This window comes from Pygocentrus nattereri, chromosome 28, assembly GCF_015220715.1.
Source record: "Pygocentrus nattereri isolate fPygNat1 chromosome 28, fPygNat1.pri, whole genome shotgun sequence".
Classification (NCBI taxonomy): domain Eukaryota; kingdom Metazoa; phylum Chordata; class Actinopteri; order Characiformes; family Serrasalmidae; genus Pygocentrus; species Pygocentrus nattereri.
In genome coordinates, this window is record NC_051238.1 from 13,176,767 (window position 1) to 13,301,621 (window position 124,855).

At 38.9% G+C, this 124,855-nt stretch overlaps 1 protein-coding gene across 2 annotated transcripts; it reads left to right on the plus strand.

Annotated features, from left to right (window-relative positions):
• The first annotated feature begins 33,585 nt into the window (after window positions 1-33,585).
• On the plus strand, window positions 33,586-117,045 carry ajap1 (adherens junctions associated protein 1). 2 transcript variants are annotated; one of them, XM_037535833.1, is made up of 6 exons: window positions 33,586-34,334; window positions 78,453-79,192; window positions 109,129-109,216; window positions 109,514-109,771; window positions 114,565-114,687; window positions 115,083-117,045. In XM_037535833.1, the coding sequence occupies exons 1-5, from the start codon at window positions 34,306-34,308 to the stop codon at window positions 114,635-114,637; spliced, it is 1,188 nt and encodes a 395-aa protein (XP_037391730.1). In that variant the 5' UTR covers window positions 33,586-34,305; the 3' UTR covers window positions 114,638-114,687; window positions 115,083-117,045. The 2 variants fall into 2 exon arrangements, with proteins under 2 accessions (XP_037391730.1, XP_017548896.1); XM_017693407.2 differs by having other exon boundaries at window positions 33,587-34,334; window positions 109,529-109,771.
• The last annotated feature ends 7,810 nt before the right edge of the window (window positions 117,046-124,855 follow it).

Genomic DNA, 124,855 nt, shown 5'->3' on the forward strand with positions numbered 1-124,855 from the left:
AGTTTGGTGGAGGAGGGATTATGCTATGGGGTTGCTTTTCACAGGTTGGTCTAGGTCCCTTAGATCCAGTGAAGGGAAAACTTAATGCTTCAGCGGACCAAGACATTTTGGACAAGTGTACACTTCCAACTTTGTGGGAACAGTTTGGGGAAGACCTTTTTCTATTCCAGCATGACTGAGCCCCAGTACCCAAAGCAAAGTCCATAAAGGCATAAATGGGTGAGTTTAGTGTGGAAGAACCTGACTGGCCTACACAGAGCCCAGACCTCAACCTCATCGAACTCCTATGGGATGAACTAGAACAGAGATTGCAAACCAGGTCCTCTCATGCAACATCAGATGTCACGAATGCTCTTCTGTATGAATGGACAATTCCCAAAGACACACTCTAAAATACTGTAGAAAGCTTCCCAGAAGAGTGAAAGCTGTTATAGCTGCAAAGGGGGCACCAGCTCCACATTAATGCCTATAGATTTTGAATGGGATGCCATATCCCATATGCCATAAGTGTCATTTGTAGGTGTACTTTTGTCCATTAAATGTATGTGAACATAAAGACTAACATAGCCTTGCTTGACCAGAAATGTTGTGATTATTTAACTAGTCTACAGTCCAAGCTTGTTTTCAACCATGTTGAAAACAAATTATTCATAAGAAAATAGGGTGCCTGTATAACAATGTTCCTAAGCGAGCAACTCAAGTGCAAAATATGCAAAAACTCCTCATAGTCATTGAAACAATAACATCCAACTTCATAAGTATTAAATCTTTATAAATAAACTGCCAGTTTTAATTATTTATTATTCATTTATTTACTTTTTTACATGGTGGGCTTAATTAACTGACAAGATGTCATAACTTAATCTTGAAATCTTACAGACATGCTAATTAAATAGCAGAGCAAAAGGTTAATTGTTGAAATTATCAGTGCAAATTTATTTCCCCGCACATGCGGTCAATATGATTTTTTTCAATTTACTGATTATTGCTTAGTGGTTTCCATTCTAAATGTTTGTCATTTACCTTCCTTAAAAGAACATTATATTTTTAATAGGCTTATCAATTATGAAAGTGAATAATTTTTCATAAAAACAGATTGGTTAGTTAGTAACACAGGCCTATTAAGCCCAGTTCAGACTTTTGTTTTTTATTTCATTATTTTATAATGAATCATGTGAAATTTTCTTATCTTAAAAAAGTGGTTAATCTTTCTTATCGCTAGAAAATACATAGCTAAAATTTCAAAAGTCTACCTGAGAAACTTATCTACTTTAGTTGGGCTTGTTGGCCCTGTATTTTATTCATGTACACATGATGTACACATTTGAATCAAATAAATTCGACACATTGCATTTTTGCTGTGTATTGTTAGCTTTCTCTCACAATGAAAAACAAACTCTTCATTTGCATTTGTTTAATTGACTGGCTTGGTTCATTTTTCTCAAATGCAGTCAAACAGAGCAGATTCTGAACAAATTGTTCTACCGCCTATACAAACATAACTCACAGCTGGAGCTGCAATCTGAGCTTTTAACACTGACGTGTTTGGGAAGTGATCAGCCAGGGTATATGTCGAGTGTGAGGAGCAATATCAGCCCTGAATGCCAGTGATTCACTGAAAACTGTGAAAAAGGATTCAGTGTTTTAACCTTTTCAGATTCAAATAGTAGGACACCATTTGTGGTTTAAATGCAGCTGTGAAACCCAATCAGGCAAAATAATGTTTGCACTCGCTGTTTAATTACTGTTTAATACAGCAGATATTTATTCTTATAAATAGCAACATCCCACCATGCTTAATGTTTGATGTTTTGTCTGAAATTAAGGCAAGTAATGAAGAGTTTGTCTCCATTTACGGAAGTAACAGTCTCTACTTTTCTGAGAAACCTTTAGACTAAATGATGGAACATTCCTGTGAGGATTTGTGTTCCACTGCAAGAGCATTACTGAGATTAGGTACTGATTTTGGATGATTAGTTCTGGAGTACAAGCACCACTCCAACTCATCCCAAAGGCATTGGATGGAGCTTCATTATTTCAGAGAATGCAGTTTGAGTGCGATCTCTAGGCTTTGGTCACGGTGACCTAGGCTCACATTTGACTGCTCCAGGGCATCCCACTCTATTGACAGTGCTTTTCTATGGAGGTAATACAAATATTACATTTACAATTGGACACCTGTGTTAGCAAGGGGTGTACGTTAAAGAAGCTCAGTTCACTAATTAAAAGAAGTAAAGCATATTGATTTATTTTTAGAGTGTATAGGGACACTAAACTTTCAGCAGAGTTTAGAGCCAGCAGCACACTTTATCCACAAGGTATTTATGAATCACCTCAGCTCTATCCAGGACAAGAGACAGTCGACAGTCCATTAAAACAAAACACCAAAGAGAGGAAACATAATTGACTATGATGCAGTGTTTGTTCCTGTAGTAAATAGCTGTTGAGGTGTGGAGAGTAATACAATCACTTGCTCGTTTCTCAGAAGCACAGGAGATTGGGGATTGAATATGAGCTGAATATATGTACAAAGAGAAATCTGCATTTTGGGCTTTTGCATTTGTCTCACATCTCCAGAGTGCTACCACACATCACACTGAGAGCTTCTGCTTTCATCTCACACATAGCCCACACACTTTTACACTGAAAGCCACAGCTGATAATGTATCTCTTTCATCCGTCTTTCTCCCTCCCTCTCTCTTCATTTCTCTCTCGTTTTCTCATTCTCTCGATCTCTGTCCCAAGAAATGCTCACTTTCTCTCTTTCCATCCCTGTACCTGTAAATGACCCACATTTCAAGTCATCATGGTTAATACTACTTTATTACATAGTAGTTATATAGTAATTACCAAATAAGTAATTGTAGTTAATGAATAATACATTTTAAAGACTTCCTGCAGTTAAAAACGTGTTTATTTTAATTGCTTAACTACTTGAATGGCTCACTAGACTTTGTTTCAAATGTATACTAGATTATGACCCATAGGCCCCTTGCTATTGATGCTCTCTGTCCCCCCTCTTACTCCCTACTCACCACCAAACATGCACAAACAGACCTTTTTTGTGTTAAAGAAGGTTCGTCTTTTTTTGTATTAAAGGGTAAAGACATTTGGTCCAAAAAATCCCACCAAATACGACAACTCCTCTGACTTTTAAATGATTATATCAGGCTTTACAGGAAATTCACTGAAGTGCACACACACCATATATTATTGTGTTTTTTCTCTCCTGACTGGTAATGCTACTTCTTTCAATTTGAACAAAATAATAATAATAATAATAATAATAATAATAATAATAATAATAATAATAATAATAATAACATTGTGCGAAATGTTAGAAAGCGTGTTAACTCAAAACAAAATAATAGTGGCCAATGGGTAGGCACTGAAGTACCACTCATTGGCTTCTATTCTTAGTGCGCTTTCAGTCAACAAGTGTTCTATTATTTTCGGTTCATTTCAAAATTACTGTCTGTAATAACTGACTGTACAGTGGTGGCAAATAATAATTAGGTAGCCAAACAGCAAAGTACATCTTTAAGATTAATAAATGAACAATAAGCCTGCAGTTTAAAGGAGTTAATGGCCCTGTTTCTTTTTCCATCTCCCTCTAAACAGCCTGTCTCTCTCTTTTGCATTCTCTCCAAACCACGCCACCCTCCCTTTTCCCCCTCTCTTGTTTGAGCATGCACCGCTACCCTTCGCGCTATCATTAGGCCATGTATATCAAGGTTAAACAGCTTGAAGCTTTCTGACACAGTTACTTCCACGTTTGAGTGGCCCGTCATCTCTGAGTGATCGCGATCTGGCCAGGAGTGTGTTAGGTCATGCCTTCATACACCATCCGATGCTATCGGTGTCATCTGTGCTTCAGCCAGGTCTAGGCCCTTATCACCTGGCCGAGGCTGCGGAGACCACAGCCGCCGTGGCAGCAGGAGGCCTGTAGCTGTTCCAGATGCATCTGGGGGCCGTAACTTTTTAACGCCTCAATGTGTCTTCTAAAGATATGATTGTGAACACACATCAACACGCATTAGTAAGGTCAGCAGGGGTCAGTGGTAGCATGAATTCAGGCCCAGGCCTGTCTCTTGAGAGCAAACGTGGGCGAAGAGGATTGATAGTGAGCTCTAGCAGACATAACTGATGGCCTCTCCAGCTCCTGAGAGGTGTTTTCTGTCCATGGAGATACCTCACTTCAGCTCGGCCCTCATTCATAATGCGGCAGTCACCAGAGTTATATTATTTTCATTGTACTGGGAGGAGACTAAAATGATGGTTGTTGTGTGGCGTTTCTATGAAGCCACGGCTACACTCCATCTGATTTATACTGTTTTGCTCCATACTCCTCTCTCTCCCTCTCTCTCTCTCTCTCTCTCTCCCTCTCCTCAGGAAGAGATCTCCCTGCAGCCCACCCATGTGATTAATGTTTTTCATTTGATGTCCTCCTTCTCGCCTCCACCGAGTACCAGCAAATAAAACTTCCAGCCAGTGTGCGCAAATTGTCTCTCAAAAGAGCAGTAAAAGAGTGAGCGAGAGAGAAAGAGAGAGGAGAGAAAGAGAGAGCGAGCACATTGTACAGCGGCAAATGTAGCCTTTTTGGAAAGCGGCACATTTGCAGAGAGAAACATTTGCTGTGGGGGAAGTGTTTCTCAGCATACGGGACTCCTCCCTGGAGAAATCCCCCTGTTGCTAATATGCAGTTATTGCAATTGCCAACGGCGCTGTCCAAATTAAAGCGCGAACACGGGGAGCACTTCAAACCCCTCCATTCCCAGAGATAACAACATTTCCCATGGTCCCTTGCTCTCCCATTCACTGCTCTGTTTCAGCTTTTTGCGAAAAAAATAAATAAATTACCAGCAGTGGCAGTCTTCTCTTTAATAGATACACAGCACCTGGATATGACTGTCACCACAGATAAACAAAATATAGATTTATTACCTTTCTTATTGTATTTCTGTCTAGACTTACAGAAGTATACATTTGATTATTACATTATGTTTCATGTCTATCTAGGGTCTTAATTCAATTAATCTTTATTTGCCATCATAAAACAATGCCCTATTGCTTCTTACTTCTCTAAGTGGGCGTATTTAACTTCACTGCACCTACACATGCATTTCATTATTTTTCTCATTAGATTCTCTATGTACATTTGCAATGTGAGGCTTGTATGATTTATTATTACTTTGTAACCAAGGTCAATTAGGTGTTTTTACCCTTTTACATTAGATGGCAAGTGATCAGTTCTCACAGACAGGGCTGTAACTAAGTTCAAACTTTTACTGCGGTGCATTTCACAGAAAAACGTGACCTTTATCTGCTAGTGAATAAACTATCAGCTGAATATGAGTATTTCACCAACCATAAGTTACCCTTTAGGTTTTATTTTTTTTTAAAACCAAATCATTGCTCCTGCTTTCCCAACCTTAACTGTTATGCAACTTTTCCTTTCATTTGTTCTTTCTGCATCATTCCATTTCTCTATAAACTGCTAATACTGTTCCACAAACTGATTTGACTACAATTATCCTGCTTGAGTTTATTTAATTAATCATAATTATTTATTTATAGGTTTGTTTTGAAAACATTACCTGAAAATACATAAAAGCCTATATTAAGTCAAATGTTTCAAATTGATTTTATTTCATTTACCTCTATTTCTCTCTCTCTCTCTCTCTCTCTCTCTCTCTCTCTCTCTCTCTCCCTCTCTCTATATCTCTCTCTCTTACATGTCTGTCCTCACTGATTATTGTAAAATCACACATTAGACATACATACTGTCTGTACCAAACCCCAGCTAACAGGAAAAGTGGCTACTCATAGAGTTAATGAGGCAAAATATAGCCTCACAATATATTTCACTATTCCATTGCTATACTATTACTATGCTGGTTGACAGTGAACTTTCTCATGCTGGCTACAATGTTATTAGTAAAGCTTGCTGATTTAGCCAGAAACATTACGATCAGTCCAAATAAAAAATGACATACAGGGTTTGCATTTTACAATTTTAATGTGTTAATTGCACTCAAAAAATTTTAGCCAGCTACATTTTTACCATAGCAATTTTACATGTTAGCCTATAGCATGTGTGCTCCTTACCTGAACATCTCAAGAAGTCAAAGGTCCTCTGGTACTCAGGGCAGAGTAGCGTCTCAAACAGAGATAAACAGAATGGGGAATTCAGTCTTTTGCCGAACCGCAGCTGTTTTGAGGTCAGCTGAGAATCAGTCACAGCTCAGTGGGTCGTTTTGATGCTTTTTTCCACAATAAATCTAATAAAACCCTACAGAAACTTTGCGGATCATGTTATCATATTTCTACATTTAAAAAAAAATCTTTCTGAAACTACTGAGATCTGGACCTAGTTACGGTCATGCTCATAGTTGCATAGTTGATGTAAGAAAAATGGGCAGGCATGAAGACCTGAATGTCTTTGAAAAGTACCAAAGTGTTATGGCCAGATGACTGAGTTGGAGTATCTCCAAAACTGTAAGCCTTGTGGAGTGTCCCCAGCCAGCAGTGGGGAGTACCTATTGACAGTGGTCCAAGAAGAGATAAACTATGAACAAGTGACAGGGTTTTGGGCGCTGAAGTGTCATTGATGAAACAAAGGCTATACTCTCTGGTCTAAACTGACAGAAGGGCTACTGTGGCACAAATCACAGAAATCTTTAATGATTTAAGTTTTAGGAGGACTGTGTCATTGCTACATATGGGGTTGCATGTGCCCAAAGTAACAATGCCAAATGCTGTCCACCTTTGAAAGCGCTTACAATGGGCAGAAAAAAATGTACTTTTACATTATGTGGACATATATTGCCATTTGCCTGAGGAAATGATACTATCAGGATGCAGTGTGGGAAGAAGGCATGCTGATAGAGAAAATGTGATACCCTAGGAAATGTTCTGCTGGGTCCGAGCATTAATGTAGGCATTAGTTTGGCACCCACTGCCTACCTAAACATTGTGCAGACCTGGCAACCCCCTTCACGGCAATGGTATTCTCTGATGGCAGTGGCCTCCTTCAGTGCCCTGACACACTACACACACTGGTAATAGTTTGAGGAACATGAAGTAATGAAATTCCCCAGATCTCTGTCCGATTGATGTACTGGAGCAAAAAGTGTGATCCGTGACAGCTCCACCTTGAACTTACAGGACTTAAAGGATCTACTGTTATCGTCTTGGTGACAGATACCACGGGGCTCCTTCAGAGGATATGTAGAGACCTTGTCTCTGCAGGTTGGATATGTTTTGGTGAAACACAGAGGACCAACAGCATATAGGCAGTTCACCACTGTATAAGTTTGATTACCCAAAGTTTATTATGAATGTTTATTCAAAGCATTATTTGCCATTATTGATCAATGCTTATAGAAAGGATGAAAACATATTTGCTAAGCACATTTTAAGCAGTGATGTATCTGCACTAACTGCTTTATTACTATTTAAACAGCACATTTTCTTTCTAACCGCTGGGATAGGCTCCAGCACCCCCCCTGCGACCCTGACAGAGAAGCGGCTTAGAAAATGGATGGATGGATGGATGGATGGATGGATTTTCTTTCTAATAAATACACAGTATCTGGATATTGATTTGCAATTTTTGGTCTAGGGAAGACATTTTCTTAGACTGCTTAAAGGGTTATTAGAAATTTTCTCATAATGCAATTTTGATCTATTTCTTTCCACAGTGAGGCGTCACCAGAAGAAAAAATGGCTGACAACATGTTTTATGTTTATGGAGCAATATATAATAAAGTTACATAACACAGTAAGACATGGGATGTTTACTATTTGATGTACAAATAAAGGAGAATTGGTCAATTTATATCTTTTACTACTAGTACAAATGACCTGGGAAATCTAGAACACCATAAAAATTGCTTAGCAATGGCGTCAGCAGAAGTGTGTTAGGTGCCTGAGAAAACCTGTATAGAAAACTGCTCTGCAGTGTGGAGGGCTTGTCTGTGTTTACACTGACCTCCACCTGTCATTTTATAAGACAAGCACCACATAGCTCTGCCACCATCTCCATCAGCTGGGGTCAGAAAGCATGGCAACCTGTGCCATCAGGTTCTAGTAACGGTAAGATGAAAAACACGCTACAAAAAAACTTAATGACAAGAAATGTGTTTAAACAAGAATCAACACTGGAAGTACTTTTGCAAGATGAAGAGAATTACCGCATACAAAGTGGAATCCAGTAGATACGTCTTTATCACTGATAGAGCCTGGTAAAGTCATACGTTAGATGAGCTGTCTTCACAGAGCTGTATGTAATACCAGTCAACTGCATCAAACTCCCATGCAGGTAACTATTCGAAGCAAAAGTTGGCTTCTTATGACTTTCTACTTTTCTTAAATACTGCTGTAGAGGTCATATTTGTATTCTTACAGCTCAGTACAAAGAAAACCTGGTCACTCTTGACTGTTCTTGATCAGTATGAGCTAAACATGAAGTGTTTATAGGTTTGTAACTTTGTAGTCCTCTCTGACAAAAAGACACGGGAGTTTAAGACTCGCTCTGGCCAAATGCCACTGTTTTATTTTTGATAAATTGTTTGTTTAGGTTAAAAAAAGGTACACAGGCCAAACAAAATTAAAAAAAAATGAATGGAATGAAAGCTTATAGCCCTCAGTTTAACGTTGGGCACATTTCATTACTATACCATCATAAAATTGTTGCATATGCTGTTCTGAGTTATGCAACACACTTTTGTCTATTTTTCCTGTCCATCATATTAAATCTACACCAAATAGTACTTCTATAATGTTAATTTTATATCTGATATACTGAACTATACTTCACAACTTGTGTTTTGTAGCGTAGACCAGCCCCTATGCCTTCAATGTCAGAGAGCACACAACCACTTCATAATGCAGAAAGCTTTCATTTATTCATTAACCAATTCTCAATACTCATAAACACTCTGATTAGATGCCCCTCTTTGTAGTTCAATGAGACAGTAGGCCTTTTAAAGAGAGTAGCTTCTCAATCAGGGAAGTGCTATGGAAAGTGCCATGTTTTATTTCTACAAGGACTAAACCAAGGCCTGACAGCATGTCATAAATCATCTCAATCACTCAGATCCGCGCTCTGAAGCCCATTCATCACTTCACTCAGACCTGGGCCAGAGGAAACCTCTCAGAAACCTCCTTGACAATGTGATCATAGTTGTTAAGTTCTGAAAGACAAAATCTGATCCTAGATCAGTACTCTTGCTCTGATGTTGGACACATACGAATGCGTAATAGAAAAATGAGAAATATATTTCAAAAGAAAGCACTCCAGGGTGATCTCTGGGCTTTGAGCTTACCTCTGTAGTGAAATGCAGGAGAATAAGGAGGATTCTTGAAGTTTCTGCAAAGAACCACCAAAGAACGATTCTACTTGGTACTAAGAGTTCTCTAGAAGGGAGCTTGTGTGTAACAGTAACATCCCATACGCCAATGAATGTGACCATTTCAGTTTGCTGTTATTGCTCTCATTTTGTCATTTAACTTAGTAACTTCTTGTATTAATGATTTTTGTCCAGATATAGTTTTTTCGCCTAAATATTTTTGAATGATTTTAACTTTTATTAATTCTAACATACCATTAGAACATTTATTTTACATTTAGAACATTTATTTTATTTTTTATGGAACTGTAATTGAGTAAATGTACAAGCATTCCCCTGCTGATGTTCTGCACTGTGTGTTTGTACAGCACATGTCATCATGTACATTTATTCATTGTTAAAATTGTTTCAGCTTTCAAGTGAACTTGAAAATTGAAGTCAACCTCCTGGATAGATTTACTGTTTAAAGTCAGATCTACAAAATATAGCTGTGGTTGAGCTTCCTCAGAGAAAATGTAGCGAATGTGGTTTCCTCTTCATTCCCTGAAGCTGCTTAATCTCCTGATAGTACTCCTGATAGTACTGTATGCCTCATATGCCATGTAAATAGTTATGGTTAGGAAACCCACGCAGAGAACATGCAAACTCCACACAGAGAGGACCCTGGTCGCCCGGCCAGGGAATTGAACCCAGGCCCTCCTTGCTGTGAGGCGACAGCGCTACCCACCACGCCACCGTGCCGCCGTGCTTAATCATAATAAGTAGAATTTTTTTTTTAAACTTAAAAATGGCCTGGCTTTAAAAAGTGTACTACTGAAGTGCCTCAATGTGCTCTCAGGGGTGAGTAAGGTCCATATAAAGGTACCGTTGCATACAAAAGTTTAGGCACCTCTGGTCAATTAACATGTTTTGTTGATTTTCTAAGTGAAGATAACACAACCTCTATAGAGAATGCACAATTACTGTTTATTTACTAAATTCAAGAAATCGTAGAAAAATTTAATAAAATGAAAAATATGAAAGGTGCAAAAGTTATGGCAAATTTATATTTCACTTTATATATACTTTAGCAAAAAAATAGAAATATTTAAGTTTGCATCTCATAGCGGATGTGGTAACTTATTTTCACTTTGAAAGTTCACAAAAGATTGACCAGGGTGTTTTGCATATGACTATTTTTGCATATGACCACATATTCTCTTAAAAATAAGTGCTCTAAATGGTCCTTGACTTGAATGTTGGTGAAACTTGGTGAAATGCTGAAGTTTGAACAACCTTATGCTGTGTGCATTTGCCTAAATGTAACTGTTAATTGAATCTGGCACTTAGACAAACCGAGTGATGTGAGTGTTGGTGACAATTCTGTTAAGGGGACTCCTCAGGCATGTGTCTGTCTGTCTCTCTCACACTTGCTCCCTCTCTGTCTCTCGGTGGTGATTACAACAGTGTCTCAGTTTGTTGCTAAAGGAGGGAGCCTCAGTGCAAAGCTCCTGATGAGCAGAGCATGTTCAGCTGAGGCAGCTAAAGCCTCATATGTTCCTGCTGGGTCACCAAGGTTGCTTTTAAATCTACTTTTAAAGCTGGACCAAAGAAAGCCGGAGCAGAGATAGAAGCTCAATTTGTTTACCTTTGAAAATGAAGCAAATAGCTCAATAAAAATAGCTCAGTATTCTTTCTGTCTCTATAAATGGCTTTTAAAAAGATGCATATTGCACATCACACTTCAGCGTATATTCTTTTATGGTGCTGAGGGCTTAAAATATTGTCCCTTAAATGTGCCATATATGGTATTTGATGGGTGTGCTTGTTTGTGAGTGCATCTTCTCAGACTGGCTCCTACGGGGAGCAGCCTCGACTGCAGGAAACGTTTTCTGCAGCCTATCACAGAGCGGAAAGGTGGTGGTTTCTCACAGAAACGGAATTATTTTAAATTTATGATGTTACTCCGCTGGTGCTGCTGCGGGGTCAGCCTAAATCATCTCCGATTTCTGCTGTAAAAAAATGTCAAGCGGCAGATTTAAGGTGCTTCCACTTTGAACTTTTCTCTCCCTGTCTTTTCCTTTTTCCTCTATATCTTTCTGACATTTACAGAAAACAGAGGGAGCTGTTAGCGGGAAAGTGTGTAATAATCTTTGAGTGAAATCATCTCTGGTGTGTGTCATTAGTTGTGTCAGTGAGAGAAGAAGGAGCGACTTGCCTCGCTGTAAACTGCAGCTGCTCTAAATGGCTTTTATCCTGGTTAAACAGGACTTGCCGAATGAAAAGCATTCAACAAAATCCTGAATAATCTCTCTGGCATTTCTACACATGCACTGTCTTTCATGCTTTCAGAACAATGTGCACAACTCTGAGGATGGTGCATGCTACAGTCTGAGAGCTAAATGTGAGAATTCATTTGATTCTGTGACCTTATGAGATGACAACTGTGAAATGTACTGTACATTTGCTGTGTTTTGGGAAGCATTGTGGAGATGTGCACATTTTACACGCAGCTCTCTGTGAAATGTTACAGCAGGTGATGAACACTGTAATGTCATTTTTTCAGGGTTTATGATTTGTATAGTCAGAGCCAGTCCTGGTCTCTCTGGGACCCTAAGCAAAATTCTGTAAATGGGCCCTCCTACCTGACCTGTTAGCCATGTAAACCATTTGCAACTGCTACCCAGTCACACCTGGCACCCCAGTGCTCCCACTGTAATCATCCATCCTTTACAGCAGTTAATTCCATCTGCAAGTTTAAGAACCTAGAAAAAAAGTAGGACCTATACTGAACAGAGGTATAAACAGACAGTTTTTATTGAACAGAAAATTTTCTGTCAAATTTTGAAGAAAAGTGAATATTAACATTAACATAAATATTGACAAAGGTAAACTTAGCACCAAAAAAATACAGTATCATTCATTTTATTGGCTGTATTAGATCCATTTAAACTGGTGTCCTTGGATTTTCTGTTTATATTAAGGCTCGGCTGAATACTTGGTTGGTTATTTACTGAGATATGAACATCCATATTGCCCAGTATGCCCAGCTAATCAATATTTTCAATTCAATATTTAATCAATGGTCAATGTCAATCTATTGCTTTCCATTTTACATTACTCCAGAGCTCTAACTGAACCTTGACTGAGACACTAATCATTTTCTTGTTTTATAATAATGTGAGTCTATGAGGAGTGAGCTATCACATCCATGTATGGTCTGGACTGTGGGGGTGGGGGGTATCTTGACTTTTGACATTTATGGAACAGATTTACTTGGAATGTATTATCACTTATGGAACTTACATTAAAAATGTATTTGTCTACATCATTACATTATGTGAACATTTCACAGGAAATACACACACACACACCCACACACACACCCACACACACACACACACACACACACACACACACACACACACACACACACACACACTTCTAAGTCGCTTGTCCTTCTGGGTTGCGAGGGATGCTGGAGCTTATCCCAGCTGTCATTGGGTGAAAGGCAGGATACACTCTGGACTCATAGGAAATAGTTCTATATAAATTGTTGTCTATAAATGTCTTGCACAGTGACCTGTTTGGGGACGTGTGGCTGGTCCAAACACCAGCACATATAGTGTTTTATAGTAAAATGAATGCTTTGTGTAATTTTCTCTGTGCTTGTAAATCCAAGCAGTCAAGTGCCTCTTAAACATTTGCTCATGTTTAAAAGGTTACATGCAGTAGGTATGTCCCACAGAGGACCATACGGCCATTTCAGTAGCAGATTTATCCCTAGGGTATCTCTTGGGCATTAATCTGACACTCTTACAGTGAATCAGAGTTCATGGGGGCGTGGCTGGGGCAGTGTGACGACAGTAGTGCTAGGGGGGATGTTTGGGATGAGGCCAGTGGTTTTCACACCAGGAGCCCACAAAGGCTGGAGCTGGAAAAAGCCTCACCCCCAGGTGACAGCCTCCTCCAAGGCCAGAGAGAATACATGCAGCAGGGACATAATGACCAACACTGCTGGGGTCAGTGGAAGGCAAAGGCATGCAATTCATTAACACTCTGATGTGAGCATGCATGAACTTTTTATGAGTGCAGGTAAAAAAAACAAGTTAAAAACTGAAAATTAAACAAGAGCCTCAATATCTAAATATAATATAATTTATTTTCATTATTTAGTGTGTTCATCATTTGCTTTATTACAGACTTGCTTTTAATTTTTCTGAGAAATCTGCAGGGATATTTTGCCTCATCTCCAAAGTTCAGTCTTAGAAGTTGGTTGCATTTTCTGTTCCTTACCATCCATGTAATCTCAAACACATTCATTGTTGTGAGAATAGAAGCATCTTATTTCTATGACTTGCAAATTTTCTTATTTCTTTTTCTCGGTCAGAGCTTCTTGACAGCTACACATCCTTCCAGACTTATACTATTGAGATGCTTTTCACAGTGAAAGGATGGACAGAAACACTTGTGGATTTGTTCAGATGTGAATCAAGAGTGGAGCTTGATTTTCTCCTATATCTCAAAGATGAAGTACTGTTTATTTGATGGTGACCGTTTTATTGGTCTACCAAGTTGTTCAAGGTTGTTAGAGGTCCCAATTTGAACTCCAATGTTTACAATGTCCTGCTTTTTAATTTATTTCCCTTTGTCTTTCCCATTCTTTGTGGTAATGGATTAACTTTTCACTAATATCATTAGTAATATCTCCTGAATGACGAGTAACTTAATTGATATATTGGCAGGAAAAGAAATAAAGGAAGGGGGGCCCTTGATTTTAGCACAGTACTGTACATGTACACACTACACACACACACACACACACACACACACACACTTTCATATAGACACACAACCCCTACCACACACACACACACACATACTTACATATAAACACACAGCCCCTACCACACACACACACACACACACACAGGGAAGAAGAGTTTAATGTGCAGCTATCACACTTTGTGTATATTTAAAGATCTTTTCCAAAGGCTATAGTGGAACTGCAGTGTTGGTAAAAGACAAATGTGCTATCAGACAGAATGTGCGTATGTGGTGATGAGGGTGATAATAGGTAGGCCCTTCAGCAGAACTAAAATAGCTGCACAGCTTCTTGTCTTGTTCACATGATACTACGGTGCTCACATGTGTAAAGACCAGTGTCTGGGTAGTTACTTAAAAAAGTAATTCATTACAAATTGCAAATAATTTTTCTTATACTCTACTGAGATTATTCATGACTTCACAGACAAAGTCATTTCTATAATGATGAACAAGAAGACAAAGAAAAGACAGAAGATTCATTTACACAATGCCTTTCTCAAACTCAAGGAAAAAGCAACAAAATACATGATAAACAATTAACAAAAAAACCCACATTCATGTACATGCACACACAATTCCCCAGCTGGCAGGTGGGAACTCCCCAGATTACAACACAGAGTCACTTAGCTGAGCTGAAAAGAGTCCTTAGCCATGGGGAAAGGTACCTCTCAGCCTGGGAAGCCTTATAGCTGTGTAGCAGCATTGCACCCAACTGCTAGCTCATGCCTTATAGTCTGGAAAGAGTCCCTAGTATGCGAGGTCTCGTAGCTGTAGTCACACAAGTGGCCAGCCCAGGCAGCTTCAAAGCCTGGAAAGAGCTGGGGCATCGTAGCTGTGGTGCATTGTAGCTCAAGTTGCCAGTCCAAACAGCCTTGTAGGCCAGAAAGAGTCCTTAGCGGGGTGGAAATGTACCTATCAGCTGGGGATACCTCATAGCTGTGATGTAGTGTCGCATAGGCAGTTTTGTAGCCTTAGTGTCATGTAGCTCAAGCAGCAAGCTCAAGAAGCCTCATAGCCCAAAAACGGTTCTTAGCCCCAGGGGGAAGGTCTCTCTGTTTGGAAGGCCCCATAGCTGTGATGTAGCATTGCTCAAGCAGCCATATCAGGAAGCCTCTGAGCCATGGAGGAAGTTCCTCTTGGCTGCAATCCTGGCCGATGTTGTGACAAACTCCTTGGCCAGTGCAGACAAAATATACACACAATGTAAAACAGCACACACACAATAACATATGCAGCTAATATTGCCCCAGCATGCTTACAGCTTACTCTGTGTTAGTCTCTAAAGCCTATTCCAGGCTGCACCAGCTACCAAATACAAGGGAAAACCCAGTTGTCCTTTCAGTGCTTTAGTTTAAAAGAAATAGCCAATCAGTATAAACATCATTAAAAAGGCCTGTCACTGTCCCTGACTTTGAACAAGACACAGTTTGTTTGCTTGATTATGATGTTATGAAGAGCTGATGCTTGAAAACCTGGAAACTAGTCAGTCCAAAAACAGCTGCCTCAAATTAAAATCTTTAAAAATAAATCGTAAAACTTCTGGGGCTTTTTTTTATTACTTTTGTTTTTTGCCGAGGTCCTCAATTTCTGGCATCGGGTTTCAACTGATCTTCCAGCCCTGCTAGACCATGACCAGCATCTGTTTTTCTTTTAAATCATTTTCTTTTACCTCACTTCTTCTCTCAGTTCAGCAGAAACAAATGTTGCTTTGCACTTTGACGGCTGGTCAATCGATGAAATCACTCTATCTCGAGACAGCATTGGATTTTGCAGAGACTTGATATTGTTTCATTGGAAATTTTATTTGGTTGTGTACATGGGGCTCATTCAAGAACTATTGATGCTTGAAAAAGGGCGCTCCAATTAGTAGAATTCTTACTAAGCTCTTGCTAAAGTTGTTGTAGTTTATTTCCACCTACTATTTCACATATATATTTTGTGTATCATGTACACTCATAAGCGCTCATTGGGCAGAAGGCAGGATATACCCTAGACAGATCGCCAGTCCATCACACCGCAGACAGAAATACATATACACTCACGCACATTCATACCTGGGGACAATTTAGCTTGACCAATTGACCTGACTGCATGTCTTTGGACTAGAGCAACTAGAGGAAACCCACGCAGACATGAAGAGAATACACAAACTCCACACAGAAGGGACCTTGGCCGTCCAGCCGGGGAACCAAACCCAGGCCCTTCTTGCTGTGAGGTGACAGCACTACCCACTGCACACACACACATGCACACACACACACACACACACACACACACATAAACATTTGTTATTATTAATTTTTTTAATATACTGTCCTAAATGTAAATTCTGCAATCTGCCAATACACACTGGGGTGGAGGGGAGGGAAAGACCATGTTCTGTGATCTTATGATCGCATGCCTATCAAAATATATGTTAAAAGAAAATAAAACAATTGCTCACAAAAAAAACAAACAAACAAACAAACAAACTTGTCAATCTAGCATGTTTTGATATGGTTGAGGCTCTATTCTCATGAGCTCAGGGATCTTTATCCATCATTTTCAGATTAGTATGATTAGATGGAAGTTTACAGTGTTTTCCCCATTTATGCTGCGCTGCTCATATTCACAATCAAACTTATACTGTCTCAGGTGGCACAGATAATATACATGTAGAAAATATATGATTTAAAATGCATCTCTTGTAATTCAATTGAGTTGGTAACTGTTAAAAAAGTTAAACTGTAATATGCTACTCTACTTTATAGCATGGAAAAGTAATCACATTTCTGTACATTACTTTGTACCGTGTTGTGCTCAACACTGGCAAAAACGCTGGTGTGATGAATATTGTGGTCACTCAGACATCATTACTGCAACACTGATTAAAATCTGCATGTGAGCAGCAGAGCCTGAATAATAACCTGGCTTTAATCATATGTTTGACATGAAGCTGTTCATCATTTCTGACATGAAGATCAGATAAAAGTTTTCCAGCATTATTTATCCAGAACAGACAAAGGACAACATGTTTGTCTTTTCATGTCGTGTGGGGCTTTACATTTTGTTGAAATATTTATTTTGTTCATTATTTAGGTTCAATAGTCTTGTTTTGCAGAAAGAAAAATAAAGTGTGGTCAAAACAAACAGAAGTCAGAAGTGCAGTGTCACGCCTACTGGCCGTTCCTTCATTCAGAGATCAGCTAATCCAGAGTTTTGAGTAGCTGACTCCTCCCACACTCACACCTGCCTACAATCTGCTCATCAGCCACCCTTTATAACCCGACTCTCACGCTGCCTCCTTGTGAGGTATTGCCACTCTCAGTGTCTTTGAGCTGTTAGCCCTGTATTTTGGTCTTTCCTGTTTTTTTTTACTCTTTGCCTGGCTGTACTCCAATTTTTGTTCTGTGGATTTTTGTGCATTAAAGATTCTCTGCATTTGCATCTCACTACCCTGTCCGAGTGTTACACACAGACACAAACCAGTTAATATTGAATGTTCATTAAATATAAACTTCATTCATTACGTAATATCCATGTATTAACTATATCACTACATTAAAATAATTGTATAATGCAAATTATACGTATTAAATAAGGAAAATAATTATTCTAGGCTTCTAAGCATTAAGTGAGGGACATGGCAGCACTACGAAATGTGGAGAAACCTTTGAACTTGCAGCCCCCAGAAAGCCAATTTTCTTCAGTGCCCAGTAGGACATTACAACATCAAACCTCTCCAATGAACGCCCCACCAGCCCACAAGTACCCAAATGTATGTACAAAGGAAATCATTTCAGTTCAATTTCGTCTCTGTCTCTACCGCTAATGAAAAAGCCTAAAGGCCGTGAGTGGGCCTAAGAGTCCTACAGAGAAAAACAGCATTTCGAAAAAACAACAAAACCACCCCAGAAGTGCAACACTAACAAAGCTATTAAGTTCAAAATTGAAGAATCAATGCATAGATATAAATGGATCGAATGATGACTAACAAGCTCCACGCTGCTCTGAGTCACTGTGTACTATTCTGATCTTTGCATGGTGATGAGAAAGTGTTAGAGCTGCGACTGAATGGAGAAGCTACACCTCAGAAACTGTGGAACAAAAAGTCACATTAACTTCACCCGTGACTCCGGTGTGATCCGTCCTAAAACAGAACTGCATCTGCTCGCATGCCTCTGGAATAAGCCTGAAGGCTAATATTCAGGGATGTTTTGATTCATGTCAATCAACTATGCACTCCTACAGCTGCAAAGTGCCATTTTTAAAGATATTTTTCATGTTCGAAATTAAATGTGCTCCCAGTATTTCTGTTGCACCCAAGGATATCATTTCATACCCTTTTAGAAAACTCAATGCCAGGGCTCTGCTTTGATACTGTCATCATCTGCTTGTATCAACGAACATTTGCAGAGGCACCGATACATACCACAATCCTAAAAACAGCTACAACTGATCTATCAAGCCTTTTTGTGCATGAATAAGAGGGAATCAGATTCAATATGTCTGGCTTCATTAATTTGCATTTGTATAATGTTTGCATGCTACTATAAAATGTTTGCATATTACTAAAATCAAGTTTTATGTGAAACAGACATCAAGTTTAATGTAGGAAAGGTTAGAAATATGATAAGATGTTGCTTACAAAACAATTATCAGACCAATCTGAGTACTGTCTGGGTTTGGCTCTTAAATTCTGATGAGCGCACATGATTGATAGTCCTGCTGCACCACTGAAGCAGAACTGCACTTAACAATGTAAGCAGGGAGTAAAGCTTTTATATGGTGACACCTTAGAGAAGGTAAGTTTCCTAATCACTTCACTACTGAATGAGCATCCAAGGAATACTGGCATGGATGGATGGACATCATTGAACAGACAGATGGACAACAGTCAAATAGAAGAGCGTGCCTGATATCTCAGTTATGTATGATAGGTTAGCCTTCGCTCACTGTTAACTGTCCCTTGATATAAGATAAAGAGACCATAGGGGACACGGTTTTATTCAAGCTGTGTGGGTGACCGGAGGCACACCAGCCTTATTGCTGAGGATACTTATGTAACTCCTCCATACTATCTCAGAAGTAAAGGTACAAAGCTGTCACTGGGTCCACTCTTGTCTCTGGTGGTGCCCTCAGGGGTACATTTCAGAAAATAATTGTATCATAATCCATTGCCCAGTGTATGAAAGAGAGTGTTTTGGCAAAAAAGGAAAGTTATTCACAAGAGGTACTTTGTACATGGATATTAGATATATTAGATATCCATGAGAGCGAGATTAACCTATTTACAAAGAAAACTTGAATTTAGGTTCCCTGGAGCTTTAAAGACATTGTTGACTATGCAAACTGACAAGCTGGATAGATTTACTAACCTAAACATGCATGAACATGGACAACATTTGTTTTGTGTGGTTTTTAGTAGATGTGGCCTTTAATTGTGTGTTATGGTTGTGTATTATATTTCCATCATTTTCAATCAAAATCAAGGTATTAAAAGGGTTTTGTTCCTGCTTTGCCGCAGTAACTGTCTCTACTCTTCTTGGAAGGCTGGCTTAACATTAGACAATGGAGCCGGTGAGGTCAGGTACTGATGTTGAGTCCTTAGTTTTGGCCACTCCAACTCATGCCAAAGGTACTGGGTGGTGCTCCACCACTAAAGCACCAATGCTTTGAATTTAACACTCATCTAGATGAAGATTAGCCTTGCATGTCTACTGTATGTCTGCAATTGAGGCACTTTAAAGAATAATCAGAAGGAGCGTACCAGCTGGATACATGGGCTTGTTTAAAAGTCCACATGGATACTACAATGATCTGCACTAGAGACTTTGAGACCTGACCCGACCAAACCCAGGTAGCAGATCTCTTAGTGTATGTGGAACAAGGCCATTTAGAAACAACTATGAAAACAGACCTTCTACATGTGAAACCTGGATTACACATGCAGACACCATAGTGTGATGAGTCATCACCATTCCCACCACATAAAAGAACATATTCCTTTAATCAGCAAATTACATTCTGACCACAGGCAGGGATGATGGACGGCTGCTTGTCTGTGTCCTCATTTGATTCCTGTGCCCTGTCTGATCTTAGAACAGCCGTAACTGCCTCTTTAAGTTTTATTTTTTCCCAGTCACTGCTTCTTCTTTGAGCATTATGCCTGTTTCCATAGCAATGACTTTTTCTGTGCTCCAGCATTCGAACTCCTTGCAGGTAAGTGCTTGTGTCATCAGGCACTCGAGGATCCTCTGCCGGCCTCGCTGCCCAGGGAATCATCGAAGAAGAGCCAACAAACACTGTGTGAAAGAATTACCAATAACTGCAAGTAGGGTCATTTACAATGTTTGTGCAAAGAATTTCAACAAGAGCAGACAAGGGACAGTTTGTTTTAGAGTTGAGCTTTTATATGTTTATGTTCCATTTAAAGGGGTACACAAATGGCTTGCAGACACTATTTTCTTGTGTTACATATGATTTAGGGTCTGTTTATGTTTGGCATTAACATGCGATTACTATGATCTGATTGTGGTCATCATTCCATCAAGACACAGCGGTTTGTCCTTTCCAGATAAAAGGTAGGAAGAAAAGGCAGTATAATATATACTGTATTCTTAGAAGAAGCACAGTAGAAAGAAATATATAGGTAAATCACAGCCAGAAGCGGTGGGAGTATTGTGTACTCTCCTCCACAGGCAACAAATAGTTGTTCAACTTTTAACATTTGTAAGCCTACGTTTGAATGTGCAGAAGCCTAAAATAACGTGTTTAACAAGAGAGAAGGAATGATAACGAAAGGTGTAGGTGTATCACTCGTGATGTTAGACCATGAATGTAGTCTAACTAGAGACACAGTATTCACACATGTAGATCTGATCCCAGTTCATGCTTGACTATCTCAGTATCAGGACAGACGATCCAAACACATACACTTTACACATACACTCTTTAAATGCTTACGTGGACAACACCCAGCACATTTTAATGCCACCTGTACACAAGGCCTTAATAGCAGTTAATGTTCTGTGTGAGAAGAGGCAAAAATGTGTGTGTGTGTGTGTGTGTGTGTGTGTGTGTGTGTGTGTGTAGCGGCCCTGCCAGCTCCTCAGTAGGGAGTGTCTAGCAGCACGGGTGTGTCACTGTAAAATGGCAGAGAATCAATGTAAAAGTCTGAGACACACACACCTCTCCATTGCTGTCCCTCCCTCCCTCTCTCTCTCTCTCTCTTGCACTCCTTGTCTCTCACTCTCTTTCTCGCTCTTTTCAAATATTTATCTTTTTTTCTTTCTCTGTCTCTCAATCTCTCTCTTTATCTCTCTCTCTCTCTTTCTCTCTCTCTCTTTCTCTCTATCCCTCTGTCTGTATCTCACTTCATATTTCTTTCTTTCTTTCTTTCTTTCTTTCTTTCTTTCTTTCTTTCTGTTTACTCTCTTTTCTCTCGTTTCATTCTCCCTTTACCTCTTTTTCTCCTGTTTTCTCCCCTTTTTTCCCACTACATCTCCTGTTTCTCTTACTCTATGACCATCTTTCTCTTCCTCTCTCCCTTTACCTTTGTTTCTCTCTCTCTCCCTCCTCTCTCTCTCTCTCTCTCTCTGCCCTCTCTCTTTCCTATCTTTCTCTCTCCATCTCTCTCTCTCTCTCTCTCTCTCTCGCTCTCTCTCGTTCCCTTTGTTTATAGTCAAGATTCAGTCTCAAGTATTTGTGTGTGTGAAGTGAGATAGAACGTACGTGTGTGTGTGTGTGTGAGTGAGTGTGTGTCTGTGTGTGTTTGTTGACACTGAAGCCCACCGCAGGGTGTATTTCAGGCCTGTGTTTTTGAAGAGGCCTCCAAGTAAGTGGCTCTTAAACTGAACGGCCAATTTAAAGCTGCACTATTGTGGGGAAGACTGATGTGCAACAAGCTGTTCACGGCCCTGTGCTGCCGGTGGTCACTCTGAATGCAGCAAATGACTGAGCCAAAGCCCAGAGGAGATGCTCCCCTGTTGAGGGCCCTCTTCTCTCAGCCTTATGAGCGTGTGCTGCGTGTGCTCGCTTGAGACTTGGATATGAAAATGACAAGCAGGCAAGATGAATGGAATTTCAAATCATGGTTCATGAGGAAAATGTTCACAGTCTCTCACAAGTCCTGCCAATCTGGGGACCCCAACAGTATAAAACAACTGACTCAACATTCATGACTGTACACCTCAGCAAGCTGTACAAGTGCTTTGTTTTTAGTTTGGAAATTCCTCAGCCCAGAACATCTTAAAAGGTCTTAAACATACTTGTGCTAACAACCTGCATGGCTCAATTTGGCACTGTCCAGCCTAGGAGGTTTATTCCCTGTTGTTTGCCCACCAAGCCAAAAATGTTTAAACCTGACATTAACACTGGGCTTGGGTCATTTGATCATAAGTGGAAAGCACTGTTATAAGTGTGAATGGGTTCTGCTATGTCTTGGAGACCGATTGTGATCCCTTCCTCAAAATCCCCTTAAGGGGACGATGCATAAGAGCACATAACATGATCCCCACAACTGCGTCAACACAGCAGAGACAAAACAGCTGAGTGTGGTTGTTTCCTTTTAAGCTAAAAGTACTTAGATATATAACAGCCACATATGCAATAAAATAATAAATAAACTAGAGCAGCTTTATTTATTAAATCTGTGTTACTGAACATTTTGATGTCTGATTTGATTATACATTACATTCACTTTCACAGTGTCAGAGTGGTGCAACTGTCTAACTGTCTGATCATCAGAAGACAAGAAATCATACGTTTAAGTTCCTGTGATGTCTCAGCACTCTGTATTCAGGAGTCTACCCCCACCCCACCCCATGGGGGTACTGTGTGAGAGTCGTGGCCTGTGGGTGAAGGCTGGATAAATAGGGTAGAGGAAACAAAAAAGGCAAGTACTTTAAATACTTACTTCATTTTTAATGAAGAATTTAAGTAAAAGGGCATCAGCCACATTCACTGTTTTTTTATTTTTATTGTTTTGAGGAAACTGAATTTATTTTGTATTTTGTAAAAAAAAAACTATGCAGTAAGTTGACTAAGTTTGACCAAACTATTATATACAAATTGTTGTTATTAGAAAAAAAAACTATAACTCCATTATATCTTTTTTTCAACTTTTTACAGAATTTGAAAAGGCCAGCTGCCCTTTACATTGTGCTAAAACCTCATGATCAAAGGAACAGTAGAAAAGCTCCAATGTTACTTGAAAAAATGCAGTTACCATAACATTTGAAAGTGAAGAATTTTTTTTCCTGCTTCTATAATAATATTTTTATTGAGGTTTTTTTTTGGCAGCAGGAATGTGTATAAAAAATCTCTCTCACAACTATCTCTCTTACTGCGTCAACACAGCAGAGACAAAACAGTATATGTATATATATATATATATATATATATATATATATATATATATATATATATATATATATATTCCACAAGTAAAACTTAAAATTTAATACATGTGGAAATTATGTTCACATATTAACCAAGCAAATTCAGTGCATCACTTATTTCAGTGTGCTTTTGCATTGTGTATGAGCACTGACTCCTGTTTCTGGCAGTGTCTTAGCTCAAGGGTATTGTTGGACTCAAGCCTATTTGCTCTAGCTGGAGGATACATTTCCAAGCAGACAACAAAGCACTTCTATAAGTCACTCTGGATAAAAGTGTCTGCTGAATGCTGTAAATATAAATGTGTTCAGCCGATTCCAAAAGCCATCATTCTCCCATCTATCTCAGATTAAGGTCACCTCAGCTACAGTGGTATGCAAATGTTTAGATGCTCCTGTCCAAATTACATATGGTATAATTTAATAGTTTAGCAGCATAACAAAAATAACAAAAAGTTGAATGTTAATTATTTTAACAGAATCAGCTTTAATTTCATAACTGTGACAGGCCTTTCTCTAAGAGCACTGAGAGGTTCAGTGATGTTGTGTTAGCAGCAGTTCAAAAAGATGCAGTGGTGCTTCACATGTCTTGGATGGCACATGTGCTAGCCAGAAAATTGCAAACCTTAAAGTGTTCTACAAGGAAGAATGGGTACATTTTCCTAAAACAAGAACAGAAAGGCATCATGTCATTTGACCAGTTTTGTTCAAACTTTTGCATAAACGATATTGTCCAGGCAGAGCTTGAAACCCTGAGCCACCAAATAAACAAATAAATCTCCACTTTTCATTATCTTAAGTTTATATAAATCATATATCACCCATTGCTCTTTGAAACAAACAGAAGATGTCTGTCTAAAACTCAGATTCTGAGTACTGGATATATTTGTGGTTGTAAGAAATAGAGAAGAAATGACATAATTTGTAACAATATCATGTTCTGTATGTAATTAGATCTAATTATGCAATGGAAACAACAATAATTTTAGATTTCTAAAGGTGGATCACAGTCATCAACTCATTAAACAAATAAATTGAACTTAATTAATATTAATTAAAACACTTACCATTATGAAGATGAGCTTCTGTCAGAGCAGTGTAGGTGTTGCACTGCAACTTCCAGTGATTAATCACTTTCATGGCCTATCAGTGGTGGTATTCTTTATTAAAAGAAATATTTCTTATATCACAGCCCTTCTGCTCAGCTCATGCAATGTTCACTATCTGGTGACACATCTTGCTTAAATGTGTAATTGTCCCTCCAGTGTTGTCCATGTCAGTTCCAGCCACACGCCAACCCACAGAGGTGATGTCGTCTCTCCAGTCTGGTTGTCATGGTCACTGGCTCACTGTTGTCTACTGTTGTACTTGACTCTATTTGCATTTGCTCCTTTTCTAAAGGGTTCATTAGAAGTGATGAATCCTGAACTCCCTGTTCTGCTGGGAGCTAATGTGATGTCTATGTCCCTGCAGTTCACCTGGGTAGCTTTAGGTACAATAAATGAAGGCTTTTCTTAACAGAAGTTCTTCACAGTAGACTAACTGTTACTGATAAGTTACTTACTATTTGGTAGAATTCAATATATATGCAAATCTATGAAATATATGAAAACCCTAATTTGCTCTTTGCTTGTTTGTGTCCTTTCCTAAAATTCACAACCTCAAAGCTCAATAACATTTGTAATATTTAAAGCTTTGATATTAGATCATATCAATGAGGTTTCCAAGAACCATTTATAGTGTTTGTTCATACTTACATATTACTGCACGATGTTTCATGCATCATATAAAATTTCAGTGTAAAATTGTAAAGAAAGCTCCTACCTCTGTCAGATTTTCAAGCTGAAGTAAAGTTTTGATCGAGATTGATTCTGAAACTCCTGTCACTGTCAGAGCAGATAGTCATCTGGTGAGCCGAATGGAAAGTTGCCTGGGCTGCAGGCTACGGTTCGGCCAGCGCTGATTTAAAACAAGCCAAAAAACTACTTCTGAAAGCCCCTTCACAGCAGAAGGTCAGTCCACCGTCTGCTTAAGTGCTTGACCCTGTTCTGGCCAGGACAGCACTGAGCAATCAGACTATTTTTATAGTTGATGGTGCACTCTGTGATTTCAGGACCACAAAGTGGTGACCCTGCCACCTCATATGCCATAAACACATCATAGGCTTAGGAGAAATATATTGCCTCTTTCAAATTCACAAAGCTCTTGATACAAGGGCCATGCCAAGTGAGCAAAGGGAATTTGTACATATCTGCACACACAGAAACACAAAAGCACATCAAGTTTGGGTGATACAGCTATCACAATGTTATTGTATTTATGGGGACATAATATAGAAATCGCTGACCCAAAATGACTTGGAAAAAAATTCTGGTTCCATTGGTAAAATATGTTTTTAACTTCTCCTGTAAACCATTTTGGTGATGCGAGGTTTTGATCTGACAACAGCAAAATACATACATGCACACACCAGCAGTCTGGAAGTGACTATCAGGAGTGTTCTATCGTGCTGATGTCAGCTCAATTATGTGAGTAAAATGGTTACATTTGATCTATCACAGCATGACATGCACAGAGTAAATATCAATTTCTTGACAAAAACCTGTGTGCTGCAAATTTTGCCAGTTCTGAAAAGCTTGTTCAATCTTGTGCCATTTACAAAAGGATGCATTTGTGGGCAGAGACTGGATAGATGAGTGAAACTTGGTCACAGTTTGAAGTAGACTATCTAAAGTCTTTAATATCAACTGTGGATAACACACACTACCCCACACGTGGGAGGCCGAGTTTCATTTCCCTGTCCAGGCAGAAATGCCACCGCTATACAAATAGTTATATAGTATGTTCATATTTGTGTTTGTGTGTATGTTTATGTTTGAGGCCTCTCTTGTTGTCATGTGTTGGTGTGTCTAGCTTCTGAAAAGAAAATGTAAAAACATGTACTACACAATATATCACCATGCTACAGTTAGAAGTCTATGAGTTTGTATATTTCTTTTCCATTGTTAAGTTTTGGGAATAGTAATGAAATATGGGTGGGAGCAAAAAATTGTAGGACCAGAGCCTGGGGACCCTAGACCCCCTGTGTCAATGATTGGTCTGAGGAATTTGTTTGAGCCAATCGATAAGATTGTCACTTCATTATGTTTTTATATATTATTATTTAAAAGTAATAACAAGAAATGGCAAAATATTTAAATTGGTAGGATGTTTAGTTCATACTTCAAGTAAAGTTAGCTTTCATTTAAACATCACATTATAAGGGACTCTTATTGTGATAGCAATGGCATTCCTGCCTGAAAGAGGGCTAATGCATCTGTTTTTTCAGTACGACTCATCCCTTTTTTATCTTTTATAAGTCAGTTCTATTATGGGGGACAAAAACTTCACTTTAATTAGGTGTATAGCACTACATACTTTTTATCTCGAGTGATGTATGCGCTGTGCGTGTTTCAACAATGGGTGTCGGTCACACTTTTAATCAGTCTGTCAATCAGTCACTCAGTGACTCAGTAAGAGTTAGAAGCTATTAGACTGCCCTGGTGGGCATTTGGGAAAGAGAATCTGTGATGTTATCAGTAAATTATATCAAAATTTGTGATGCCAGTTTCATAGCACAACAATACACTGATTAATTATCCAGTAAGAAGTCAAACCAATTTGCCAGTACATCATATAAGTACATCATAATTTGCACGATATGCCAGGCTAGTAACATTACACATCACATGTTCTCTAAGAGCCATAAATAATTCTTTGCTAACAAAAACATATTTGGTGTTGGTGTGTGTCATAGCTGCTAAGAGTAAAGTATGAGCTTTATTAATCTTCACTGGAGTCACTGAATTGATGCGGCCTCGTGCACTGTGTGCATGAGGAATTCAGGCCTGGTGAGTTTACAGTTTATCTAGTGAGAAGAATCTAAAGTTGTCCAAAATGAAAACACAGAAACTTGTCACCTTGTGTGAAAGCATTCATTGTGTCTGATAATTCCAAATGTATAAATTCAATATATATAAGTTCAGTATAAGTGCACCCCCCTGCCTCCCCGAACCTTGGTACTCAGTCCATTTATTGTGTATTAGTGCTTCAAGTACTGTTCCCTGCCACAGTATCGTTCCCTCTCTCAGAATACTTCATTGCTTTCCTCTCTTGTAGGGCCCATTCTGATGCTCTTAACCTTAGATTGATCAAAACATTTATGCATGTTCTGTAGAGCGTGTACAACCTCAACAGTTGCTATGAAAGACTGCATTTGTGGATGGAGCATAGATAGGTCAATTAAACTCAGTCACTCTTTGAGATGGAACGGGAATAATGGATGTATTTCCAGTCTTTTGTAACCACAAAGTACACCAAGGAATCGTCCATGCTTCAAGTACACCAAGGAATATTCACTCTCTTTCTCTCTGAATACTGTGGCATGTTCAAGAAATGTTATTCAATTTTAGCTTTGGGTTATTTGTAGTCAAGTGTTTATTTAATGGCTTATTTTGCTAAAGACTCTTATTGCCAAGGTCAGGGTGAGTAGCTGCCTGGTGTGCGTGTGAGAAAGTGGAGAGCTGGTAGCAAAGAAACCATTAGTAACTCTGCTTATGTACGGCATAGCTATGGCCAACAGCAGCTGGAGAATAAAGCACCATGACTTATCTCTTTTAATAGCAGTGAACAATACTTTGTTGTTTTTCTTTCCTGTAAGCTCTATTTTGTTGCCTCTGTAATACATACCATGGTTTTCCCTCCCTGACTTGATGTAATTAACAATAATCAAAATGAATGCAGGAGTGATGCTTTAGGCCAGAAACACACTCAACGAAAATGTGAATGGTCAACCCACTGCAAACGCTCTGCCCTTCTGTACAAACTCACCACGCATTCTTACGTTGCTGTGGAGGTTAAAATACTCAGTACTAAAGGGGCAATAGAGTACAGGTCAGAGAGGGATCTACTGTTATTCCAGCAGCCTCAATGGCTAAATGTGGACCGAACAAGAGAGTGAGCTGCTTTACCTCTTCTCTTGGATTGGAAATGCAATAGTTAATCATATTTTTATGCCATCTTTGGTCATCTGCTGTAGCGGTTGAGAAAGCATGCTGGCGCTACAAGACCGCTTGGTCAGACTTGGCTGACATTATAGAGCACCTTGCTGTGATGCTCAGAATGCAGCTCGCGTGAAACTCTGTCTGCATAGCTTGAAGTGTTTGTGTTCGCTTCCTTGCGTGGAGTATGTTTTGGGCCTTATCCTGCTTTTGCCACGTTTAATTAGCCTCAGCACAAATCTTGCTTTTGCTACTACCACTTGACACCACAGAGTTGGCTAAGTGGTCCTTTTTTAGATTTCCATTTAAAAAGCCATATGATTTATTAAACAAAGTATGTGTAGTTATTTTCACCAGAGGTATATACTGACCCCTCTGTATAACGAATGTCAATACCAAACTAGGGTAAGTTTAAGGCTTTGACTTCTTGCCTTTTCATTGACACAGACTGACCCCTGGGCTTGACCTGTTAAGTCCCCAGTCATTGGCTAATAAGTGAATGCAGTACAGTTCAAGCTAATTACTGAGGTCTGCTCTGAACTGCATATGCATATGATTAATATATTCATTAATGGTCGGCATGATCACTGAGTTCAAGAGAGAGCGACAGAGTGATGGTGACTTGTGAAACTTCATCTGCTCCACCGATCTAATTTTAGCAGGTCGGCAAGGGCAATGGCAGCCACTAGCAGCAGACAGACTTAGTGTACAATTTCTGATCAGCTCTGAACCATCAGGATTTACAGCCACATAATGGCATTTTCTTCACAGTTAATCTCCTGTGTGTTTTATCTATCTATCTATCTATCTATCTATCTATCTATCTATCTATCTATCTATCTATCTATCTATCTATCTATCTATCTATCTATCTATATATAATGTATTCATATGTATTCTCTCATCTGCCTTCACACACATATGAAATTGAGTGACATCCCATTCTTAATCCATTGGGTTTAATATGATGTTGCCCCACCCTTTGCAGCTATAACAGCTTCAACTCTTTCCACAAGGTTTAGGAGTGTGTTTATGGGAATTTTTGACCGTTCTTCCATAAACGCATTTGTTAGGTCAGACACTGATATTGGGCGAGAAGGCCTGGCTCGCAGTCTCTGCTCTAATTCATCCCAAAGGTGTTCTATCGGATAGAGGTCAGGACTCAGTGCAGGCCAGTCAAGTTCTTCAACAACAAACTCGCTCATCCACGTCTTTATGGACCTTGCTTTGTGCACTGGTGTGCAGTCATGTTGGAGCAGGAAAGGGCCATCCCCAAACTGTTCCCACAAAGTTGGGAGCATTAAATTGTCCAAAATCTCTTGGTCTGCTGAAGCATTAAGAGTTCCTTTCACTGGAACTAAGGGGCCAAGGCCAATTCCTGAAATATAACCCCACACCATAATCTCCCCTTCACCAAACTTTACACTTGGCACATTGCAGTCAGACAAGATCATTCTCCTGGCAACCACCAAACCCAGAGTCATCCATCGGATTGCCAGATGGAGAAGCATGACTCATCACTCCAGAGAACATGTCTCTCCAGTGCACTTAAGTCCAGTGGCGGCGCTTTACACCACTGTATTCCATGCATTGCATTGCGCTTGGTGATGTAAGGCTTGGATGCAGCTGCTCGGCCATGAAAACTCATTCCAAGAAGCTCTCTACACTGTTCTTGAGCTAATCTGAAGGCCACTTGAAGTTTGGAGGTCTGTAGCGATTGACTCTGCAGAAAGTTGGGCTCTATGCGCCTCAGCATCCGCGGACCCCGCGTTGTCATTTTACGTGGCCTCCCACTTTGTGGCTGAGTTGCTGTCATTGCAATCGCTTCCACTTTGGTATAATACCACTGACAGTTGACGGTGGAATATTTAGTAGTGAGGAAATTTCACGACTGGACTTGTTGCACAGGTGGCATCCTATCATGGTATGACGCTGAGCTCCTGAGAGCGACCCATTCTTTCACAAATGTTTGTAGAAGCAGTCTGCAGGCCTAGGTGCTTGGTTTTATACACCTGTGGCCATGGAAGTGATTGTAACACCTGAATTCAATGATTTGGATGGGTGAGTGAACACTTTTGGAAATATAGCATATATATATATATATATATATATATATATATATATATATATATATATATATATATATATATATATATATGTATATGTATGTGTGTTTTGCAATAAATCTTTGCAATAAATATGTTTGTTTGTACTTTTTCCAAAATAAATGTTTGTTAGTATTTACTCTATGTAGGTTTATTTGCATTAATTGTAATGCTATATGATGCTTTTACAAGCGAGAACATATTCACTGCTAAGATAAATGATTTTAAACAATGTGCTTCTTTGCCTAAATTCTTTCATAGTACTGTGTTTTATATAGGAGGGAAGCAGGCAGTGTGCTGGACATAATGCAAACTTTACCTCACAAATTTATTTCAAGTGGGAAATTTCTAGATACCGAATCGTTCTGTCTGACTTATTGAGAGCAATTAAAGTTACCTGTTAACACTCTTTCAAAGTCAGCATTGTTTGGCAATAATTCAGCCCCCCGGGCCTGAGGAATGCTTCTATTATTAATGTGAAATATTAGGGCAATATTTTAAAAGAAACTAACATTCATTTGAATACATTCCACCAGATGTGCTATTGATCCCATAGAGCTGCAAGCGGTCCTCATAAACATCCCACAGCCTCACACACTCCAATTCCACATATAATGGATTTTCTAATACCCTCCACCAGCTTGCTTTAGTGTGACATCAGGAACTCATAAGTGTTCCCCTGACCTCATTATGAGTAGTATAAAAAGGAGGAAGAGGTAGAAGTGCATCCCCTTAGGAAATAACAACAATAAGACCACTGTCCTCAGAAGCAGTGGGGAATGTTTTGAAGCCTGGCTTTGCTGTGGCATACTGAAAGTTAATGACTGTTATTTTCCACTTTTATAAACATGCACTCGTACAATTTACAGCTAGATTCCCAAGGTTACTCTTCTGCATTGTGTTATGTAGCTTCTACGCTGTAGAGAAATGCACTTTTTCTGTAAATTCCACAGAGCCGTCTTTTACTAATTGGCCACTCAGAGTGAACGCATGTTAAGTCAGGTTTTGTCAGCTTGTATCTCAAGTCCATAGCAATTTGCATAAGCCTGCTGTTTGCCATAAGCCTGCTGTAATGTTCCCCTGAAGCCTCAGATGAGCATGAGCGCTAAACAGATGTTTCATTATAGGCTTTTGTGCTGTTGCTTGAAGTGCAGCGTGACCATTTGGAAAAGAAAAAAAAAAACAACCTGTGACTGCTGCTGAACCGAACCATGTCTCACCACAGCTAAACCTGTTAGAGCAACTTTTGTTCTCTCTATAGCACTTTCTCTTTTTCTCCCTCATGCACACAGTTTTCATAGTTGCGTTCTCTTCATCAAGCATCCTTCAGCTGAGCCAGCTCTGTTAAAAGCCACAGAGAGCCTGCTTTATCAACTAGCTCTCATATGTAACGGATCCTATGACGCCAACAGAGACTCATCAGTAAGGCCTAATGTAGGCACATACTGACTCAGGCCTGAGTGTAGATTTCTTCCTTACTCGCACTGAGCCTTTCCTTCAGCTCCATGCCGGCCAGTTATGTGAGCCATAAGGAAGAAAAATGGGGCATCATTTTCCAATGTAATATGACAGAGGCGCTTTCGATGTCTCACTGAGTCCCTTCAACTCCGTATTAACCTTGAGATGAGAAAGCACCCCATCCCCGGCGCGATCCACTGCTTGATCCCCTAATCGCCCCACCACAGACAGGCTGATTTCAGCTAATAGTGGGAAATGTTTTGCAGGCTGGTGCTATGAAGTTAGCAATTTGATTATTTAAGCTTTGTTTTTTTTCTCCTTTCCTTTGTTCTATTTATAATTTAATATACCATTAGATCATAACCAATGATCAAAAATCTACTTTGAGTAGGTTAATCTTATGTTAGCCTCAACCTTCAGGCTAGCATTAGCCAGCTAACAAAGAAGGCTAGAAATTTTACCCAAGATCCAACATACATGTTTAAATGATAAGCTTCTTAAGGGGATTTTCCACCAATTTTCCAAAGTTTCTCCATAATTCAAATGTTGAGATGTAAACAGTCATTCACAAATGTACACAAATACAAACTGTTGTATTTACTATCTAAAACAACCTACACATCTTCTGAGTTCTTCCGCTAGTTAGGCCCACAGCACACAATGCTACCGAGCAAGGAGGGTGAAGCCTAAAATATGCCTCTCCTGAGACGTGAACTCAGCCACTGCATCTTCTCAAGCTGCTGTTAACACACTGCCATTGGACAGCTCAACACGCTTAGAGGAGAACATGGCCATTCTGTTATGTCAGCTAACAGACACCCTCATTGGCTGGCATTTCGCTGCGATGGGTAAGATGCCAAGACCAGCGGCTGCCATGTTCACCCCAAACAACATTACTATGAACAATTCTGTCTCTGTATGTTTCTCTAAAACGCCACGTTTCACATCAATCCTCTGAATGACTTTGTAGTTTACATCTTAAAATTTTAAATATGCAGAAATTACAACCAGTGGAGCGATAAGTAAGTATTAGTATTAGTTATAAACTACCTTTTAGTTTGTCGTCAAGCTTTGGTAGCCGCAGGCCTGCTGTCTGTGTGCATCATGGGAATTGTAGTTTTTTGGCAACTAATTACGTTAAAGCGAGCTGTCTCATTTTAGGAAGGACAACCTGCGAACAGAAGTATATATATATATATATTTCTCTCTCTCTCTCTCTCCATCACATACAGCCACTACCGGTGATGTCTATGCTGGTGATGTGGACCTGCAACGTCTCTAACGTTACATACTTTACTTTCGGATGACGTCACGGGGGTGTGAGCCGAAGCAGGACTGGCAGGTTGTTATCCAGGGGAGGGAAGGGGGCTGAGTGGGGGAAGCAGAGCGCGCGAACGAGCGAGCTGTAGAGAGAGAGAGAGAGAGAGAGAGAGAGAGAGAGAGAGAGAGAGAGAGAGAGAGAGCATAGCGCGCATGCAGGGCTGAGAGCACTGCGCACTCACTCTGTCCGCGCGCGATGGCAGCGGCGCGCGCCTGAAAGTGGCGTTTCATCTCGCCGTCTCTGTCCGGTTACGCGTAACGCTGGCCAAGTGTCCACCGCCGTTCGACTGACGTGACGGCTCGCTCGCGCGTCTGGCTGCTTCATGTCGCGCGCTCCTCTCACCTTTGCTTCCCATCCGCCTGACGACGACGACGAAGATAAGAGTAACGAGAATGTAGAGAAAGTGCGCGCTCGTGTGCGCAGGAGACGCGGACGCTTTCATCTCGCAGCCGAGATCATGTTCCCGCTGCTCCTCGACTTCTCCTTCACCGGAGTACGAAGCGAGGTCTCGTGAACTTTTCAGCTGAAGGAGGCAGCTTTTTCCGCTTTATTGTTTCTCGTTTTTCTTTTTCTTTTTCCTTTTTTTTTCTTTTTGCTTCCGTCAGCCCACACTGACAGCCCCCCGTCCCTCACCTGAGCACGAAACGCGCGTCCTTGCTCTCGTGCGTGCGTGCGTGGTGCGCGCGGATCCGGAGCCCTCGCGGATGCGCGAGCGTAGCATGTTCGCGTTCAGGCCGTGTGGAGTAAGAGCGCTGAGGTGAAGGTTGGAAAGGAGAGCGAGCGTCGACATTTGGGGAGTCCAACGTCAATGGGAGGAGGACTGATCTGGAATCGCTGTCGACAAATATGTGGATAAAACGGTGTATAGCGCGCAGGTAAGACGTTCAGACGCTGCTTTTGGCGTTGCACGTTGAAATAGACGTGGTGTTTTGCAGGACAGCGTGCAGATATTACGAGCTTGGTAGATCTCCTTCAGAAAGAACTGCAAGGCAAATAGTTGCACTGTTTGAGTGTTTAAATCCTCTCTTCGGCTCACTTGCGATATCGGGTCATAATCTGTTATTCCCGCTAAACTGACCCAATAAGCTCTCAGAGCTTTTGTGTTTTTATTTTCAGGTCTGAGCGATTTTGGCTGCTCTGGAAGGACGCTCATAACGCAATTAAGAAACAAGTTTTTTCCTGATTATTTCACGCTCGCTAGGGGGCGCCAAACAACCGCGCTGCAATGCGAGGCAACTTCACATCAGTTCTAGCAATTAGGTCGACTACCTGCTGCCTAACACACATATACAGACACACACACACACACACACACACACACACACACACACACACACTCACGCGCGCGCGCGCGCACTCACACGCCTACGCACACCCCATGCAATTAACTCTATGCCCTGTACAGTCTTTTTAAGAATATTACGTAATAGACTTGGTTCATCAAAAGGCAGGGCTATGGAAATGACATTTAATTATAAGGTTAGGGCTTTATGTGGGCTGCTGGTGGAAAGTCATGTTTGAGCAAAGATGCAGATGAATCCAGGTGTATCACCCTCAAGAAGGAGACCCGTTGGAAGTAAACATGGCTTTCACCTCCTTGGAGAGTTTACACCACAGAAATATCAGCTCTCAGAAATCCACGCAGTGTATTTATTTATTTTGAAGCACTTTTTGTTCCTTAAACCTGATTTACCCAGGTTATTTACCAGCTGCAAATGAAGAAGGATCTCAGCTTAAAATCTCTAAAGAGAAAAGCCTTTTTATTGTTGTTTAGGACAGTGTTTTCCAATCTAGTCCTTAGGGACGTCAGGATACTTCATATTCTACCTTTCCGCGCCACCGCTTCAGGTATTCCGTGTTCTAGACTGCTGTGTTCTGGGGTTAAGATCTGGGAGAGGGCGAAAATGTGGGCTGTCAGATGGACTGGATTGGGAATTGTTGGCTTAAACTCTTGATAAATAAATACCATTGATTCTTGACTTCTGGGAATTGGCTGTACTTGGTGTAGACCAGTGAGGTTTTTGAAAGTTTTTTTAAAGGTTTTTTCACTCTTGTACATCTTATTTGTACCAGAGCATCATCCATTGAAATGTTCTTTATGGAAATAAAAGTGGTTCTTATGTGGTATTGCTCCAAGGAACACCCTTTTAGCGCCTTTAGTGTGTTGGAGATCAGATGGTCATCAAGAGTGCACAATCATCCTTGATGAATTTACTTCTACAAATTGGATGTTCGGTTAAATATCATGGAATTTAAGAGATTCTATGGCTTTTTCATTTTTTTCTAACAGTCTTTGAAATGCAAACTCTGTCACTGAGAGTGGTTTGATTTTAAATAGCTCACAGTAGAGAATCTCACTGACTCATTCCCTTTACAGTGGTGGGGATAGGAATCAGGGATTATGATATCTACCATGCAAATTTGATTGACTGTCCAAAATGACCGGTAAATTTACTTTTAAATCTCTCATAGTAATTAAAATAGTCTTAAATATATAAATAGATTTACTTTGGGGACTATTTGGCCCTAGAACCCTCTGTATCTATCTGCCTGCCATAAATAGATAAAAAAAATGTTTTATGCCAAACAACGTCTCAAATATCAGGTATCATATTCATAGCTGTTTCAGGTATTTGCTTTCTCTGATGTTGCTTTTAGAGGCGTTACATATTCAGTCCTCTGATTCCTATCAGCACTGCAATGAACAAGTCTAAATATCTCTAGAATGGAGTATTTCACATGAATCCACTGACTTTGCTTACTTCTAAATGCTTGTATTGTGCAGAAATTGTCAAAAATTGGTGGAATTCCCCTTTTATGTCTTTAGGGGCTAGTAGCTGCTGTAATTATACTATGAGCATGTTCCAGAAAGCCTGTTCAGAGCCCTTAATGAATTTTCTTTTCAGAATAAGTAGAGATAGGAGAGTGCTTTTTGTGGAGCTGTGGAGGCTGATCTTATCGAGCAATGCACAGTTCATTTCAGACTAGGCACCATTACACTGAAATGAAACGTGGCCAAACAACATCAGTTATTTAGCAACAACCGTAGACCTACTGGTCTGAATTTCATCGAGAAATATACATGATGCATTTTCATGATGGTGTTCAAAACCCAGTGCACTCTGATGGAAGGTAGATTGACCTAGAGGCAAAGAAAGCATATAAAAATTTAAAGACACTTCAAAAGGCTGTTACATAGCATGTATTAAAAGGTAGCTTCTCACTGATACAACTTATGTACACTCTCATCACTTCATAAGGCTAACATGTCAAATCAAATGAAATTTGGCATCTAATTTTTTTTAAATTATACAAACACTAAGGTTGTGAAAATGGATATTGAATCAGGTAGTCAATGAGTTAGAGGCCTCGCGTAGTGCTGTATCTCAAAGCTCCAGTTCTCAGGAGAACCTTCTGCTAAGAATGAGTTCCCTCCCATATCTTCTTATAAAAAAGGAAAGGAGACAAGAAAAAAAAAAGCCAGAGTGGAAATGGGCTCTGATACAGCAGGCAGGGGAGGACCTCTCTGTTAAAGCTCACTGAACAGAGTTATTATGGGCTCGTAAAGTGAGCAGCAATACAGGAGAAACTGCTGGCCTAACGTTGCCCCACAAAACGCTGGACAAACAGGAGAATTTAGACCATTTAGAAGCACTCTGTTATCTAATGCCTTTCGTCATCGTTGAGTTCAGTAATAAAGGTTACACAATTATGAATTTAAGCAGGAAAAGTCCAGTAGAACATTCTGCCTTAAAAGTGTCAACAGACCTACAAGTGCTTGTATAATCCAGTTTACATTCGATGTAATTAGGGTTGTCACTATTGATTGTATCAATAATCGAGTACTGTTTAAGTGAGTTTTGAAAAAAGGCCAAATAAGCTATACATAGCTTTTATTATATAAAACATTAGTTTATTATATACAACATTATGGCAAATAGATTAGCTAGGAAGCCTTTAAAAAGAAAAGTAATTCAGTTTTCAGGAGATATTTCTAAGAAGATTGGACATAAGATAATCCACATGCATAAGGAAGGAGAAAGTCAAGGGAAAACACATGGAGTTTCCAGAGCTGACGTTCAAAAAATTACAGATATTGGTAAAATTGGACTCCTGATAACTGCGCAAGAACTGGAAGACCACCAAAACTGTCACCATCAGATAAGCAGTACTTAAAGCTTTCATCTTTGAGAGAGAGGAGAAAATCAAGCTTTCTTGGTTTCTTGCTTCAGATATGAAAAAATCCAGAGGTGTTTTTGTCCATCCTTCAACTTTGAGGAGACAACGTAATGATGCAAGACTGAAAAGATGTGTAACTCACAGAAGTCATTCCTGAGAAAAGTAAAGAGACAAAAAAGTTGAAAATCACCCACCAAATGACCCACAAGGAGCAGAGAATTCAACTAAGTTCTAACACTGAACTTGCATTTTTAATTTTCTAATCGAGTGATCATGACATCACCAAATGTACTTAATACCTGGTTTAATTACTCAGTTCCATTTTACATGGTCAGTTTTCACTACATTAAAAAAACAAAACTTGTGGTGCACTCGGTGAAGCATTTTCAGTGGATTATCTCTTTTGATAGTAAATTGGGGTTAAATCTGTGCTTGAGGAGCCAGATTGTGGTTAACTGTGTCCTCCTACTACAGAATTTATTGCAGAATCTAAACTAAAACTGTACCTAGCCTATCAACAATTGAAATTGATTATACAAGATAAAGAGCCCATGACATAGAAAACCTGATTTTCCATGCTTTTGTGAAGTTTGACATAGCACATAAACAAGCGTCAGAAACAGCCCATTCACTCTCCAGTCCATTCAGTCCATATATGGACCAAATAGAGCTGCAGAAACATCCCATTCACTTATTCAATTTACATATATCAGCATTATAGGTACAGGGAGTAAAACACATTTTAGTATATTAGTATATATACACACCTTTTAGTATATATCCAATTTTTTTTTTACATAAATTCATAATTCATCTGCATAATTTCATATTTCTGTTTCCCGGTACATTGTAGGTAAATTTCATGGTGAAAGTAAAAGTATGCTTTTTGCTTTTACCAAGTTACCAGCAGTTTTGTGTGTGTGTGTGTGTGTGTGTGTGTGTGTGTGTGTGTGTGTGTGTGTGTGTGTGTATATACATTCAATATATGTGTTTGTATGTGGAGTCAGAAACTACGAGATAACCTATGCTGACCCATTTTGACATTCAGTTAATGTCTTATAACGATTTCCGAGGCTCTTATACAAACCATTATAGCAAATGGAAAAGTCTAATGTGTGTCTCCTCTAAAGGCAATGCAGACGCATCTCATTAGCGCAAACTCCACAGAGGGAGGTATCATGATGCATCTGTCATTCTGTAGAGCTTTTCTGTCAGCCTCTCTCTCTCCCTCTCTTTATGATGTAGCCATGTTTCATGCCAGTCGTGCTCTTCACCTCTCTGATATTTGTTGCTCTTGATGGCTTGATGTGATAGAAGGACAGTTTGAGTGTGCTCAAACACTTAAAACGCGTTACGTAACGAGCCCTCAGAGGTTCAATAAGGCAGAAATGACACTCTGTACAGAAGCTAATGGAGCAGATGACATTAATGCTGAAATATCTTAATCAGAGGGCTTTGACATGCCACGTCCTGATAAGAGTACAGCACTTAATTCCACAAATGAACGTTCACTGATTTTTGTTTTCCAAATTCTTACCACTGAAAAGTATTCACTGTGACATTTATTATAACAGCGTATATAAAGCACCACTGATGCATTGTCTCATTAAGAAACCTTAGGAGATGAATAACTGAATATTTTATTTATTCACTAATTTCTTAACCACAGTTTCTTAAGCATGTATGTCAAAACAGTTGTGTTAAAGGGGCACTTCAGCATTTTCCCCACCTAATCACTATTTTGGACATCTGTATCAAATGACACAGACATATTCTCTGTTCACAGACAGTTTGGGATGTTTATAGGGTGGGTTTGGGAGGGTGTGGTCTGGTTCTCTGTTGCTCTCTGAAAACCTGTACTGTTGAAAAATGAAAAATTGAGCTGTGAGCTGTGTAGGTCCCTGCTGGGGACTGTAAATGTATGGGCTCAGGGGACTTGGCGGGTTTGGTCAGAGAGTGCAGGCGTGGGTGAGTCACAGCGGCGGCTGAGGAGTGCCCTGTGCCTCCCTGTATGGACTCTTTAATAGGGCCGAGGGAGGCAGTACATATACCTGATTCATGTTGGAGCTTTTGTTCGATCAATACTGCTTCTGCAAAGCCTCAAATTTATCCGTCACACCACTACACCAACTGAGCCGAATGCCCTCCAGGGCTCCTCTCTCTCTCTCTCTCTCTCTCTCTCTCTCTCTCTCTCTCTCTCTTTTACTCATTCTATCTCACCCCTTTTTCTTTCTCTCGCTCTGTTTTTCCCTCTGTGTCTCTCTCAAACCCCCTCACTTTTTATTTTTCATCTCTCCCTTTTTCTTTCTCTAGCTGTTTATCTCTGTTATATGCCCTTTTTAATGATCACTTTTTCTTTTCTTCCTCTTTCTCAATATCTCTCCTCATCCTCTTTCTCTTTCTCTCCTTTTTATTTTCCCCTCATTTCTGTTTCTCTCCCAACCCCTCTCTCACTTTTAATTTCTCCTCTCTAGCTGTCTTTCTCTCTCTTTTATTTTTTCTTGTCCTTACACTCTCAAATCCCTTCTCTCCCCATCTCTCAATCCCTCTCTTAAACCCCTCCCTCCCTCTCTGCATCTCTCTCCCTCTCTCTCTCCATTCCCCTCAAACCCCACCTTCTCCCCATCTCTCTCTCTCTCTCTCTCTCTCTCTCTCAACACCCCTCTCTTTTCCTGTTTCTCTCCCCCTCCTCCCCCTCTTTTCCTGTCTCTCTCAAACCCACTCTCTCACTCTCTCTGTTTTCCTCTTCTCAGTGGGATAAAACAGAGAAAGATATTGTAACTCGTTCTTCAGGCTCTCTGTGGTCATTTCTCTTGTGCTTCAGCAGGTCTGGACTTTAATTGGAGCGATGATGTAAACGGGTGATTATTGTTTATTATAAGTGGGCTCTGTTGGAGGGAAGTGGACTGGAGGCTTTTAATAGCTTTCTCATTCACTGAGCTTTTGTATTCGGCTGTGTGTTTGTGTGCATATTTAGCTGGAGGGGTGTGAACACAGTTGTGTGAGGGGATTCATTAATGGGTCATTTTGATGCCTGTGGCTGTTGCCTTTTTTCATCAGTAAACTTTCTTCAGAGGGAACAAGGATCCTCCATCAGCGCTGATGCAATATTACTCAATTCATCCATAATAACAGCTGATCCCAGGCCTTCAGGCCACTGCTGCGCTCTGCATGTCTGTGGGAGGGTGTGTGCACATGCGTATGCGTGATTGTATGTGTGCATCTGCATGTTTCTGTGTATATGTAACCAGGTATGTGACCATAAAAGACAGTATTTCAATACCAGTCAATTCATGAGGTAGGTAAGAGAGAACAACCTAATGCAGGGAAAATAGAACAGCTTTTTATGCAATTAAACAGGTTTGAGTTGAACTAGCACCGTTTGGTCACTTTTTCATATTACCATAGCAACCTCATCTGTGGAATGGTGGAATTTGAAAGCTCTCTGGCACTACACATCTCAGGATTCATCCTGAAGACTTTTTACACCATAAAAGTAACATTTTTCATATTTTCTGTCAGGTATTGAATACTGTGTATATGTTGTGGCATGGTTTTACAAGTAAGCCCCCTACAGTAAACAATAAGACCCAATTCCTCCCTTATAAATTCAAAACAGTTAATTTTATTTATATATAACATTTTATTCACAAATTTATCAGAAACATATGGTACCCTATTACTGCCAGCTAGAGGAGAACAAACGCATAACATTATTATTATTATTATTATTATTATTAAATTTATTATTTTTTAATTCATTAATTTAATATTGACTTTTCAATATTTCAAAATATTGATTATTCTCTCAAATTATAGACTCAGTATACTCAAGTACTAACTTATCTTCTTCACATATTAATATCTTGAAATAATTGCTTATTTTAGAATGTTTACTAATTTAATAATAATAATTGTACTAATTTAATACTAATTATTATTAATAATAATACATATAAAATATTAATGTATTTATAATTTATTATAAATAAATAAATATAATTTTGAGATATATTGTTTTAAACAAATCTGTTATTACATTTCAAGAGAGCAAGTAATTATGTTGGGATAATAAGTTATTATTACAAGATACTGATTTTTTTTTGCATAGAAATAACTTATTTCGACATGGGTAACTTTTTAAAGAAAATTAAAAAAGCAATTATTATTATTATTATTATTAATATTATTATTAGCTTTTTTTCTTCTCTACCTGGGAATAGGTTTCTGTAGAAACATGCTGTAGACATCTTGTAGATAAAATGTGTTTATAAATTTATTGTGCTGATGTTTGCTGTTCTACTTCATAGTCAACAATATATTTGCTAGTACCTTTTCACAAGTCATATTTATTTTTATGTAGGTTGCTGGTACAAAAAGGGATTTAATCCTCATCAAAACATTTTTAAAAAATGGCTAGGTTTGCCCGACTCGAGCTGGGTGGTATTTTCCATTGGCCAAGCAGTTGCACTGAAAAGGTTTTTCTTGAATTGATTTAAATGCGTACATCAGCCAGTTTGATTATGTTGATGTGATATACATTATTTACATACACGCCTTTTTCAGTGCAGAGTCCCATCTTAGGTTCCATTTCTTCAGGAAGAAGGCATGACATATCACTAGCATGAAGTAAGGCACTGCAGTGCATTAGACAGGAGTAATAAAGCGTATGATGCTCTATAGATGTGCAGTGAATAGGGAGTGGGCCATCATATCCTCTGTGCTAATGACTAGCCCATGAGTCACTATAATAAAACGTCAGCCTGATAGGATAAGGTTAGCTTAAACACGAATTACAGCTCTACAATACATGAGTAGCGTAATTGAACAGCATAATTGCTTACTATATATGACATTAAAGCATACAGCAATGCAGACACTGTCACGATAACTTAAAGAGCCCTTTCAGCACAACAGCTGATTTATGAGCAAAACAGTTAAACAGATTCTTCACGTGGAAAAGAAAACCATGGGGGTTCGCTGTTGAAAGCAAAGCCAGTCACCAGTGAACATCCAAATGAGTTAACAAGACACCAGCTGTAATAAGGTTACTTCAGACCATAGAACATGCATACCAAAGCAGGTCTAATGACAGTGCACAGTGCGTAATTAGCAAAGAGCAGGATTTTCTGAGCAGGCTAGCCTGCACAACTGGATTTTAATTCGGATCACTGTTTTAGACATCTTCAATAAATTAAACATAATCAACTTCAATATTGGTGAACATTGTAATGGTCATTTATGGCAATTATGATACGTTATTAGTTATTTTTGATGACATTAGCTAGTGGTAGGTTACAGTATATTAACAATAATGGGCAGAGACATATACCACCCTTCATTCATTTCATTTCCAGTCAAAAGCAATCACCCAAATAAAAGCAGAAAGTGTATATTTAATGAAAAATCAAACCGAAGCTTCAACAACTAAAATTAGTAACACATTTTTAATATTTATTGTACTTTTTACACTTTATTGTACTTTATTGTCCCTTTATTACAGCTTCCATTCTTTTCAGGTTCTTGCTTTTAGTTTTTCAAAGAAATCTCTAAAGTTCAGTCTTAGAAGTTGGTTGCATTTTCTGCTTCTCACATTCCAAGTAGTCCCAAACACAATCCATGATGTTAATGTCTGGACTGTCCATTACTTTGAGAACACCAGCAACTTCTTTGTTTGATTTGAATTAAAAAAAAAAAGACTTTTGGTAGAGATGATTTGAATTAATGAAGGCTTATAATACACAATGTGAAGGAAAAGGCTGTTTTCTCATTTTAACCATTAGCATACAGCCCTACTTCACACATCTCACAGCATTTACATTGTATTTGTCCCCACTAACCTGGGATGGAGAGCTCCAGTGCTCTAGGGCCACATTCCTGTACAAATTAGTGATTTCTCTTATCAAGTTCATCTGATTTAACTCTTCAGTTAATTGCCTGGTTTAGTTGGAGTTTTTAGAGATACAGAGAAAAAAAAAACACCAAACTATGCTGGACCCCGATCCCTAGTTCCCCAGCCTACTCTAAAACATTTGACTGGACGCTTCACTTAATTCAAGTTGAACCAACTGACTGGACTCATTAGGTAATTATCAAGTTGAAACAGGTGTCTTCAAGCAAAGACAACATGCTCTGCAATACTGCAGCCCCTTAGGATTTGACTCTCAGAGCCCTGCATGAGAAATTAATGACATTTCACATTGAATAATGAGGTTTCATTTAAAATAATGAGATTCTATGTGAACACGGTGACACAGTATTGTGTCCTAACCCGGTGAATACCAGCCTGATTCTGCTCCTCCATCCAGACGAGCACTGTTTGCTTTCTCGGCTAAGAGCTTAAGCACACATGATCTTTTGTAATTCCAATAAAGCCATAATTGTAAATTCAAACTCGAAGCAAATCTGCCACCATCAGCACTTTCAAATAATAGCTGTAATAGCCAGAGCCAACATTCAGAGCTATATGCAAAGAGATCTAAATTATGGCACTGCATACAGCGGCTGTCCTGCGGTACATAAAGAACTGTGCCTAGAGTACTGGTTATCATTAATAATATTCAGTGGAATGGAAATAAAAACCTTTTGTGTTTGTAAGTTACAAGATCCTCAAAGAGGATGAATATAATGGCTGTTTCATCATTTTTTGCTTCAAAGAGGACATAAACCTGTAAAGACTGCAGGGTTGCTGTGGTTCATCTGTGCAACATCAAGATGAAATGAAATCACAAAGTCCACCGTAATAAATGTGCAGCATTTAATGAGAAACATCACAGCCAAATAACATTTGTTAACTTTCTCTGTCATTTCAAACGGCACAAATTTCCCTTCAAAAAATGGGCATTCTGTGCATTTTTAATGGGAGAATTTCTGTGAGTTTCGGGGTTTTATTTTGTAGTCTCCTTAATACCATAAACCTCTAAGGTGAATAAATGATCATCTATGGCAGGGATCGGCAACACGCAGCTCTGCCCTGTTGCAGCTCCACAGCAGAATTTTTAGGTGAAAATAAAATAATCCTCCTTTGCAATATAATTAAGCTCTGTTGATTGTTTTAACACAGTTCTAACAATAAATGATCTTAAACGCTGGGGTTGGATGTATATCTGCTAATTCACCATTTAACCCTGAAGGTTGGTGCAGACTGCTAGTCACCATAGCAATGCAGACAACAGTTGTGCCTAGCTATTAACGAAAGAAATGATAGTTTAGAGACAAATGGTCTTATTTGAATTTATAATCACTCCAGCTGCTTTCCTGATTCGTTTAACACTATCAAACACTAAAATGGAGTGCAGCTGAAGTCAGCTTCTCAATCACCAACTCCTTGTTTGGGTTTTCCCATTCCACTTTATATGGTGCAGCAGTTAGATTCCAGCACCTCAGGACCCATTTAAGGGTGAACTGGAAAATTCAAACAAGAAGCTGGTGAATGAGAAGTGACTTCAGCCACGTTAAAAGTTGAACGTTGAGAGACATTTTACAAGATAATCTACTTTTGCAGAAAAGTTTCTTGCCGGAGATGCGAGAAAAGCTGCTTAAAGCAGAGCAAAGTAAAAATCATTAAAATGATAAGTGACTCCACTGTTTTGAAAGGTAACACACATTAAACTAAATGTCTATTCAAGCCTCTCTAATTTTTTCTTAACACTCAGTCTAGTCTTACATCTAACTCCAGTCCTAGCCCCAGACAATATGATCAAGTTTGCATGTCATCTTCCGCTGATGTAAAACCCAGTAATGCCACTGGAGGACCACCCACCATTCTTGCTCACTGTAATCTGCTACATTTACAAGAAAATATTCTACTTTTGCTGAAATGTTTCCTGCTGGAAATGGGAGAAAAGCTGCTATGTCTCAGCTTAAAGCAGAGCAAAGTAAGTCTGTGTTCTCATTATTATACATATATTTTTAGCCTTTACTAGTACATTAGAACATACTGAGACATATTGACAGCCAAGACGCTAAAATGGAGATAAAAAGTTGTGGCACCCAAGTTTTTAAAATCACTTCTATCACAACCAGTGGTACACCAAAACATTTCAAATCCAATACATTTTTTAAACCCTAAATGTCACTGGATCTTCTGTATTCTGAAGTCATTAAGTGGTTTAGATACAAATATTGCCACATAAATGCTACCCTGTTTACGCCTGATTGTTTCATAAGTCTTGAGTATCAGGATTAGATCGAGATTAGATAGAGATTATCCACATTAAAATGCAAGCGTGCATGCACCCAAGATACCTTTTCATTTGATATCTGATTGCTCAAACCACTTGAGGAGGTCTGAGAGACATTTCAGATGTTATTTCATTTTCAGATGTTATACAAGAGAAAATGTAACAACCAAAACTCTTCCCAGTACTCTGAAGGGGTCTCCCTCTGCTGTTCCATGACCATGATGCCCAATAACTGATGCTCTGCATTCTAAGATGCCATCTTTATGTAAACATTGATGCAAAGCTAGTGTAAGAATGAATAACACAGTTCGAATTGTATTATTACATGCTATGCTAGAATTGAATTTCAATGTGACTAACCAGAAATGCATTTAAAGCATAAATGCAAGTCTTATCAGGCCAGGTGTAAACAGGGTCTGGGTTATTTGAAAGTAAAGCCACCCCTATTACTATGCACTACTTCAGCACTGTTATATAACACCACCAGCCACTCAATCTGTAGCCTACTACTGCCAAAACCACTTAACTACCACCCTCGACAAAGGCTGTTGGTTTACGCTGGGTATTTTGGTGAGTCTTATCATGTTAATTCACACAGTAGTGGCTTTTGGATGTAGAATATACAGTATGTAGAGATATTCCTATTGCTGTTTTTTTTTTTTTTGCTCATTCTTTGTTATTTTAGATGTGGCTAATTCAACACACTGGCTAGATCTCCCTCTGTCACACAAGGCTGCCTAGATGGAATAGTGAACACTACCATATGGTTCCTCAAAAACACAGTATTTGTCAGCAAACTGATACCCACTTTGGCTACCATCACTTTGAGCAGTCAGGGAGAGGGAGGGCCATCTTAACCACCCAGAGACAGCAAGACCTATTACATTCTTTTGGACTTCTGCCATGAATGACTGTAGCATCACCCAAGGCACTCATAATCATAGGGCTAATGCTTAGATGGTTGCATCACTCAGGAGTCCTGTTGTCCTATATTGACAGCTTAATGACCTTGTAATTCAAATGACAAATTGATGTTTTGGGGGAAAAAACTCTCCTCAGTTAACCACAGAGGGGTGATTTTCAAAAATGGTATTCATGGTAAACCTAAAACAACTTAAAGCCAATTTATCTGGACACTAGTGGTGAAGAAATTGACTACACATCCAAATAGGTCTATAGTTCTCAGTTTAGCAAAAATATGACTGTTATAGGCAATGTCAGTACCACATATATGCACACTACCTGTCCCTTTGCTAAATTTCCAAGCTACATTTCTTTAAATAACCCCAGTTATTGTCTTCTTTTCACTTTCCATGCTGTTTCTTTAAATACTCACATCCTACCTTCTTTAGGCTTTGAACATAAAGCCACAGGAATATGCCATCATGGAACTTTTAGACAGATAGATCAAAGCTCTCCTCCCCAGACTGCCCTCAATCGATACACTTAACCTACTGCAAATTTAGAACAATACATCTGTGTCCTCTGCAGTCCTCATACTGAAGTGAGAATGTGAAAAGAAGTAGGCCTTTTGAATGTAGGCCTTTTTAAGCCTTTTGAATGCTTTTTAAGCATATGGTGCTATAATGGACAGTAGTAGCTTAGCTGGTGATAAACCCACACAACTGATTTAGAGGATTACATTGAAATTACCAAGAAAAATGGAGTTGCATGCAGAAGGTTTTCTAGTAGCTTAAGATATGATTGCAGTTCTACTTAATTGTCCATGAACAGCGGTAATTAATTGGGTGTAGTTGGGGGTAAGATGCTGAAGCAGACAAACAATGTGCAAACATGGGAGATAACATAGCCATGGAGGTTTGAAGTGTGTACTAAAGAAATGACATGGATGGAAAATTGTGAAATGGCTGATGGATATCTGTGGTTGACTGACTTACAGCACTTACTTGCCTGTTTTTTTTTCACCTTCTCTTTTTTCAGGATACTTGCTTTTCATTTCAAAGAAATGTACAGAGATATCTTTCCACACTTCCAAAGTTCAGTCTTAGAAGGTGGTTGCATTTTCTGCTTCTCATGATCCAAATAATTCCGAACACATTCAGGTCTGGACCTGGGGGTGGGCGGTTCATTGTTCTGGCAACACCAGCTGCTTCTTTGTTTGATTTGCAGATTTTTATTTTTTTTGTTTCTTTGTCTCAGTAGTGGCTTCTTGAAAGCTACACATCCTTCCAGCATCATAATGTTGCATTTTCTTCTCAAGATTCAAAGTGAGAGTGGAGATTGACTTTCTCCTCTCTCTTAAAGTTGAAAGCTTTAAGTACTGTTTATCTGATGCTCACAGTTGTGATGGTCTACCAGTTGATGTTAGGAGTTCCATTGTCTCTATATATTTTAGTAAGCTTTAATCTATAGTTTTAGAAACTCCTGTTGTTTCACTTATTTTTCTTTGCTTTTCCAATTCCTTATACAAGGAATTATATCTATTCTCCTAAGAAAAAAACTTTTAAAAATTGGGCTGGACCAGAAATTGGACCGGAAATTGAATCAATGAAAATGGTATCTTTATAGAAAAAAACAATGAATATTTGTGACTTGAATGATGGTCCATTCCAGGAAATGCATATGTACTGGAATGTATACTATATGGACAAAAGTATTGGGACACACCTCTTAATCATTGAATTCTGGTGCTTCATTCAGCCGCATTGCCACAGGTGTATAAAATCAAGCACCTAGTCATTCAGTCTGCCTTTACAAACATTTGTAAATAATGGGTTGATAAATAGCCCACTGAATTTGAGCATGGTTCTGTAATATATGCTACCACTGCAACAAGTAGTTGTTCGAAATTTCATCCTTTCTAGATATTCAGTGATCAACAGTTGGTATTATCGAAAAGAGGAAGCATTTAGGAACCACAGCACCTGACCACGTGTCAGACCATGTAAAGTTACAGAGCGGGGCACTCAGTGCCGAGGCACATAGTGCATAAAAGTTACCAGCGCTCTGCTGACTCAATAATGGCAGAGTTCCAAACCTCCTCTGACATTAACATCAGCACAAAAACTGTGCACCGGGAGCTTCATGGCATGGGTTTCAATGGCCAAGCAGCTGCTTGCAAGCTTTACATCCCCAAGCGCAATGTCTAGTGTCATACAGAATGATATAAAGCACACCACCACTGGACTCAGGAGCAGTGGAAACATATTCTATGGAGTGAAGAATCATGCTTTTCTATCTGGTAGTCTGATGGATTTGGTGAATGCCAGGAGAACATTACCTACCTGATTGCACTGTACCAACTTTAAAGTTTGGTGGAGGAGGGATGATGCTATGGGGATGTTTTTTAGTGGTTGTCTTAGAACCCCTTAGTTCCAGTGAGGGAAAATCTAAATTCTTCAGCAAACCAAGACGTTTTGAATTGTTTTCCTTCGACTTTGTGGGAAACGTTTGGGGAAGGCCCTTTTCTGTTCTAGCATGACTGTGTCCCAGTACACAAAGCAAGGTCCACATAGGCATGGTTGGGTAAGTCTGGTGTGGATGAACTTGACTGGCCCACACAGATCCCTGACCTCAACCCCATCGAACACCTTTAGGATGAGCTAAAATGCAAGAAGATCTAACCTGAAAAGAACACTCTACCCCACCAAGACACTTTTACTGTTTCATGTCTGTATATGTCACTGTGTTTTCCTTGTGACTGATTATGTTGTGGATGAAGCATGTCATCTCCTGAATGTCCATACTGCCGTACCCTGACCCCTCAAATGTCATCTGAAATCCCGCTTTATATAGGTCTGCTGAGGTGAAGCTGACTGTGCTGTGCATTAATGGCACATAATTGCCATTGATGGAATTTCTCAAGCGAAATATGTCCTCATCAAATGCACTTCATAAATGGTTACCTCATTAATTTCCTTGTGGAAAACGTTACCGTCCTTTGAGTAATTTTTGCTAAATGGATTTTTTTTTCCGTAAGAGGGAAACGACCGACGACAGACTGAACCTCATATTAGCATTTTGTTCACATTTAGCCACTGGCTATGAGTGGATAATTGCTTCAACAGTGTTGCCCAATTCTCGATGACCATAAGTGGACAGTGCCAGGGAGACAGTGGGCATTTGTGTGTGCGTGTCATGGATAAAGAATGAGCTCAAAGTAGTGTTTAAAAGTCAGAACAGACTGTAGGGCTAAATACAGTCTGTATTCCCCTGAGTCTGGGAAGCGTTTGCCATGCCACTGAATGCAAAATAAATGACAACTGAGTGAAATGTCAGCCATGCAATCAGTTAGCCCTGACAGTGCTGTTCATTTTGATTTTACAGCACGATCAGAACCTAATATTAAATGTCAATATTTCCATAGACATGAGCACTGTGTCCTGATCAAACCTTGTGTGTTGTGTTTAATTGTTTGTTTAAAGCATATTTCCCTATGTATTTTTTGTTGTCCATGTTATTTATTTTCTACATATATTGAGCTTTGTATAAATGCAGCTGCTCAAATTTGTTTTATATATTTATGCATCTGAGATATGGTATAATTTTCTGACTATTATTTATTTTACATGCATTACATCCAGACTTAGAAAGGCCTATAAATATTATGGAAAGGCTCAAATTGCATTGTGTACTTAAACCTGGGATATCCTGTCTTCCCCTGGGTATTGTATTGTTTGTAAATTTGCAGGCTTGTTTTTTATACAGTACTGTGCAAAAGTTAGAGAACACCCTTCATTTATTAAACACCAGGCAATAAAACCATCAAATATAGCTCATTTTTCAGAATTAGGAACAGAAGCCTCAAAAATATCACATTTTTCAGTACGTAATGCATTCACCCTTTGCCATTATTATAACATTCACTTTTGTTGGAGACTTGCTTTCAGTTTTTTAAAGAAATTAGCAGGGATATTTTTCCACATCTCCAAAGTTCAGTCTTAAAAGTTGATTGCATTTTCTGCAATAACAAGAAATCATAAACACATGCAGTGATTTTAAGGTCTGGGCTCTGGGATGACCAGTCCATTGTACGGATAACATTAGCAGATTCTTTGTTTGACTTAATTTTAACTTTGACTTGATCTTTTTCAGTAACTTCTTAACAGCTACGCATCCTTTCAGACCCACAGTGCTGAGTTGTCTTCTCACAGAGGAAACACGTGCACTGTTTATGATCTGAAGCAAGAGTGGAGCTTGATATTCTCCTTTCTCTTAAAGATAAAAGTTTTAAGTACTGTTTTTCTGATAGTGACAGGATTGGTGGCCTACTAGGTCTTGCACTTTCATTAGGAGTCACATTTTTTCTGAATATTGAAAATATTTTTTGATTATTTGAGTTTTGGAGGACTTTTTCTCTCTCTTTATCTCTTTTCCCCATCTCCCTCTCCCTCTCTTACTGTCTCTATATGCCCAATTACTATTATTCTGCCTATTCTTTCTTTCTTTTTCTTTCTTTTTTTCTTTCTTTCTTCCTTATGCAAGCTACTCCTGGAAAATGAGTTGTAGTTAATGGCCATTTTAACTGGAAATTGAATAAATAAAGGGTGGAGCAATATATGGTATGGTATACTGCATATCACTGTTGTCAGGAGAAACCTTGTATCTCCATCTGGTAACTTACCTACATTAGTTTTAATGTAAAGCAATGCAACCAGACACACATTTACACAAAATGTAAAGGACAACAGGTATTTTCAAATCATGTCAAAAACTGAAAAACAGCCAAAATTGAGATATAAGGGTTTATTCCGAGAGCAGCAATGTATTTCATCCATATGAGAAAAAACATAAATAAATACATAAATACATTTCTGGAAATAAATGCATGAATCACCTAATCTAATTTACCTGTTCAGTCAGAAATGCTCTTTAGTGACATACACAGGGATGCATTTCTTTATAAATATGAATTTCCAAACTTATTTTGTACTTGCTCAGCCATCTATGTGTAATTTATTCATTAACAGACTTTGTGGATGGGGATATTGTCCTGAGAGACTTTTCTTTTAAAATTGTCTTCAGCATAGAATATCATGTCCTTGCTGAGATGTGCATATGCACCACACTAACAGATATGCTCTTTGTGATTCTCAGAGACTGTAGACCAAACTCATTTAGAGTCTGTCTGTGTCTGTGACCTACAGAGTAATGCTTTTTCTCCATCATGATCAGGGCTGTACATCTCACCTCACAATAACTTGATTTGTGTAACGAATGGGAGTCGGTCAGATACATAAAGTGAGTCGATTTACTGAGGGACTTTCAACACTTGACAGTGGTTGCTGCACAGGCAGGCAAGTACGCAGAGAGAATCCATAATCAAAAACTGTGAAAACAGAACAAAGGGCAAACATAGAAAACTAGAGACAAATATAAACAAGGTATTAGATCAGAAATGCATTGAGAGATGGCAAGACTTTGCACAAAGTGAGCACAAACAATGGGATATTTTTGTTGAGATTCAGTAACTCCAGAAACAAGGCACAGGCGAGTGTGATGATGAGTGGGAGGAGCCAGGATGACTTGGGCCAGTGTGGGCAAAGAAAAGTGTTTTGGTCTGACAGTGACTGTGCTTATGCTTAATTTTAATAATTCATAATTATTTTAAAAAACTGAAATATAAATAAGCTGATTTAGATTAATGTAGAAAATTTTATAGATTTGGAAAAATATTTGGGGCAACAAAATTTTACATTTAGTTAAAAATGTTATTATAGTCAATTATAATTGTCACCCTGATGATTCATTACCTGAACCTTTGCTCATAAAGGATGGATTAGATCTCAGCCCAGTTTATTCTCAGTGACTGTACACACATGGCACATGGACTAGCTGAATGGCTCTGCTCTGTCCTTTACTGGGACTAACTCTGGGGGCGAGTCCAGTCTCATTAAGAGGCATTAGGAATGGTGTGTGTATAAAGAGAAAGACTCCCTCATGCTGATGATATCATTAGCTGGCTGGAGTGTTTGTTCTTCATTCTGTTCTTGATGCCAAAGATCACAAAACAACGTCCTCCTACTCCCACCTCCCACCAGCCAGCCCCACTTACATAACGTTTCTTCAGCATTAAACATGCAAACATTTTCCTTCTGTTTAAAGTGTATCTCTTTCTTCATCTCCTTTCTCTCCAGACTTTCTTTCTCCTTTTTCTCTCCTTCTTTCTCACTCTTACTCCATCTGCCCTCTTCTTTCTCCCTCATCTCTCTGTCTCATTCTCTCTTGCTCAGTATTAGTCTACCATTCTCACTTGCTCTTTTACTATTATTCTTTCTTTCATTCTTTCTTTCTTTCTTTCTTGCTTTCTTTCTTGCTTTCTTTCTTGCTTTCTTTCTTGCTTTCTTTCTTGCTTTCTTTCTTTCTTGCTCAGTATTGTTCTACCCTTCTCTCTCTCCCTGTCTCTCTTCCCCATATCTTTCTCCCTAGCTCTCCTCCAATCTCTCTCTCTCTTTCTCTTTCACTATTACTGTTATCTGATTTTTTCTTCTTTCTTTCTTACATTCTGTTCTTGCTCAATATTACTCTACCCTTCTCTCTCTCCATATCTCTCTCTTCCCATCTCTCTCTCTTTCTCCCTATTACCATCATCTTTCTTTCTTTTTCTTTCTGCTTGTCTATCCTTTCTCTCTCCCTTTTCTCTCCTTCTGTCTTACTGTTACTCAATCTGCCCTCTTCCTTCTCCCTCATCTCTCTCTCTCTCTCTCTCTCTCTCTCTCTCTCTCTCTCTCTCTCTCACTCATTGTAGTTTTCTGTGTGTGTGTGTGTGTGTGACAGTCTGGCCGGTTTAATTTTTCCGCGTGTCTTTAATGTGGTTCAGGTCAGCTGTATGGAGAATAGAGCCGGCGCTCTAAAGCCCTCTCCTTAAGGTGTTGTGGCCGAGCCGTTTAGTTCAGATGCTCAAGCAGAGCACTGACTCCGGGCTGGCGCAGCTTCACAGGCCAGTGCAGACGACCTCCTCTCACAAAATACTGATTATTCTGGGTCATTCGGCCCTTAAAACACTCATGCTCTCACTTCTCTCCCTCCCTCTCTCTCCTTTGATCGCAATCACTTCAGCTGCAGAGTGGAGAAAGGGGCTTTAGAGCCGTGGGTTCAGAACAGTGCGGCGTGTGTGCTGTGTGTGTTTATTGTGACTGAAGCTGGATCTGAGGGGAATGCTTTCTGTTAGAGTGAGGCAGAGTGAGAGATAGAGAGAAAGGGAGAAAAATTATGTGGAAAACAGAATGGTAAAGACACAGTTGCCATGGTGATTACCATGCTATGGTTAGTAAAGTAGGTCCTTGTCTTTTTCCTCAATCCCCCCCCAACACACACACACACACACACACTCACACACACACGTTCTCATTTTTTTCCTCTGATGTGGGCTGGTGAAGCTGGCAAGGACTGAGATCTTTTCCTCCCTCTCCTCTCTTGTAAGTCCTTCTTTATCTCTCCCTCTTATGTTCTCTTGCTCATCTCTTTCTCTCTTGCAATCTATATCTCATCCTCATCTGTCTACAATGCCAGTGTCTTCTGTCCATCTCTCTCTCTTCTGTCTCTGTCTTTCTCTCTGTTGCTCTGTCTTCCAAACTAAGTACTTTTCTTTCTCTTTTTCTTTTTGTTTCTGTCTTGCTTTATCTTGTTTCTCTCTCTCCCTTCTGTCTTTCTCTCTTATTCTGTTTCCCAGTCTTAAGCCCTCCTCTCTCTTTCTTCCCCGTCTCTCATTCTTTTTCCTAGTCATAATATCTGTCTCTTTCTCTCATTCTGTTTGTTTTTTCCCTTCCCTGTCTTGTGTATTTTTCTCTCCTTCCCCTTCTCTGCCTGTCTCTGTCTTTCTCTCTCTCTCTCTCTCTCTCTCTCTCTCTCTCTGTTTCCCATTATTAATCTCACTCCCACTCTCTCTTAGTACCTCTCTCTCTCTCTCTCTCTCTCTCTCTGTTTCCCGTTATTACTTTCTCTTTTTCTTTCTCTTTTTCGTTCTCCATCTACCTCTCTTACTCTCTCTCTCTTTTTCTCTGCCCCCCCATCTCCCCTACTCTCGCTCTCACTGTGAGTGCCTGTGGGTATGATATTTATTTGAACAGATTACAGGTGAGGCTCTGAGCAGCGGTAAGCCTGTGTGCTCACTGTGAGTGAGTGTGTGTGTGTGTGTGTGTGTGTGTGTGTGTGTCAGTATGCTCACAGGCCTCTGCTCTGCCGCACTCGGGACTGGCCCGCTGTGCAACCGAGCGCAAAAACACTCCAGTATTAATACAGCAGAGGGGAATGGTTTCAGGAGTAGGATAAACCCACGCCGATGCATGCCATTTAGAATTAAGGTGTGCCAGTGAACTGGAAAGCAGACTATTTTACAGCCTGATAGCACATAGCTGCAGCATCAGAGAGTGAAGTGTGTGTGTGTGTGTGTGTGTGTGTGTGTGTGTGTGTGTGTGTGTGTGTGTGCTTGTTCCCTATCTCATGTCTGTATGCATAGTGTTCAGTTCAGGTGGAGCTGCATTATAATTTTAAATCTTTAAATCATCTGGTTGTAGTTTGCAGATGGGCCTGCGTATGGAATCTGTATATGTATATGTAATATATGTATATGTATATATGTATATGTAATCTGAGCAATCCCTGAAATAATGTCATTGTGTCAATAGTGTCATTGCATGTTAGATATGCCTTTGCATGTTAGGCACTACATTTAGAGACTTGTACTACAGATAAAGACTGTAGTTCACTATTTTCCATGCAAAACTTATGTTAGTCATCCTCTAACTCTTCGTCATTGGTCTGTTTCTGACCACTGGACTACTTTCAGCTGCATATTATTGGTTGGTGCAGTATTCTCAACCCTGTAGTGACACAGAGGCATCCAGAGGTATCTACAGGTACCTTTTATTAGCTGTCCTTCGGTGATGTCTTTCCATACCAACACAGCTACAGTCAGTAACTATACATCTACTACAGTAGCAAAACACACACTACATTACTACCTTCATTCATAGAGGTTGGTTGCATTTTCTGCTTCTCCCAATCCAAGTAAATTCAAACACATTCAGTGATGTTGAGGTCTGGACTCTGGGGTGCACAGTGCATTGCTTTGAGAACACCAGCAGCTTCTTCTTTAATTAGCTGTTATTAGAACAAAACCTTATATATCCATTGTTGTCCCTTTTCAGTTTTTGACATAATTTGAAATATCTGTTGCCCTTTACATTATTGCAAATTATTATTATTATTGCTTATTATTATTGTATGTAAATTTCATGATGAATAGACCAAACAAAATGACCCAAAATGACCAAAAAAGTCTGGTTCCATTGACTTAAAAGTAAAGTATGTTTTTTCCTTCTCTTCCTTGTCAGCGAGGGCTTCTTGACAGCTACATACCCTTTTAGACTCATAGTGATGAGTTGTGTTCTCACAGTGGAAGGATGGACAGAAACATCTGTTTTTTCCAGATCTGAAGCAAGAGTGGAGATCTTGCACCTGTTTCTTTCACTTATTTTCCTGACTTTCACTTTATTATGCAAGTATGTTGTCTTATTTCTACACTGCTGGTGGTCTTTGACTTTTGCATGGTTGTAATATTCACTCTTAACATATCAGAAATGTACGATTCATTCCCCAGTCTATGTGGTTCATATATGGAAATTAATAAGTTTTTAACAGCAATTGTTGTAATATTATTTTTATATACACCTGCCTATTTAGCTTTTTAACAGCATTTTAGCCCCACCAATTCATGCAGAAGTTACAAGGAGTGTTTCATCCTGTCCTGCTTTTTAAATTAGGAACAGTGTAGGGCAGCCAATCAGAACAGAGCTCATTTACAAATATCAGTCTTTAAGGGTCAGAAAGAAAGGACAAATGTAGGCAATGAGTCATTTAAGGTTAACAACTGAGTTGTTAGCTTAGGCTTCACATTTAGCCTAGAGAAGCATAAAACCATTTTTGGGAGGGGGGTGCAGGTTGTATTGTTTAGGTCGTGTCAGCTTTGTGCTATCCTCTTAGAGAGATATTCTGTGCTGGAGCTCACACAGTGTGGGACGTGTCTGTGAAAACAAACTTTGATGTCTCACTATGCAATATGTCTACTTAAATTCCAAGGAGAGAGAGAGAGTGAGAAAAAGACAGAGCGCAAGAGAGTGAGTGAGTGAGTGAGTGAGAGAGAGAGAGAGAGAGAGAGAGAGAATGCCAAGTTGAGCCTGCTGGAAGCCATCAGCGAGCCCTCTGTTTTCTATCAGACCAGATCAGCGGCTGCTATGGCTGCTATTTGATGAAGTAGTCATGGTGTCAGAGAGGAAAGGAAGGAGGCTGATGATGGCGTCTTTCGTGCTCGCTCTCTCTCCTCCTGCATTTAAAGGGCTCCGCCTGGTGAGATGAAAGAGTCGGCTCCTTGTTCTGTAGACCGTGTTTGATCACAGGCTCGCCCCTGGAGGAGGGAGAGATAGAGAGAGAGCGAGAGAGAGAGCGAGAGAGATAGAGAGAGAGAGAGAGAGAGAGAGAGAGAGAGGGAAAGGAGGTTGGGGGACGTGTGAGATGGTGATGGGGAGATGACTCCAGCATAGCTTTTCGCAAGCTGCCTTTAACTGTGTGGCCTTTTGTTGTTCGCTGGCATCTATTTTAAGTGTGTGAGCAGCGGTGGCTCGGGGCAGTGTGGAGACCAGGAGAGTGGACACGCTGAATGAAACGGCATTGTGTGTTTGTGTGTGCATGTGTGGCTTCCCCCAGGAAAACAGCACTCTTTGGAAAATGTCTCTTTTCACAGTGGTGGGCTACAGCGCACAGATGGGTGTCTGCTCGTGAGTTCGTCTATGCTCAGCAGTCCAACTTTTCCAGGAGTGAAAAAAAAGAGAAACAGTATTGATTTTTTTATATATTTATTTATTTGCTTTTGCTTTTCAAGTCAGTTGCATTGGATATATCAAAATATTAGATATTTACAGAGTTTGATTTCCTATAATAATAATAAAAAAGTAATGCACAGTGAAATCAGCATCATATTAGTTTTTACAGATAATCACTTAAGAAAAGGCACCAGACAGAAGGTTGGATTTGTCTGATAATTTACAAACCCATTATTTAAAGATGTATGGTCAGGGTCCACTGGCAGGCCTAAGGTTTTATTACACATTTCTATAACCTAAGAATAGCTTAGCCAGTCTCTGTAGTTACTGAAAAATAAGCTTATGTGACAAACCTGAGATTTTAACACACGTCACCTAAACATTTTAATTGAATGTTCAGGTGATGTTGGACTAGAGTGCTAAAATATCTGCAATTTCTTCATTTTACTGCTGTTTATTTACCAGCATTGGTACCATTTTCTGCAAATATGTACATGAAAAATAACCAGTAACAGCACTGGTCCGCAATTCTTATACTGCTGCCTCCCCAAAATCAGTTATAAGTTTAATCAAGGAAAAACAAAATTTCCTCCTGTTTTGAAATAAACTACATTTTAAAAGTGATGTATTATGTAAACACAACTGTTTCTAAACATTAACTTCCCAAGTCCATATATGGAAATAAAACTGCAAAAACAACCACTGTTTTTGTGATGTTACTGAATAACAAACACATGTTCATATTACATAATCGCCTAATAACAATCACAAGTATTTGAAGTGATCACAAATATTTAAACGGACTGCAGTCATTTTCCACTTTAGATTTCATAGTAATATTAAGTGTTAGCTACCTAGTAAATATAGCTAGGAAGCAAGATGACTAAGCCATTTTTACTGAAGTAAAAATTTGGCCACTTTTGGCTTGCCCACATGTGCATAGAATATAATAGAATAGAATTAAGAACCATTTGTCACTGTGAGCAATTGGGGGTTAGGTGCCTTGCTCAAGGGCACTTCAGTTGTGGACTGTCAGCCAAGGGGATTGAACCAGCAACCTTCCTGTCACAAGGCTGGTTCCCTAACCTCCAGCCCGTGACTGCCCCCTATATATGTATATCTGCCTATTCAGTCTGCAACAGTTTAGCTCCGCCCATTCACACTTAGGTTATAAGAGATGTTCCAGCCCAGACTGCTTTTTGAAGAAAGCTACATGCAGGATTTTTTTTAAAAATATGTTTGTTAAGTATTTTTGATATCATTTGAGCACAGCAGGTGCCCATTACACTGCTCCAGAACGACTCTGCCCTTTCATAATCCAAAGTAACCTGGAATAAAATCTCTTTACTAAGTATCTTTACTCTCTTTACTTTTACTAAGTAAAAAGTAAAGAATATTTTTGCCTTTTCCTGTGAAGTTGCCATTTTACAGATGCTTGTTTATTTTTTGAAGGTAAAATATTGTATTAAGATATCAATCACAATCAATATTAACTACTGATCGATAATAGTTTCAGAATCATATCTGTTTTAATTTATCAGTGTCGCAAGGTGTTTTGGCCTAAATGGAACGGAACCTAAAGATGACCTTTATATGGGCAAACAAGCATATCATTTCATATATGAATACAACCTCTGTTCATTTAATATTTATGTTTACTTCCTGAAATGCTACTTAATATTCCAAAAGAGTAGACTGATTTTTGTTTTTTAAGATTTGTGGTCAAGCTGCAGTGAGTGTTCATTCTACAGCTCTGCTTCTCTCTGCTAAGCTGCATTGCACCTGTGAAACTAAGACTGTCAAGTTCTGTGCTTTAATCGCTTCACAATCACCTGCTGTGCACATATAATCTCTGTTAAATTGCCAGGCTAATTATGATTAAATATGACTGCAGTGGTGGGGGCCTGAAGCTCTGTTAGGGTCCTGAGGTGCATGACGGCGACACTCGGCTGCTTTGCTGCGACTGGTCAGAGCTGTGGCGGCACTGGCCATGGTGCTGAGGGGCTACCAGCGCTGTCCGTGGTTCTGATTGCATAAAGGACGTTTTTATTGCTGCTCATCATTGTATGCTGATTGCGAGGCTAATGCAATGAACTTCTCTGTGTCTGCTAATCACTGTGAATGGCATACCAGAGCTATAAATCTGTCACTGCAGTTACGACAAATCATCTGACTGCACACTGTGGACAATGAACACTGGAATAAAGTGACATCATACAGATGTTTTACTGCTTAAGCTGGTGTGAACCAGTCAAGTATTACACAAGTGAGATTAGGCAGATTCCATTAGGGCTGACATGACAACTTGATAAAATATAACAGTAATCGATGGAAAAAATAGGTTATTGATGAGTCAGCAGTGATTAGTTGGCAATTAACACAGTAGTAATGCGGATTTTATAATGTGCTGCTGGTCTTTTTTACAGTCAGAGTCATTTTGGATAGACAAACTTGTTTACATCAATGTTTTATTGAGGATTGATGAAGTAAAAATAAGTTACACTTATAAATAACACATTCTGTACAGAGAACACACTTAAATATGGCATTTTTCTGCAAATTGCAGTGCATAAGTCCTATTGATTTGCTAGGTTTAACATGGGAAAAAACAGAACTAAAAATATAAAATGTGTCAAATTTTGCACAGGGCATATTTGATGTTTTATTTTTTTGTCCAATATGTTAAATTCAGCAAGTGCTTGGTCATGTCTTCCAAATACAACACTATTTCCAAAAAAGTTGGGACACTGTGCAAAATGTAAATAAAAACTGAATGCAATTATTAAAACTACTTTTAATTGGAAATTAAATACAAAGACAACATATCAAATTTTGAAACTGAGAAATTTTATTATTTTATAAAAGAAAGTGTGTTTTATAAAAAAAAAAAAATCAAATTGATGCCAGCAACATGTTTTTAAAAAGTGGGGATGAGGGCATGTTTACCACTGTGCTTCATCACCTCTTCTTTTGTCATAACTCTGTAAGCATTTGGGAACTGAAGAGACCAAGTGCTGTAGTTTTGAGAATTAAATGTTTTCCCATTCTTGCTTGATGTAGGATTTCAGCTGCTCAACAGTTCATCATCTCCTTTATCATATTTTTGTTTCATTATGTGGAAGATGTTTTCAGTGGGTGACAGGTCTGGACTGCAGTCAGCCATTTCACCACCAGGAGTGGTTTGCAATGGAGCCATGTAATACACACTCTCAGAGAAAAAGGTATGACACTGTCACTGGGGCAGTACCCCTCTTGTCACTGTGGTGGTACCCTCACCGGTACATCCCAGTACCTTTAGTCAGGGAACATAACTGTACTATAATCCACTGAAATTATATTTTCTAAGTTGTCCACACATCTCCAGGCTTTTTATGTTAATTTTCTGATTTAATACATTTGGTTATGAAAAGGTACAAACATCTACTTATCCACTAAGAAAAACTCATGTAAGGTACACCATTGTGCCTTAAAACCACTTCTCTATCTTTGAGGGTACACTTACATTGTTTGTACCTTGATGAATGAATCATGTCCCTTCATAGTACATTTGTTTCTAACAGTGCACGCATAATGTGGTTTGACATTGTCTTGCTGAAATAAGCAAGGCCTTCCCTGAAAAAGACATCATCTGGATGGCAACGTGTGCTGCCATACCCTGCATATATCATTTAGCATTAATTGTGCCTTCGCAGATATTCAAGTCACCAATGCCATGTACGCTAATTCACCCCTATATCATCACAGATGCTGGCTTTTGAACTGTGCACTGATAATAAACTGGACTGTCCCTCTTCTCTTTAGCCTGGAGGACACTATGTCCATGATTATTTTTTTCACAGACAGTGGTTTTCAGAAATGTTCCTGAGCCCATGCAGTGAATTCCGCTGCAGATTTCTGTCTGTTTTTAATGCAGTGCCACCTGAGGGACAGAAGATCTCAGCCATCCAATATTGGTGTTCAGCCTTATTCCTTGCATACAGAGGTTTCTCTGGATTCTCTGAATTTTATAATGGTATTATATATTGTAGATAATGAAGTTCTTTGATATTTTATTTTAAGAAATGTTAATTTTGAACTGTTGCACTATTTGCCCATGTAGTCATTTACAGAGTAGTGAACCTCTCCCCCTATTTACTTCTGAAAGACTCAGCCTCTCTGGGATGCTCTTTTTATACACAATCATGTTACTGACCTGTTGCCAGTTATCTTATTTTTTGTGAGACGATCTACTAGGTGTTTTTTTTCTTTGCACTATTGTCAATTAAATATAGGGTTTAAATAATTTTCACATAATTTTATTCTGTATTTATATTTTGCACAGTGTCCTGGCTTTTTTGGAAATAATCTAGAGTAGATAATCTAGTAGTTTGCTCTTCAAATGACAGAGTGAAATCTGCTTTATTGTGAAAACGTGCATAGGATTCAGAATGATATTCACGATCCTACACTTGACAATGATTGTGTTTACTTGGATATACCTCATCAAATACACACCTAGAGAGCTAAAGAAAGAGAGAGAGAGTTCTTAATATTTAAAAATGCCAGATGTAAAAATGTTTTACCACTGATACTTGCTGGGTTATATTGAACCTAATTGAATTGAATTAAGTTGAATTCAATTGAACTGAACTGAACTGAATCAAACCAATAGAGGGGGATCAGTAACAGAGGTGAGAGACAGTGAGCAAAAATGAGAGGAACAGATGGGGAGGAATAGAGATAGGGATAGAGAGAGTGTAAAAGAATGAGAGAGAGAGAGAGAGAGAGAGAGAGGAAGTCAGAAAGAGGGAGAAATATAGAATGCAACAAGACAGTCAAAGACATAAAGAGAGAGAGAAAGAAGAAGAGAAGAGAGAGAGAGAGAGAGAGATGTGCTAAAGGCTATCAGGCTTCTCCAGTCTGCTCCTGGTGGGACATTACTTGTTGATCCATGTAATTACTGCTAGATGGCCAACTAGTTTCTGTGTGAAGCTGCTCTCTCAGGGCTGCTTCTAAACCACACCTTCCTCTAAAGCCTTTCTCCAAGCAGAGCTTTGTGAAGAAAACCATGAAGCATGCCTGCATGTGTGCCTGATAATGTCACGAGAGAGTGTGTGTGTGCTATCAGCTCTGCAGGGGTCTGAAATATCAGTGCTTTACTGTCAGAGATATTTCCCTTAGCCTGTCACATGGCTTGCAGAGCTAACACACACACACACAATTACATACCGCTGAGTTGTTTTCCCTTCTGATTCCCACGTGAACCTACAGATCACTGAACATATGAAGTCCTTTGAGTACCCGTAATTCCACAGATAGTGCCCACCGTCCCACTGTGTTCATACATTCAATTTATCACAGTCATATCAACATCATGGTTAGAAGGAAACAGATATTCTGCATCAAACAGCCTTGATATGTACTTTAACCCTTTTCACAGTGTTTATACAAAGTTACACAGCTCTCAGTTATATGGTACATTCTTTCCTTCAATAACAGTGAATATATTTTAAAGGGAATATATATGATTTACAAAGCCATCTCTGTAGGTGAAAAACATTTTGATTGTGTTTTAATGCATATTTCTTCATTTTTATTAAGAAAGCTGCTGTCTTGTGTGAGTGTGTGAGTTGTTTTCACTATAGGGAGTACTCACCCCCCCTTTCTCATTGCTACTCATTGCTCGCAAGCAGCTCAACACAGAGTCATAACATTTCACACACAGAGAGACAAAGCCATCTTAGTTAATCTGATAACACAGTTATGGAACGTAATATTATTTTTGATTTTATTAATAATAAAATAATAATGATACACATACAAATACACATCTTCTAAGCCGCTTCTCCCTCAGGGTTGCGGGGGGTTGCTGGAGTCTATCCCTGTGGTCATTGGGCGGAAGGCAAATAATATATTCTAATTAAATATAATATATAATATGTTAAATTTTATACAGTGCCTTTCTCAAACCCAAGGATGCTTTACAAAACACTACTGGTCCAGGCAGCTGAATATCTGCAGTGCAACGTAATCCAAGCAGCCGGTCCAGGCTGCATCATAACTACAGTCATGAAAGTAGGGCATTTAAGTAGAAGCATTCAATGGTGATTTCCTCATTTCAAAACAATTTATTGAAACAAAAGCCAACAACAGTGGTGGATATACCCCAACAAAAAATGTCACCATCTCAATAACTTGTCAAGTGCCCTTGATCATCAATTACAGCTTGACAATGACGTCTCATGCTGTTAAAAAGTCGACTTATTGTCTGCTGAGGCATGGCATCCCACTATTCTTGAAGGGTGGCCCTCAGGTCATTGAGGCTCTGGGGTACAGTGTTACAAGCCTCTACACAGCGACTCAGCTGATCCCATAGGTTTTCCATGGGATTCAGGTCTGGAGAAAGTGCAGGCCACTCCATTTGAGGTACCCCAGTCTTCAGAAGCCGTTCCCTAATGATGCGACCTCGATGAACTGGAGCATTGTCATCTATGAAGATGAAATTAGGCCTGTGTTGTTCATGCAGAGGCACAATGACTGGATTAATGATGTTAATCAAGTAGTATGGACTTGTCACTGCATCAATCACAAAGTGTAGAGCAGTTCTGTATTGACTAGACACTCCTGCCCACACTGCAACACTGCCACCACCACCTTGCCGTTAAGCTCCTTGTTAGAGAAGAGCAAGTTGTGCAAAAAGTACTAAAAACATTGAACAGTTGGACATGTGCATTCAAACGTTTAGAGAAGGTCACATTAAGTTCACCGGTAAAGGTTAGAGTGCATTTTAGGTTCATCCTGAAATTTCACAGAAAAGCCAAATATCCCTAACTTTTTGTGAGTAGTGTATGATATAGCGTCACCCAAATGGCCAGCCCAAGAAGTCTCTGAGCTACGTGTGGGGAATCACTCTGAGCTGCTAAAAATATGCAAATCAATCACTTTCTACTAAAGCAGAGCTTAAGAGGTTAATAAACATCCAATAGTTTCATGTTTCTGTTCCATCCCCAACATAATGTTCCTAATCCATTTAGCAAGTTAAAAACTAGTTAATTACATTACTTTTAGATGTTTAGTGTTTCTGTAGGTATAATATGAGTAAGCAGTGGGTTTGGAAAGTTAAGATCTGACAGTAGACATTGGCAGTATTGATAAGGACATGTTCATACACATAAAATGTGGGATTTTCCTCTTTGTAAATCATTAAGTTGCTTCAAACTGAGTTGAAAAACATTCAGCTGGAAGCAGTCATGCTGTCTATGTCATGTTTTTTTCTTTTCTATGCTGACCAACTGTTGGTTAATTGAAGATCACTTTTGATAAGATCATATGCCTGTACATTTTGAAATGCTAGCATAGCTGATTTACATTTACAATGCTATTGTAAATGAGGCAGCACTCAAAAAGGTATTTTGATCATCCAAGAAAAAAAAAAAGCACCTCACATTTTTCTGCCATCAGTGTAAATCCTTCTCAGTCCTTTTTGGACTATCTATGCTATCACAACAACCAACAAATCATGAACCTGCATACTTCATGCATACTTCAATGTAGAGGGGTTTATGTTGATAAAACATTTCTAGTAAGCTCAATTTTTTGCTTCATTCAGTTATTGCTTCATTCATGAATTATGTGACAGTGATATAAAAGGTTAAAGATACATTAATGAAGCTATAGAGAAAAGAGATACTTCAAATTCTTGTTGTGGCCTATACAGCTTTAAAAAGAAATAGAACATGTATTTTGCAGGATAGTTGATATGGTTTTTGTGGTACTTTTACAATTGGAATGGTCAAAAATCTGCAATAGGAGCTTGAATGAAAAATGAAATGAAAATAATTGCAATTTTGTATTAGGAACAGGTCTGAACTGTGTAAAGCTCTTTCGGGGCTCATCTTAATAAAAAATACTGTCCCTACATTTGACGAGGTTGAAAAATAGGCCAGATGTTTTCTCCTAAGAAAAATTTGAAAGAAGCTTTTTTGTACTGAAATATTGCAGAAGCATTTTCCAGTTTTGCTTAATTACTGTCTGTATATTAATCTTCCTCTTAATGTCATGCATGAAGGCCATTTTATTTGAGTTAAGTGGTTGAAATTGTCATATGGATCCTTTTAGCATTACGCTGTGACCTTCTTATAGTACATTGTTGCAGTGACAGCACTGAGAGCTCCAGTGAGTGAAATATGTGGTGATAATTGTTTATCACGGTCATATTAGCACCTAATCAATGGTAGTATGTGAGAAATATATAGGTGAGGTCAGGTGCGATGAGAAAGACGATAAGGATAGATTTTGTATTTTCACCAAACAAAGTACATATGCAGTAGATCACCTAAAGCACAGCTGTGAACTCAGCATAAACAGCAGTCATCTACATTTAGCCATGCATAAGCTGAACTGCAGTCATGTAAGTATGGTGTCTATTTAAATGTAAAATTATGCTAAAATCTCTCTTTACCCACAGGGTAGTACACAAAAAGCCTTGGTCAAATCAATTCAAGTGAGAGAAATAGAGAGAGTAACAAATAGAGAGAGAAATGAAAGCGAAAAAGGAAGAGATAATAGAAAAAAGACAAAGAGAGTGAAGAGAGGGAATGACAATGACAGAGGATAGAGGGATGAGAGTGAAAAAGAGTAAGAAAGGCAGAAGGAAGAAAGGTAGCGTGAGCGAGATAAGTAGAAGATAAAGAGAGAGGGAGGTAGAGAGACATAAAAACAGAATGAGAGAAGTAGAGAGAGAGAGAGAGAAGTATAGAGAGAGATTGTGATACAGTCATGCTTTTCAGATTGCTGTCTCATAACTGGAGAGTCCTCATTGTAACACACTGTTTCCATGCTCAATATAAAGAGTTTGACTCATTGTATATGAATATAACTGAATTATTCAGTCCCTATGACAAGCTTAGCCGTGTTCTCCTATGAGCTCATGCACTTAACTTGTGTAATCATTAATTTAATTGACCGCTTTTCCTCATCTAAACCCCAGAGCGTGTATCAGAACACATTTATTTTTAATATGATCATATTTATTCTTCAAGGTGCCTTTTGGACATCATATAGTCTATTGTTTTCTAATGTGGCTGTTTATATTGTACATATATGGAACACCTGTGCTTAGAGCCATGAAACAGATTTGTTGCAGTTCCTGTGCATTACACTTAGAAGACATCATTTGCATTTTGAAGCAAACCTAACTGAGAGCTATTTGAATGCCGTGGTTAAATTTTGCCCAGTCATATATTATACAGCAATTAGCTTCTCACTGTAAGTAAATGCTGTAATATATAACTTTGCTCTCATGTCAAAAACGTTTCTGCATAATTTTAAAAAAGCCAGTAGCTTTTCTGCACCTTGCCAAGGTGAAAGAAACTGGGCTAGCAAGCTTGTTTTTTAGGTCCTTGTGGCCATAAAACCCTTCACAAACATTGTATGGACATGTACTACGTCAGGACATAAAGCAAACAACGATGCAGCAAGTAATGTAACTCATGTAACTAATGTAATGTAACTAGCTAGATTGTGGTGTGGCAAACTGTCACTACAATTGCTGCTGCAAAGCTAACTATTTACTATCACAAACATTAGCAAAAGGGACAAAACAATACTGACTTACTGGTTTTGTGAAAAGCAAAAATAAGTTACTGTTACCCATTTTTCAAGCAGCACCTTTAATGCCTTTAAATTCTCAATGAAACTAAAGTCAGATTCTTTTTGAAAAACTTCTTGTTCAGATTTTCCTATTTCACCTTAAATGGTGCAGCAGTTATATTTTAGTGCTTCTGATTCTTGTTCAGATTTTACAGTTCCACGTTACATGGTGCAGCAGTTACATTCCAGCACATGAGCTTTTTGGTTGAAGTTTTCTATTCCACCTTAAATGGTGCAGCAGTTATATTCCGACACCTCAGCTTCTTGTGAGAATTTTTTCCAGTCCACCTTAAGTGATGCAGCAGTTACATTTTGGCACCTCAGATGCCAGAATGGAACTGCTGAATGACTTCAGGTGGAACAGGTCAACTTCAGCCTCGCCAACTTCAGTCTCACCAATACTGAAGAGCCTGATCTAAGAAATTATTTCTCATTCTTTGTTCTTCAGATCTTCTCCTCTTTGGCTGTTTCTGGGCTATCCTTCTTTCTTGACAATACATGGAGTCTGGCATATATCCCCTCCCCTTCCCCATGTCTTGTGCAAGAGTGTCTGTCACTGATAGGCTGGATTAGTGGTTTGTGGCTCAGTCCAAACACTTTATAGAGCCATGGCTGTGTATGAACACTGGAATTTTTTCTGACACGCACACAGAATGGAGAGCGGACCTTGAGAAGATATACACTGCATTTCAAAAAAAGTGTATTGGATTGATTCCATATGTTGTGCCTCTAAGTGTTGTTAAAGTACTTTACATTAAAGGTAAGAATGTTTTTTCTTTCTCATGTAAAGTCATCATTTCTGCAAGGTCTTCTTACAACAGCAACATTTGGCTAGTGACACAGGTGTAAAGGTCTGTATGTGTTTTACAGGTTTTAATATGTGATAATTAGTTTCCAAATTGCTTTTCTTTCTCTTTGGAAGAGACAAGAAGAGACAGAAAGAGAGGCATTCAGTGCTGAATAGACTCTCGATATTGCTTTATTCAGCATCAAAGGAAGTACGTTTTTGACCTTCAGACCCAGAGTCCTCTGCATGTGTGCGTACGTGCGTGTCTGCATGAATAAGTCTTCATAGTAATTAATGTATTCCTCTGTAGTCATTGTGTTGCTTTTATAGGCGAGGTCTAATTAAAGCAGGATTACAGAAAGTGGGTGATGTCGTACTGGAGCAGTCCAGTCCAGAGATGTGGGGACACAACTATCTGCATACAGTTTATGTAAACTCTCAAACACACACACACACACACACACACACACACACACACACACCATCTAAACCGCTTACCCTCCTGGGTCGCAGTTGGGAGCTGGAGCATATCCCAGCTGTCACTGGGCGGAAGGCAGGACACCCAAGACAGGTCGCGAGTCCATTGCAGGGCAGACAGACAGACATATCACTCTCAAACACACAGTCATGCAAATATATCATATGTATTACAGATACAGAAAGAAATAGGGATAAAAATGCTATAATCATGCTAATTTTGGTTAGCCCATTTATGGGATTTCTAAAAGCATGTTGGTGCTAAGCTAATGCTGGTGCAGATGAACATTTTGGGCTGGTTTAGATAAAAACACAGGCATTTGAGGCTTACAACAGACATTTCATTTTTATTTGAAGCTTAGAACAGACATTAAGCTCTGATTTACTGTATGTTTCAGTTTCACAGTGACAGTGAGTAACGATTTGTTTTTCCTTTTCAGTGAACAGTTTTCCTTTATTAACAACTAACTGAAATCAGGTTAGACAGTCACTCGCAGTCTGTGATGTGTCTAGAACTTCCAGAAGGCATGATGTTTGTTTCTCTCCAGCTTGGTCCCACCCATTGTAAATCTAAATGTAATTGATTCCACTGTCTGTTCCTAATTATGTTGCAGGTTAATCTAAAATATAAGGCCTTCTGTCTGGGTTCTGAAGTACTAACAAATGGGAGAGCTAGTTTGGATGGGTCCACCACGGGTTGAGTAAAAAAAGACCTTAATTGGATAACTTTCTGTTGTACATTTCAATATTTTAAAACTTTTGTTTCCAGTTTAGTTTTGCAGGAAGAGTGTTACTGCAAAACTGCAAGCATAATGATTTAATGAAGGAAAAATGAGCAAAAAAAATCAGACATGTATTTTTTAGTTCACAGAAATTACTAATCATTCTCTGTGACTGCCTATGTATAATAATGTAATAATAATATGCCCTATATGTATTAGATATATGTAGGTGCTTATGTGTAATGAGATTTTCTAGCCCTAGTCATAAACAAATTAATTATTAGTTATAAACTTAAATGAAAAAATGAAAGACAGGACCATGTTGTTGGTCTTGAAGGGTAGGCTGTTTTTCCATAAAGTTGGCACGTCTTGAAAATGTTCAAAACTCTCACACACACACACACACACACACACACACACACACACACACACACACACACACACAAACACACACACACCTCTCTATCGGACAGCCAGGCGAGCGGATTGAAAGCAGACTGCATTATTCAAAGCTTCCTCAGCTCCATGCTGCGAGTGAACTGACTCTGAATTTCAATCCTAGTTTTCGACACTGTGGCGCTTCACTTTGTTCCGTCCCAGAACAGTTCAACTTCATGATCATGAATATGTATTAAGGAGTGAGATTAACATAAGGCACATTTTATGTTCCAGCTGACTGTTTTTGCTCTTAGGAATAATGCTGGATTGACTGCAAGCTTGCAAACAAACAGGGAATGTACCATAAGGGACCCAGGAAAAGCCTTTGTCTTTAATCACTCGCCACAGCAGCTTCTGCTTTCCTGCATACATTATTGGTGCACTGCATACATTAGATGCATTAATTTAATTATTTATTTATGCTTGCAAAGTAGTGTTATTGCTGAGTAATACAGCTTAAAGAAAAACAGTATTATCAACATCCGCAGGTATCTTATAATCCACGCTCCACCCACAAATGCGTTCCATTGTAGCACCTGTTGTGAGGTTTGAGAAGCTTTATACTGAAGCTATTTACACTGGCTAAAATGCAGTTCTACCTAATGAGAGCACATTTTGTTCAGAGTTGCTGCATAATGTGTTGTTTCTGGGTCAAAATGCCATGCTACCAAGTGGACTGTAGTGGAATTTGCCGGACCCGTTAATCAAAATTAGGCAGGTTTACAATGACATTGACAAATAGTGTAACATCAAATCAGCTATTTGCATCCTCTACAATGCAACACATACAGATCCACTACACTCTTTGTTGTTTACAGGCATCATTCCCTTATTGTACCTCCACTGAAGAGACCCCTGGAGGGACAAGGGATCAAGTCAACCACAGAACTTGCCCAGAATTCATTGCATGCTAATGCAATTTCCTTTTCAGACCTGGAGAAAATGGTAGACAAAGCTGTTTCTAAGCCAGAACAATAAAGCACCTAAATACATTATGGGGCAAACTTCACATCGCTTTCACACGGCTGCCTGCTGAGTTAACATATTTACCTCGCTTTGGTGGTTCCCTAGTTGGGTAGCTAAGGACTTCACAGCTAGCAACAACAGTTAGACATTCTGGTTTGTATTACAAAGTTTGCTTAGCTAACACGTTAGCTTACCGATGCTGGCAAACATGCTGCGGTAAGTGTAGTACACCTAAAAAGAGCTTCAGCCCAGTTTCAGTTCTTTTTTATCTTAATTCATCACTCAAATCATTAAAATGCGCATCACACCTTTGTTACACAAGTGGCAGAAGGGGAGGCAGCACAGTGAGGAGCAGATTGTTCAAATGGAGCGCACTTGCCCTCAGCAGGTTACCTCAGTGAGCCTTTTTAGCTAGCCATGTGAACTTTGCAGTGCTAAATATTTTGTTTTTTTATTATTTTTGACAAGTTTGAATATAACATACATCTGAGTAATTTCTTTGTTTGTCCATAAATGTAGTGTAGAGCATTTATTGCATTTTGCCATGTAGCCTTCAGCATTCCAATTAGCCAGGCTACTGAGTAAAGTGATGGAGCCATATCAACAGTCATGTATAACAGATGGAATATTTTGCAGCCTAAAACACAGCAAATCAAATGTTATGTTTTCGAAATGTTGATCGTTTTAAGGTAGTTACTGATATGAGACCATTATTTTCTTGTTTGAAAAGGGAAATGTGTCAGGTTGCAATGATTTCTGGGCAAATAAAGCTGCTGATATCGACACTTGTGTTCACTCGATCCCTTAGCCCTCCAAGGGCTCGTCTAAGACCCTTCACTTGAGCTAATAAAGTAATGGAACAGCTCTTAAGATCGTGCCAGGGAATCCCCCAAAGGGAAATGACGAGGCCAACAGGATGAGGGCTTGTTAAAACCAGTAACAGGCGGTCCCTGTATGTCTCAGCACTGCTAGAAACCTGCTTAGTGTGGTGGACCAATCACAGTCAGTCTCAGAGCAAATGAGGCAGTGATTAGAAGTTCTGTTTAGCAGCCACTGCACACCACACCAAACACCCCCATGTTGATTTGGCCAAAAAGATGTTTTGCTTTGAAATGACATTTATTTCCCCTTCTGTTTCCTTTCCTCCCTCTGTCCCTCTCCCACTTTCCCTGCCTCTTTCCCTCCCTCCTCTTCACTCTAAAATTAGAAATTAGACCCCATTACGGTCACAGGCAGCAGCCTGCATGTGTTTTTACATTAGTCTGCGCTCACCTCATCTTATTAACAAGTGGAGAACAGACTGTCATTAAACCGAATGCTCACCTCCAACATCTTTTGGCTAATGTAAACACGCTGGACACATCCCGACAGGAATTACCCCCTAATGGGATAAATTAGCGCTGATGCTAGCCTTAGCTGGTTGAGGAATCGAGCTGATGCAGGCAGACTAAGGAGAGGGCCCCACAGGACGAGACAGAAGGGAATTCACTGCCCTTCATAATGAGCTACCCACTGCCAGATGAGTAGCTGACCCAAGGTCCTGACCCACTTCAGTCACCTCAGATTTCACAGCCACGTTTTAAAAACGGAGAGGGGGGGTAAAGGAGAGAGCATGAGTGAGTGTGTGAGAGAGAGAGAGAGAGAGAGAGAGAGAGATGAGGTAATCAGGGGTTTCAGGTTATCTGTAACATACCCATAGAGTAAAGGACATGCACCATATGGCTCATTCGTTTAGCTTCAGCCAATGAAACAAAGCTCTGAGCTAAAAAACAATGCATGTTATAAGCTTAAACTATTCTGCACTGGAAGCTGAATGTATGATAAAAATATAACATGATCATACATTTCCTGACAACATGAAAAATCAAGTGAAAGTAATCTTTTCATGTCAATATTTGAATTTTAAACATTTTTTTAGTAGAGCTTCACTGAGACCAAATCTGAAAACTCTTGTTTTGGCGACAGCGTCCAATTATCTAATCATATATATTTTTAGTTTGTAGTCCTAAAGGGTTACTTTTTTATTTTACATATTTTTGATGGACAATTAACCTCTGACATGACCAAGGCACACCAGCACGCCCAAAGTTTTATTACTCACTTCTATAGTCTAAGAATAGCTCATCCAGTTTGCCCTGAAGTCCCTGTAGTTACTGAATAATAGGCCTTAGTATGTAATAAGCCTGGGATTTTAAAAGGTTAAAGTTGTGTTCAAAGTGATAAAATTCGCCAATATCTGAACAAATCACCACAGATAGTTAGATGTACCTTCTGGTAATCATGTATATATTGTTTAAATAATCAAATATGCCTCATATGACACTAATCTGTAGGCAGAAGATATAAAAAAGATGGCATTAGTTGATTCAGAGCAAGTCAAATTACAATAATGTATGAATAACTTGTGGATATATATGAGAAGTGGCACAAAGTGGCCTGGCTCCAAATGAGAGCTACTTTTGTCAAACAGAAAAACATTCTGTGGCCACTTTCCATAATTTACTTTTTGAAGAGTTTGAGCATAAATGGATTATAAATAAATAAATAAGCAAGCTAATGACATAACAGGGGGAAACACAGCTACTTGCTTCTATATAACCTATGAAATTAATATATGCTTGTATGCTTTTTGTTTACTGGCTTTCTATCTCGTTTCTACCTCTATCTTAGTCGTAATCTGTCTTACTTGTTGACTCTTTCCATTTCTCTCTGCATTATGTGACTAAGTAAAGTAACTGGACTGGAGTAAAGGTATTGCTATTTGAGTAAAATAGTGGCACAACTGGAAGTACCTTCAAGTTGAGAAAAAGTACAAAAGTATCAGGTCAAAAACAGCTGAAGTACTGAGTAACATTTTCAACTGAAGTGGAACTTTTTAGTCCACCCAGCATCTGCCAGCGCAGGAAGTGAAGTTGGTATGGCTCTGTTTTTCTTTTTTTGGATTATTGTGGTCTAAAATAAAATGCTTAACATGGCCAATCACATAGCAGGACAGATGCTGTTAAAAACCGAACAGAATGAAATTAAATGCAAAAAAAAAGAGATTTGGTAACTAAATAGACTCTTAAAAAAGATGGTTCTTCTAGGGTTCTTTAGCAAAAAATGGTACTATATAGGACTTTGAACACTCAAAGAACCCTTTCATGACTAAAGGGTTCTTTGAAACATAAAAGTGTTCTTCAGATTAATGGAGAATGTGTTGTAGATTGTTCTATCTAGAACCTTTTTGAAAAGGCTTCTATACAGCACCAAAATGGGTTTCACCTTTGCTCAGAGTGTATAAATAGCTAAAATATCTGAATACAAAATAGATTCCTTTACTGACTGATATACTTGAGTAGATGGAAAAGTATAACAATCTGAAAATACTCAAAAGAGTACAATTCCATTAATATTTCAATTAAGTAAATTGAATGAATTAAGTTAATTGAGTTAATTACATTCATTAATTACATTAACTCAATTAAGTACAGTAATTGAGTAAATGTAACTAGCTACTAACCACCTCTGAGTAGGATTAGTTTAGCAAGTGGCCAATACTATTCAAAAACCTAAAAACTACAAAAACATACAGTCCCAAAAACAGCTTCCTCTAAAACCATTATGAATAAAATAATGTAAAGTCTACCACACTGTTTAATTCAACACAAGGCGTTCATTTTATACTCATATTACGCCTTTGGCATTTGAACATGAGAAAAGATCAAGGATTGCATATTTAGGTGAGATTGGTGCGCTCTTCTTCAGCACAGGGATCTTTACCCAGTTCGGATTAGCATGCACTCTCTGATTAGATGCTTCAACAAACAGATTACTCATTGGGTTTACAGCAGTAGAAAGTTGTTTGAAGCTTAGGCCTGACTTGCACTTTAGAGACTTTTTTTTTACGTGGAATGAATCCTAAGTAACAAAAATTTTGCAAACACTCTCATTCTCCTTGATCACTGTAGAGCTTACCCACTCTTACTCTACACAGGTTGCATCCACAAGTCACAGGGTCACATGAGGGTGTTTTCAGCTGTTGGTACTGAAAATTTAAGCAGCATAAACATAACATAAACTGAAGAGGCCATGCTAAATGATTTGTCCTTTTTGATGAGCTTTTTTTTGAGAATTTACATCAAATAGAATGTGTCAATGCTCTACGATTAGACAAGAGACAACAATACATACATGTAACTGACTTATCAGACAGCTAATGTACAGCCACACTCTGCTCTCTTGTTATGGACAAATTTTAAGTAAATTAACTGAATGGCGACCAGCTAGATTGTTCATATGTGGCAACAGTCAAATGGTAAACACTAGAAGGCACAAGTGGGAGATACAACAGTTTATAAAATGTCAATATGTTTGATTACTTTTGATCCAAAACTGATATAGTCAAAGTGATAATGGGTTGCTTTGGGGCTCAGACGTGGCCTCTTAATTTGCATTAACTTTTCCATTTCGCACTTCAACCTCTTTGTGCCTTAGTGACCCACCCCTAAAGCGTCCAGCAGTTGTTATGGAATGCTGTAATGGAAACACATTGTTAAACAGTGCACAGCTACTGCAGGGCTTCAGAATGTGTACATAAAATACAAACATACAAACTTCATATTAAAGCAGGCACACATTGGTTGTTACTATGCTCAGGTTATTATAAAGTTCTGAACTTTGTAGTTTAGTCTTTGCCAAGTTGGACAGCCACCTGGAACAGGTAGTGCACCAACACACAAAATATAACAGCACTTCATTACATAAAAAAGTAATAACATTAGATAAATATGTTACTTTGTACTACATTAACCTCAACACTACTGCTTTGGTGAATCCCAGATGCCACCTCAAGTGCCATTCCATTATTGTAGTAGCTCAAGTGAAGTAGGAGGAACAAAAGATAAAGAGAGCATAATTTTAGGCTTCGGCAGCAGAACTTTCTCAGAATTTATTCAGTCTGGCCCCCCAACAAGAGAGATACACTTCATATATCATATTCAAAAATGTCTTTATGTGGCAAACTAACCCAGCTGTTGTACATGCCAGTTGAATTAACTTTGCTAGCTTGCTAATGCAACTAATGGCTACACAGCTAGCAATGGTTTGCATTACAAGATTGGCTAATTAATTAATAATGAACTAATTAGTTCACTAAGGCTACCTTAGCCAAGCACAAATGAATTCCACATTAATCTAATCTGCTCCTTGTTGCCCCTCCTTCCCCTACCCTGTGAGTGGCCATCAGGCCCAGTGCCAGAACTAAATTATAAGTGGGGCAACCAGAAGTCACGGCGGGGCAAATCCCAAAACAACAGTGCAAGGAATGTACAGTAAATCTGTCAGAAGAAGCCACATATTCAGGACAGAATCAGGAGAACCACATTTCTAGCAAATCTGCAAAGGTCTGCAACATTTAGGAAATCTGCTAATTCCCACAATGTACAGCACTGCTATCTTCCCACAACATACAGCTCTGTTATCTTCCCACAACATACAGCACATTCTTAAAATGCAGCCCACATGAAGGGATGCATTCAAACTCTACAAAGTTAAGTAGTGTAGCCTTTTATATGTGTGTGACAAGCAGTAGCTGCACGCTAAGTGTAGTTTTACTACAGTGAGTTTAGTGGGGCACAATGTTTGGTTAGTTGGGCATTGCCCTATCAAATGATGCCAGGCTTGGTGGCCACTTGTGTAGCATAGGCGCCATGCCCTTTTAGGATGTGAGGCTAGGTTGGTGAGGGCATGTTTGAATTGAGAGTTAGCAGTTGATTTGTGTTCTGGAAGCACTGACAATAAACATGTTATAGTTAGAAAAGTGTACTGTGTATTGTGTACTTTATGACATTAACTATAAAATGTCATCATATTGCCCACCCCTAGTCCTCACCTCTTTGTTTCAGTGAGTGTGTGCTGAGTGAATGTGGGTGCAAGCTTGCTAATCCCTCTACATTAGCCTTTGACCGTTGCTGGGCTCGCTGAAGGACAGTACAGATTACAGATATACCTTGATGAAGTAGCTGTGGCTCTGAATCAATAGAACTCCTCTACATTCAGAGAGAGTCAAAGACTCTGTGCTCATACACAGCAGCACTGAAGGAAAGCTTCAGTGCTTTTTTTTTTTTTAAACAAATGACTTGCTTTCATGCAAGTGGTACCAATCTTCGTGACTCACTTTTTTGGGGTAAATTAAGGACTTGAACATGAAAAACGAGCCAGCTAACTGATGCAATACTAATGCTGTAATGCTATATATAGCTATATATAATATAATTGATTTACGTAACCCATCTTTTAGCTTCAGTAGACAAGTTTGAGGCAAAGTAATGAACGGAGAACATGAACACCATATCAAAACTCGCCTCAAAAATTCATAAAACTAGAACAAAAAAAGTGGAAGAAAGCAGGCTGAGATACTGTAGGATTAGTCTAGTGTAAAAGTGACTCCTTTATACTATGCCACAGAGCCTTGTACTGTGATTGCAGCTACCGAATCCTTCAGCGGGTCAGCGCACAAAGAATACATCAGAGAAGGCAGCGGAGATTGGACTGGTTATCAGAGTCTTACAAAAAGCAGTTTGCGATGCATTTAGTGTCTGACCTTTATGATGTGAAGGGGAAATGCAAAATTAATTATTATTAGAGCTCCATTTGCAAGAGTTTAGTGAGTCATGAAGCAGAACGAAGCCTGAGGAGAAAGCCAGTAGAGTGTGAAACCACATTCGGAATAAAGGACACGATGATTGCAGAGATGTTTTCTGTTCTGGTTAAGGGTGTAACAGTATTTTCAGTTTTAATCTGATTTTCGATTCTGAGGACAACATTCTAATTAGAATTTATAAGTGATTTCATGAAAAAAAAAGCTCAGTCATTTGAGCGTGGGTGAATGCAGAGTATAAGGTTGGCAGGATACTTCAATGAAAATGGTGTTTGGCCATGATGACGGGGTGGTCTAGTGTAGTGGAGCCTTCTTGCTGAACAGAACACCAAACCAGACCTCCTATTGGCTCTGCTCAATTGGCTCTGTCTACAAGGTGTTACATATATTTACAGCATGTTTGGTGGTAGTTTGATTTTGTTTAGTACTTTAATTATTTGAAGCATTCTATCATTTTATTCCCCTCACCATCTCTGCTCACTTATCAGTGCTAGAATGAAACCAGGTCAGGTTTTAATCAATGATCAGTGGTTTCCATTGATGGTACTGACTGTGGCATTTGGGCCAATGCCCAGGGGCTTCAGACCACAAGCCCTGAGGCAGCTCTAATACTAGGGCCAGTCCTCTGCAGGCCATAAAAATGTGAAGACCAAATATATTCCCCTGGTATCTCACTCCACCACTGTGTTTAAAATTATTTGAATATGCAGAAATGTATATGTGCCGAAAACAATAGGCTATTGCACATATTAATTGAAAATGAATCATTTTGCTTACATTACATTTTTCATCTGTTCCAAGCGGACATAAACAAACATGAGCTGTTTATTACATAATCATTTCTCAGGTCTGTTTTTGTGCATTATTTTTTATGTTAATGTCAGAGTGTGGGGGTGGGGGTCCTCCATAGGTGCTTGTGCCAAGGGGCTTCATGAGACCATAACCTAGTCTCTGGTGGTTTCCCACGAATAACCTCAAATGAGAGACCCTCCAAAGAGACTGTGGGCAGCATTAGTGAAAGTTTTAAGTTTTGATCCTTTGTTTTATTTTTCATCGTTCTAGTGAAGTGATGAAATAACACAGAGTGGCTTCCATTCTCCTTTCTTCAAGGTGATGCTGGAGGGTATGGAATAAGTCTTGGTCAAGGTGGCCTAATCAACTCAACTCATCTCTTTTTCTCTCTCTCTCCAGTTCCATGGCTGCTTTGAAGCCTTCAGGCCTGCTGGGATGCAGAATGTGGATCCTCTTCGCCCTCGTCCACCTCACTATGGACCTGTCCCTGTGTGCTCCAGTAGGACAGGGCCTGCCACTCAAGCTGCTGCCCCGATCAGCGCCACGCATGCGGCCTCGTCCCCTACCCACCCGGGATGCACCCAGCGCCCAGCACTGGAGGACTCTGGGCTCTTGGCAACGGAGTGTCCCATCTCCTCCTGTCCCATCACCTGGGTACAGGGGAGGAGCAGGATTATGGGGGTTGGGGTCCAAATCGCGGAGGCACAGACGTCAGCTTTGCGAAGGGTGCAGTTCTAAATCACACCCCTCAGAGGGTGGGGAGTCGCTGGAGTTCTTGGAGGGGAGTAAAGCTGATATCTTGCAGCATTTGTTCCGCTCGCGGAGGCAGCTGAAATGGGATACCTATGACAGTTCACAGGAAGGCAGGACCACCACGGTGGCCGGATTTATCGACTGGGGTCCAACAGGGACAGACGAGGGTGCGGATGATGAGGTTAAGGTGATCCCTAATACCACAGCCACCACAAAATCCTCCACCACCACCACAACAACTACCATCACCACCACCACCACACGCAGCCCCCAAAGGACTTACGCGGTGGTCACCACCCCCCATCCCCGGAGGCTGAGCACCACACAGCCTACGATTAACCTCGGGGTGACCGTCAAACCACCGAAGCCATTTGGGGACACACCAGGTAGGCGACAGTACACAGTCACTGGTGCCCTGTATTTTATTGTGTTAATGGTCATCGATCAAATATGAAATAGAATAATTAAGAATAATGAAGCTTAAAAATAAGGGTTCCTAAATAGTTCTTGGCTTGGATGTACGATTCTTGGAGAAGCTTTTAAATAGTAATACATTAAATTTCATTATGTGAAGGCTCTTCAAAACTGAAAAAAGATTTTTCACACTTGCAGTGTCTTTATACAAGGTGGCTATTAAGAAAAACTTGAAGGTTCTAAAAGTGGTTGTTCTTTTTTATGAGCATATAAAATACAAAAACTTTCAACATAATTAGTGATTTCTGTCAACATAAAAGCACACTCCTACAAGATCTTCACATCTTCACTCTGTTATCTCCTCAGCTACATGCAGTATATGTGAGTCCTTGGGATAGACTCCTAATGTTTGCCTACCGCTGTAATATGATTCAGTTCAAGTTGCGCTGGATAATTTATCAAATTTGCCATCTGCCAAGTGCATAATATAATACTGTTTAACATAATGCCATTAATTATGTTTTAATAATGCCAAAAAAGTGCTGATTAAGAAAACTAAAATTATGTACAATCTTAAAAATCAAGGTTCCTGAATGGTTCGTGGCTCAGTTGTACTGTTCTTGGAAAGATGTTTAACTGATGTAAAACCTTTATAAGGTTTTGCAAACATTTAAGGAACATTTTAACAGGATATAATACTTGCATGCTTATGAAACTGGCCATTCAGTGAAACGTGCTATAAGGGAACAAAAGTGATTCCTCTATGGCATTGACTTTAAGAGCACACAGTTAATGCTTAATAATCTTTGTTAATTCACCTCATTTTGTCTATTTGTTTTGATTACACAAATAATTGTATATTAAAATAAAAGTAAAAGTGTTTTTACTGACTAACTAATGTAAATGTGAAATTATGAAGAATGATGAGTTATGGTGGTGTTATATGAGCTGTGAGTGAAATGCTTCTCATTTCGGACGTTTTTTCTTTACCCTTTTTTTCTGGAGAAGCACAGTTCTGTGTAAACACTAATACATTCAGTGTGCTTTGTGCTTTCCGTGGGAAGATGATTTGAGTTTTTGGAACTGCGTAGGAAAGATGATGATCAGCCTCTCAACTGCTGGAAGGGCTGGAATCTGTTGCACTTTTTTGTCAGTTGTTAAACAGTTGCTGGGTTTGAGTCAGCCCTATCCATGCGTAGTGGTGTTCAACCCTTTGGCTGGAGTTATATGATAGCCTGTTGAGCTGCAGATTCAGTGATGCCTCAGGAGATCTGTTACCATTGTCAACCGAACCTACTGAAAAGGGTGTATTGTCATGTGAACTCAAATGCAAGAACTTGCCATTATATTTGAAAGGTAGGAGCGATTCTCTATGTCCCATGCATTCTTATGCATCAATAATAGGTTAAACCTTCATGAATGAATGATTATTATAGACTAATTAATCTGTCCTACTTGCAGACAAAGCAAGTTTGTCATTGCTGGTCTCTGCCCTCTATGTTACAATGAAAATTCATTGAGCTGTTATCGGTTTGACCAGATCTACACATTAAGGCAGCATTGATTACATCGACCTAGAAGCAAATTGATATAGGTCTCTATAAAAATAGATTCACAGTTAATAAATCAGCCAGTGCATCTTTAATTGGCTTCTTCAAGTGCACAAATTTCCATACAGTGCATTCATATTCATGCATTCAGGTTTGCTTCACTGTAGAGGTCAGTACATACCCTGGCAGTACACTATACTGTTTACTGGATACAAAATTATAAGATAAATGCTCACTGTCTTCACCTTATGTAACACTTGCACTTGGAGATTTAGGGTGTTTTTGGTTGTGGTGTTAAACGTAATTAATAAACATTGCATACAGATTCAGATAATAAGACAGAGACCAGGACTAGTGTTTTAAAAGTGTGACATCTTCCAGCATCTATCTTAAAATTAAGAAGTAACAAGTACACATTAATGTTGGATAGCAAGTAGGTCTATAAATCATATGTGGTTGACCTTTATGCTGAAGCATACCAAAGTGTGAATATATAGTATGAAAATTTGTGCCTTTGGAGAAGAAAATTGAAATTACGTTGCTGACCCATTTATTCTTCTTATTAATTGTGAATCTACTTTTATGAGGACCTTTACATGTAATTTGCCTCTAGGTTGATGTAGGCCATGGTGTGCTAACATGCAAACCAGACTGATGACTGATGAAGCCACATTTTATGACTACATAATGCTTTATTCATGCATAAAGAGGAAAAGGATAGATGATGTCATTGTACTGCTACAGCTAGAGAGTTGAGACATTTAACAGAAATGATGTTAACACTGAATACACTGAACATGCATATTAATCAGGAAGTGTTAAAGGTGCTAAAGGAGAAGTAAGTTGATCTCACAAAACTGGCAAATTGGTATTTAAAGAGAAAGTTGGTGTTGGCAGTTTTTCCTCACGCAGACCCACCCATGCAGACTGTTCCTGCGCCTGAAGACTGATATCTGTAAATGACCTCTATTCTCTCTGTTGTAATTGACTATCCTCTGTTGAGCCCTATTCAAAAAGTACTGCATGCAGAAACACTCTTTGCATTGCTTTTTATGCTATGACTTCAGAACAGGCTGGAGCTTAGTTGGCATATATGTTTTGCCTGGAGATTGAATGAGATGTTTTAAAACTATGCACTACATCAAAATAATGTATCATGTAAGCACCAAAAAAGGACCATGTTAATTTGTTTAAAAGTAATCAAAGCATGATGATGCACTAATATGGAATGAGTACTCTATGAAAAACTACACTACATGGGAAAAAGTATTGGGACATCTACATATTATACCTACAGGATCTTTTATGGCATCCCATTCTGAATCCATAGGCATTATTATGGAGTTGTTTCTGCCTTCCCAGCTATAACAGCTTCCACTTTTCTGGGAAGCCTTTAACAAGATTGTGTGTGTCTGTGTGTCTGTGGGAATTTTTGCACATTCATCCAGGAGAGCATTTGTGAGGTTAAATACTAACAATGGACAAGAGGGCCCGACTCAAAGTCTCTGTTCTGGTTCATCCCAAAGGTGTATGACATTGTGCATTTTGATCTTTGGCTTGTATTTAGCTTTTCAGCTGCATTTCATGAAGCCCCTGATTCACAGTTCTTTTGCTAATGTTGCTTCCAAAGATAATATGCAACTTGTTAGTGAGTGATTCAACAGAGGATAGGCGTGTGTGCTTTAGGTGGCCCCAATTTGCGTGGTCTACCGTTTTATGGCTAAGCTGTTGTTGCTCCTAGAAGCGTCCATTTCACAGTAATAACACTTATAGTTGACAGGGGCAGATCTAGCAGGACAGAAATATCACAACCTGACTAGTAGCAGAGGTGACATCCTGTTACTGTGCCATGTTTAAAGTCACTGAGCTCATCAGTACGACCCTACTACTGCCAGTGTTTTTCCAACGAGACTGCAAAGCTATGTGCTTAATTTGATCAACCTGTTAGCAACGACTGTAAGCTGAAACATCTAAACTCAATAATAGGAGGGGTGTCCCAATACTTTTGTCCATATAGTCTGTTTTAAATATTATTTTTGACCATATAAATATGTAAGTGACAAAAAGCCAAGAAGACTTGATGACATCTAAACTTCAAAAACTTGAGGATAATAAGCACCGTTTGTTCTATAAATGTAATTATAGCGCGTTCAAAAAGTCCCCGAATCAGGAAAGCTAAGCACGCAGTTAGCTCAGATCAATTGTGCCTCATGTTACGTTAATGCCAAGAAAGCAGGTATAATCTCCTATCCCTGATTAAATGTTGTCTTGTATGTCTTGGCAGGTTCTGGATTTGTCTCTGATTCTATGTATTAGCCCACTACATTTCTATGACTTATTCATATAGGGAAAGAAAGCTCCTGCCTGGAGGCGTACTATAATTATCCACTTCTGAACAGAAGCTGAGTTTTCCTGAAGGAACAAAATCCCCGTCAAGGTGATATCCGCCCGCTTCCTCATTCAAGGGTCATTTCAGGCTAATCTAGCTTCTCACAAATGGCTGTGCCAATATTAAACCACTTTTGACACCGAACTGTATGAAACTAAGCAAGGTTCATCGTGAATGCTAAATGAGTATTAGCACTGTAATCAAGCTAGGATGTATCGCACTATGTATCATAACAGATCGTTCACCTAATGGAGCTATGAAGTGCAGCACGCTAACAGCATCCAGTGATTTACTGATTTTTTTTTTTTTTTGCCCACTAATGGAAATAATGGTCTTTTTTAGTATATGTGCTAAGTGTATCAGCTCTGCAGGCTTATTTGATACATTATGAGATGGAGATGGAGATAACCTCTTAACACAATGGAGCTAAAGGAGGACTATCACATAACATCTAATGCAATTAAGCTGAGATATAACTTTGCATGGACATATCAAAGTGAATATATCCTGAGTTACAACCCTTGTAGCTGAAAGAAGTTGCTTCACTAGCATAAAGAAAAGCTTTTTGAGTTTGTCATTAGCTAATTTTATACAGCTTATGCTGGGTAACCAGACACAGTGTTGGAGAGGAAACCAAATCCAGTCATAAGATGTAAATGTTTACCTGAAGAAAACAGAAGAATAGAAGCTGTGGGCTAGATTTATTTGCAAATTGTCAATGTGTGATGGGTGTATGAAGCATTAGTAAGACCTGGTTTTAACAGACATTCATGTTTTACATGTTGCATTTCTGTTTCATAGGTCATTAAGTTCTGTATCACCTTTATTTAAGATTTTTTTAGCCATTCAGTACATGCTCTCTGTTGACCCATACAAAGAAACCATGTTAACTGTGTGTAACCATGGAGGATGCAGGACGCAAATGCAAGTGTCTTTTATTAAAGTCCTGGTTAGAGGTGGTAAGCATGGCTGAGAAACCAAACACAGACAGAAAACTAGAAAACGGATAAACAGAGAAAACAAACCAAGCTATGTATAGAAGTTTTGACTGTTTTATAGTGGATAAGATGAGGAGTCAAAGTTCTAAAGGTTTAGACCAAACTGCAAATAGAGTAAAGCTCTCTCTCCTATAGCTGTTCAAGTGACAATATCTAATATTAAGGCTAATAGGATGTTATATATGCGAGCGATACCCTGCCCTGTAGATCATCCTGTGGTCTTATCCAATCAACCGTTGGATGAACCATTGCAAGTCTGTCCCAAGACTCTCTATACGCCTGAAGTGCTGATTGAAATGGTAGATAAACAAAGTGTAAGGATGCCAGGAGATTAAAAGCAGTTTCGGAAATGTAAGCAGACCATTATGACTGCAGAAGTCTCCTGTTGTATTGATACTCTAAACAGACCAAAAATAATTACTGAATGATTTGTTTCCAACAACAGTGAACTCCAAGGGTTAAACTGCACTTGAGGACAGAATTATGTATGTAATGCTGTCATTTAGGGACTTACTGAATAAACACACACCAAACATTTACATTTTTTTCTACATAAATAGCATTTAAATGTTGTAATACAGTGACATCACAAGCTATTGTGCTGATTCTAGCAGTTTCAAGAAAAAAAAAGCCCAAAAGACTGACATTGCTGACATTGTCGTTTAATCAACATTCAAGGCCACTTGTAAATTGCATGCATTCTTTTCCTGCTGAACTATGCCTGTTCTTTGTCTCCAAGGCCTCGGTGGCATTGCGACTGTCTGCATTTTTGCTGCATTCTCCCAAAGACGCCATCTGCCACATCACAGCATAGGAATATTTCATGTTTGATCCAAGCGTTTGATTCTGAGACGTGACAACCTTGACTTGGTGACTTTCTTGTCACAGCATGAGTTACGCTGTACAGTGATCTGGCATGACTCAGCTATTTCCTGTGTGTGTGCGTGGGCGAGTGTGGGAAGAGCTGTATAGCTGCAGTTATGAGGGTGTATGTGTGTGAATTATTGCACAAGAATGTCCAGATTCTGCTGTCTGTAATGGTGGAGCTAGTGTTGTGGATCCTCCCAGATGGAGGTGTCAGGCTGTGATGATTTAAAGCTCACACATCCCTGCTGTTCTTCACCACAAGCTTGTTAACACACCTCTGGGTGTATAGGCTAATCTCTATCGCTTTATTTACAGGCTGTCTGCATAGGGACTCGGTGAGACATTCCGAAGGATGAATAATGTAGATGCAATGTGGATGTATGCCCCTGGATGATTTCTGAAGTAAATGACATAGCATAGACACAAGGGCACTCATATTAAAGTGACAGGCATTTGTTCCATATATAACACTGTTACAATGACATGGCGCTGACACACAAGCACATATTAAGTGAAAGACATTTGTTTCGTTTATAGCACTGTTTTATACGACTTATAAGTTTTTTACTGACTGTGTCATAAAGAAAATAGAAATGATGATTTGTACTTACACTAAAGTGACAGATATTCCATTTATAAAATTTGTGAATTAAATGACTGCATTGACATAAGGGCTCATACTAAAGTGATGGGCACTTGTTCCATTTATAGCACTGTTATAAGATGTTTTATGACGTAAATGACATGGCATTGACATAGAGGCGCATACTATAGTGTCAGACATTATTTCCGTTTATAACAATGTTCTAAGGTTCTAAGGTGTTTTATGAAGTAAATGACATAGCATTGACTTAAGGTCACTTATATTAAAGGGTCAGGCATTAGTTCCATTTATAACACTGTTGTAAGATGTTTTATGATGTAAATGACTTAGCACTGATATAAGGGCTCATACTGAAGTGATGGTCATTTGTTGCATTCCTAAGACTGTTATAAGATATTGTATGAAGTAAATGACATATTGTTGATATAAGGGCACAAGTGGCATGAAGACATTTATGTATAGACATAGCGTCCAGATAAAGTGTTAAGCTGGGAAAGGACTAAAATTATGTATATGTCCAAACTGGATTGTGCTTAAAGATGAATAAAAAAATGAATGCTTGGACATGATTCAGAATGAGTCATACTAAAGTTTGTGGGAAATCTGCTGAAATTATGTTTTGACATCTTGATGACTCTGGAGGGGGATATTCTAGTTGTAATGAAGGGTGCTCAGTAGCAGGATGAGAATTATGATAATTAATGTGGCTCTGGTAATATCTTCTCCGCAGTCTACTTAAAATTATCCTCTAACATACAAATCTTCTTGTAACAGCCAGAATGCAGTTCTGACGAACATCTGTGTGGCCTGTTGATCAAAACATCCATGGAAGAGCTTCACATGAGCTGTCATGACCAAAAATTGTATCTTTGTGCTAATTAATGTTTTACTAATGCACAAAGTCCAACGCTTTTCATCACTTTTGTAACTTTAAAAAACGTTGTGTTTTCAAAATAAAACTTAGTTGCAGAAGTACGAGTTTGTTAATGTAGCGAGGTTTTATAATTCCATGTACTTTTGCTCCATTGGTCCATTCTTCATATCACTATTGTCGAAAAAAAAACAAACAAACAAAAAAACTTGTATCTCCAAAATGGTAACTTTACAGGAGAAGGGAAAAACCTACTTTACTTTTACTGATTCAGATATTTTCACAAGTAATTTTGGATAATTACATTTGATCCAATCATCATAAAATTTACATACAATATAAAGAGCAACAGGCATTTTCAAGTTATGTCAAAAATTGAGAAATGGAGATACAAAGCTTTCTTCGTAAAGACTTCAGTATGACTCATCCTGAATCAAGTCCCAGCATTACTATAATTATTCATTTTTAAGCACGATCCAGATTGGACATATACATAATGTTAGTCCTTTCCCAGCTTAACACTTTATCTGGAAGCTATGTCTATACATATATGTCTTCATAACTCATGCATACACATTGGATAACATCATTACATAACAGCTTACATTGGCAAGCTTTATGAAGTATAATTACATTGTACTGGTAAAAGAGCCCTTACATCAAAGTGATAGACATTTGTTTCACTTTGTTTCAACACTGTTATAAAACATCTTTCAGAAATAGTAGTGGACTTTATACTGAACACCATATGTTGACTCTTTCAAAAATGTAAATAAATGCACATAAAATGATATATGGCATAGCTAGACATGAATAGGCATATGCTTTTCTTTGTATACTGTTCACATAATATAAAGAGCAAAGTTTTCTTTAATGCTGTTTTTTATAGAAACAGTTCAATTACAGAGTAAAAATGAAAATCATTATTGTTAGTGCGATTCAGTTCAAACCTGTGTAAAAAGGACGAATCCATTGTGTTTTATGAAGCTCATAATTCCGAATCCTTTTTCTAAGCATGTCAGAGTCACAGCGGGAGCCCTTTTGGGATTTTTCATCTTGTCGCTGTAAAATATTCAATATATTATGTCAGAAATGAAGTCTCTTTAAAAGGTGCCAGTCCTATAGGGCAGGTCATTCTTTGCGGGAGTATAACGCATGTCTCATGGCTTCATAGACTTGCAGGGCAGCATAGAAAAAGGAAAATGAAGAAGCCGCACGCGGGGCAGCTTCATTATCTGTTAAGTAATACCATCACAGTCGCTTGAGCGGGAGTCTGACTACCTCACTCGCTCTCACACTGAAAGTTCTCTGTACAGTGATTGAATTATGCAGTGTTGCCTTTGACATTGGTGGAAAAAAGCGTTTAGAATAATTGGCTTTGATCCTCCACTTTTTTCTGTCTCTCTGTGTTTCTCTATGTCTCTCACCCCCCCCCTTCCTCCTTCCTCCCCAGTAAGTGTTTTGGGTTGCCACAGCTCACTGGAAATCAAGTGAGATTGACACTTTGACATCAACGTTAATTGGCAATTGCGAGTCATCAGAGGGTGCAATAAGAAGCTTCCCTAGCCAGGTGGAGAGCGTAGGAGGACGGAATAGAGAGAGAAGAGGGGGTTAGGGGAGAGAGAGAGAGAGAGAGAGAGAGAGAGAGAAAGAAAGATAGAGCTTAAGACATGAAAAAGGCTGGACCCCTCCTTCCCCTCCAGTTCTTCTGCATTAAAACGAGACAGCGAGGCTGGATGCGTGTGGTTCTTGGCCATTTGCTAGCTGGCAAGATTTCTATCTGCTCTATTTTCTCAGCTGAATGGAAAAAGGGAGCTGTTCAAGACTTACAATCCATACTGAGAGAAAAAGGATAAGCAGGAATTTCAAACATAGGAAAGCAGCACAAAGTTAAAAGTTCTTTCTCACACACAGTGGAATGATTGAGGCACGGGTATATTAAAAAGACCATTTGAAGACACAGTCCCTTTGAAGACCACCTGGCTTTTACATATTGTGTGATATTTCATGATAAAAGAAACCAATAGAAATGGATCAAAGTCAATTAAAAAGTAATACAATTTCCATGAAGTCAAATTAGAATTATTCTTTTACTTCTCCTGTAAGTTTATTGTTTTGAAAATATAAGTTGTTTATATGATGACTAGGCACCAAAATGAAAATTCTTAACCAAAACCAAAAATGCAGTCAGCCAAAAACCAAAACTGAAAGAATGTCACTTTTTTGAGTTAATGTGATTATGCTGGTGATGCTTTAAAGTCAATAATCACCTTGTTGGGAAAGAGAACTGAGAGAACTTGAGGACGAATTTTAAATGGCTTTCTAAACAATGTTTAATATTAAAAGTTAGTAAAATATTGTACTTCATGATTTTATACAGGCACGAGGCATCTCCATTATAAGGGTGAAAAACAGCTATATACTTTTATTAATTAATGTATTTATTTTTTAATAACGTGAAGAGCACATGGACCTGGTTTTGGAACTCCAGTCCAGCAGTCTGAAATTTCTCCAGCAGGGGGCACAAAAGTCACATTAGTGTTTGTCTTTTAGAGAACAAACAGCATTAAACCTCAGCAGCATGTAATGAAATATTATTTATGTGATTTTCAATAAAGAACTGAATTAAATCTGTTCATGCTAAAAAGTATGTAAGCTATAGATCATATAGAACACAGCTGCTGTAAAGGAAAGTGGAGGAAAACTGAAAAAGATGAAAATACTTTTTTTTTTTTCATTGACAATATTTTGTTCAGTTATCCTCAAAGGTTTCCAGGCAGCTTAGCAGAGCTTAGCATTTAATTCACATACTGAGTTCTTGCTGTGGTTTCAGACATTATAATCACTACCGTTTTAAAAACCAGCAGTGAAGAGTGTAAATAAACTCGTTTTGTTCTCCAGGTTGTTCCAACTATACTGCACACTTTCAGCCATCAGGATAATGGTGTTATTTTCCATCTGCATGATTCTGAACTGTGCCCTGCCTCTAAATTGGAATCTATTTCTCTGTGGAGGCTCAGCTAAATTGTACATTAAGAAAAAGGCTCACACCTTCTTAAACCACCCATCATGTTCAATTATAAAGTCCTGTCATTAACTTAGGAATATTTCCTAACCAAATGACTAATGGGAAGACGAGGGATTCTCCAAGCTGACCTTTTTTACTGGCTGATGAATCTCATTAGAAAGGTAGATAGAAAAAAGACTCTTGATACTGAAATTAGCTTCTCAAACCATCATAGTAGAATTTCACATGCAGTGTTTGATTGCTTTTAGCAATTGATTTAACTACAGCTTGATCTAACCCACAAAGGCTGCGTGTGTGGGGAGTATTTCCTGAAGTTAATCATTTTTATTATAGTGAGATAAGATGAGTGAGAGAGAGAAGAAAGAGGGAGATAGAGAGAGAGAGAGAGAGAGAGAGAGAGAGAGAGAGAGGAAATAGGGAGAGATAAAGGGAAGTGGGAGAGAGAGAAAGAGAGAGAGAGAGAGAGAGAGAGAGAGAGAGAGAGGAAATAGGGAGAGATAAAGGGAAGTGGGAGAGAGAGAAAGAGAGAGAGAGAGAGACAGAGAGAGAGAGAGAGAGAGAGAGAGAGAGATAAAGAAAGCGAGAGAAACCTTTATGGACTCCTGATCTCATCTGGAATGATTTCCTGTCACTTTATAGTCCCTCAGTGAGTTATATTTTCTCACATTATAAAATTCCATCATTCGTATTAAAAACTAAATTGAGTTCTGAGATTACTGAGAGGATCTCCACAGTGAGAGTCAGGGTTTGAATCTGAGCTAGAGTGCAGTGCTTGTCGCTATTTGTGTCACAGTGACGCATTAAAAAAGCCAATCAAGCTGTGGCTGCCTCGTTGAAGCTTACAGCAAACAAGCCAGTTTTCAGGATTTACTTGTCCTAAGCGCCTTCAAACAGTGCTATTTAAAGAAAACATGTTTTTCTTTGCTTTTTTTAACGAAACAAGCCTAATTACACATTACATGAAAACTAAGGTGCAAAACAGCCTGTTTTGAACTTGTTATGGCTGTGACATCACAACCATAAGCATATTTACATGTGACCAGCCACCGGCCTACAGCATTTCACTTATGCATTCATGTTGTAGTGTTAGGGAGTGTCTCTGCTGTAGAGAGTCTGTAGCAGAGTTATCAAAGGGGACAATGTGGGGAAATGTATTACACTGCAAAAGTAGTATAAATACACTATGTTGCCAGAACTATTCACTCGACCATCCAAATCACTGAATTCATGTGTTCCAGTCATTTCCACGGCCCCAGGTGTATAAAACCAAGCACCTAGACATGCAGACTTCATCTACAAACATTTATAAAGAATGGGTCGCTCTCAAGAGTTCAGTGAATTCCAGCATGGTACCATGATAGGATGCCACCTGTGCAACAAGTCCACTCATGAAATTTCCTCACTACTAAATATTCCACCGTCAACTGTCAGTGGTATTATAACAAAGTGGAAGCAATTGGGAACGACAGCAACTCACCCACGAAGTGGTAGGCCACGTAAAATGACAGAGCGGGGTCAGTGACACATATTGCGCAGAGGTCGCCAACTTTCTGCAGAGTCAATCGCTACAGACCTCCAACCTTCATGTGGCCTTCAGATTAGGTCAAGAACAGTGTCGAGAGCTTCACGGAATGAGTTTTCATGGCCGAGCAGCTGCATCCAAGCCTGACATCACCAAGTGCAACGTAAAGCATCAAATGCAGTGGAGATGTGTTCTCTGGAGTGACGAATCACACTTCTCCGTCTGGCAATCTGATGGATGAGTCTGGGTTTCGCAGTTGCCATTAGAACGGTACTTGTCTGACTGCATTGTTCCAAGTGTACAGTTTGGTGGACGGGGGGTTATGGTGTGGGGTTGTTTCAATGCTTCATCAGATCAAGAGATTTTGGACAATTTCACGCTCCCAACTTTGTGGGAACAGTTTGGGGATGGCCCTTTCCTGTTCTTGTTTTGTGTGAAAGAACTTGACGGGCCTGCACAGAGTCCTGACCTCAACCTGATAGGACACCTTTGGGATGAATTAGAGCGAAGAGAGACAACGCTTCTCGTCCAACATCACTCTGACCTCAAAAATGCGCTTCTGGAAGAACGGTCAAAAATTCCCATAAACACAGTCCTAAACCTTGTGGAAAGCCTTCCAAGAAAGGTAGGAAAGGTGCAAAAGGTGGGCTGACATCATATTAAACCCTATGGATTGAGAATGAGATCTCACTCAAGGGAAATAAGATACATAATCTTAAATTAAGCTTAGTACAATCTCAACAGAAGAAATATTAGAATTATTGACTATATTTAAGATAATTTTACTTGATAAGATACTGGTTTTTGCAGTGTAAACTTTGCGCTGTTCCTGGCTGTCAGGAAGCAAATGTATTATTGCTGTCTTCTAAAGGATCCAGACATCTGAAACAAGAGGTTACCGCTTTTTTTTTTTTTAATATCACTGAAGATTTCAGGCTAAAGTGGTCTAATTTGTCCAGTACGTTTAAGCATTTTTGAATGAGATGTAATAGAGGACAGCAAATCAAAACAGAGGTCATTCACATATATCAGTCTATAAAGCTGCCAAAATGCATCATGGCTCTTTTTTGCTCTATAAAAAACATTATTAGTGGACTAAGTGGAATAATGTAACATATGGCCTCTTTAAAAAAGGCTACATGCTTATCTTATATTAAATTTTAGACATCCAGTATAGTTTATGCTGTAGATCATGTGAGGACAGTAGAGCACCCAAAATCTTTTATAATAGTGAAGATGTGGTCAGTAAACACTCTGCTGCTGGAGTACTCTGTGTCTGGTTTAGATCATTAAACCCTTCAGTTAAACTGGCTTGTCCGACATGGCCTCCTTGCTCAGTCAAGACCATCTGCACTGCAGCGGTCACTTGGTCTGACTTGTCCTAATAGAACATTTAGCTGACAGAATCTAGCCTGTGTCCTGCTGAAGCCCAAATGTCCTTTAGGCCTGTGGCGGGGTGTCAATCTCTGAAATCTCAGCACTACAGGGATATCGGTGCAGCCCAGCACGCTCTGAAATCATAACCTTGAGCGCTCAGACTCACCAGTCACAGTATGTTGCCTTTCTATGTGTTATCCAAGAACTGTCAAAAGATGTAAGCTCTATATTTGAGGCCTATTTGCCCCAGAAACTATCCAATTTTGTTGTCTTTTTTAAGTGTCCCATTTCCATGACTCACTGTGCTTTTGACATTACTGTGTCTGGCTATTACTATAGATAGACAATTAGTAGATTTCTAATTTGCCTAAATTCAGCAGGGCCTGAATTTGGAGCTCATTACCCTCTTAAAAAACTTTCACTGTTTGACTTGGATACAATTCAAGGAATGACCTTTAAGAGATATAGAGGAGAGGTGTCCAATATTATCTTTAAAGGGCCAGTGTGGCTGCAAGTTTTCATTCCAAACGACCAGAAGCTGACCAACTGACAGTTTGGGAATTTAGTCTCATCTTCAGAGTCTGACCAAAATGGCTGTAGGTCAAATGCAAGTATCCATTTTCTGTTTGTGAACAAAGTAAGTAGTAAAAATGTTCAAATGGCTTGAGAGTCTCCTACAGCTGTGAAAGTCGTTGCTTAGCAATGGAGTCTCCGTGGAGTAATACAGTATTTGCGAATGCTTCTCAACCAATCAGCCTGTCTGGGCAGAACTAACTGTTGTATAAATTATTATAAATCCTTATAATAAAACCTTGTTGAAATTTAAACACTTTCTTTCAGACTGCTAAAATTGCATCACCATTGTGGTCAGTATTGCCTCTGCAGTGCCTCCTCTGATTCAACTGTAAGCGCACATGATGTAGCAAAGTGCTGGAGTACAGATCCAGATCACAAAATGCAAATCAGTCAACCACTGTTACCGTCCCCTTATGATAACGCCCTCCTTGCACTGCAGATGTGAGTTTGAAATATAAGGAGTAGACTGCAACAGATCTTTCATAGGTTAACCAAGTTGTTGTCACTCGACCTAATAAAAGCTAACAACAAACAGCAAATAACCTAAATGATCTGGAGAAAAGCAAGAAAATGTAATATGCTTATTTACCTTCTTTATCATCTGTTTATTGTAGAAATTATCCCACCACAAAACGCCCTTTTTTAAGTATTATATTACACTAACTGATGATACTGAATGTTCACTTCATTCCACTGGTGTTAATATTACCCAACTTAAACACAACATGAGTTCAGATGTCAGAGTAGGGCTGAGATAGCTCATCCCTCTCTGATTTCATCCTGAATAGTCTCTTTCTCTTTGTCTTTGTATTCCTGTAACTATAAAAATGTGCAATGCATTTTGTACAGTCAGCATTATTATAATCATATATCCAGGGTATGTTTGGGTCACAGTGAAGTTTAGGTAAGAGAGATTAGTAATATTACTTTTTTCTCCCATATGGTCCAAAATATCCTCCCCTTTTTGAGCATTTCTAAAACAAGGGGATGTGGTTACTGTCTAAAAAGTTTCTTTTTCTCTTAATTAACTAGAAAATTAAAAATCTGAATTAAAAATCCCCCAAAAAATTTTGATGTGTCCTGTGAATTTCACTTTCCAATCCTTCCAATTGATATAAGGTACCTAAGCTGCAAATGTGACATCAAAACAACACATTTATATATATCTACAGATTTAGGCTACAGCAGTTTGAGCCCCACCCATTCAGGTTTCACGTTATAAGGAGTGTGTCATCCTGGACTCCAATCAGCACAGAGGTAACTTACATGAATCCGTCAGTAAAAAGACAGCCTGTTTAATTGTAACACAGCATGGTGTCTCAGGCTTTCAGGATGTCTATACTGGAAATGTCAAGTCAAACATAAACAAACCATGCACCAATCAGAAAATAGCTACTTTGCTGCACTCTCAGAAAAAAAGGTAGTAAACTGTCACTGGGGCAATACCTTTCTTGTCACTGGTGGTGCCCTCAAGGGTACATCTCAGTGCTTTAAGTCAGGGAACAGAACCATAATCCATTGAAATTGTATTCTCTAAGTTATTTTCACTCCAAACACCCCGTCTCATCTCCAGGCAGTTTATTTTATTGATTTGTTTAAAAAAAACATTGGGTTATGACACAGAACCTATATTTCTAGCAGTGTGATGAACCTTTGCAGCTATGGTTTTAATAATGTGTATAATGTTTTGAATTTCTCATTGCCGCTTGCTCATATTGCTTGCTGTTAGGAACAAGGTACAAGGGATAAAGAGAGGTTGTGAAAGTGGTCATGGGAAAATGAATCATGACTGTATGCAAAACAACACAAATGTATGTTATAAATGTACTTGGACTATAAATGGACCATCATTAGAAGTGTTCTTTAGGCACCCTGAACTGGATCTTCCATGGCATCTCTTCAAAAAACCCTTTTTGGCACCCCATAAAGTTTCTCTCTGTTCGTCTCTGGCATGCCCTGAGGGATTGTGTACTATATGATAGGAATGGCATGGCTTGTCACCATCATGTCTGCTAGGAGCTCTAGAGGTGACAGCAGCACGCGCTGGCGATTTGGGAGTGACACGACTCGAGCTGTATCTTCGTCCCTCAGGGCCAGGCTGCTTTTGTCCTTTTTTATTGGCAAAAGTCCCTGGGAAACAAAGACTAACCCTGCGCATCAAAAGCAAGGTGACTGAATGCGGTGACTGTGACAGTGAGAGTGGCAGTTGCAGCACCAGAGAAGAGAGAGTGGCTGTTTAGTACTTTGAGCCAGGCTTAAGAAATGAGCTATATGATTTCATCTGCAAATTGGTTTGAGAATATACTTTTTCGCTCCTCTGGCTCAGGCCAGATGAGATTATGTATCGCCCTCGTGTCTGATTTTGTGAGTCAGTAATCAGTAGGTAATAGATGTACCTTTAGCTTCAGCCTCTTTTGCTATTATACAGCTCTATCTCATGAATGTGATGGGCTACTTATGATAGGGCCGGCGAATGAGTGTTCTGATTGGATTTGATACATAAAACAAAAGGTGAATCAGCCAATCAGAGTTTGAGGGCTGTTCAAGGTCGAGGGCAAAGCTCATAAAAAGTTGCGTTATTCTGTCATAATGCATTGTTGCACGCTCTATCACCCTCTGCCTTCTGTGTCCATCTGAGCACCAGAAAGTGAAGACATTATCGCCCCTGGTCCTTTAGCCTTATTGTTGTTTGAAAGCCTCTGCTGCTGCACGACTGAAAACTGGCCTGCCACATACAGTCATATTTCACTGAGGGGCAGATATATTAAGCCTTCTGTGGAAGTTTCAGGCGCAAATAAGTTACATTCGGCCTGAAAAAGCATGCATGATGTTGCAATCCCTGCCTTAACCTAACAGTTATTTAGATGGTGCAGTTATTGCACCATCTACATGGAGAAATGTGTTTCTATTCATGGAGAAATGGTTCCTATTCTTTAACAGTGGAAACAGACATAGTGGCTTGACAGAGACTAAAGGCCACCAACAGAAGAACCCGATTTTAACTCACCTTGTGATTCCTATGGCATATATATATATACATTCCCATTAAATAATTAATTTGTAGACATAGATCAACCATTTCATTTTAGGCCTGTTAAATCTTTGTTTTGAGTTTTTTGTCTAAATTTACTTTTTTAGAAAGACTGCTAACAAAGTATGAGCCAGAATTTCAGTCCCTGAAAAATCTTTAGACAAAATTGTTCAGTAATACCACTGTTGGGTTTTGGACTGAAAATTTTAGGGGGTGAAATTTTTGTGCATCTCTTGTTAGTAGTCTTTCTCAAAGAAGTCTAAAAACCTTTTTCTGCACCAGTCAGGAATTAAGCCTCTAGTGGTTTTATCCAAATCCATATCTATGCTGTATGTGAGCTGTATGTGTTATTAAAGAGGTCTGAGCTGCCCAAAAAATGAGCTAGTTATTAGCCCCCTTTTACTGCTAATATTATATTTGGCTGTTGTTTAAAATAAATACATTATAGAATGTGATGTTTTCTTAAAGAGAGTGGTTTTTCAATTGCTGTGGTGATGCATACATGCGTGACGGGTCCTAGTTACTGTAGCGGAATCTAGAGGTGGTACCCAAGAGTGCTGAAGCTCATAGAACCCAAGGCAGCTGACTAGCTCTATTCGTGGGGCGAATAGTGAATTGACCTTACATGAGCAGATCTTAAATAATAGTGGAGGCTATACATAATACACTCCAACCAAAACGCCACTTGTATAGTCTCAGGGCAAAAGGGCAGGAGCTCAAGCCACCTTTCAGTCTATCGGTGTGCATGCCTGGTCCTGTGTGCAGTTTTCATGATTAGCTACCCATTAAATTGAACACTAAAGTCAGACACATTTCTCACACAGATACAACTGGCCTTGATCAGTGCAGCAGTGCAGCTGTGCATCTTTAAAGCTGTGGTGGAGGTGCGTATCTCTACCTGAGCGGTGTAGGTGTGCAGGATGTTTTGTACTGAGCAAGGAGGAGATAACAGTAATCCCGCTGTGACCCACAAGCCAAGTGGAAGCAAAGGAAGTGAACTCCTCCACATGCATATGCAGAGGCTGACAAGCCAAAGTGCCAGCGAAGCAATCAGGACAACTCAGCACATCGATATGCACTAAATGAGTGCTTGAACCCTCTGGGTGCATTTAAGATAAACAGGCAATACAGTGCAGGTGGGGAGAAGAAAAAACAACATTAAGAAGGCAACGTACAGGTCAAACCACAGGACATTGCTTTTTAGGTGCAATCAAGCTGCTATAGGGTCTCTCATTCAAGCACAACTGCCTAGGCTCAAATAAGTGGCTGTAAGAAACTCAATGAAACGTCATGATTGGCAACATTGTGTGACTTTCAGAACTGGACCAATGGTATACTGTCATTGTACAACCCAAATACTTATCAGTTCACTGAATGCAGCAGGTCAGAGTAGTAGTTTAAGGCTTTTTAGTGGTAGATCTAGTAATGCATAAAATGTATTTTGTTAATATTAATAATTAACATACCTACAGTTTACTATATAAACATAATGGCCCCCTAGAAGCCGTAATAAGTTAAATGTCAAAGACAGTAATGTCATTGCACATATACACTTTGTAAGCTGCTTCTCCCCAAGGGTCCCAAGGGGTGCTGGAGCGTATCCCAGCGGTCACTGGGCGGAAGGCAGGATATACACCCTGGACAGGTCACCCAGCTGGGGAACTGAACCCTGGCCCATCTTATTGTGAGGCAACAGCGCTACCCACCGCGTCACCGTGCCACCCATGTCATTGCATTTACAGGAATATAAAATACTGGGAATGGATTATTAGAATAAGCCACTTACTCCCAATTGCCAATAGTAAATACTGACTGCACTAAATTTAATGTCTGTGAAGAGCCTGTTTTATTTTTGGGACTAACATGGCTGTGACTGTTTTTACTCAGAAATGCTCATCCAACAAAATGGAAGCCACTTAAAAACAGGTCAATTTATTAAGATAAAAGACAAAATATTTGTCACAAAAGTAAACATATGTTAAAACTGCTGCCAGAAACAGAGAAGGAAAAAAAATACAGCAAAAACTATTTAAGTCTCTTGCCTGGCGGAAGCGAGTTTCCATACAAAGGCATAATAGCAAAATAGGGGTTTACTAATTACAAAGTTTGTAAATGAGCTTGTCAAGGCAGCGTTATACTTTATTTATGTTGAAATGATCAAGATAAAAGTTTGCTCTGTTTGATATATTGATTTAAGAGCATTATAACTCTGATTGATAGTATGTAGCTGATGAATATGTTCCTGTACATCAGTGAAAGTTTTATACCCAGGGCTCAATCAAATTAAAAGCTGACCATTTGTAAGATTTCTAGTTTACTAAGAAACTTGTTATTAATGTACACTACTGGCCTTTTGGATGTCATTAGGCACTTCTGATCACAAAACCTTAAAACCTCCCCACAGACTGACTTATGTCTTGTTTTTCAAAGGAATAAAAGGGAATGACCACACCCAGAAGGCCCAAATTGGTCTTTCAGTTAGCAATCACTAAAGGAAACATTACAAAAAAACCCAGATAAAACAAAAAACACCACTTTACATCACTCCTTCCACCACTTGGCATTGTGCTTGGTGATGTAAGGCTTGCATGCGGCTGCTCGGCCATGGAAACCCATGTCATTAAGATCCTGGTGCACAGTTTTTGTGCTGATGTTAATACCAGAGGAGGTTTGGAACTCTACAGTTATTGATTCAGCAGAGCATTGCTGACTTTTATGCACTATGAACCTCAGCACTCTGAGACACGCTCTGTAACTTTATGTGGTCTGACACTTGGCTGAGTTGCTGTGGTTCCTAAACACTTCCACTTTTCAATATTATCACTCACAGTTGATCATGGAATATCAAGAAGGAAAGAAATTTCGCAAACTGAATTGTTACAACAGTGGCATCCTATTGCAGAACCACCCAGTTCAGTGAGCTTTTTAGAACAACCCATTCTTTCACACATGTTTGTAAACAGACTGCATGGCTAAATGCTTGATTTTACACACCTGTGCAATGGGACTGATAGAAACACCTGAATTCAATCATTAAGGGGTGTATCCCAGTATTTTTGTCCGTGTAATGTATTTTTTAGAATCTTCAAATGCCTGGGACAGCAAAATCGCCATTAGTTTAGCACTAGCAAGCTACTAGTATCATATATAAGCACAAGCAGAAATTAGTGTTATGGTGGGGGATATATTCCTCATTTTTGAGTTGTGAAATTTATAACCCAAATTTAACAGACAGCTCTAACAGTCATGGTTTGCCATTGTTTAGGGAACCAAACATGTGTCTCCCATGGCATCACTCCAAAAAGCCCTTTTGGCACCTTTATTTTGAAGAATGTACAGCAGTATTGTTGGTTTAATATGTTAGAACTATATATGTTAGGGCGGCTATGATGATGCTTTGAGAGTCCTGATCGGGCCTCTAAACAAGCAGAAAAAGAAAACAAATATGTTGTGTTTACTGATGTATCACTGGAGCTCATGTTGCTCTCTCCGGCTGTGTTGAGGCATTGTGTTTGGTATGACTGCTGCAATAAGCTTAATCTGAGGGTTTGTGGGGAAATGAAAATGCTTGCATGCTCACAAGGTCCTGAGGAGCCTTGCTCAGTCTGCCTGGCTTTACTGCGACATCCCACAGGCCTGGCTTAATCTCCCAGCTCCAGCACAGATGCTGCATGACACACTTTCTCACACACACACACACACACACACACACACACACACACACACACACACACACACACATGCACATAAACATAAACATAACCCCACACACATAAGCACCCACAGACTATCACATAAACCGATTTACTGGTGATGTGCATTATCAGGGCCAATTAACAACACCTTACACAAAAAATGAGGTGGTGGGGCTGACACTGTGGTAGCACAACAACAACAACAAAAACAACAACAACCTGGTTTGGCCAGTCAAAGTAACAAAAGAGCTCATTAAAAAGATCCTTTCTGGTGCAAGAAAGTGGGCCAAGAATGTGTAAAGTGCTTATTGGATTTAACACTTAGAGGGGACCATTTCATGAAAAAAAGAACAGACCTTGTTTTCTATAAGTAAGAATTTGATGTAGTATATAATATTGTTTCCTCTATAGATGTACTCCATGCAGATCATATATGGAAAGTAAGCTGCAAAAACAGTCTTTTCTAAATTCATTGATGTTTTAATGCCGGTGGCTTTACATATATCCACAAAAATGAGTCACGACCACTTTTGTTGAGTCCTAGATAAGTCAAGATTGGGTCAAGACCAATTCAGGGGCTGAGAGCAAGTGTCATGTCCAAATGAGAGTGAGACTGAGTCACACACACACACACACACACACACACACACACACACACACACACACATATATACATATATATATATATATATTTATGTGTATATGTATATATACAATGCTCAAAAAAATAAAGGGAACACTCAAATAACACATCCTAGATCTGAATGAATTAAATATTTTCATTGAATACTTTGTTCTGTACAAAGTTGAATGTGCTGACAACAAATTCACACAAAAATCATCAATGGAAATCAAATTTATTAACCAATGGAGGCCTGGATTTAGAGTCACACACAAAATTAAAGTGGAACGACACACTACAGGCTGATCCAACTTTGATGTGATGTCAACAAATAAAACAAGTCAAAATGAGGCTCAGTATTGTGTGTGGCCTCCACGTGCCTGTATGACCTCCCTACAATGCCTGGACATGCTCCTGATGAGGTGGCGGATGGTCTCCTGAGGGATCTCCTCCCAGACCTGGACTAAAGCATCTGCCAACTCCTGGACAGTATGTGGTGCAATGTGACGTTGGTGGATGGAGCGAGACATGATGTCCCAGATGTGCTCGATCAGATTCAGGTCTGGGGAACAGGCGGGCCAGTCCATAGCTTCAATGCCTTCATCTTGCAGGAACTGCTGACACACTCCAGCCACATAAGGCTTTGCATAGCATTGTCCTGCATTAGGAGGAACCCAGGGCCAACCGCACTAGCATATGTTCTCACAAGGGGTCTGAGGATCTCATCTCAGTACCTAATGGCAGTCAGGCTACCTCTGGCGAGCACATGGAGGGCTGTGCGCCCCTCCAAAGAAATGCCACCTCACACCATTACTGACCCACTGCCAAACCGGTCATGCTGGAGGATGTTGCAGGCAGCAGATCGCTCTCCACAGCGTCTCCAGACTCAGTCACGTCTGTCACATGTGCTCAGTGGGAACCTGCTTTCACCTGTGAAGAGCACAGGGCGCCAGTGGCGAATTTGCCAATCCTGGTGTTCTCTGGCAAATGCCAAGCATCCTGCACGGTGTTGCGCTGTAAGCACAACCCCCATCTGTGGACGTCGGGCCCTCATACCATCCTCATGGAGTCGGATTCTAACCATTTGTGCAGACACATGCACATTTGTGGCCTGCTGGAGGTCATTTTGCAGGGCTCTGGCAGTGCTCCTCCTGTTCCTCCTTGCACAAAGGCGGAGGTAGCGGTCCTGCTGCTGGGTTTTTGCCCTCCTACGGCCTCCTCCACGTCTCCTAGTGTACTGAACTGTCTCCTGGTAGCGCCTCCAGCCTCTGGACACTACGCTGACAGACACAGCAAACCTTTTTGCCACAGCTTGCATTGATGTGCCATCCTGGATGAGCTGCACTACCTGAGCCACTTGTGTGGGTTGTAGAGTCCGTCTCATGCTACCACGAGTGTGAAAGCACCACCAACATTCAAAAGTGACCAAAACATCAGCCAGAAAGCAGAAAGGTACTGAGAAGTGATCTGTGGTCCACTGTGGTCTGTGGTCTGATATATATATCAGACCCAATAATCCAGCCTACTTGTGGAGGTATAGTGAAATTTAAACAAATCTGTTTATCTACTTAAAGTAGCAGTAAATAACAGGAATGAGCACATGATTGTGAATCTCAACAATACGAAGAGGGCGGCTTAAAGATGCAGCAGCAAGGAACGAGTGAATTTGAGGGGTGATTTGCAGGATGTTGTTACTGTTTAGTAACAGTTTTTTTTTTCAGAATTGTTTGATCACATTTATTTCACAAAGATATTACATGAAACTGTTTCAATTTACATCAAATTACAACACCAGAGCTCAGCTATGTTTGCCGTTGAGACAATCCAAAATTGCTGAAACTCTGCTTTGCTTCCAGTCTTGTTTTACCTCTGAGCTGCTTGAGTACAAATCAGCATGCTGGTGATGGTTAACATAAAGAAACTCGGTTGAAACCAGAAAATAATTGTGGCCAGACCAATGGCTGAGACCAAGACAAGTCTGACGGCAAACACTACTAAGTGCAGCAAATCAAATCAAATTACGTTTATTGTCACATCACATTTACACAGGTAAGTGAGTGAAAATCTTATGCGCATAGCCCCCTTGGGGCTTGAATTTAAATACAATATATATACATATACACAATATATACTAGTATTTCACTATTCCACTGTCCAGTTGTACAATATGAAATATGAAATAAAACTATGAAATGTGCTGTTGTACACATTCCGTATGTGCCGTTAGTCTGAGGTAGATAAATGAATGAGACGCAGGTACACAGGTATAGAATACTGATATAGAAATCTTCCAGATTGTACAGGATATGGATACAGGATGTACAAGATGTCAGTCTATATGTATAAGTACAGATTTGCTAGATTGAAGGTGCAGACGATCAGAGTGAGTCTGATGAAATGTGAATGAGGTGTGGATGGGCTCATGCCTAGTTATAAGTAGACCTCCGGGGGCAAATACAATACTGGAAAAATGCTGGTGTAACTGTATTTATGAGCAAAAGTTTCAGTGCGATTATTGCAAAAAGGGCAATAAATTCTGTGACTCCTTTCATTTTTACCTCTCTGGATCTGAAGACTCAGCACCCTCAGGACAGCAGGGTTAAATGAAAGTCTTTTTTTTTTGTTGTAACATCCTTGCAGGCACAGCACACAGTGAGGGTGAGCGATATGACAGAAATATGACAATATTTCAAAGTCACTTTCATGCAATATACATCACAATATTTTGATTTTCTGAGGCATTGCAAGCAGATTGCACCAGCAAATCAGTAGTGCCAAATGCAAAGGGCTAGGAATACAATTGGAAAGAACAGACATATTAGGTGAAATAGAAGGAAAAATCAAAGACTGGGTAAAAATAAATGTATTAAAATAAGATGATGGCGCTCACATCCAATTACTACTTGCTGTCTATGCAGTTAGCACTGGTAATGTACACTCGCTGTTATTGTTTACAGGCTCTCTATAGTTCGTCTGAATCTGTCTTTTTACAGTACATTCAATTGTTCATTCAAAGTGTTTTTTAAAATACATTATTACAGATATTTAAAATACATTACTGTGCAAAAGTCAGAGGCCTCGCTTCATTTAATTTTCAGTTAAAATTGCCATCATGTTCAAATTAGGTTTTGAGGAGTTCTGAGGACGTTAGATGCTGGATAGTCCACTGCATAAAGAAGAAGAATGTCAAAGGAAAATAAGTGAAAAAAAATCAGGTTTTATAGACTCTGTTTAAGATATGACAACTGTGCAAGTCCGGGTAAACCACCAAAACTGCCACCATCAGATCAGCGGTAGTTAAAACTATCATATTTGAGAGCGAGAGAGAGAGAGAGAGAGAAGGAGGAGAAAATCAAGCTCTTACTTCAGAACTGAAAAAATCCACAGGTGTTTCTGTCCATCCTTCCACTGTGAGAAGAGAAAACACTATGGCTCTGAAGGTGATGAGTAGTGTCAAGAAGACATTACTGAGAAAAGAAACATAAAAACATCTGAAAATCAAACAAAGAAGCTGCTGCTGTTCTCAGAACAATGGACTGACTACCCCAGAGTACAGACCTCTCTGAAACATCTCTGAATGTGTTTGGGATTCCTGAGATCATGAGAAGCAGAAACTGCAACCGCACAGTTAAGGCTGAACTTTGGAGGTGATAAAATATCCCTGTCTTCCGAAAAGTATCAAAGCTGTAAAAAAAGTGTAGGCACACTAAATACTTTTTGATTGTTTTTACGTCTGCAATTTTCTTTTAAATATGTTTTTCTGACAATGAAAAATGAGTAACAGTATTTAATGGCTGCTTTGTTTGGAAATGAAATATATGAAGGGTGGTCTCTGACATTTGCAGTGCCCTGTATATTATATAGTTTATCACAACAATAATAAAATAATAATAATAAAAACAGTCATATTGCTCTTCCCTAGCATTTAGCACACTAGACTTCCCTTCCTGGCAAGGGCTATGACATAAAGCTCACGATTAAGCAGCACACACACTGAAAACTTGAAGAAGTTCAGCAAAGATGCCCAAACTATCGAGATTCATTGTGCTGTTTAGAGCAAATGTTTCCGCAACACATTTTGAGCTTTTGTCCCAAACTTTATGCATGGCCTTTATTACATTACACTGAATAATTCAAACAGTTTGACACTGTTAGAGTAATCCACTCAAGCAATAGTCAAAGTGATGGTTTTGTTTGTAGAAAAAGGAAACAAACACCTTTAAAATGAATCCTTGAGTCTTTTTTGGAACTTTGAATGAAGTCTCAAATTGGATAAAGTAGTAATGCTCCCGTATCCTGTGTCCTCTCTGATGCAGAGGAGGGGAAAGGAATGACAGGTATTTCAGGGAGCGCAGTGCCATCAGTGGCCGTTGCCGTAAATCTGGGTTGTTTTTCCCCGCCATGGCAGTAACCTCTATCATGCCATAAATACAGAGTTCAAGGCCTGCGCCTGCCTCTCCTGCCCGACTGAGTTTGAGTCACATCGCTACAAGCTGAGCCCATTCACCTCTCCTCTGCTCTGCATTACATAACAGCTACTCAGAATGACAACTGAATAGGGCGTTTCAAAGCATCATTCACTTCATCACACAATCATCATACAAACATCATGTAATTCCAATCTTTGAAAACATTTAAAAGGATTAGATCCAAGAAAACAGTTTGCTTATGTAAGCAACAGAGTCCAGGCCATTCATCGTTCTTATGTAGACCTACTTAACTAACTGAAATCAGATGAATTTCACTCTTTCCAACAATTTTAGAATCAACCAGGGGTCATTGAAATAGCTATGATTTCACAAACCGTAGGACATTTATCATTCCTTTTTTTCAGACTCACCAAGCAAACTTCACTTTTTCATACTAGTTCAGGAAAATCTCGGCATCTTTGAACACATTTAAAGTTCACAGAAACATACTCAGTGCAATTATATGAACACTGGCGGCAAACCCCCAGGGCCTTCTAGCCCTTCAAACAAATTTAAATGGTGAAGATTCCACAAACATGGTGTATTTAACATTCCTTGCTTGTAAGCTTTGCCAAGCTAATCAAAGTCACAAACTTTTCTCTTTCATATAGTTTCATTATGAACATGGGGTCTGAAAACTTTTCAGAGTTTATGGTTCCATAATATATTTAGCAGGGGTGTAAATCTCTGACCTCATATTATTTTTATAGGATTTTTTTTCTAGAAGAAATTCAGTGAATCCAGAGACTCAGATCTCACCAGTGTGGAACCCTCAGGGCCTTCTAGGCTGTAATTGTTATTCAACATCATCGGTGTGCATGTTGTGTGTAAACTCTACAAGGGTTGCAGTACTACTCGAATTTTATTGTTAAGTTGGGGTTGGAAACAAAAGGGTTGCATACTTGAAATGCCCAAAAAAGATGAAGCCATGTGAAGTCCCCCATTGACTAGGCCTTTAGGACCTGAACTGACAGCCAAACGTGTCAGATTTACCACTAACACAGTTAGGAACTGATGGAGGTATTGACTAATCATGTGTTGATTTTCAAAAGACGGGCCCAGTTTGGTGATGTACCTGCTCAAACACACCTAATTACACTCACCTGTTAATTACCAGGCTTAGTGAACGTGTTTTAACAGGGAAACCTCCAGGCTGTGCTGGACACCCACCCTCCAGGACTGCAGTTGTGTACCCCTGCTCTAGGCTTTCTGGAAGTAGAAACTGGCATGATTGGTTTGATATGTATGGCCTGAACTGAAGCACTAATAATCATGGTTCCTCACTGAAGCTCACCAAGATTCAATCTGATTTAATAATTGTGGCATTATTATTCTTAAAAATGGATGGAATACATAATTGTAAAGAATTACTTTTATAGTAGTTGAATTTAGACAAACCATCATATATTGCCAATCTTGTCAATAATGTTTAAAAAATGTTAATGAATGTTATTATAATTAATCATAATTGATTCCAGGATTATAAAATCAAATTCTAAAAGCAGTTAAAGTGTTTACATATTATGATATTATACCATGATATTACACCATAATATCAATGTATCGTGATGAATTGGTGCATTCTTACACCTCTTTAATTGAAGCTACAGACTGTGGTGCATTTATCCTATTTTACTTTTGTAGCCCTGCCAAACTAATCGAAATGACATAAATTACAAACAAGAAGAGTGAATAAATTGTAGAAGGATAATTAATAATATTCTGCCAGTGAACTTCTTTTGGCCTCTTCCCACGCTCACTTTCCCCTATTGCCAAGTGAAGTTTCCGTGCCAGGTGCCATTAGGTCATTGAATGTGTTATTACTTCTAAAGCAGTACCTTTAGAAAAAGTAAATCTCTACAGCAGCCCCTATCACTCGGCAGCACCCCCCTCACGCTAATGCGCAGGCTGATTATGCCGAGCTGCTGGCGGATTGCCCTGTTTAGGACTCCATCTCTGCTTCATTATTCATGAAGCTGATGGTGCTATCTCTCCAACCTGCCCCATGCTTATCAGCCCAAACAGGACGTGGAGGACCCGGGTTTGTGTGGACGATTTTGCATTCTTAAATCAAACCTGTGCAATCGTTGAGACCCCAGGGTCCAGCTTCCTCTATAGCCAAGAGTGTATGGAGGTTAAAGTACTTAAGCAGTCAAAATAGAGCCCCAGGATTATCTCTGAGTTTGCTAACAGAGAGCATGCTAAGGCCTGTGTTGTTGCACTTCTTGCCTGTCAGTTGCACTGATTCCTGATTGGCCCTCTAAGAGTAAATGTCACAGGAGCTAACATGAGGTGCAGCACATGTGGGTCATTGTAATGACAGTCTTTCTCCTGTTTGGCATGTTTTTTTTCTCTAGCTGAACATGAACTGCTGCTGAGTGATGTCAGGTTATCAGTTTGAGTTTTTAGGTCTGTCCATGTGTTTGAAGAAATGAGGTCTATAAAATGCTGTGGAAATATGGTAGTAACAGTGGAAGTAGAGGTGCAGGTCATATTGCCATGTTACCACTAAAGTGCTGGCTATTTCTGCCTATTGATGCAGTATTGTTCTTTAATAATGTGATATCTTAATTCTGGTGATGCAATGATATATAAAGTATATGATCTAACAAAGCCAGAAATGTTTTATTTTTATTTTGTTTGTGTCACTACCATTCAAGGAAGCAAATATATGATCTGTACTCTGTTCCCAATGTGCACAGGCCCACTCAGAAACTAGATCCAACAATAAAGATGATACTGTGTTTCTTTTATATAGTGATAGAAACACAATAGCACACTAAACTCTTCAACTCTTCTTCCACAAGCAAAAGTTAAAGGGAACATTGCCAATGTCTCTGAATGTTGGGAAGAGCAGGACACAACTTGGGCTTTGTTTAATAATATGAAGCGTTGGTGAAAAATGTATCATTTTTAATGCAAGGGACCTTACACATCTCTACTACAAATGAAAAAAAAAACCTTTGTTTTTGAGCATCTACCATTTGTGAACATTAAAGCCGGAAGCAGAATGAATGCATACATTACAAATACCTATAAGCGGAGTTAATTGTTGCCTGAGGGGCTAGTGATAACAGTCACTAAAAAGGACCCAGTATCCCAAAGGCATCTTAGTGTTTAAATCATCTAAACTGGTAGAGAAAGTGTTTAGTGTGATGCTTGATTTACCATTTAAGAATCTTTGTGCTAAGATGCTTACAGGAAACCCGGCCAAGTGTGGCAAATCAGTGCAAACACAAGTCATTTGTGACATGGAGCAATCAGACGGATGCACGTGCTGAGAAAAGTGAGATTTATTCTGGGCAAATCCAGGGTAATGGTCGAAACAGTCCAGGTTCAAAAATACGAAGAGCAGGAGGGACAGACATAAAGAAACAAAACTCAGAATTCCAAACAGCACAAACAATACATACAATACAATCAGCACATCAAGCAAAGACCAACGAAACCAGGGGCAAACACAGGGCTTAAATACAAGAGGGCTAACTAGGGATAACAGGACACAGGTTGAAACACAGATGGCAACAATCAGGTTCGGAGTCAGAAAACAAGGGGGCTGGAATGGGAATCAAAACAAAGAAAGCACATGGACAGGACTGGGAGGGGCCAATTGTGACATAATTCCGTACAATTCTGTTTTTTATCTGAGAAACCTTTCAACCTAAATACATAAAAACATACATTTTGTATATAGACAAAAATGTATTTGCCGCATTTGTCTGTGTCAAATGCGGCAAATACATTTTTGTCTATATCATATACATAAACTGTTATGAATTTATAAAGAGAATATGGACTCTCGTTATTTATTTAGGGATTTAGTTATAATACTGCATGTAAACTTGCCCCACAATGTGAAAGCTGTACTTTAGCATATATAGCTGGACACATGCTTTGATATGGTGCTATATTACATTAAACAAGAAAGCAATTAAAATAGTATAATAAACTGTTGCACAATAACATAATATAGGTGTACATTTTATGACTTTACGCAGAGTCCAATAGCTGAAAAACACCTGTAATGAAAAAAGGGTATTTTTATGGTATAAAAACAGGGGTACATCTAACAGAAGCGTCTATTGGAATTTGCAGATGTGGTTGCAATGGCAATACAAAAAGTTGACCAATAGCATGTTTTACGTGGACATGTTTAAATACATAAAATATCTGTGCTACACAGAAGGTTGTGTACTCTGTAGTCTATTGGTATTGCTTGCTTAGCTTGACCCCCTGAGACTGCTAAATGTGACCAGAATGGGTTTAGATGGAACTGAATTGGCTTTCTGTATTGTTTTTATTTTTGCAGGTCTGGCAGTACATCAGATCATCACTATCACTGTTTCCCTCATAATGGTCATCGCAGCCTTGATAACAACACTAGTCCTTAAAAACTGGTAGGAAAGATTCTTTTCTACCATGTGTGATGTTAGTGTCGATGATGTCACTCCCAGTCTCTGTCCTTCAGTCTGTCTCTCTCTCTCTGCCTCAGTCTGTCTCTCTGGCTATCCCTTTATAGAAGCCAGTGAATTAGCCAGTAAAGTGGTCTATGTACACATTCTTAGCTGCCCTGTAAATGTACCAGTCTGTCTACAGAACCTTAGCGTTTCTGTGTCTGCTGCCCCTTTATGTGTTAAGTGTAAGACAGACACAGGGGTTCAAGGTATGATTTTATGTTGGCTTTGTGAATTTGGTGCGTGTTTTTGTAGCTGTGCACAGTCGGGGAATGGCCGCCACACTAGCCACCAGAGGAAGATCAACCAGCAGGAAGAGAGCTGTCAGAACCTGACCGATTTCACGCCGGCCCGCGTGCCCAGCAAAGTGGACATCTTCACCGCCTACAACGACAGTTTACAGTGCTCTCATGAGTGTGTGCGCACCGCCGTGCCAGTCTACACGGATGAGATGATCCAGCACACACCCATTTACAAGACCACGTACAACGGGAATAGGTAAGAAACCTTTTTTTAAAGTTTTTATATATTTTATATAATATAATCATATATTTTATATAATATAATCATATATTTTATTCATGTGAAAATGTACACATTTGAATGAAGTAAACAATACATCACTTTTTTTCAGTGTCTTTACAGTCTTTTCATTGTTTCTTCCATTGCTTACAAGCTGCGCTGTAACTAGCTATGAGCATACCGTAGTCTGAACCTCGGAAGCTTCAGAAGGATTTTTTTTTTAACTTTTCCCTATGTTAAACATAGAAACAGTGCCATTATAATAATACAGTCATCTACTCAGGGGTGCAGCCACGGTGTCACAGACCTATCACGAATATTTATAATGTGTATTTTTTATGATATGAAATTTTATTTATTTTCTGTGAGTCACTGTTCTCTGTCCAATCAAAATCTGCCGAGCTCTGCCTTATTTTCCTCAACCTTGCAATAACTACTTAGCAAATGTCGCTATCTACACCTGTCATGTTCATAACTAGCGCTGGAAAATTTTGGAAGGGTGGGAAAAAAAAATAAATAAAAAATTCAGTGTGGAAAAAACGACATAACTACCCAATGAGCAGTGACTGGTTCTCAGCTGACCTTAGAACAGCTGTGGCTCGGCCATACATTTAACGGCCCTCACTATTTGCCTCCGTTTGAGTTGCTGCGCTGCTCAGAGAACTAGAGTTAAGTTAACTTTGACTTCTTGAGATGCTCAGGTATGCAGCACACATGCTATAGGCTAACATATAACATATCACTTTGGTAAAAATGTGGCTAGCTAAGAATTTATGAGTGCAATTAAGACATTGATATTGTAAAATGCAAAACACACACACACACACACACACACACACACACACACACACATATATATATATATATATATATATATATATATATATATATATATATATATATATATATGATATATATATATTTATATATGATATATATATATTTATATATATATCTTGATTCAAAAGAAACAAGCAAAGATTAACTCAATAAACTTAAACAAGGAAATAGGGAATTAGCAGTTTATGGAAGCCCTGCTTACAAGTATTTTTTATTTTATTTTATTTCATGCTCAATAAATAAGGACAAATATATGAACTTTCAAAATGGCAAAGAATTATCTGATGTCATATATCATAATATTTATGTATGTTTTATTAGCTTGAGACAACAGTACAGTAATATTTGCCATTTAATGTGTTAATGAAACCAGCCTTAACTTAATACTTGACCTCTTTAGCTTGTTTAATAGATTGTCCATCTGTACTCATATTGAGATGACTGTAATCATCTGCTGTCTTCTAGATAAAAAGCACACTGACACCATTTTTAAGGTTAATTGTTAGTCAACCATCAACTGTACTACTAATTTTAGTCATTCCGTCGCCTGCACAGAAACTGAGGTGTGAGTTCTACCAGACACATATATGATGGTGTCATTTGCATACATCATCAGTCATGCATAGGCTGTAAAGCGGAGATGTTTCCTAAGCAGTGTCTCTGCTTGCCTCAACACATTTGCAAAACCCTACACACTGCACCACAACAAAATACTGGTTCCAACACTGTGTACAGCCCCATCATTCTTAAGATGAAACATTCACTTCAAAGCTGGCATTCACATTCACATTCACCCTGTGAATTGCTGTAACAAACCATATTTTTCACACTGCCCCGGCAAATTGAGAGCGCAGTTGCCAGAATGAGAATGTGTTTTTTTTCTTCCTGTGGTGAACACAGACTATCGTGTGAATAAGATATCAATCACAGGTAGCTGAGCTCATTTTTTCGTCTGGTCATGACAAAACAGCAGTTTGTGTAATAGAATTGTTAAAGAGCAAAAGCTGTAAGGCTGTTCAAATACATTAGAGCTAAATAAGCACGATACAGTACCAGTAAAAGCAGAATGTTTATAAATAATTGCCTTTAATTTGTCTGATTACTGATATTACAGGATCACTCCTCCAAAATGGCAAAATTCAATGTGATTATGATTATTGAAGAAACAATTTAATGCATCATAAAATCTCATAATAAAATTGAATCAGAATTTGATTAAAGTTAATGTGCTAAGAATCTGGATTATTTTTATAGATTTACCTCTGACATACACTGAGCTCCAAGTCAGTTGTCATAACATGATTCTCTGTCATTTCACCAAAAAAAAAAGTGCCATGACCACCCAATATCAGAAAACAATGACGTCACCTGACATATAGTACTGTACAAAAGTCAGAGTCAGAAAACACATTCAACAGAAATCTCAACAACTAAATAGAATTGACATTTTTTCCAGTATATAGTGCTCACTCTTCTTTCTTGTGTACCTCCATTACTCAGTAAGGGCTTCTAGACAGCTACACATCCTTTCAGACCCACAGTGTTGATTTGTCTCTTCACGGTGGAAGGATGGACAGAAACACCCTTGTTTTTTTTTTAGATGTCTCAAAGACAAAAGGTGTTGTTTTATATTAATATTTATGTTTAAATATTTCCTTTTTTAAAAAGCTTTCTATATAGCACCAAAAAATGCTATTGTTATGATGTCAAGCTTGGAACAATAGAAGAACTCTTTTTGATGCTATATAGGACTGTGTACAACACAGTCTAGATCAGTCGGAACTGTTTTACCATGCAAAGAACCATTTTAGCACGAACTGGTTCTATAGAGAACTAATGGTTGAAAGCAGAACCATTGTCTTTACTAAAGAACCTTTGAAGATCCATTTATTTTGTTGACTTAATATTTTTTTTAAATATTATTATACTATTACTTATACACATGCTGTTATTTATTCTTATTTCCTCCTATATGTACTTGTTTGAAAAATGTGCTGTACAAGACCATTTATGCAGAGGACAGTGGTGGGGCCAGCTTGTTAGCTTTTGATGTAGTGAATTTGACAGTCGTGTATTCAGTTAAATGTGCTGAGATTGTCAATTCTTTTGCTGGATTTGACAGGTTATACCTTCCTTACAGCTTACAGTGAGTGTACAGCTGTCAGTAACAAGCTGGACAGTGTCTGTAAAAGTTTGACTCGCTTGGTTCTGTACTATAGTGAAGTTGAAGAAAGGAATGAAGAAAGAAAGTGTAACATGTCACTTGACAAATCTCATTCCAAGGGTTTTTTTTTTCCATTGACTTCTTGCTCCACTCACAGTTCTCAATCCCTCAGACCTGAACGCCCCTGTTTGGAGGGGGGTGTCTTTTCAATTTAGGGGGAGAGAAGCTGAAACTGGGGCGGTTTTACACTGTCCAGTGCAGTCTACTCAGATGCAGACTCACTGCCCAAGCTGTCCCATAAACGTCACAAATATTTGAAAATTGAAGGTTATTAGGTTGTTCCATTTCTTCCTCCTCTTGTTCTGAATGAACATCCCTTCAGCCGTCATATGACTCTGATTCAAATACGCTTTATGAATCGCTGTAAGGTATGAAATCCACTGTAATCTAATATGACAGCCTGTAATAAAAGCTTTTATTTAACTAGGATGGAATTAACAGATGAAATTCTATCACTTCCAAGATGATGATATTTAACAGATCATAATATAGGACTGGAATCGACTGGAATGCAGAATGAATCTGTAGTTACACAAGTAGCTTTAGTTTGTCTCTTTATGAAACTTTATTCTGTTCAGTCCTATGAATAATTTGTGTGATCCACTGATTAAATATAAAGGGCTGATCTTTCTACATAGATTAAGCCTAAATATAGACTAAAAATGATTTTCAGGGGTTGATCACCGTTGGAATTGCAATTTAGTCCATGAATAAACTTGAAATATGAATAGTAATCCAATGTAGAGCTCTTCATGGGCATAACATTCCAGCCTTAACCTACACTGGACCCACAACTTTGAAACCCAACCCAACTAGGCCTGACTGGTTCTGCTAAATTTGAAACCTGAACCTGATATGAATCTACTCACTCTGCATCTACAGTCAGTGTATCACTGAAAATACATGGTTTTTATCTGCTGCAACAACCATAGTGAAAATGTTTTCTTTTAGCAAGATTTTTTTTTTTTTTATTTTATTAATGGCAACTAGTTACACTAAATAAAGCTATAAAGCTATGGACTAAACCTCTTTTTGTTTCAGTAATGACAGTAGTAGAGCTTTTGGCACCTCACAACAGAAAGCAGTCTATAAATGATGATTTTGAAAATATTTAGCTTATTATTATCTCAGTGAATGCACTTAGTTTAAATAGATCATTACACAATCTTTGTATATGTGTAAGGTCTCAATGCTTCATTGCCTTTTTAAATAATGTTTTTACTGTGGAACTGGAGCTGATCTAATTCTGCATTCAGAGTCATCCATACACTAGGCACTCGCAGCAAATGAAACAGCGGATTTAAGAATGTGAGAATAGGCTCCCGTGTGGTGCAACCGTCTAAGCGTTGGCCCTATCATCAGGAGATCACAAGTTTGATCCCTGGTGATAGCTGGGAGTCCAAGAGATGAGTGGGTAGGATGGCTCCTCCCATCACTCAACGCAATGCTAGTTAGTGCAGTTAGTTGTTAGTTGACGTAACAGATCTGGTGGTTTCGCAGGTCCTGGAGGAAGCCTGTGCTAGCCTTCACCCTTCTAATGTTAATAGCATCGTGTGATTGGGGGAGTCCTAACAAGTGGGTGGAATTGGAGATGATTAAATTGGGGAGAGAAATCAGGTAAAAAAAAAGAATGGAAGAATGGAGTGAGGTGAGGTTTCATGTCTCTGCAGGACCTTTTCAGCTTCCATGTCTGTTTTTCTTCCAGACCATCGCCAACTGAAAGGCAGCTAATCCCCGTGGCCTTTGTATCTGAGAAATGGTTCGAGATCTCCTGCTGAGGCCCTTTTACTACCTGTGGGTCGCTGCAACTTCCTCAATTTGGTCCCTGGTACGCTCCGTTTCTCAGACATTCCACAATTCCACACAAATAACAGAGAAATAACAAAAAACAGGATGTCACTACAGGCTGCCGTCTGCCACTGACTCATGCTCCTTTACAAGTGGGAGTGTGTCTTTTGTGCAGGATTTGTTAGAAAATTGAGAGTTATGGTACACAGTCTTTTTATTTATACCGTAATCATGAAGACAGCACAAATAGACTTTAGCATTCACTGATTCATTGCTTATTGGTGGGGTGAACAAGCTGGAAGCATCTACTAATGAGATGATGCTATGTGGAGTTTTTAGGTGTATAGTAAACTGTTGCATGAGCCAGCCCACTGTCATATGAATCGGTGTGCTTGTAATTTTATGTCCTAATTTTAGCTTTTTTCCTAATTACAGGATCCCATTGGACAAAACCTCCAGTTCTCGCGATAAGGAAATAACAATACAAAACAAAGGCAAAACATAACAAAGACCCAAGCAATTGCAGATGGAAGAGCAGGAACGAACACACGGCTTTTGTACAAATGGTGGATCTCCCTGGACACGGAGCGAAGATGTTTATTTTTCTAAGCTGATCGCAAAGAGAGCAGTGCTACGGTTGTCACTCCAGATTATTTTCCATAGACTTCTGGTCATTTAGAGATGACACAGTATACTTAGAGTAAATATATTATATACATATATTACTGTATGTGTGGATGTGTTGGGGAAGATCACCGTTGCAGACGTTTTGGAGAGATCTTTTCCGAAGGGGGCTGCTTTTGGTGAAAAAGGGGGGTGAACAGACTTTTCAGAACTATGTGCCAATAACGCCAATATGTGCCACTTTATGTACAGATGGGATGCGTCTGAGAGTTGGTTGAAAACTACAGACAACACGACGAGTCATTTCTGTGACGGTATTCTATATCAACCCATTCCTTTTTTTTTGTATAGAAAGTACAAATATGTATTTGAAATATGTTTTGAAATAGTTGAACAAAAAAAATTGTGTTGCAGACATCCAAAAATATTTATAAGGAGCACTATTTGGTTAGATAAAAGAAAAGAAAAAATGATCCCTGGCCCAACTTTTGAGTTTAGCGTATTGTTATTAGGCCCTGTTTTAAACGGAATAGTCTTCTCTATTTTTGTACAAAGAGGTAACTCACACGTCACTCAGTTCCACTGCACCTGAACTTCTGGGACTGTTAACTTCCCATCTGAGATTCAGCCAGGAGGCAACACCTTTTCTTTTTTTTTTTTCCAGATTCAGCAGTCATCCACTGAAATACTGAAATATATTCTTTTTTTATTATTATTATTATTTTCATTCACTCAAGCCATGCCTCAACTATTTTTTTTTTAAGTCTTTTAATTGCTGCTGGGTGAGAATTGACATTAGCGCTGTTGGTTAGCCACAGTCCTTCGAATCTCCAGTGAAGTTCTTTTTGTACTGATCAATACTGTCAAAGAGCCTCAGTCAAAGCCTCATATTTTTAACAGCAGTACGCAATACATTTTGATTGTTTGTGCATCAAAGTGAAAGAAGATAATGCTTTTTTACAGGAATAAACAATGTACAGCTATTAGTATTCTAGGGCTTAGGATCAAACACTGAATACTCTGATTTATTTTTGTGCCAAGTCATTGTTGAGTGCCAAGTTGATGATTATTCTTTTTTTAACAATCCTATGTAACATGCATATTATTTATTCGTATGCTTCGGAAATGAAGATGTACTGAAATATAGGAATATATGTAAACAAACGCAGGAACTTCACCTGGTGTGATACTAAAGTGTTTTTTTTTCCTAATTAATTCATTAATTTATTTTTTATTTTACTCAAATCTACATGAGTAATCTGAATATAATACAACACTTTTTTTTTGTTTTTAACTTCTCACCTTTGTATTGTCCTCAAAGTGAGCAAAACAGAAAGGAAGTTAATTGTGTTTCCCCACCAGCAGAAATGCTCGAAATGTACAATGTTTCAAAAATAATTGTAGCCACAAAATTCAACAACAAAAACAAAACAGTGAGACGTCCAGTGAAGTAGTGGACACTTTAAATGCATGAATGTGTGTGTGTATGTGTGCACACTTCTCTCCTTTTCCCTGTGTGTGTGATGTGCATATCTAAAATCAACATAAACAAATACAAGGCCAAAGAGTTGGTAGATAGTGGAATTTAGGTCATTTTACTGACAATAAATAAAGTAAATAAACTAAATATAATATATCCAAAAACAAATACATATTACGTTTGTGATTGGGTGAAAAAAAAAAATTCAAAATAATACAACAAGACAATAGCTCGCAGTCTAAAATGCATTACTGATCCAATTTAAGCCGCCCATATAAACCGGATAGACTTAATTCACAATGATAGATTTTTCCTCTTATAACTTCAAAAAAAGTGTGAGTATTTGTTTCAGACTGAGGGAATGGTGATCACATGTCTGGCCATAGTTTTTCCCTTAGGGTGCTGACTGATAATATATTGTGATCTGGAAGAAATCCAGCCGGGTGTTGGTATGTTTGTGAGAAATTCTACTGTAGAAAGTTCAAATTCAAAGGTCTGGATGGACTAATGCAATTACCCTCTAATGTGCATACACATTGATCTTTTGTTAGTCATGACATTGTTTATTGATTTATTATCTTGATTTGACAGGAACAACACAGATAAACATTTTACATAACAGTACAACATGTAATGCATGTAAGGCTTTTTAGGCTAATTTGGAGCCTCATGCAACATGTCGAACAATAGTTGCCAATTGCCCAGTCTGTGCCCCGCCCACAAATGTGTTCACTCTTAATGACTGTTTCCAGGGTGGACAAGCTTTAGAGAATGTTGTCAGACATTGAAGAGGTGTAGCGGACCACTCAGTTTTTGTTAAAATATGTAAAAAATCAGATTGGACTGCTACAGTGTTCATTTTGAGATTTCTAGTTTAAAGTACTCCTCAGAGCTGCACTATGTTGTTGTAGGTAACTGAAACGAAGCAGATTGGATACAAAATTTGCCATCATAAATTTGCCACCATGCTAATATTAGCTTTATTACATGATAAATAAAGAAAAACACAGTCGACATACAAAACAAATAAGATTTGAAAGTAATAATACATTGTATTTTAACAATAAAACAGAGTTGTGATCTGCAGGTTCTTATTAGGTTGAATATTATGAGCCAGGTATGAAGAACATAGCTAATATTCTGTAAAATTTGCAACAGCTGCTATGAAAGAGCAGCGCATTCGTGGGAGGAGCATGGAAAGGTCAAGTCAACAAAAACCGTAATACACCACAAAGATGCACCGCAATAATTTGCGTATTTGTGATGTAAGTTTCGTCTTGATGATGTTGTTTCTTGGCATGGTAGATCTGCATGTAGCTGTGATAGAGGAAACTACTGAAGTATTTGTAAGCCCTGTTTAGTAGTAACACACAAACTTTCTTCTGCCTATTCTTGAAAGGGAATGTATGTATTTTTGGCTATGAAACCAAGTGAGATGGACAATCAGTACCACACTGTCAGGTCAGACCAAAATCTTCACAGTATATTCAGGCCTTCACACTATGTATCCATATTAGACCCCCAGTATTTACTTTATGCAAAAGCAAATCGCTGTTGTTGGAATAAAACCCTGTGATGTTATTCAGCTTTTGACAGAATTTGAAAATACTGATTGCCCTTGACATTGTATGTAAATTTCATGATGAATGGACCAAAAGAAATGTCCCAAAATGACTTGAAAAACGTCTGGTTCCTATGACTTAAAATTAAAGTATTTGAATTAAAGTAGTTTTTTTTTTACTTCTCTTGCAAAGTGAACATTTTGGAGATGCACGTTTTTTTTTTCCCTCGACAACAGCGATTTGTCACAATACTGCCAAAAATAACCCTGATAGCTCCATTTTTGACATGTTATGGGGTGGGGTGGGGTGAGGTGTGATGGTAATGCCTGCCTGCTGACTGTTTGTGTCATAGACTGAAATCTCATTAAATGAATAGGTGAGATGTAACTATATTCTTTAACCTAACAGACCAAAACTTTCATCCCTAAAACCAGATTCCATGTGAAAAAATACTGTATTAATGTATTATATAAACATGTACATGCATTTTATTTTTATGTATCAACTATTATATATGTTTTATTTTAAGTTACTTTACCTTTCTTTTTTGGAAGATAGGATGAACTATGTTAAGAAATGCGCTTTGTTTACATGGTGTATATGACCACAAAGGTTCTATCACAGAACAAAAACAACTGTGCCAACTCCTACACTGCTATCCGTGCTGCCGTCGTGTGAAAGACTCAATACAGATATTTCAGTTGACAGTGCAATACCTGAATATAGGTCTACTGAGACATTACTGTCATTAAGGGTGGCAGAGGTTCTACTGCTAACAAGGGAAAATGTGGCTAATTTGCATAGGCTGACGAAAGTGTAGGGTAATGCCACATGTTTACAGTAGCAATTTGCCACTGTCGTGAACCTTATATCTCCAGAAGGGAAACGTTAAGGTTGTATATTAATTAATTACATTATTTAATGGTATATTAATGTATTGAGAACTAACTTGAGCCATTTCTATGGGCCCATTTGTCACAAATGCTTCATAAAATGTAGGCAGCTGGAACTTTCAAATGTTGTAAAGAAAATGTTACAAGGTTTTGACAGTGATGAATTGAAAATGAGAACAGAATGGCATAATTCAGCTCACTGTCTGGATTGTGGTGAAGAGGTCAGCCTTTTCACTTCTGTGCTGCACTACCGGTCAAATCCTCCACTGTGCATCTAAAGCAATCAATGATTAAAGACGAAAAAATTTCTACATGAAATGTGCTCTGAAATATTTAACGTGGCCTAAACGTGAAGTGGAATAGGTTGTTTCCAGTGTGATCCCACAGAAAGTCCTATGACTTACATAACCATCTCCAAAGAACAGACAGTTATGTAGAGATATGGCAGGTTAAACATCTTAAAAGAACTCACCCACTGTACATCATTCCAACATGTGATTTTATGATTTAAGACAGCACCTAAATGGACGAACACACTGCCAAGTAGATCTGCTTTCATACAGTCAGTTTGTATTCTGCTCCTGCTGTAACTGCTAGTGGCTAGCTGCCAACGCCAAGGCTTCCCTCTCACTACACTGCAGTAGATTGCAGGATGGTTGATATCTCACTGGTGTGACAGGCTTGGGAAACAGCTTTGCATCAGGGTTTGAATTAAAAATAAAGAAAAAAGTCCTAACAAGCACTGTTTGTTTCTCTCTCTGGGAGAAAGTTATGCCCCCAGCACATTTCCTCAGACAACTCAATAAATTAAGTGTCAATTAAAAAGCACTAAAAGCAGGCGGACAAGCAGCTCATGTCGCTGTGATCACTGTGGGTAGAGAATATTGTTCTGGGCCACTTGTCTCAACCTGGCTCTCTTGAACATGTCTTCAGCTGTCATTCAACGTAGGCCTTTGTGTTTGTATGTTTTGTTTGCAGTCTGCAACAAGAACACTGGCACTTGACCACATGTAATGGAACCTTGGTCTTATGGGCCCAGACATTGTCTCGTAACCAGAATGTCTGGGGTCAGCCATGAGAACTCTGGGCTAATACAGGTTGGAACATAGTTGGAACTTATTATGGTGGGAATAAACTTACATTAACAAATGTAACATTTGTTAGCATGGTGAAAAAGGACCCCTGAAAATATTCCAGTTATGCATGATTTGGAGGTGGGTTTTAGAGTGGGTGTATCCTTGTTTGATAGGACTTTGCCACAATCCAGCATCAAACATTTAAGAAGTTGTCCCCAGACCTGTTACAAGATCATATCTGGCCCTGCAAGACAAATGATACCTAAGCATTTATAAACTGTGTAGAACTAGCCATTTGTACATGCTTCCAATTATGGGCTATGCTGGCCAGGTTGGGCAAGCTTTACAGATCACTGATAAAAATGGCATTTGACCTAATGAGATTTTCAGTTTTTGTTTAAATTACAATAAAACAATCAACTCCACTTGGACACCGCCATGTCCAAAATTTCATTACAAGCATGTATTTCATGTAGTGACTGAATAATAAGACTTAGTTTGGATTTTTATTTCTGTTATAGCTATATGAGCAAGCAAGCAAGCAAAATTTATTTATATAGCGCTTTTTACAACAGGTGTTGTCACAAAGCAGCTTTACAGAACAATCAGTATATGAATGAATATGAGTGAACAAAAAAGCTAGTTGGTATGTTTTCATTACTTTCAATAATAAATCATTAATAATCTATATTAATCAATATATTTTTTTCATCATTTCAGTTATAATTCAATCAGTAAGTACTTTCAGCATGTTTGGATTCTTGTTACAGTGGATTCTTTGTACAATGAACCAATATCAGGGGTAGGTGCTTTTCACTTTGCTGATGTTTTTGTTAGTTTGATGCTCATTGATTTATCCATAGCTCTCCTGTAAGCTCTATTTAGTACAGTCTACTGAAAGCATCAAAAGTTTTTCTGTGGAAGCCTGTCACACTTCTATCATAGAAACATGCAGCTGGGTTTCAGCCAGCTTCAGATGGTTAGATAGATAATGTGTAGTTGCTATGCTAAAAAGCTGCACAGTGTTATACAGAATCATAATCTGGCAGTTGGAAATGACAGCATTAAATTTGCCACTGTGCCAAAGTTAGCTTGTTTACACAAGAGAAAAAAACTACACCTATTTTATCCTGACAGTATGGTCTTCCACATGCATACAAAATAAATATCAAATAAAAACAATAATGTCAATTAAGTGGTAGACATTTCTCATTAGGTTGAATGGCATTATGCTATTGTTCTGTAAAGCTTGTTTAACCTGGAGTTGTTAGCTATGAAAGAATGCATTCGGGAACAGGGCATGGATTAGTAAATTCACCTGGAAGAACTGATACTTAACCTTGCTGAATTTGAATTTACTGTAATCTAATGAACATTAGAGTGAAATGTTTTGATGAATGTCAACAGTGCATTGCAGTCCATCAGCAGAATGCATTACTTATCTAATGCATTCAAGCAGAACCACTTTTTATTGCTACTGCAATTTTGCTACGTTTTTTCCACATTTATAAAATCATGTATTTAATATTTGTATGCTATTTTCATCTGATGCTGTACACAAACTTGTTCATACTCCTGCGTACATTATTATTACATGTTGTCATACATGATCTTTTTTAACCATATTTGCAACTGATTTGTGTTTATATTCCATTGCACATATTTACAATATGGTCCTATTGCATAAAGTGATACCCAGAATTCCCATCTACTCCAATCACAATGCCTTTAAGAGTAAGCATCCACTGATAAGACTGATCTTTATGATTCCCTCAGAAAGCACAGCCGCCCAAATAGATTAACTCTAACGGACTCTTCCTCAAAACCTGGAATCACAGGTTCTCCCTGATTTCTTAACATTCAGACATTCAGGTACTGGACTTATTTTTTTCTGAGGCTCAAGGAATGAAGTCTTTAGCTGTTTCTTCTGATTGTTCTCATGAGGCGTGTATGTCAGTAGAACTCCTGTAATGCTATACGGAACCAACCAGACCCAGTCTTCTTGTTGCCATAAAACTGAACAAAAAAAATTGTACTTTGTGAATCTTACTTTTTTATATTTGTGCTTACTATAATGATGAGTACCTCTTTTTTTCTTTTGTACAAGTTCTATAAATAGAGTACATGAAACAGTATACTGAAAAAAACACATGAAAACACACACAGATGCTATCAGTCTCTGTGTCAACTCAGTATGGTGTATTTTTATTTTATGTCTTTGAGTCTCTCTCTCTCTCTCTCTCTCTCTCTCTCTCTCTCTCTCTCTCTCTCTCTCTCTCTCTCTCTCCCTCTCTCTCTCTCTCTCTCTCTCTCTCCCTCTCTCTCTCTCTCTGTCTGTCTGTCTCTATCTCTCTCTCTTTCTCTCTCTCACTCTCTTTCTCTTTCTCTGTCCTTTTTTTGTAGGTATTGGTAAAGTTACATTTCCAGGTGACATTGGTTTTTAGTTCCTCTTGTTCTTAAGCTCTCTGTGTTTTTTGGCCACTGTAAATGCAGCTCTCACCGGAGCGACTCTGTACATTTAGTACTCTCATGTTGCTATTAATAAAACGTTCAACAATACGGGCTGTCTTTCTAAAAACATGATCAAATGTTTGTAAAATGACAAAGGGAAATTATTGGGGGGAGGTGATATTGAAAATAAAAGTGATTTCAAATGAGAAATATGTCTTAACACATCATTATTTTCCCGACATCACATGACAAACTACAGTGCAATCATTGTCTGCAGTTGTGCAGAAATGTTGAATGGTGTGATTTTCTTTGCCTACATGCTCACCGAAGAAATGCATATGTTAGGGCTGTCGTTACATTCATTACTGGTGAATCATCCACATATACATATTTGTGTGTGTGTGCGTGCATGTGTGTGTGTGTGTGCGTGTGTGTGTGTGTGTGTGTGTGTGCGTGTGTGTGTGCGTGCATGCGTGTGTGTGTGTGTGTGTGTGTGTGTGTGTGTGTTTTTTTTCTTTTGTCAATTAAAGTCATTTTGATTGGTGAAGTAAACTTAGATTAGCAATGCCATATTATTCTGGGATATCTATTCACTTTTAATAGTTCTGCAGCTGACCTTTACATTGAATATTACATGTATATCTATTGATGAATGGGCCAATAGAAATGCTTCATAATTGCTTAGAATAAAAGTTATTTACATTAACTTACCTTAAAAGTAAAGAAGTGAAATAAAAAAGGTAAACAACTGAAATAAATCCAAAATGTTTTATTCTATTTCATCCAAATTTCTCAAGTTCTTTGTCTCACACGTCTCGTACATTCAAGCTTTTATCTAAGAGGGTCAGATGCAACAGAAATTTGATAAATACTGAAAGCCAGTTCCTTGACACACCTGGCTGAGTGAGTAAACTGGATTTACTTCAGACTGCAACTCAATTCAGACAGCAAAGGTGTTAGAAGTTAGAAGGGAGTTAGAATGTTTTACACTGTAGGTATGTTGTGTTATCTGCATTAATTTGTGGCGTGCTGGTATATCGGTACTGATAAACCCATAGCTCACAAAGAATTCCTAGCACTGTATTGGATGAACTGGTGTCTCACTGGTACCTAGGAGTCAGAACTATCACAGCCATTGGTTAGAACATACAGTCACTGATGAAAATAATGTTTTTAGTTTATTGAAAGTAAAAAATTCATTCCAGTAATGGCTGTTTTGTCTACTAACACTGTTTGTTAAATAAAATAAAATGTGAAACATGATTAACATGTTTGACTACACAAATTAATGTTAAAATAAACTGCTCAGTGGTGTAAACTCTTAACTTTGTCCTGAAATCTTACCTTGTAATATTTACATCTCCGTGGCTGGTAGGCTGCGTGCACTAACAAGAGAAACTTTTAGCTACATTTACTGACCTTGTACTCTTGCAGTGGGTTTGGAAAACCACAGTACAGTGCAGATGCAATTAATTTTGCTTCAATACTTTCCCTGTAATACAAATATTTTCTAAAAATACACTCCAAAGACATGATTTAGTGGGTGAACAGTAATCAGAAAACTCTATAGAGGATATAAATTTATAAACAATTGGATGTCTTACCATTTATAAAAAAAAATACCTGACCCAAAAACCCTTTAAATGGGCTGTCTCTACAGGGAGAGAGGCAGAGAGAGAGAGAGAGAGAGAGAGAGAGAAAAACAGAGTGAGAGAAAAAGAGAGAGAGAGAGAGGCAGAGAGAGAGAGAGAAAAACAGAGTGAGAGAGAAACAGAGAGACAGAAAGAGAGAGACAGAGAAAAACAGAGTGAGAGAGAAAGAGAGAGAGAGAGAGGCAGAGAGACAGAAAAACAGAGTGAGAGAGAAACAGAGAGAGGCAGAAAGAAAGAGACAGAAAACTGAGAGAGAGAGGCAGAGAGAGAGAGAGAGAAAAACAGTGAGAGAGAGAGATAGAAAGAGATGCAGAGAAAAACAGTAAGAGAGAGATAGAGAGAGAGGCAGAGAGAGAACAACAGAGTGAGAGAGAAAGAGAGAGAGAGTGAGAGAGAGAGGCAGAAAGAAAGAGACGGAGAAATACTGAGAGAGAGAGAGAGAGAGGCAGAGAGAAAGAGACAGAAAAACA

Coding starts and splice junctions, on each gene's coding strand:
- ajap1 (XM_037535833.1), top strand. CDS start 34,306: ATGTGGATAAAACGGTGTATAGCGCGCAG. Junction 34,335..78,452: donor AAACGGTGTATAGCGCGCAG/GTAAGACGTTCA, acceptor CTCTCTCTCCAG/TTCCATGGCTGCTTTGAAGC. Junction 79,193..109,128: donor GCCATTTGGGGACACACCAG/GTAGGCGACAGT, acceptor TTATTTTTGCAG/GTCTGGCAGTACATCAGATC.